General features: G+C 47.8%; 5 protein-coding genes and 1 long non-coding RNA gene across 7 annotated transcripts; 4 read left to right on the plus strand and 2 right to left on the minus strand.

Moving 5' to 3' along the window:
• The first annotated feature begins 11781 nt into the window (after positions 1 to 11781).
• On the plus strand, positions 11782 to 25323 carry gnl2 (guanine nucleotide binding protein-like 2 (nucleolar)). Its single transcript, XM_049025474.1, has 16 exons — positions 11782 to 12023; positions 12605 to 12689; positions 12962 to 13056; positions 13919 to 14058; positions 16731 to 16915; positions 17091 to 17157; positions 17501 to 17659; positions 18277 to 18390; positions 20214 to 20342; positions 22211 to 22315; positions 22516 to 22674; positions 22873 to 22980; positions 23177 to 23634; positions 23786 to 23865; positions 24945 to 25033; positions 25143 to 25323. The coding sequence occupies exons 1-16, from the start codon at positions 11960 to 11962 to the stop codon at positions 25275 to 25277; spliced, it is 2172 nt and encodes a 723-aa protein (XP_048881431.1). The 5' UTR covers positions 11782 to 11959; the 3' UTR covers positions 25278 to 25323.
• Positions 25324 to 25674: 351 nt separating this feature from the next.
• dnali1 (dynein, axonemal, light intermediate chain 1) lies at positions 25675 to 29503 on the minus strand. The gene is made up of 6 exons (XM_049025484.1): positions 29217 to 29503; positions 28091 to 28221; positions 27842 to 28011; positions 27113 to 27291; positions 26665 to 26829; positions 25675 to 25837 (listed from the first exon to the last, which is right to left on the minus strand). Exons 1-6 carry the CDS (start codon positions 29295 to 29297, stop codon positions 25802 to 25804), a joined length of 762 nt encoding a protein of 253 aa, XP_048881441.1. The 5' UTR covers positions 29298 to 29503; the 3' UTR covers positions 25675 to 25801.
• A 140-nt stretch (positions 29504 to 29643) lies between these two features.
• snip1 (Smad nuclear interacting protein) lies at positions 29644 to 33360 on the plus strand. Its single transcript, XM_049025475.1, has 4 exons — positions 29644 to 29980; positions 30475 to 30583; positions 31545 to 32110; positions 32292 to 33360. Exons 1-4 carry the CDS (start codon positions 29814 to 29816, stop codon positions 32554 to 32556), a joined length of 1107 nt encoding a protein of 368 aa, XP_048881432.1. The 5' UTR covers positions 29644 to 29813; the 3' UTR covers positions 32557 to 33360.
• Positions 33361 to 37557: 4197 nt separating this feature from the next.
• On the plus strand, positions 37558 to 60681 carry si:ch211-1i11.3 (mitogen-activated protein kinase kinase kinase 5). 2 transcript variants are annotated; one of them, XM_049025468.1, is made up of 28 exons: positions 37558 to 37959; positions 38140 to 38284; positions 38867 to 39054; positions 39528 to 39696; positions 39966 to 40072; positions 40418 to 40588; positions 41059 to 41171; positions 43858 to 44017; positions 44857 to 45007; positions 45768 to 45872; positions 46151 to 46200; positions 46689 to 46784; positions 48048 to 48135; positions 48765 to 48898; positions 49263 to 49390; positions 49785 to 49921; positions 51305 to 51410; positions 51505 to 51662; positions 52059 to 52281; positions 52589 to 52736; positions 53426 to 53585; positions 54064 to 54249; positions 55794 to 55899; positions 56003 to 56222; positions 56870 to 56988; positions 58392 to 58495; positions 58715 to 58791; positions 59151 to 60681. In XM_049025468.1, exons 1-28 carry the CDS (start codon positions 37664 to 37666, stop codon positions 59242 to 59244), a joined length of 3939 nt encoding a protein of 1312 aa, XP_048881425.1. In that variant the 5' UTR covers positions 37558 to 37663; the 3' UTR covers positions 59245 to 60681. The 2 variants fall into 2 exon arrangements, 1 of the variants encoding a protein (XP_048881425.1); XR_007399694.1 differs by lacking the exons at positions 56003 to 56222; positions 56870 to 56988; positions 58392 to 58495; positions 58715 to 58791; positions 59151 to 60681 and having other exon boundaries at positions 54064 to 54373.
• A 10748-nt stretch (positions 60682 to 71429) lies between these two features.
• map7d1a (MAP7 domain containing 1a) lies at positions 71430 to 112714 on the plus strand. The gene is made up of 20 exons (XM_049025473.1): positions 71430 to 71455; positions 72692 to 72786; positions 86623 to 86826; positions 90387 to 90455; positions 90892 to 90912; positions 94228 to 94391; positions 96177 to 96288; positions 97613 to 97717; positions 99886 to 100008; positions 100716 to 100867; positions 101058 to 101188; positions 105084 to 105310; positions 105911 to 106295; positions 107246 to 107384; positions 107940 to 108044; positions 108968 to 109018; positions 109116 to 109188; positions 110148 to 110232; positions 110812 to 111041; positions 112057 to 112714. The coding sequence occupies exons 1-20, from the start codon at positions 71451 to 71453 to the stop codon at positions 112065 to 112067; spliced, it is 2487 nt and encodes an 828-aa protein (XP_048881430.1). The 5' UTR covers positions 71430 to 71450; the 3' UTR covers positions 112068 to 112714.
• LOC125748834 (uncharacterized) lies at positions 101385 to 104317 on the minus strand. Its single transcript, XR_007399695.1, has 3 exons — positions 104265 to 104317; positions 102432 to 102525; positions 101385 to 101491 (listed from the first exon to the last, which is right to left on the minus strand). It is a non-coding gene; the product is annotated as an uncharacterized LOC125748834 (long non-coding RNA).
• Positions 112715 to 125752: the final 13038 nt, after the last annotated feature.

Here is a 125752-nt window from a genome sequence, read left to right on the forward strand (position 1 = left end):
AGATTAGCCAGTCACCTCATTGAGCCCTTATTGGTAGTCAGATTTGAAGCACTGGTTCTCCCACAATGAGGCCCCTCTGCATAGTCTGGGTCTTACAGAGCCCCCTGCATGCGTTTGGGTTTAAAACCTCAGACCCTACTGAGCACCCTGCAAGACGGATGCTTTCAAAGCCTGGATCTTACAGCAGCTTTGAGAGCACATTCCTTTCCTACCCCGGCCCCCCTGTGGTGGAACGAGCGACTTACAGCTGTCAAGGCTGCAGAGTCATCGTCTGTTTTCCACCATGAAGCATTAACCTCTGAAGACCATATCTGAACACCTAGAATCACTTAAAGCTCCACGTATATCTGACAAGTGCTGTGTGTTTGTGCCAAAGGTTTCCTTGTTACCACTAAGCATTAGCGTCCAGTCGCTGATTCATGCTGCGATACTTCAAATGTTGCTGCTCTGATGAGGACTGTTACAGTTCTATGTTAACCAGAACAAACAGGACACCTGCTGCCTTTGGATAGTCTCCAGACTGCAGGTGCTCTTGTTCAAGAAATCAGAGAAGCGGCCTCAAGATTATGGGAGTGCACTGGGGGAAGCGTACGACAGCAGCCCTACTAAGCTCACAGTCCTGCTAATACCTACTTCAAGTCCGGTTTTCTTGTACTCCTTCACAATGGCATAGGAGAGAGATGGAGATTGTGGGGAGCACAGCTTAATAATTGAAATACAATGGTGGGTTTAGTGGGGTGATTAGTTAAGTCCAATGAAATATTGGAGCATTAATATTCCCCTGCTGCTACAACTCCAAGTTCTCCAATTGACAATCTGAATGGTCTGCTAGGATCCTCACTGCCTGCTGGCCCCACTATAACAGGCCTGCAATCACGGCACATCCAGGTCCATGTGAATACATTCATCTGATTTACCCCAAACAACAGTACAGGGAAGGGTTACAATTTATGTGTCTTGGGATTCAAACAATGGGGCAGAGGGTCTTTCTGCTGTAAGAGTACCTGCGTCATCCCCCCAAGGACATCCCGACTCAAACCTTTCCAGATGACTCAGATCAAGCAGTAATGTGAACCTGCCCTCCAAACAGTGACCCTCTCATGATAGTAGTAACAGTGTCCGACAAGGCTTAGCCAAGAGTGAAACACGTTGGAATTTACGCTACGTGTTAAATACGCAAATGACACAAGTTGCAGGCTGACTGGCCCATCCCGGTATTCTTGCTTCAGGACACGCAGCCGTGCCTTCAGCCTGACTCCTCCGTGTGACTCACACGGAAAACCGATGGCATTCTGAAGGTTACAGCACATTGGACGATGAATCTCTTTTTATATCAGACATCTGGACAGCCCTGGCGTGGATGGGCTCTGTTCCTTCGCACTTTGTATTTATTTTTCAGTCTCTGACACATACATAAGTGTCATCACAATCCTGCCCCCTTTCTGGCAGGGGGGCGGCGAAGCCCAGAAAAACACAGGGATTAATACAAGGAACGCTACTAACCAACCAATAGCACGTCGGCTCCATGTCAGCCCTCGCTCTCACTTAATCAATTAAAGGAAAAGGTTTATCTTTCCGTTAAGCCTTGTGTAGGAGTATCCTGGAGATGTTCCATCCTTTAGAGGTGGGGGGGGGGCTCTCTCTACCCTTTTTCTTCAGCTAAGTGCTGGACAGTGGCCCAGTGCTCAATGTGTGGTAAAGGGCCAAAGAAAGAGGAAGAACGTGTTAGAAAATTGCGATGGGAACTGCGGCGAGCATTTGTGGAGAGCTGGACGCGGCTCTGAGGCTCGCAGGCAAAGGTGCCCCTTTGATGCCCCTCTGCACACGATGAAGGTAGGAAAGTTGCACTTGGGAGATGCCGTTCCAAACACTTAAATACAGCGATACTTCTTGAGATCCACCAGTCTACCAGAAGCTGGCCCTCTTTCCAGGCTTTTCAGCCATGTTGGTTAAGGACAAAGGTCAGATCGTAAAGGACCACTGGTGGTACCACAGCTTCATATAACTGAGGGGGAGGGGGGGGGGCGAGGGGGCTTTAGCACATCCACTCCGCTGCAGCGCCGCCACCCACCGCAAGTACCTGTGTGCAGGCTAAGGCCGAGGGGAGGAATCGACGGGATCGTGTCGCAAGAGACAATTAACGACACTGAACAACACAGCCATGGTTTTATGTTGCTGATGGAATTTAGCCCTCTGGGGGAAACTGGTGGGGATCCCTGAGCTATAACATGTGCATAAAAAGCAGCGGCCCCGATTACCTAAGCGGAGTTCGTTAAATATAATAATTAAGGCATAGGTTATCACTTTAATTTGATGGATAATATTTATTTTGAAAATCTGCCAAAATATACGTAAGTCATGTTAGGTTAGAGTAAGCACCTATAGTCAAACAAGGACAAGGGTCAAAGGTGAAGAACTCAAGGGTTAATATCCAGGGAGAAACTGCTAAGGTAGCAACTGAACATGGTGTCTACAATGAATGTTTCAAAAACTTCTCCCAAGAGCAGGTATCAGGCTGGGCTGGGGCAATGTCAAATATTAAGCCCATTCATTCTCATATACCTAACTACTGATAACATAAAATTGACGTGTGTTTTGTCTCTTAGCCCAGACCTTGACAATTGAGCCCACGTCTCACTGTAGTCCTTTCCAAGTGCTGACAGGTTTTTCTCTCCCTCGTCGTCCCCAATATGTACAAACACTGTCTTTTGTTTCCTTTCTTCACCATTGTTTGGTTAAGCACGTCTCCACTCCTGCCTCTGATAATGTCCTTCATCTCCCCTCCTCACGTCAGACATCCTGAGCCGTCCTACCCAAAGCAGGTCTTTCCGACAAGCAGCAGGTTAAACTGCAACTTGCTCAAGACAAAAGCTGTAACGCAAGTGGAACAGCCAAACTACAGCACACTGAGTGCTTCTTCCGACCTGAGGAAGAAGCTCTACAGTAGTGGTTCCCATGGTCCGTGGCCAATATTCCAGCGGGTCACAGAATGCTGGGGACTTGTGGAAGGGTTGGTTAATTTACAAAAATAAACTATATTTCAGAGAATTTTTTACAACCCATCATGTGTGCATTCTGTTTGAAAAAAATGAAAACACTTAAACATATGAAATTGCTGATCAATCCTCCTGCACTGGACAGACAATCAGGAAATGGGTTTGAAACCCCCTACAATTTTTTTGTTACTGTTCAGGCACACAGCCAGGTAGTAAAATTGAGTTTGAACCTCATTCAAAATGTGTTCCAGTCCCCAGACGATCGACTAAGGGAGATCTATCAGTAGGGGTGTCAGAACCACCACTAAATTTATTTCTGGCTACAAACCTGGCCGTTTTACCATGAAATTTTTGTACAATGTAAAACAGTTCCGAGACATCAAAAGGTTGGGACCCCTACTCTACATCAGTAGGTAAGGCAGCAGGAAGTGAGGACGAAATCACTTTGTTCCCTTCCTTTCTGGGGGGGGGGGGGGGGGGCGATGGGCTCAACCAGTGCATGTCATTCATTATGCAGAATGCAGAGAATCCACTGTCTGGTTTGATACTGCGCTGATGTTCCCTTTCATGCTATTGTTGCAGTGTCCTGGGGGCCTGTTTTGTTCCCACCGCAGCCCACACACTACATCCCCTGGCCCCACCGGACAGCCCCAGCACTGCCCTCCCCGCCAAAGCACGCGGCTGTTTATTGTAAGTAGCGCAAAGCTAACAAATTAGGGATGATTACCATCATCGCAAAGGCATTTTTACAAAAGGTCACATGTGTTGCGCATCCTGGCCTGGGCCCTCACAGATGCGGTGAAAGGCTGGCTCACCCTCAGCTCATCCGGCCCGCCCCTGAGACTTTGGCTGTTTGTTCACGAGAAGGGTTATGGGCCTCGTCTTAAGCCTCTTGTTTGGAGACGAAATCCGCAACTGAAGAGGTCTGCGCTCATCTGCTAGCTTTGTTGTTTTGAGCGTGGCCATTTTGGACTAGGCAACAGGTTAAAACTTAATCCCCAGTGAACTTGCTGCTGTCTTCACAAAGTCTTTAGTGATGCGGGGGGGTGGGGGGGGGCAGGAACTGGCTCTGTGTGGGGCTGGGGGATCTGCTTCAGACAAAGTAACAGATATTCTACATTTGATGAGGAGAAAATGGTGCATTTAGGACAGGCTGCTTCTCAACAAATGGCAATATCCATCATACCAGGTATGTATTGGCACCATGTCCTGCCCAAGACTCTGACACGATGCCAGATGATGGTACTGGCAAGCAGTTTCCTCTAATGTGCTGGGAGATGGATTTGGGATGCAGGACAGTTCAGCACTGCACTTCGGGGGATAGAAAGTGTATTTCTGTCCCAAGGCTCACAGAAGCAGGAGCGAACGGCTGCTGCTTCCCTTCAGATTAGCTTCACTTTCTGAGAAATGCAAACCGAATATATTTTCTATTTTGTCATATTCTCTGGTGTCTGTAATAATAATTTAACAAAAAATAAATACTCCAGTTGTCAAGGAAAAACCACAACACACAAGTTCAGCAAGGTCCGTATGTATACTATGTGTAGCAGATGATGTTTCACAAGCAAATGTGATAGTATTCCATCAAAAAAAAATGTTTAATTACAAAAGTTGATCAGGGTATAAAATGCTCCAGATGAAGAGCCCCACCCAAAATATTAGGTTTACTCTTCCTTTATGACCTTACATACACATTCATACTTCTATTAATATTTTTCCTTAAACATACTATTGTATTCAGAATCATCCAGCCATCCAACCTCCAACCTGGTTGGAGTCACAGTGGGGTTTGCACCCGTAATCGCGGAGGTGCTGCCCACTGTGACACTATACACACTACATGCAGTTTGATATCCGGGATGGATGGATAGACGGGATATTAAAAATGTATAGGATCGGAATTCCTCCGTCAGCATGGTGTGGCACCAGGCAGCCTAATAATCAACATTAATTAAAGGAGCATGTTCTCCAAACCCCCCAGTGATGAGCTCGCCAGCAGATAACAGAGATTTATGAGGTGTGAAAAATGAAGAACAAAACAAACAGATGACAAAACACGCTAATAACTATATCCCGTCAAACACAGGCAATAACTCCATCTGGCTGGTTAGCAGCAGCTTTCATGTGTTCTAGCGTTTTTTCTTTCTTAGTTTTTCTTCAGGACGAGTGTAACAGAAGGAAGGGAGAAGAAATCCTCACATTCTCCCCCCCCCCCCCCCCCTCCATTTCTGCCATCAGTGCCAAGTTTACTTAGTCTAAGACTGACAATAATCTTTCTGCACAAATGAGGCGCAAAGAACTCCGGGGCTACACAGCTGTGGGTGAACTGGGGGGGGGGGGTGCTGAACTAGACAGAGCCCCCAAGCTGGGGGAGAAGAGCAGAAGGTGGAATACCAGGTCAGGGGACCCCCTGAGTAGCAGGGAACAAGAGAAGATGGGCAGGGAAGGAGGCTCCCCCTTAAAAGTCGCCTCAAACGTCCTTGCACTGTGCCCTTCACAGTGCCAACTCAAAAAGCGTACTGTGGCATCCAGGCAAGTGTGGCTCACGGGGGGGGTGGGGGGCAGGGGGTCACCTTACTAACCTGACAGTGAGAGATGAGAGCCTGCAGTAGAGGCTGAAGAGACATTAGCTTGACAATCAGCTTGAAACTTTGAAGAAAGGCGTGGATCAATGCTACCTTAAAAACTATGCTAATGGAAAACTTGATTGAAACTGTGTTGCTTTAAAGTAAGAGAGAATTAAACACGATGCTTGAAATCCATTGGAGACTGATATAGCTACTGTATAAGTCAAATGTAGGAATTAATTCCTTGATACACAGTTAGCCTTCCTCATCATGTCTTTCATGTCCACTTGATCAAACTGTCGTTAGTCTATTTTCATCCTTGTGCAGTCTGTCAACTTCGGTAAACCATCACTGGTCTGCTTCCGATCTGGTTCAACCTATTCAGTGTCTACTACAAACTACCAGAAGTCTGTTCTTTCTTGGTTCACACTGTCACGCCTACTTGATCAAACTGACGTTGATCTGTTGCCATTCTTGTTAGGGTCGTCACGTGCTTCCACCCACGTTCAATTTGTCATGTCCATCCGGGCAAACCATCCTCACGGCTACCTTTTAGCCCGTAGCAATCTCTGCATCTGGTATTTGTCTTGAGATGAAGTGCAGCTTAAATGTTTTCAATGGAAAGAAAATGTTTATAATTCCTGCCACAACATATTAAACTGTAGCCGAATAACAGCAAGGGGGTAATCGGCTAATTGCATTGTTTATTACGAATCGTTTTGCTTTTTGGGCACTGTGGGTTTACTGCTAACTTTAATTTTCTGCCACTGTGGACACTGTGGGCATTTTTTAGCAAAGGCAGGGGTGGGGGGGTTATTTAACACTTCTGTTATTTTGAATTTCAGTTTACTTTAGGATACATCTTGAGACACAATGAAGAGTTTTTTGGTAATGCTTTATATGAACTGCATCATAATGCATTCATACAACATTTATAAGCAGCATGCAAATATATCTTGACATCCTAGCATACTTTAGCAACTTTAAGATACATAAAGAACAACCATTATATGGCAATAACAAACATTACAATCATTTAATGTTTGTTATTAATGTAAAGCTGTTAAGGAATTTTATGATGTGCATCCTTACTGCTTATGAATGTTTTATGAATGCATTATGAAGGTGTACTGTGTGTTCTATGAATGCATTATGAAGGTGCAGTTAATATAAAGCATTACTTATTTTTTAAATATTAAGCTGAGTGCTACAAAGCTCTCCCCGTGTGGCTTGTGATATTTACTGTCTGCACAGTCTGGGTGGGGGCGGGGGGGGGGGGGGTCATGAGTCACCAATAGGCTGCTTTGAAACCTGGGGCTCAGCTGTACATTCAAAAGAATGCATCCATCCTGGGCCATCTGTGAGTATCAGACCCTGACTGATCAGATTTTTATATACATATCCACCCAAAGACTGCACACCCTTGGTCAGAACAAAAGAGATTCAAGAACTTACTTTGCAGAAACCTCTCGTCAACAGCTCACCATATAGTGAGACAATCCAGAAGAAGTGGAAAAAATTAGAAAGGCAGGGGAAAGATTGAAGACCCTGAGCCAAAGAAGTGTTAAAAGCTGCGTGAGAGGCGGCCTCCAGGGAATTCAAAGGGAATGAAAGAGGAATATTTCTAATAAGGTACCGACTCACGACTGCCGCCAGCCACTTGACACTCCAATCAGGTTGCTCTTGGGGAGATGAATGGCAGGCCTTGCAGGCCTATCACCTTCAATGTATCACTTCGACTACTGGTTTTGCCCCTGGCGGGAGGTTCAGCCTTCTGTCTCAGAGGCGTGGGAGCAAGTACCTGCCCACAAGAGGCCTGAGATGACTCTTCAGCAGAGCCTGCCGTGAGGTAGCGATGAAAACAAAGAGCGTTACAGAGCTTTGCAAAACAAACCCTCTTCAGTTAGTCATCATTCAAGTGTTCTTCACGCTAGCCTTTGCGCACTAGAGGCAATATGGACAGAAAACTCATTTCAATACAAGACTGCTTTATAAATCTGCAGTTCATAACTATCTTCAGCCTGTTTCTGACTCCATGAGGGAGCAGAGCCCTGTTAACTTGCTGCAGAGGAATAGTCACGTGAAAACCTTACGAGAAGCCATTCCCATTGCAAATTAATGTGAGCAACTCAGTCAAGCCGTCGATCCCTGTGACTCATAACCCCCACAGCTTTTACCTGCTGTAGAATAATCAAAGTCTCCAAACCAAGCCCAGAAACAACAATTGCCCAGGACCCAAGTGGAACGTCCTGTAACAGACCTACCGGCCCGCCACATTGCCTTCAAGAACTTCTGTGAAATTCTCCTTCTGCAGCATAATGGCTGTTGGCCAAGTCCGACTTCATAGGACTGACAGAACCAGGGTCTATAATTTATCCAGAGTAAGAACTGCACCAATTTATTTGTTTTGTACCAGGCTCAAAAGAGGACTTTGAAACTCTGATTGTGACCCAAAAATCTTTTCAGCGCAGCAATTGCACCCGGCTCGCAAATGGGACTTTTGGCACTGATTAAGACATGCGAGTAAAATTGTATTAAATAACAGTTCAACCGTAATTTTATCGTTTCCCCTGTTTTGTATAAGTGGAACAGTCTGACAATGCTTACTCGTCCTTTTCCCTGTCAAATGCTCTCTATGTTCTTTATGTTTGTTACAATTCCCCAAAAGAGAATGAAAGAATAGCTGAAAATAATTTAAGACATTATTTTAATCATTCTTTCTCTCTTCTGAGGTCCTAAACAAGACTCTGGCTTTTGCTAGGAATTTAAATCAATTTCGAAAAAAATGTGTAACTGCAGACAGTTTGACCTGACAACTTTTTTATTTATTTATTTATTTATTTTGTGGCGTGATGCCTATGCTGTCGGTTCCAGTTTTGATCAAGTGAGAACCGACTCAACATTCCTGGGCCTGGCCAGTGCTATTGTTGCCGGGCTGGCCTGGGCATTGGCAGACACTCCGCCGGCGACTGCGGCGACAAGCGACTGGATCCATGGCTTAAAACCAACACGCTACAATCAACAGGCAAGGAGTTACTCTGGTCCACTTCTTTTTCGAGTATAGTGCAACACTGAGTGGACATTCAAAATTTCTTCATTTTTTATTTAAGTGACCATTCCGTTGCTGAGAAAACTAAAAGTCTGGCTGTCCCATAACCAGCCCGGAAATATGTTCCGCAAGAGAAGACACCAAGAAGCTGCCTTTCTGTGACAGACTGAGAGCACCTCTCTGTCTCCCTAATAGACACGCTGCCAAGAGACAGGAAGTCAAGCAGAACACACGGCAGGCTACCAAAAAGCCCTAATCCTGCAAGCATTTTCATCTCTTTGTGCTTTTATCATTCTGCTTTAATAACTCGTGCGACCTAAATGCGACCAGACAGAAAAGCACAAATACGCATCGATATTCAACAGGAGAAAATTTTCAATCATTTAAATCAATATTGGACTTTTCCTGAAATGCAACTGTTGCTTGCATTTCATCGAGCACATGGACATGCTTAAGGACTATTAATTAGAATTCCTTGTTTGAACTCTAAATAGAGGAGGCATTTCAAAAATTCTTAACCAAAGGCTTTCTTTATTTTTTACTGGCTGAGCTCCACAAAATATGTATGGCCCTCCGTGGTCTGTCATATTTGCTGGACATAACTTTAATCTGTCGCTGCCTGTTTCCCATTGGCTGCGTCAGCTTCCTTGATGCCATTAGCCACGCATTCCGCATGTCTCCACACGGCTCGCCGGCATGCACGTTACACAAACACGGCCGCCTTGCACCCGCAGCTCATGAAAAGAGGCCTCTCCAGTTTAATTAAAGCGGGGGAGCTCTCACTCTCCCCAAAACCTCTGGGGTGATAATGCTGCCCACAAAAGCATTAAGCCACATCGGCTTCAAGCAGAACTTGCTACACGTTACACAACTGAATCATCTCTGTGTCTCCATTTGGCTATTTCTAATGCAGTAAATCAGAATTGCATCTTAAGCAGGAGATAAATGGCATTATTCTGAACACAGTTGAAATGTAAGCCATAATATCAGGTATTATGTCTGATTAGACTGTAGAGTAGACTTCTGCACGAGACCCCTTAACTTGATTTGGTCCTGCGCTCTCATGCCCCCTTGTGGCAAAACCAGCAAAGTTGTCATGCAATAGTCTACAGCCAAACACAGAAGAATGAGACAACAACCGTACTCTGATAGATCTGTCATTTACTCCTAAATTCATCCCTAATACCTGCTTTACATTTTAGGGGGAAAAGCGGTGTATTTTGCTCACATGCAAATTAACCTTACCCAGAATGCCTTCTCCTTTAAGGCAAGTGAGCAGACAAATGGGTACTGTGTGCTGTGTCACATATTATGCTTTTTAATGTGTTCTGGTTAAGGGAAATCTTCTAACAAGACAACATTTTTCATGGCCAAAGAAACAGCAACCATCATAGTCTTAAAAACCACTCATACTTTAACTTGCGATATAATTATCTGCAAATTTCTATTTGCACTTCCTTTTTAAATCTACCTTTTATCCATACGTCTAGCTACTAATTTAGTCTACAGTCTTGGAGTGATTCATCTCAATGCAGCAGAGTCAGCAGTAAGTTTGTTGACTGTCTAACCAACCACAAAGCAAGACAAGAGCAGGGTCAAGTGTACACTATCGAGTAAAGAAAAGAAAGAGCTCAAAAGTTTTACCAGTTCCATATGGCCATCTTCTGTGTTTAAATGGATCTGTGTACACTGCTTTCCAAAATGCCTTGTCTTACTCTGTTAACAAAATGCTTTACTACCAGCGTCGACCTTAGCACCGCGCCAAACAGAACTGAAAACAGATACACGACAAAGCCAGCGATGTCAGTGAGCGGGATGGGACAAAGGCACGGAGCAACATCGACAGAGCAGCTGGTAGGCCTGCTAACGGCAGACAGGAGAACACACACCTCACAGATATACCCCCTCAGCCCCCCCACTTCCAATTTCTGATTAATTACATTTTGTGCATTTTATAACTTCCTTCTTGATATATTGTTTTTAGATTTGGTTGGTATTACGGGAAAACGGTGTAGCACAGTATGGGGGATGGGGGGTCCACCATGATAAAAATTGCTTGGCTAATACTATTGCAGGTTTTATAGTATTAAAACTTAGATAGCGGCCAAGTCTAATTTTCCACAAATATAAATGCCAATGGCATTAGTAATGCTAAAAATGAAATTGAGTGTTTCAGATAACTGTGAGGTTAAATAAATGACCTCATTTGCAGTGCAGCTGGTGTCTCCAAAGTCCACGCAGTGTGGGGCTGAGTGGATGTCTGTGCATGCCATCTGGGGGTGGCCCCTGACGTGTGCTCTGTGCTACCTGGGACAGGCTCCAGGCTACCGCCTCCCCGTGCTGGATATGTAGCTATAGAAAATGAATAGTTGGGTGGATGGAAAATCTAATGCAGGGCTCAGTCCTGTCCAGCAATGATAGCATACTGTAAACCTGGGGTGTCAGGCTGCTAATTAATGAACAATTTCAGCGAAAGGTCTAAAATATGGCCACACAGAATGTAAATTAATTAACCTGCTTATGCTCTCGACATTAATGAAAAGACTAGAACTGGTTACCTTTGGGTTTAACAATTACCAAAAAAATCAATAAAATTAAAGTAGTACATTTCATATAAAAGTATTAATTAATAAGCAACCACTTCTAAAATAATTCACAATACATGTTGGTTGCGTCAGAGACCCTCTGCCTTCGTTTTCAGTCCAGCAGATGGTTAAGGAACAGTGGTTAAGGAACTGGACACTAAAAGACTTCAATGCACAAACGAGAATTGCTGAGAAGTGCCTGCGAATAACGACTACAGCAGTAACACAAACACTGGATTAAATTGGTGGGCCAAAATTTAATATGATTTTACAGATTTCACACACGCCTTTTTCCCTCGCTACTCAGAAGTGCCGCTGTCAACAGAAATATTTACTTTAGAAATTTGATTTGCCTGACCTTGTTAATAAATCAGCCTATCATTCTTTTCAGCACCTCAGAGATTTGCCGAATCCGGTATGTAAGTTAACAAATTACCTCAAAAAGTAAACTACCCATATGTCATACGGAGAGTTTGACTATCCGTGGTTAAGCCACTGTAACAGGTTTTACTTTCTAAAAAAAGACTCTAGATCCACTATAGAACAACAATCCTGCTACACCATATTACTCACATATTCAACAAACCGCTACCGACTTTGGATGAACTGTCGACTTTTGATGACGTACTTCCTTTCGGCAGCGCTCTGCTTCCGGCAATTGCACGTGGCTGGTGACAGAGCTGAAGAGTAGAAGATCGGGAGGAGTAAATAACTTTAGTTTTTGAAATACTCATCGCGAGTTGCAGATCTAGACTTGACAAAATGGTGAAGCCGCAGTTTAAGGGGAAAAGCACAATAAACCCCTCGTCCTCCAGCTCGAACCCAGGTAAGTAAGATAGATGTGCTAGTAGTCTGTTTACGATACCGCTATTATCTGAGTACTAGTCAGAAACACATTTCTGCAATTGCCAGAACTGCCATATGCAAAGCTACATTTACTCAAAATATTGTTCGCTCTTTGAAAAGGCTGGATTGTAAACCTTATATGACTCGGGTACATATTGCGTGTTATCTAGGGTTCGAGTGAAAGGGAATCTGATCTCTAAGTTTTCGGCTCCTTACCTGTTCTGTACATCCTTCTGCCCGATGTTTGACAGTTTGGTTGGGGAAAAGCAGTAAATTAAGTGTAGTTATTGCTTCGTTCCCTAAACAGTTTGACGCGAGTACGTGCAAAACATTTTCCACCCCGCAGTTGACTTGTGTTGATCTGATTTGAGTGCGATTGTAACCAAGCACACTTCGACATTAAGTCAGCCAGCCGGTGGAAAAAATGAAGTCTGCTGTGCTCTCAGTAAACAAAAGTATCCCGATACACACTACGAATGTCAACTTAACGTCCATATCGACCTTAGCGAGTAGAAACACCGGCTGAAAGGTTAATTTGTTTCTTTGATGCATATATTTAAGATCGACTGAAGGGTTCTGGAGGAAGCAACATGAGGGACCGGGCAACAATAAAACGTTTGAACATGTACAGACAGAAACAGCGCTGGTAAGTGTCGACTGTCACATGGTCTACAAGCCGCACAAAAATATCCTCTCCATCCAGGCTGTTGTTTGACAAGGCTTCCACTGCACAGTGTCTTATAATGCCGCATTTGCTCTGTGGAAAGCAATTTAACATTAAAGAGATTTCAAACCTGCTGTCACGTCTGGACAGATGTATAGATGCTGGCCAGAAGTCATTAGCTCAGTGAGGTGGTGTGAAGATGTCAGAAGCTTTCTGTGTGAGGATTTCACCTATTGTGCTCTCGCCACTAACAGCAACAACAGGGGGAAGGTGATCAGACCACTGCAGTACCAGTCCACAGTTTCACCTGGCACTGTGGCACGAGTGGAGCCCAACATAAAATGGTTTGGTGAGTGTCTGTATTTGAGACCTGCTTCTTGCAAGAGGCTGTTAATGCTAATAACTATAAGAACTATAATCTTACTGGAAATTAAAACGTAGAGGATGCTGGTCAGAAGAGTAATGATAGCATTTATCACCTTTTTTCGAATTTATTTAGCAGACGCTTTTACCCAAAGCGACGTACGGTTTTCAGAAAACAGGGTCATACAGTCCCTGAAGCAAGGACCTTGATCAAGATCCCAACGGTGAAACCACTCTGCTGCCTGGGATTTGAACGAGCAACCTTCTCATGGCAGTCGCAGTGTCTTGACCTGCTGAGGCACATGGTGGGCCTAAAATTCCATCGTCATAACTTGACGTAGTGGAGATAAATGGCTCTCGGGTTTTTCTTGGGTCGTGTAGAAAGAAAATGTCCGCAGTGCCCACAAATGGAAGGTTGCTCGTCTCTGCCTTCATCCTTATTGGCCCGTAGAGTATTTTGAGGTTCCTCAAGTATAACTGCTGTCAGTAATCATGGATTGTCCTGCCAGGCAAAGAGGCTTCCCTCCAGTCGGCTGATAAATAAAACCAATTGAACTAAATGTCTTGCATCGAATTCTTTGGAAAGTTAAGGGGTTCATAGTGTTGTCCCACTAGGCCATGTTTGTCTGTCTTGTTGTCAGAAATGTCACTCTGTGTTCCCGGTGGATATGATACTACTGGCCCCTGAAGCTGAGGGAAATTGTTTTTGCTTCTGTAATAAAGATACAAGCTGAAGTGATCAGTGGGTTTTCCATTACTGACTTCCTCCCCCAAGCCTTTTTATGTCTAAGTTCTCGCTCTGTCATCTAATGATCTCGGCCCACCAATGCGTCTCCTTTTCTCCGTAGCCAACACCCGTGTCATCAAGCAGTCATCGCTGCAGGTGTTCCAGGAGGAGATGGGAGCAGTGCAGAAGGATCCCTATCGGGTGGTGATGAGGCAGAGCAAGCTACCCATGTCTCTCCTGTATGACCGGGTGAAAGCCCATGTGAGTTGGAGAGATGGAGGTTCATTTGACTTCTGCTGTTAGCATCTCGTTTACATTTGACTGCAAGCTCTACTCAGCTTGCCCAGCAAACACACAGTGTGTCTGAGCCCCTTCCCAGATCTAATGCTCATCAGATTGCTTTCTGCATCCTGACTGAAGAGGCATGAACTCTCTTATGCTCCCTTGTTAGCCACGCGCAAATGCCAACCCTCCGATCCAGTCCACATCTCACAGTCGCTATTGACAGCTAAGGGACTGGACTCCCCACCAGTTTGGAAATGCTCTTCAAGCTTTCAGACTCACTGCAGCCAGTGGCTCCCAGATACACCAACACTGGTGACCAGTGATTTACCAACAGCAGTTCTGCTTCACGGTTGGAAACTGCACAGGGGCAAAGTCCAGAGCTGCCGTGGGTCCTACAGATCCGTTGGGTCTCTGGGGAGTTTGAAGGTCTGTGAGGTCATGATTTGTTGTCATTATAGGGAGGGAGGGCAGGTAGCGTGAGAAATCCACTTGTTCTTGGTTATATTTTTATTTTACTGCTTTAGGATGGTGGGGGGGGAAAAGAGAACCATATGTTTTGGGAGAACTTGGCTGTGGTTGGTGTGTGTGAGCGCGTTGGCATGCGTCCGTTGTAGAAAATAAGAGAGGAGGAGGGAGGCCGAGGAAAACAAAGGCAGCAGCACTCGGGCGTTCTACTCTCCTTGTTCTCCTCAGGCCACATTGTTGACTTGCTCGTGCTCGTCTTGTTATTTATCCCCTGTAAACTGTTCCACATGTGCGAGAGAACCTCGCAGGGCTTCCCGAGAAATGGATGGATGACCCTTCTTTTGCTTTTTTTACTTTCCTTTTTAGTCCTTTGTTCTCTCTCTCTCTCTCTCTCTCTCTCTCTCTCTCCCTTTTTGTTTATAGACGTTAAGGCTCATCGGGGCCTGCGCCCTCTGCCAATAGGGTCTCAGCTCATCCAGATTAGTGTTATTAATTCACTTTTAATTGGTTATAAATCGTGGTGGGGCAGTAATCTATCCGGGGAAACGACGTGAAAATTACAGCTTTGTAGGTCTCCCTCAGCGTTGGCGGCGGTTCAGTCCTGTTTCCAAAGGTGTGTCTCTGTTTACGTTTTTCTGACATTCCCTTCTTAAACCGAGTCGTCCGGCCCCCTGCCCTCCTCTGTTACGAAATGCATGGAGGCCGGAATGCAGAGTGCATAAATGAGAAGAGCATCTGTAGGTCATCTGTGGTAAACTTGGGTCATTCCAGATCTTGACCTAGGTGCCACCTTTTGGTGTGTGGATCAGAGAGGGACTAAGAAAAGATTGGTCTGCTTAATTGGGCCATGAGAGACTGGAAAGGATCCTCCGTACCACGCTGGGACCTCACATCAGGGGCGGCTGCCTGCCTGTTGGTCATCGGGGTCCTTGTCTGTAGAGGGATGGGCAGGCTCTCAAACAGTGGCATTCAAAGAATGACCAAAGCAAACTGTGGGGATGGTTAGTGTTAGTGCCTCTGTTGTGTCTACCACTTGGAGGGAGGGCTGAGGACGACTTGGTGCAGATGAAGAAAGGGCTTCATGCAGTTTGCTTGGATTATTATTCCCCCCCCCCCCCCCAGCTCTGGGATGCTGTTCGGAGGATTCTCGTGTTGTGCAGATATGTCGATTCCTGTCCTCCCTTTCTCTTAAATGCACAGTACTTGGGGAGAAGTAGAATTTGGGAATAAGCACTAGTTCACTAGTTTACTTAATTCTAAAATAAAATGTAAAAGCAGAACTGGAGGTGAGTTGTAGAAACAGGTGGAGAAGTCTCTCTCTCTCTCTCTCTTTTTTTTTTTCTTCTTTTTGTTCTAAATACGAAACTGTTCCCAGAACCTTCTGGCAGACTGACTCACGACCTGAAAACATAAGTGTTATTGCTTTTGACAAGATCTGTAAACAGTTTACTTATTAAGCATGTTGCAATGCACGCGTGGCAGCCTTGTCAGTGCAGGGCAGTTTACCCATCTCCATCAGGCCCGGCCTGGGCGAGGTCGTGTATCAGCCGTCGCTGGGCTTCGCGTGGGCAGCCACGGTGTGCCTCTGCTTCTTGGTATTCTTTCACTTGGGAGGGCATCCCCTTTTCGTGCCTAGTGCTGCAGACAGTTTGTCATAATGCCGGCTATATACTTTAATGGGTTTAGACCTGGACACTCCAAATCATTAAAACCGCATTAGCCCCCGCCCCCCCAGTCTAACTTCCCCTCTTGCTGCTGCCCGCCTTGAGGGGATTCGCTCCAGCTGCGACCGCTCCAAACCGGTGATTTTTGAGTTATTGCTGGTTCTTGAGAGACATTATTTTTATGGCGTCCAAAGCCGTGCTTGTTAATCCAGCAGCAGGGCGCCGTAAATCCGTGCAAATGCGCCCATGCCCCGAACGCCCACACCCAAGCCCACCCCACTTTGGCCCCGTGGCTTATCCCCGGCTCGATTTGCTGGGGTTTCATGCCCCTTTTTAATCGAGAGTGACTAATGGATGTCAGACACGCAGCCTCTACAGCGCCACCTCATGGCATGCCAGGATGATGCGATCGGTCTCTACTGGTCGATTTTGCTCTCCATTCTCTGGACTCTGTGGGCTTTCTGGACCAGACCGGTGCTGACACTTGGGTTTCCTCCTCATTTTCTTTCTCGGCGCCAGAATGCCAAGGTGCATATCCTGGACACGGAGACATTCGAGACAACGTTCGGGCCTAAATCACAGCGGAAGAGGCCCAGCCTGAGCGTGAGTGATGTGAAGGACCTGGCCGAGAAGGCAGAGGCAGAGGCTCTCGGCTACTGTGCCGAAAAGGACCGGGACCTCGTCACTGAGGACACCGGAGTCAGGTGAGCTGGCAGTGTCAGGTGGATGTGAACACCGCCAGAGGCTTGTTGGTTAACATGTGCTGCTCTCTGACTGTGTGTGATCTTTATTTATCATCATGATAAAAGTTTAGCCCTCAGACCTCCGGCAAAAGCTTTGACAAGCTGATGATGTAGTGAAATGTCATCTTCTAACCAGGAATGAGGCACGCGAGGAGATTTTCAAGAAGGGCCAGTCCAAGAGGATATGGGGTGAACTCTACAAGGTACATTTCCCTTAGTCTCTTACGCTCTGTGCCATGCTGAAGAGGAAGGGGGCTCGTTTTGAAGTAAGTCAGTGCTTCCCTGCCTAGTCCTCAGGGACCCCCAGACAGTCCACTTTTTTTCCTCTACTGGGAGGGAGCAGAAATGTGGACTGTCTGGGGGGGCCCCCCGAGGACAGGGTTGTTGCATTGGCCTGGTGGATGGTGTGACTTCAAGATTTCCAGACCTAATCTTCAACCTAATTATGACTGATCTTTGTTGGCCTTCTTTTCAAGATGGCAGATGGGAACAAATGTTACTTGTTACTCAAGGTCCCCAACATTGCTTCCTCTGGGCTGTCTACAGGTGATAGATTCTTCAGACGTGATTATCCAGGTGCTGGACGCTCGGGACCCAATGGGCACCAGGTCCCAGAGCATCGAGACCTACTTGAAGAAGGAGAAGCCCTGGAAGCACCTTATCTTCGTGCTCAACAAATGTGACCTCATCCCCACTTGGGTAACGGTATGTCCCCCTTTACAGTTACTTCAGTGCTGACTGCCTGGTCTCCTCATATCTCATCACGTCTCATAGTTTTTCCCCAGTAGCTGGAGACCTAGAGGTGAGATAGAAGCCTGGGAAGGGCGGTTATCCACTGAAGGGTTTCTCAGAACCTTGCTGATTCTAAACCATTTCTTGACATGGGTGTGCTGGGGTCGTCTTTGAGTGTCACTGGGCTGTTGCAAATATATAACCAGAAATGGTGTCTTTTGTTGGTTCTTTATAAGCTGTGGGCCTTGGGTTCTCGCGCTAAAGAAACTGTCTGGTGCTTTCATATGAATGAGCTTTTCTAGGCGGGACGCCACGCTATGGGAGAAACCCCTGCTGTTTTATAATAACTGGAAGATGTATGTAGTCCGTCCAGATTTTATCATCAGGATATTTTATTTCAAATTTCTTCAAGGCATTACGGGTCCACCTGGCAGGTCTTCTTGAAAGGTTTTCACAGTGCTAGAGCAGAATATAGATGGACAACAGCGATGAGAAACATTCATACCATATACCTTATGGTTCCATAAGGGTTCCAGCAATGGTCCAAAACATGGCTCTTGATTTGTCCCCATTTGTGTGGCTTCCTGCAGAAACGGTGGGTGGCCATACTGTCCCAGGAGTTCCCCACCCTGGCCTTCCATGCCAGTCTCACCAACTCCTTCGGGAAGGGGTCCCTCATCCAGCTCTTGCGACAGTTTGGAAAGGTAAGGAACGATTCTCCATCCGCAAACGTGGAGCGGAATGCAGCCCGTTTGGGTCATCTGACCTAATGATTGCTGTTAGCTAGCGCATATTCATATATTTGGATACGGAAGACCCTGTTGTTTGGTCCGCACATGCAGACATCGTTGAGAATTTGGTGAGAAGTCTTTTGGCTCAAGGAGAAGGCTGAGATTTCAAAACGTCTTCTTAAACCACTTGACTATGAGGATGGGCGATACGATGACGCTCGGAAACACGACAGAATGTTCTGGCTCAGCCCGAGAGGCATTTTTTGCTTTATGATCTTGGCGCATCTGTTATTGAAAGGAGGCATGCGTCTAATTGGGACCGGATGCTTGCAGGCCAGGTGGGAGCCACGGGACCCAAGGGCCAACGGGTAGACGTGGGCAGGTCCTGGCTGAAGATGTGACATAGCTATGGAGTTGCAGATGAGAACTGAGGCCTGTTTGTGGCAACATTTGTAAATCTTGTGGCGATGCCTGGGTGGCAGATAGCTCCCATGATGCCTTGGACTTGCTCCTGTTCTTCACAGCTGCATTGTGGTTCTTCTGGGTACTCCTCCTCCTTGAGGCCGGGGCCCCTCTTGTATTTTAAGTGAACCATGCAACTCGATCGAGGAGGTGCCAGGACAGTGGCAGCCGATGCAGCCAACGTGTGCCCTCTCCGCTTGTTTAGGCGGCACCGCGGCAGAGGTTGAGGATTGGAGCGGCCCTGCCCAAGTTCTAGCCGCGATGCCTGGCCTTGGCACGTGACTCGTTTGTGCATCGCTGAAGTGTTCTCGGCACCTCCTGGACCAAGCTTTGAAAAGAAAAATGGGGGGTTTAGTCAGTATAAAAGCATAAATTTCTTTGATAGCTATACAGCTGACATGTAGTCTCAAGAAATGAGCGCGCAAGAAATACCGAAAGCAGTATGAAAGCGCTGTAAATCTGGGAGCAGCCGGCCTTTAAAGAGGCAGAGCGGCCTTTGGATGTGTTGTCTTGGAAACGTCGGTCATAAAAATGAGACGACCCTCCTCAGACGTAGCATTTACGATTGACCTTTTAGATGTTTTCTACCTGCGTGCAGTTAAAGTGTCTCTCTCCCTCTCCTGCTTCCATGCCGTCTCTTTCTCAGGAGATACAGATGCGTCCCCTGGATGTAACAGACTTGACCCGTCAGCTTCACAAGCACATAGCTGCATAGTTCAGCAGGTCAAGAGTTACCAAATTGTGGGATGCGTGAAGATCAACAGAAGATCGGCGCAAATTGCTTAACGTATTAGTATTGGCAAAAAACAGGTCGACTACATACCCGGTTTTCCATGCCCATGGGGTGAAAGTTACTCTGTGGCAGAGCTACGTTTGGTTAATATATGGACAAATGTTTGTTGTTCTTACAATCGGGGGAACTGTCAGCCCTGTTTTAATTGGCTCGATAGTCAGGTGTTTACAGATTAAGGGCATTTCAATTTTCAGAATGGGTGTGATGATATAATAAATGGGATAGTTACTAGTCTTGAAAAAATTGAATATCGATTTGTGATGCTTCAGAAAAGAGAGACTAAAACTCATGATGTTGGGGGATTTTTGAAAAAGCAGGTTTTCTTTATGTGGTTTTGTGGATTATCACGGTATTAAACTTAATCTGCAGATCTGTTGGAGACCTGAGTATTTAATGTGTGCAGTTCTTAGCCTTCTGTACGCTGAGCATTTATCTTTTTGGAAGATAAGATAAACTGGACTCATTCGGGGCTTCGGGGGTGAGGTGGATGGAGGCAAGCTGAGTTTTAGTCATGAGTATTCTCGGGCTTTCATCTCTGCAGCTCCACTCAGATAAGAAGCAGATCAGCGTGGGATTCATTGGGTACCCCAATGTGGGCAAGAGCTCCATCATCAACACACTGCGCTCCAAGAAGGTCTGCAATGTGGCGCCCCTCGCCGGGGAGACCAAGGTGAGGCCGGGCCACGGATCTCGAAACCTCGCCCGTTCCTGTCACATGACTGCAAATTAGTGCTTCCCATCGGAAGTTGTAGGAATTTGGTAAAACGTTTTTAAGCTGTTTATATTGGGTAGAAGGTACATTTGTTGCCCCACATGGACACCGTACATCTGTGCAGCGAAATGCTTTTCCCACCTGCTTCCGGCATTGTGCTTGAAAGGAAGAATGTAATAAATAAAATTAAGATGATAAAAATAACAGAAGATTGTAAAATAAGATAAAAATAGAGGGTAGGGTGTCTGTAGTCATAAATGAAGTTGTACAATGAAGATGTGGCATGGTATGACGTCTGTAATGTGTGCATTGACCATAAGGGCCCTCGTTCCTTTTGTGGACAGCCTGAGGGCATGTCGTCGAGAAGGTGCTCTCCCTCCTCTCTCCTTTCATCCGCAATGAAGCTTCATAAAATCATTTTGGGCCGAGATCCACGTGCATTGATGACCTGGCCATTAAGTCTTCACCTGGAACCACTAAGTTCGGATCCATGGATATGCCCACTACTGTAAATATTACCACTTATCAAAAGGCTCTTTCTCTTCGTTTGCCTAAAAGCTCATGTTTGCCATGGGATACTGCTGTAGGAGAAGCGGGCTCTTAGGGTTGTCTCATCAAGCATGTCATCCTTTGTAGCATGAAACCCTGCGCTTGGTTTTGATCACAGGTTGTAGGTTGTGTAGCGGAGGCTGCTGTCCGCCTCCACATGTGCAGGAACGCTGTCCCTTTGTAAATCATTGTGCTGGATGATGACGGGCGAAGGCTGGTCTCAGATGCTCTCCATATGATCTACCTGGCTTTCCGCGAGAATCATTCTGTAGCACTTAGGATCTTAAATATGCCCATTTATCTCGGTGTGACAAGCCAGATGGTTTTGCCTGTCATCAGCGAAACATTTCTATTTGCAATGGGAGGAAAGATCCATCGGGCCTTTGTTCTGGAACCTCCCTCTGAAGATCGAGACAACAAAGGAAAATAATTCTCCTCCAGCTAGTTTTTTTAAGTCCTTGTATACTTAAGCTCAGAAGTTATGCAGTTGTGTATATTTTTTGGGAAAAGGGGCAAAAGTGTGTGTTTGAAAGCTCAGGAGTAATGATGAAGATGAGGAAGGTGGTCTTCGTTGGACTCATGATCACTTTGGGGTGTTGTGAGAGTGAGAGGTTGGTTTACTTTTCCCGTGACTGAATGCTTAGCTGGACCATTAACCCAAAGCTCCCCCAAGGTCATTTGACAGACCATCTGTCTGCCTGACGCCATTTTACCTCCCGTGCTAATGCTCTTAATTATTTTTTTGTGATTGATCTTTTTTAAACGGACGTCCTTCTATGTGTATTTTTGCAAATCGAGGTCTCTCCCCCCCCCCCCCCCCCCCCCACATTTCAAGTCATTTCCTGCCTTGCAAATAAAAGAGACGTTATATAAACAGCCATGTGACTAATGATTTTTTTTAAAGGTTGGAGAGGGTGTGATTGCCCAAAACCTGATTTAGAACAGTTGCTGTTTTTGGGACGATGTCGTTTTTTTGCTGTGCATACTGACATCTTGTGGCTTCTTGCCTTCTCTTTTTAAAATGATTTATTTTTAATATTCCGTGCCCCTTTTTTAACATGCTTGCAGTAGATATGGGCCACTCCCTGCCATGGAAAATACACGGCTTTCTCTGCCTTTCTTTACTCATGGGCTCGGGACACAAGCAGCGTCGCTGTTGTGCTGTCCTCTTAAACGAGGGACGTGTGTGAGGTGTTTGACAGCGGCTTCCGCTGCCTGGCGCTGTGGCTTCTTGCCGCCTCCCTCATCGCGCCCGTCATCGCGCTCTCTTCTCCCAGGTGTGGCAGTACATCACGCTGATGCGACGTATATTTCTGATCGACTGTCCCGGAGTCGTGTATCCGTCAGAGGACAGCGAGACGGACATCGTGCTCAAAGGAGTGGTGGGTTCCCTTATGCAGACAGAGTGTGTTTGACCCTCTAAAAACTCCATATATAAAAATGTCCATATACAATATAATATTTATGAGCATAAAAACAGAATTTCCAGTGTATGCACATGTCCCTGTGGGTAGTGTCTATGATGGCATTAAACGATTTTATTTATTTCTGATTGGTTCCGATGCAAACATTTGTCCTGCAGGTCCAAGTGGAGAAGATTAAGAACCCAGAGGAGCACATTGGGGCTGTATTGGAGCGGGCGAAACCAGAGTACATCCAGAAAACATATCGAGTCCCGTGCTGGACGTCGCCTGAGGACTTCCTGGAAAAGCTGGCATTTCGCTCCGGAAAACTCCTAAAGGTCTGTGCTGCCTGATTGCCCCCAGCAGAGTCCAGGGCCAAACTCTGGATCTTTATTGTTTTTCTCCATTTGAGGGGGGGCAATGTGAATCGTGCCACCCCATCCTGGGAAGGAAATGGGTTCGGTAGTGGAAAGCCCAGTCTGTGGCCTGAAACGGACCCTGTGTGAAGTTTGACAGTCTCTCTCCATGTGTGCCAGGGGGGCGAGCCAGATCTGCCCACGGTGTCCAAAATGGTGTTGAACGACTGGCAGCGAGGTCGCATCCCGTTCTTTGTGAAGCCCCCCCTCACAGAGACGGAGGAGGAGGTGGGGGCCGCCCTCATTTGCCGTCACTCTGCAGTCTGCATTGCATACCACTCCTCCTTTGAAATCTGCTCTTTGGCTCCAGTTGTAGTTATCCTGCCCCCTACTGTCCATAAAGTGATACTAAAAGTTGGTAAATAAATGATTCTTAAGGATAATATTTGAACGGGTCTTTCCTAAACATTTTTTTCATCTTTAGCGTCAGGAAAGGCTAGGGAACGTAGGAGCGATGACCAGTGACGGGGACTTGCAAGAGGTGACCCCCGAAGAGGGGATGGAGGGTCTGGACCAGATTGACTCATGTCCAAAGAGTGAGCAGGTGCCGAAACCCCTGACCAACGTCAAGCAGAACTTCGGGAAGATCAACGTAGGCCCAGAGTTCACGGAGGAGGACCTGGTGCCCGTGGAGGTGTCGGACATCTCGGATGAGGAGGAAGAGCAGTCGGAAGAGGAAGATGTGGGGAGTGACGGACCAGATGAGGGAGAAGAGAGTGAGAATGGGGAGGGCGAGAGTGAGGAGGCAGAGGAGCCGAAAGCTGCCCCAGCCAAGGCTGAGGTCAAGGACTCGCGGCAAGTGGTCAAAGAGCTGGACCAGAAGATCGCCAAGTACAAACAGTTCCTGAGCAGAGCCAAGTGCAAGAGGTTCTCAGCTATCCGGTGTGTCCCCCTGTCCCAAATGGTTTCGTAATGGGCATGATCCAAATTGCTTGTTTTGTGATTTAAATTTTTTTCATTTCGTTTTGAATAGACGTCAGAGCAATTTTTAAAAGTTCTTAATCGAAGTTGGAGTAACTTTCTGTTGTTACAGGATTCCAAAGTCACTGACGGAGAGGCTTCACACGCAGACGGAAAGCCAGCCGTCGGCTCCCAGTAGACCACAGGCGAAAGGCGAGTCTCGCGTCGAAGCGTAATGCAGTTTCCATGAGAATCAGCGGAACCGTGAGTTCTGATGGGCCAAAGTTCTGGTCCTTGTTGTGTAAACAGGGATGTTTCTGAAAGGCAGGTCACACGCTCAGGATTCCTGCAGATCCTTGAAAGCCTCAAAGTAGATTTTCATAAAACATCTGGAAAAGTTTCAAAATTAAGACTTTGCAAAAAAAAAAAAAAAAAAAAACATCTTACCTTTATAAGCATAATAACCATGCGTGATTTATTCTTTAAATTTAAAGTTAAATGCACCTTGAGCGAAAGATGGCAGGCCATTGATCAGAGGAGAGAGTAAATCTCCAGGGTCCTGCATTGAATTTTTTTATTTTATTTATTTTTTCTTTTTTAAAAAAGCTAAAAACCAAAAAAAGTCCCTAAAAACTGAGTCCTACTCAAATCTAATTCCAGATATGAAAAGTGGGCCCAGAATACACTGCACAGTGAATTTCTTTGCCTGGATCCAGCTATTTTATTTTTTTCGTACAGTTTTTTTTTTTTTTTTTTATTTCTGGGCGTTGAACTAAGAAAAATAACGAGAGCCGAGTTTAAAGGCTGGCGCTGCCGTCAGCAGTGTGGTGTGGTGGATTTGTGTGAAATTTGCCCCAGATAGATCTGTCTATCCTGCACATCTTCCCCAATACATCAGTCAAAAAATCCTTCCTTCTATTTTTAATTTTAAATCAAAGTCAGATTCAGTCCACATTCCAGAACTTTCCATCTGGTCACAGTGCCACCCAGAAGTAGAAATAATCAGCTTCTCTGTGATATTTGTCACAGTCTGTAGGTTGGACCCACGGCACTGATGTCCCTCTTAATTCCCTATAAGCTGTCCCATTGTGTTTTTCTTAACATTTTGACCCCCCCACCTTTTATGAATAGTTGATCCTGGCATCTGTGGACAAATGTGAGCCGGTTTCCAGGTTCCAATCTGAAACGTGAAATTTTGCGTGAAATTTACACCTCTGGAATGATTTGGTGACTTGCCACAACTTTCGCGTTTGGAACATCCTCTCTCTCTCTCTCTCTCTCTGGGCCCACAGCTGAGACACAGACCAGCAGAAAGAGGAAAGCTGAGGAGGACGATGGCCAGAGTGAGACGGGACGCGGCGGCAGGCTGACGTGCAAAGAGGTACCGTCCCCCGTCCCCCCGCCTCCCATGTGACACACTTTACGGTATCGCTGACATCATCCCTGGTGCAGGGAGCCCACACTCACTCTCCTGTGTTGCCCCCATAAAGCGGAGGAGACAGGAACGAGCACAGAAGGTGAAGAAGGTGGGGGCGCGTTATTACGAAACGCACAACGTCAAGAACAAGAACAAAAAGCGGGGCCCCCCTGGCAGGCCCGAGCAGACCAAGCGGGGCCGGCACTGACCCCGTGGCTGCATGCCCTGTAAAATAAACCACTTTTAATGCCTTATCGCGTGTATCCTTTAGTGATGATGAGACCATTTTGGAAGGAATGGGTTTGGGGCGTGAAGGGGCGTGGAAAACGATGCCACTTGGCAGCTGAAAGTCTGGCCCTCGTAGCTCCGTTTCACAATTGCACTTTAAAACACCTTATAAACTTTTATAAACTTGCGTGGCAAAACGAGTGACGATTATGACCACATTATTGACACTGGGATGCGCATTTAATATATTTTTCATTCAGAAAAATAAACAGTCATCTAATAAAAAATCACGAACATAGATTCTGCATGACCAAAACACATCCCTTTTTCCCTGAAAGTCATGTGTTTGTTTTGCTGAGGGATAAATAAACAGTGAGTGGAGAAAAAAACATGCCTCATTTATTAACAGGAAGTGGAAACTGAACGTTGTATGATGTTCTGATTTATTTGAAATGTAAACAGTGGCTGGTGGAATTAAAGACAGACCTTTTGCTTCAGATCAGTTTAATTTTTTGGAGCTACCAGTCCATCAAGCAGGGCCTGGGGAAAAAAAAACAGGTGAGAGTGGGCAGATGACACAAATGGGACAAACTGTCCCTCAGAGAACTACACCTTAGAACCATGTAGAACCCAGATGGAGAACACAGAACACCGGGGACAGGTGTCGGCATTCACGGAATTTGGTGTAGAGAATCAATGACATGAACTCCTGATCACCATGGAGCTAAACCTGTGTTCTGCTCTCATTCTGTGTGTCACTTTTTTGTTTGTACTTTAAAGTTTCCTAAGAACCAAGTAGTACCTCGTAAAATCCAGTCGTGGACCGTTAACTTTATCTGATTAATTCATTTCGTTGTTAATAGACAGTTAGTGCCCCGGCAGAGTTATCAAACTGACTGAACCTCAGCCAGATGAAGAACACAGATGTTGTATTTGAACCAGGTGCATGCAGCCGTCTGCGAAAGACATGTGGAGTGTGGAATTCAGTCTAATCCCGAAAATCGCCTGCTATCTAAATACATTTAAGCTACTACAGAGAGACAAAATCTTCCCCAGGTGCTGTGTGACCCTGTACTCATCAAAGTGTGGAGACACTGTGTGACTGACGGTGCTAAAGTGTAGCGGTCTGTCCATATTGCATTGTGAGAGATGGAAAGCAGAGACATATCTAGCATTCCCAGTGCATGCCAGCTAGGCTTAGTCTAGGCATGCGAATGATGCATCGTTTAATGCGAGGTTATGGATTCTGCTATTTGGGCATTCAAGAGCTGTGACAACCTGAGCAGCTGTCTGGGGCGAGCCAGCAGAATTGGGTGGTTTGCAGGCTTTGGAAGGTGGTCTGGCTCTTAGCCCGGGTACTGGTGTACCTTAAGCTGCTGGTTGGCCCGTTTGAGGAACTGGATCTCCTCTGAGTGCTTTTTCTCGTCGGCCTGCCGCCGCTCGGCCTCCCGCTTCTCCACGGCCTCGCATCTGGCCCGCTGCTCGTTCACCTGCCTCTCCAGTTCTTTCTTCTCTTTCTCCAGCTGCTCAATCTGCACGTTTCCAACAAAGGAGCTGACCATCAGCTCCAAAAGCTCTTGTAGTTATTCCATGCCTTCATTAGACAGGACTTGACATGCAGACTGGGTTTATAAATTCCTCTCCCCCAAAATGAGACTTAAATAGTTACTTTAATCCCCTGTCCATCAGTGTCTTTATTGTACTTCTGTAATCTAGGATGGTTTTCTTCCCTGATCCTTATTTCCTACAGTGTTTTGTCCTCCAGGCTCCGGATCTGAAATCACTGAGAATACCAACAATCATCTCTCACCGCACCTTCTTCTCCATATCAGATTTGCCCTGCTCTCCCTGCAAGGCCTTCCTCATGCCAAACGCCACACTGCTCTCGTACAGCGTTTGGTAGGCGGCCAGGGTCATGCGGATCTCGTCCCGGACACGAAGCAGGAGAAGACCCCTCTCGGCGCAGTTGATGGTCACCTGTCGGATCAGCTCATCTACAGCGAAATGGCGGGGCCTCGTGAGAAGATAGGTTAAGACAAGGATGGCAGAGCAATGCAGGGCTCTTAAGATTCATCAGAAGTTTGGAATGAGATTACATTAGGGGCGGAGCCTGTGTCTCACGGTCAATACGTGAGACTTGAAAGCGCCGCTTACTGCATTCATCAGATCTTGCTCTTCCGCCTTCTCTGCATGTGTGTAATAATGTGCTTGCATTGAGATCACATGTAACGTATCTTGGAATTTGCCCGGGAAGCAGCAAATGCTATTTTCTGATTATAATTCGGGAGAGCTAAGAACTCGGCAGAAAACTCCCCTCCATTTGCCCACGCCGAGTCCATTAATTCTATATAATGGGACACCTTGGTGGACGTTATCCCTTATTTCTCAGCATGAGTAACTAGGTGAGGCGTGTAAGCGTGTGAACTGGTTGAAATGCATGTGTCTTACGATCAATGACACTCGAGAGCCCTGACAGTAGTATGAGATGAGCTTAGCTACTAAGTGGTTATTTGAGGTAGCTACGGCAATTAGCCCAGAATGTACCAAAGCACTGGGAGTACAGCTGTCTGCGGACGGGACAAATGCCCGTCTCCCGAGCCTGCCTCTGCTGTAGCTTCAGGTCCAGCTGTTCCTGGAGGTGTATCACATCCACGCGTGTGCAGGGTGCACTGGAAACCCGCTGGATCCACAGTTGGTCATTCTCCGTCCATTCCCTGCAAAGACAACAAGGCCGCGTTGACCGGGCTGTATGCTGGTAGCCGGGGGCTGCATCTGAAGATGACTCGGAGGTACCTGGGCGGCAGGATGATGTCCAGTACCTCCTCGGTTTGCTGCCTGTTAGAATCAACGGTGGGGCTCCTAGGTTTTGGGGGGACTGGCCCAGTTACAGCGGGCAACTGGAGGCTTGCTTTCAAGTTCCTGGCCTGAGTCACAGTGTAAAGGCCTTTATTACCATTGGCAGATTGAAGGGAGACATGACATCATTAACCAAAGGCAAATTTAAAAGCTGCAGCAGTTTGGAAGAATTAAGTGTACTTGACGTTTTGGTCGTAAAGTTTGTCAAAACGATAACCAGAAACAAGTTTTGCTTGTTGTAAAGTCATACAAGCACATTTCACGCATTCCTAGGCCAGTACCAGAGATGGGTATTTCTCTAACGAACTGGTTCTTCGTCTCAGCTCTTTTAAATGAACGTGAAAGTCGGCCACTTTTAATGAACGCACGTTTGACTTAGGTTTGATACAATTATATGATGCATGACTTCTTTGGTAATAACTATTTAGGGCCAAATGTCACATGAAAACGGAGACGCTTAATAGGCTACTCCCTCCTGTGTGTGCTGACAGAATACAACGATGCTTATAACAATGATATAGTCGTGGTCTTTAATAGACAGAGTAATCTTGTATGTTATTAGCTTTCATCTGATAATCGTATGACGCAAAAGCGCTACGATGCGCTCCGTAAAGTGTGCGTTTTTTAGTTGGATGCCTTTTGCGTTGTTGCTCATCTTAAATGAATAAACCTCTGTTTAGATTCATTAAAATAATGTTTAGAAAAATAGGTTGATATGATAAACATTAAATAGAGTAACACTTTCTACGATTATTCGTTACTTCTGTGCTCTGCTATATGCGCGATCACCATCAACCATCTTCTACTTTATCCCTTCTTACAATACCAGTCATGACTTGGTTGGGTTATTTAAAAAGAGAACGTCAACATCGATCTTTTAAATTGTTTCATTTATATTCATATTTATATTTATGACATGTTGTGATTTTTCATTTTACCTTTACCTGTACTTATTTTAAAAGATACATTTTCAACATTGTATAGGCACAAATAGCATGTTTTTACATAAAACACTACACTAATTATATATATTTTATATACTTGTTTCAGTCTGGAGTTTTACCTTGAATGATTTCTTTTCTGTGTTCCTGCTCACCAGAACAGGATTGTCGTACTTCAGTAGCGAGTCGACTGGGGGAATCATTTCAATTATTAAAACAATAATTAAAATGAAACACTCGGTGCTTCCAAAAAACACACGCAGGAGAGTTTTGTTGGAGTGCGTGGTGCCGTTTCCATGACTACAGAGACGCCTGCGCTTAGAGCTGTACTACAGGATGTACGGCCAACAGCTACCCCAACGTTTGAGCCCAGGACATTATCCATTAGTATGAAACAAAAGTATTTAGTCTACTAATTAAATATTTTAAGTTATTGAAATGAAATCCACAAAAAATCTAATCAGAATCGCAAGAACTGTTTTGGATACATGATTAGTAGTGCGGTGTATAAGCAGAACTAAAGGGGCTTGTTTTAAGAACATGATCGGAAGAATTTTGTAACGGAACCGGAAACGGAACCCGCGGGCTGAAGTCTTTCAGCTCGCGTAAAGCGCGAGCCTTGTTGAAAAACTTCGTTGTCGTTAATATTTGCATATATAATGTTCATGTTATGAACCTTATATTGAAAACTTTACCAAGCATTTAGACACGTGAAGGAGATGGACAGGGAGAGACGACACAGACGCCATGATTCGCCTCGGGAAACGAAGATTAGAATCAAACAGGAGAAGCTGAGTCCGGCTAGGCCGCAGAGATCCCGCCGCTCGAGTTCGGGATCTAACAGAGGCAGCGCAAGTCCGGTGCCGCAGAGGAGACGAGCCAGCAAGTGGGTGTTAAATAACTTCAAGTCAATAGTAGTTTTATAAAATGTGATATAGACTAGTAGTGTCCTCCTTTTTTCCCTGTACTTATAAGTAGCTAGTTGGCGGTCTTCACACAACAAGGCTTCGTTACAGGTGATTTTTATAACCTATGTTTAGTAGGAATACGTATTCTTAATGTCAATTGGAGAAAGTGAACTTATTTATATTCCTGGAACTGTCATGGACAATAATTTTTTTTCAGTCATTCAGGTATGTTGTTGCTTTGCTGACGCTTTAAACCATTGTCCTGTTTGTGCTTTAAAATAAACGCACCAGTACCCTTCAGACTATTATGCCATTAGCCACTTCACCACCTGTTGCTGTCTTATTTAAATAAGACTGAGATTTTTTTTTTAAAAAAAAAACGTCTACTTTTAATAGTACTTTTTAGTAGTAATTTTAATTGTCAGGGATTCACTTGCATGTTTTTTTTTTTTTTTGCTGTTTGTTGGAATAGATCACCAGCCAGGAGGGGGGACAGGTCGTCAGGCCGAAGGGAGAGCCGTTCCCCGCGGCGTAAACGGAGCCGAAGCCCCCCACGCGGCAGTGATGTTAAAATAAAACGGGTAATTCGAGGAACTGAAAGATTGTATCACAAGCTGCAGTTTGTTGTCCGATGGCTAATAACCTGTTATCAGAGGAGCTGCTGCGGCTACAGATGCGTATAACGTTTCTTATAGTTGTGTCCATTCAAGCTCTGTAGAGCTTCTCCCCGCGGTCATCCAGACATTGAACTCTTTGCTGCCCCCTCCCCGCAGATTTGAAATCTACACTAATGCTGCGTTCTACTTACCTCAGCGATTGGAAGTTGGGACTGGGAACGACATCACAAGTCAGAAAGCCATTTAGCAATACCAATTACATGGCATTTTACACATACAAACACTACAGCACCATGTTCACAGATACGCTGTGTGCACGACTGATTTAATGAGTTATAAATAAGACATTGGTGCTAATAAACAGTAAATAACCACAGTTTTCACTTATGATGAAGGGAGCAACCATGTTGAATTCTTAGGTTGGGGTTGCAGAGGATCTTCTGACTTTCTGAGTCAGAGTATCGACTTCAGGGGGGTGTTCCAGTTGAAATTTCTGACTCTCAAAAGGAACACACTATAACACTACCCCCATTTGCATCCTTTCTGCCACTGTTACCAGTATTATTTATCTGTGATATTTATTTACTTATACATGCCACTCTTGTTCTCTGCCACTTCAGTCATTGCTTGTTGCAAATATTCCATCATTGCTTATATTTACTTTTTGTTGTTTTTTTTTTTTCTTTTTTCCTTCCTCTCTGCTCTTATCCTGTCTGGGCACATATGTAGGTCATGGGGAACACTTATTTTTTGTCACCGTATGCATTGTGCTGAATATGGTTGGTGTGACAAGATGTTCCCACTTGACTCATTTTTCCAACATTGTATTTGTTTTGTATGAATTAAGGTAGGTAGCACTGTTAAGAAGGAGCAGTTTTCTTTGCGCCTTTTGATGTAATAGTCCGTTTTCCCACGTTCCCTGTAGGAACGGGACAATCACTGCGGCGAAAAGGACCGGAGGCGGCACAACCGCAGGGATGGGGAGGACGAGCGACGGGGGGGACGGGAGGCTGAGCGGTCACGACACAGGGAGCGAGGAGGGAGAGAGGGAACAGAACGGCAGAGGAACAGAGACGCGAAGGTTTTCCAGGAGCAGCAGGCTGAGCGGGAGCGGCACGATGAGCGGAGGAGGGAGCACCGACAGTGCATGGAGGCTGGAGGCCAGTCCGCTCCTGAAAGTCCCACCTTTGGCTCACAGGCGGACAGCGGGACCCCGGTGCCAGACAAAGAGAAACCCAACTTTGAGCTCTCTGGTGCCCTCGTGGAAGATACCAACACCTTTAGGGGGGTGGTGATTAAATACAATGAACCCCCCGAGGCGCGCATACCCAAGCGGAGGTGGCGGCTGTACCCCTTCAAGAACGACGAGCCGCTGCCCGTCATGTACATCCACCGACAGAGCGCGTACCTGCTGGGGCGGCAGAGGAAGATCGCAGACATCCCCATTGACCATCCCTCTTGCTCCAAACAGCATGCCGTGTTTCAGTACAGGTGAGCGATGGGGAAAGTTGCTGAAGTGTGACTGGATGCTCGCTTGTATAATTCAGTGAAGGATAAAGGTAGATGGGGGGGGAAAAAACTAATCAAAACCAGTCAGGTTATTTATTCACGTATGAACAGGATGTGGGGATTCAGTCAGCCCTGACCAGTCGAGTGAATGTTTTGTGGCTAGGTTGGTGGAGTTCACGCGAGCAGATGGGACCACAGGAAGGAAGGTGAAGCCGTACATTATCGACCTGGGATCTGGCAACGGCACGTACCTGAATAACCAGCGTATCGAGGCGCAACGGTACTACGAGCTGAAGGAGAAGGACGTGCTGAAGTTCGGCTTCAGCAGCCGCGAGTACGTCCTGCTGCACGAGTTCTCTGACACGACCGAGGTGGACGAGAAGCGAGACGAGGAGGACGAGGGTCTGGACGAGGGTCTGGACGAGTGAGATGGCGGCGATTGCGGGGAGACATGGGACTGCCTGAAGTTGGGTCTTCTCAAGGCCATTGCGGAAAATTGATCCAGAATCTGGTTAGGCATGGGGCATCGCGAGGACTCTGTTAGGGGGAAGAACTGATGTCCCTTACAGTACAGTTTTTTTTGTCCTTTTTAACTACTCAGGTCGTTGTATGTAAGTACGGTAGTTTGCTTATTGATGGCTGACTGGTGTACAGTGACAGTTATTGTCCCGTTCGCTTGAACGTTAAACCCTTTAAACCAGTAGATGAGCATCCGCACAGATGGTAATAAAATATTTTTCCGAACCAAACTCTTGATTACGGGCTCTTTGAAGAGCCACCCGCATAAGTTACCGTGAATGCAGAAATGGCCGCTAACCCAGGAGTTCTCTCATCACCCACCCCCACCGAGATCACGGGGTCCTCACCATCGTTTATCGGTTTCATATGCGGCTGTGATATAAGAAGAAAGGTTTTTTTTTTTGTTTTTTTTTTTTTAAGAATAAAATAAAAATTTACTTCTCTTTTTGTAAACCTGTATGCAGAAATAACTGTTGGTTTATATAGTGCAATATGTTTGCAGCAGTTCATATATTTTTCCCATTGTATAGGATATTCTGAGTTGGAAAAAAAATGGGTTCCTTTGAATCTTCAGGAATCACTGAATGGCTCCACAAGTTACTGGGTAATTTCATTTTCAAGTAATTTTTATGGTTTTGAACACCTGAAGTTTAAGTATATATTTGGTTTTTTTAAAATATTTCTTTTGTAAATAAAGATTGTTGTTAATCTGGGTTATTTAAGTTATTTAATCCTCAGTGGAATCAAAATGGTGTTTGTTTTCAGTCTAACAGTGTACGGTAATGTCCTGTTCTCATTGGTTAGAAACCACAGTGAATCTTAAGTAGTTGTGGAAGATAAGTTTGGGTATTTAAAGTCCTATTGGGTTGCACTAGTTTAACGATAACCTGCAAAAAGTACTGGCGCTTGTAAATAAGGTAATACGGTATAAGTAAAGAGGTAAGTAAATTCAAGTAGTATTTTCCTATACAACTACATTTTCAAAAATGTTGGTACGCTGTACAATATGTAAAGGCAGAATGCAATGATTTGCTAATCATATACCCGTATTTAGTTCAAAACAGAACAGAGACATTAAATGTTGAAACTGAACAATTTCATTGTTTTATGACAAATATATGTTCTGTTTGAATTTCATGCCAGCAACATATTTCAAAGAAGCTGAGATGGGCAACAAAAGACTTAGAAAAATTGTGTAATGCTAAAGCAAAACATTTCACTCCTGATTAGGTTAATAGGCAACGGGTCAGTAAGACGGTTGTAGGGCAGCATGTGTCTCAGTGGGTTGAGCCTCTGTGCCTGTGATTAGAATATCTCTGAGCACGGCCCTTAACCCCCCCAGCTCCCTGGGTGCCGCTATAGGTGGTGGCCCTTCACAGCCAGTTTGCTCTCACATATACAGTGATTAAGCCGGGGGAGTAACAACGATCCCCATCGGAATCAGTTGTTTTTATTATTAAACAAGCCTCCCAGAGAGGCATTGTCTCTGCAAGATGGGGAGGTTCACTCTGTGAAAGACTGCATGGGCAAATAGTGCAACAATTTAGGAATAATGTTCCTCGATAATCAGAACCGTCGGAGAGCTGGGGCGTCCCTTGGGTCCCAGTTCGAGGCGGCCCATCCGGGTAGGCGTGTGGAACCTCTTGTCTCTCTGGCAAGATGCCCATCTTTCTCTGCTCTCAGGGGAGCTTCCTAAGCGTGCCGGTGCTGGCACTGGGAGGTGCGCAGACTAGGGAGTGGCCAGATCTCTGTAGGTGGGTATACCTACTTTTCATCTGGTCGCTCTGATGGCTGCCATACTAAGGGAGTAGCTGCTGCTGTAGTGGATTGGCTCCTCCCAATGCTGTCTGATGTCACTCCTTTCAATGAGTGTATTATGAGACTGAGGCTAAGGCACTCGGGCATCCTGTGTGTTGTCCCAGTGTATGCTCTGACCACAGTGAGTGATGTCTTGTTGAGGGAGACATTTTACTTACACGAGGTGACACTCCTTTGGTCATGGGTGACTTCAATGCGACCACAGGTACTGACAGGGCAGACTATGAGGACTGTTTCCATGGGTCTGGAGGCCCGGGTGAGTGTAGCTCCATGTTGCTTGACTTTGCGAAAGGTCCGGGGCTGTGGGTCGCTGGATCTGAGTTCCAATGTTCTGAGTCATGTCGTTGAACTTGGTACTCCAATACTGGTGATGCGGTGAAGAAGATCGATCACATGAGGGCAGATGAGGAGGCATTTGCTAGATGATTCCGTGAGCAGGTGACACATCATCTGGCGTCTAGTGACCCACATCCTGCTTACATAGGAATCGAAGCATTATGTACAACAACAAATTTATATTTATATAGCGCATTATCACAACATTACATTGTCTCAAAGCGCTTTACAGCATCCGCACCCAAAGCCCCCAGTGAGCAAGCCAAAGGCGACAGTGGCAAGGAAAAACTCCCAAGAAGGAAGAAACCTTGGGAGGGACCAGACTCAAAGGGGGAGCCCATCCTCCAGGGGCCGGCAGGGAGAGTCAAATAAGAGTCTGGTCCCTCCCAAGGTTTCTTCCTTCTTGGGAGTTTTTCCTTGCCACTGTCGCCTTTGCCGACAGATACATCTGAATCTGTTCGTCGGAGACTTGTAGTCAGGGTGATGAAACATCCTTACCGATGACACCGCAGTTGTGACTCACTACTTTGAGCAGCTGTTTAAAGCTGACCCTCCATCTAGGATGCTGGACATCTCTGGCTCCACGGTTCTCGAGGCTGATCCTCCAATCAACTGTGAACCACCCAGTCTCACTGAGATTGCACAGGTGGTGAATCAGCTGGGGGCAGAGGAGGCCACAGGGATCTGTGGTATCCGGGGTGATCTTCTCCAGGCTGGTGGTAAGGCTGTCCTCCTGGCATTGAAGGCAATCTGGAGAAATCTTTGAATGCAAAAGACAAGGCCAAAAAACAATTCTGGATTGCCATGATGTTTGGGTCCTCGGGTGGCACTGCATTGAAAACGAACACGATTCCATAGTGATAATCACCACACGTGCTCAGAAATACTTCAGAAAACCATTGTCTGTGAGCACAGTTCATCACTGCATCCACAAATGCAGGAGGAAACACGTAAACATGACACAGAAATGCCGCTGACTGCTCCGGACCCAAGCATATTTAAGATGGACTGAGGAAAAATGGAAAACTGCCCTGTGGTTTGACAAATCAAAAATTTCAAAATTCTTTTTTTGAAAATTATGGAAGCTCCATTCTCCAGACTAAAGAGAAGAGGGACCACCCAGCTATTCTATTAGCAGACAGTTCAAAAGCCCTGGCACTAGTTTTTCAAAGAAGGCCTTGTATATTTCAGCAAGATGCATTCTGCATTCTGCTCATTTTACAACAGTATGGCTCCGTAGCAGAAGAGTCCTGGTACTAGATTGGCCTGCCTGCAGTCCAGACCTGTCACCCACTGAAAACATTTTGCACATCATGAAACAAAAAATATGACAAAAGAGACCCCAAAATGTTGGGTAGTTGAAATTCTGTATCAAGCACGAAAGGCACAACATTTCACTTTCAAAACTTGTGTTATTAAAAGAAGAGGTATTGCAACACAGTGGCATTCCCCTCTCTCAATTTTTTTGAAATGTGCTGCTGTTGTCACATTCAAATTGAGCTTGTATTTATCATAAAACAACAAAATTTCTGTTTCAGCATTTTACGTTGCCTTTGTTCTATTTTCAGTTAAATATAGGTTTATATGATTTGTTAATCATTGCATTCTGTGTCTATTTATGTTTTACACATCTTCACAACAATATGACACATTCTAAAAATGTTCAACCTCACCCTTAACATTCAGTTCAAGTGTTTCCACACTAGTTAAAGTAAATCACCTGGCAATCTTAACCAGTTATACAAAATGGTTATTGCCCAAAATAGCTTAGCTGCCTTAGTGCTGTAACACTCGGAAGCTGTAGTCATCTGAGTCTCTATAGAGCTGGAATAAACCGGTCATGGAAAGAGCTTTTGAAGGAACCATGAAGGATTGGAGTATCACCGATCTTAGTTGTTTATCCCAGTGACTCAGACCTTTTAATAGCAGCATGAGTAGTTGAGTAATTTCAGGGGGTTTATAGCTGTCTCCGACCTGTATGTTGAGTTTGTGTCTTCTTTCCAAATTAAGGTCCTTCAACTTCAAAAAACATGAATTTGAACTGACGTCGCTGAATTCCCTACAGTGCGCGTCCCTCTGCGATCCCGTATTGGATAACCATCTGAAAGGCGGATGCGTGTCTTCGCTGGAATCCTACTTATCTTGTAGGATATGGCGTCAAGCAGCCACTGGGGGACACTAGTGTCAAAATTTACATATTCTTGCGTAAAACTGATAAGAAAAGTTTGGAAAGTTAAACGCCGCAGTATAAATGAGAAAAAAAGGCATGATTCCTCTCTCTATGCAAATTTGGGCGTGGACCTGTAAGTTGGTCCCACATGTAAATCATGTTCTTCCCTCCGAAGTTTGCTGTTACATTTTTGCGACCGTTTATTCCCAAAGCGCACGATTTTATAAATGGTACAAATGGAAAGCCTACTTAATATCATAAAACCAGATCGATAACTTTGTAAATACTTTTTTTTTATCACTGGCCGATGGTGATTAGGCAAGCAGAATTGGTTTAAGGGTTTCATATATATTTCCGTCGTACGTGTTCTTGAAATAAAATAACTAAAAAATAAATATCGCTTTGTGTCTTGGTGATATTACATTTCTAAAACATTACTTGGTGTTGCCGAGTTGAACAACAGAGCTGTCCCAGGCGCATTTTGCGGAGGTGGGAAAGGTGTGTTTTGAGGCGGCATGCAGATGTCGCACGGAGCTCAGAGGCGGTCCGCGGGGGCGCGCCTCCCTTGACGTACTCGGAACGCTAGCTTAGGAATCTGGGATAACATGGTCAAGCACGGAAGGTGATCAGTTTGTACACGACTCTTTAGGTTTCATTTGTGTGGGCAGGTAGCTGTACGACACGATGTGAGAATGGCCACGACGGACCGCGGAAAAAGGGAGCCCGCGTTGCCGGCTGGAAGCATGTGGCAGGACCCAAAGGCGGTGGACATATCCAACAAGGACATGATCGTCGCCTCCACACACAGCCGGACCAGAAATGTGACCGTCGTCTACGTTATCCCCCGTGCGTCTTTGCCCGAGAGCGATGAGGACGTAGCGCTGGCATGCTTGCAGAAAGCCTGCGAAGAAGTGCACGCTTCCTTGAAAAGTGTCCCTTTGGATAAAGTTGTGCTGAGCATTCCGGATGTCCTGGACACCTTCTACAACTCAGGCAAGTCCGGGCAGGGAGCCCATATCTAGGCAGAAGGTCTTGTAATCTAAGAAGACTGTAAGCACACACGCGTCACATTGCAGCTAATTTAAGTATGCAAATATCTCTAATTCTAATTCTCGCCTTGACGTGATCCAGGGTAACGATCGGGTTGGTAATGGTTTGGTTTTCGCACTTCAGACGTGGCCGTGGTGGAGATGAGCGACTCGTCCTGTCAGCAGTCTCTCTTCTACCACCTGGGCGTGAGGGAGAGCTTCCAAATGAGCAACAACGTCATCCTGTACTGCAGCGAACAGGGCGGCGATCTGCTCACTCTAAGGGTACAGATCTGATGTATTCAGACACCTGAAAACTTTCCATGCATTTCTTAACCTCTCTCATCATTGATTCCTTCTGCTATCTTCGGTGTTTGCGATAAGCTGTTTCATCTTTGCACTTTCGGTTGACTGAATAGCAGATTCTTGCTTCGTGGAAGATGATGTGTAGACGATGTTCGGATCTATAAGCAGGATGTGACTTTTAAAGTCGCGTGCGGAGTTAAAACAATGCCGAATGAAGTCATCGCCTATTCTTTAACACTTATATGTTTACTGTGTTGACTGTGTAGAATTCTGGGTGACTGTCTTGGGTGGAGTAGCAAACAGAAACGAAGAGAACAATAAACTCTACTGTGTAGAAATCTTAGGTTGCCAGAGATGTGGTGTTTAATTGATCTTCATTTTGCTGTGGGTGTAAAACATTATCCACCCCCCTTGTCCTATGGTCATGCATGGAGCAAAACATTATCTGCTTGTAAAACATAATCAGCTGATTATCCCTGTTTTGGTTTTAACTAGTTTTCCCTCTGATTTGTTGTTACTGGAGCCATGTTTTGACAGCTATGTGTGGGCGTCGTCTTGCAGGAAGGATGCGGGACCTACACCTTCATCCAGTACCTGGTGTCACCCCAAGGCAAGGCGTTCACCTGTGAGGCTGGCACAGCAGCGGGCATCAAGGAGCTGCTGATCCCGAGGATCAAGCTGGAGCCCTTGCTCACCCCACTGGTGGAGAAGTTCATTCACCTCTTGGAGAACGTGCAGATCCACCACAGGTGGGTCCAGTCCTGAAACCCCCTTCGACGCTGCTTCAGCGGGGCTGACCTCCCCCTGCACCCCTACCACCAGTGGGTGGCAGGGACGGATTACAGACCGGGCCAGCGGGGCTGCTGCCCAGGGGCCCTTGGGGTGCAGGGGGCCCGTGGGGCCCCTATCCTAAAACAATTTGCAACGCTTATCAACAATGTATTTTCGTTTGTCTATTTTAGAGGGCCTACATTCTTTGATCCTCTGCCTACAAGGGCCCCTGACCCTATAGGGAGGGCGTTTGGCTGCCAAGGGCCCTTGAATTGTGGTGGTGGTGGTTGTGGTGGTGGTGGTGGTTGTGGTGGGGGGGGGCCCTCGTGAACGTTTTGCCCAGGGGCCCACACAACCCATAATCCGTCCCTGGTGGGTGGAGGGGGGAAGTGGTTAGGTGGTTAGGTTAAGTGATTAGCTTGACGCTAGAACATCTCATCCTATCCCGCAGCGAGTACTCTCAGGAGAAGATCCGGCAGGAGATCCGGACGGTCCGTGAGCGGTTCAGTGGCCCCGAACTGAGCCACGAACTGGGCCAGATCCAGAAGCGATTGGACACGATGGAGCAGCTTAGCCCAGACATCATCATGAACCTGCTGCTGTGTTACCGTGACATCCAGGTGAGGGGGTGCTCCACGCTGCTGAGCCACCAGTAACAACAAAAGTGAGGAAACTAGGGGGGATATCCCCTCAAAGAAACGGTTGGCGGGTGGAGGTATCCCAACATGAGTTTTGCTTTCGTTTTCTGTATCGCCTGAGAGAATATTGACGTATCACATCCATCCAGGCAGTAACCTGAACCTCCCTTGTTCGTATGGCACGCCGTGCCTCTCTGTTGTATACCTGACTCATCAGTCATGCAGCCTGACATGCACAACATCTATTCCAGGACTACGGAGGCGTCATCAACCTGGTGGAGACCCTGATGCAGCTCCCCACCTGTGTAGTGGCCACGCAGCAGAACATCAAGTTCCATTATATTTTTGCACTGAACAGGTACCTGCTCCCGAATTTTGCCGGCATCCTATAATACGGCCCACGGAATCCAGTCAACAGACTCGGCCCCGTCCAATGAGAGCCATCAGAGTGTTGACGATTCACCAACAATTCAGACTGGTGCCTCGTCAAGTTAATTCAGTGTTTCTCAATTGCTGTGTAATTATGTTATTATGAATTGGTTTCTGTTTATACATTCTTACTAGTATTACAGTGGATGGAATGTCACTCAGCATACCCAAAGTGTTAATCTGCAGGCAGTCTGCGGTGATTAATGAATCTGGGTCACCAAATTGGTTTGGTGTTTTTTTGCTATTTTGTTTTTTTTTTTTTTGCTGCGAGCAGGAGGAACGCCTCAGGTGACCGCGACAAGGCCTTGTCCATCATCATCCCCATAGTGGAGTCCGGGGATCGGGTGCCGTCGGACGTCTACTGCCTCTGCGGCCGCATCTACAAGGACATCTTCTTGAGCTCTAACCTCAGCGACTCGCAGGCGCGAGACCAGGCCTGCTACTGGTGAGAAGGGCGAGCAGAGCCCAAGCTAAGACCCCACTGAAATAAATTCCTTAAGGGTTACGGTAACACTGAGCGTAATGGATATGGATGAGAGCACAGCACCTGCCGGTGATTGCAGTGGGTACCTTACCTATACTCAGGCAATCCAGCTAGGCAGGCTTCTCTTACTTCCCCTGATGCATGCTGACTCAGTTTTTCACAATGTGTTATTGTTTAATCTTTATTATCCAACTGGTTACCCTGGTCAAGGTTACAGCGGTTTTCACGTTTACCTTCATTATTTTATGTACTTTATATTGTATTCTACATGCATTTTTAAGATTCTTATATCTAGTCTGTTCCAATCTGACTTGATTGCCTAGACTCTGTTTTCTGGAGAGGCGTCAGCTTCAGATTGACACTTAGTGACGCCCTTTACGTAAGATCCTGACACCATCCTCACGCCGGTTTCCCTGCTCCTTATGCTCTAGGTACGGCAAGGCCTTCGAAACAGAGCCAACGTTGCACTCGGGCATCAACTGCGTGGTTCTGCTGATAGCGGCGGGCCACAAGTATGAGATTTCTATGGAGATGCGGAAAATCGGTGAGTCTTCTGATAGCAGCGCGCTAGTGATGTAGTCAAGAGCACCTAAACCGAGACCAAATTATTACGAAGACCGGAGTGTATCGAGACAGAGACAAGACCAAGACTAAAGTAGGGCGAGACTGAGACAAGACCAAGACCAAGGCAGGGCTAGACCATAGTCACTGTAAAATGTGGAGCATAGGGACCATCTTGGGGCTAGGTAGTATGGCCTAAAATTTGTGTCACAGCATAATTTGAACAGTTTTTTCTTAAAATTTCAATATAAATGCTTATGTACAAATGTAAAATTTTTTCAGGTAAGACGCACCTTATTGGTTGCATTTGAACTTTGACGTTTTTCACCCAATCACAGTACTGTAACCCTTTGAACCCCATCCATGTTTGAGCGTTTTTATATCCCTTTGATTTTAGGCTTATTACATTGTATGTACATGAATCAGCCACATATGCTGTATGGTTTTGATTTCAGGACATTCTGGGCTACTCAGATATGCCATAATTTGATGTGTAAATGCTGACAAAGTCTCGATTTCATCCTTCTTATGAGGAAAAATAACTTGCGCGTATTTAAATTTCTCAATTTTTAGTTTAATAAAAACATTTGCAGGCACTATGGATTTAGTCTCATAAATGCATGAATTAGAATATCCATGATGCAGGAATGCAGGCGTTTCACTATGGGCCTTTGTATGTGTGATAGAAAGCAATGCATGGTTTTATATTCCTATGTTTATTACTTTTAACATCTGAAAGAAATTGAAATAGAAAAGCATCGTTTAGTTTATGATCCACTGGATAAACACGGACGTAACAGACAGTGTTAGAGTCTCATGCTGAACGTTTATCGGTACGTTTTTTTTTGCCTATATACGCTATGATCGGTAAAGTGAAATTTAAGAAGGAACCTTTTAGTCGGCACGTTAGCCTCAAACAACAAACCAACGCTGTAGCACGTCATTGTGTTTACATGTGGCAGGTATTCCAGTTACACGATGGGCGTGTTCTCTTTCAACTGTTTTGACAGAGCTCGACATCAAACATACATATACAAAAGTTTTTGAACAAATATTTAGAAAATTTCAAGTAGTTATCTTCCTAATAAATAGATTGCTGCGTTTGTTGTTATTTCTAGTAAAACTCGAAACCATTTTTTCTATTCCTTTATTTATAGAGTTATAATAAACAAATCATAAAATAAATATTGTTTTCCAGAAGGGTAGTGTGTGGCTCATTGTGGAAGCTAATATGCACTTTGTTTTCTCAAATGTGAATAATATCAATGTTTTATGGATTATTAGGGGGGCTTTTCATGGAAAATGTTCTGCCTCCTTCTGCGCACCTGGAATATTTTAGTATACAATGTTGCAGCGTGGATGACTGGATCGAGTAAATTGTCTTGATTGCAAAAATATGCAATTCATGTGGATTATACGTATCCAACGTTACGAGCCTGAGATTAATGGGTGTGAAAATCAACACGTTTATCGGTTGTCAGGTTATAAGGGTAAACAAACAGATGACTGTTAAGCCGTTGTAATAAATATAGGGTGTGTTCAATATTTTGAGGCTTGTTCTTGACTGGTCTTGAATTAAAACCACAACTCCTCTATCTCCAAGACCAAGACATGAGTTAAAATAAAGTCGATTCCGAGACAAGACTAAGACTGTTATATAGTGGCCGGGTGGCCAGACGCCAGTAGGTGGGCCAATCTGAATTCAAAGGTTATGTAACAAGACAATAGGGCTCCGTTAAATCAATCAGTGAACTAGTGATCATTAATCATTCTTATTTAATTTGGCCCTCCAGTCTTAGCAGCTTACGGTAACATTTCAAATACAGGTAAGTAAACAATATGGCAGAACCTCATTTGTTATTAGTTAAATAATCCTGGGTTTTAAGTAGTTCCAATAGGACATATCACCCCCATTTTAACCTCTACACTGACTTCCCATTGCTTGTAGAGTTCATTTTAAAATCCTGGTTTTAATATAGAGTCCTGGGCTACCAGGTTCCAGAATGTGTCACGGACCTTCTGGCTCTGCCAGCCGTTCCCTTAGGACTTCCGGTCAGGGATTTTTAACGGTCCCTGGTACACGTTTAGAGACCCGGGTCTCCGAGTCTTTGTGGCTGCTGCACCAAGACTTTGAAAGGCTCTTCCAGTATCTCTGCAGTTTACAGGCTCTGTTGACGAGTTTAAATGTGTGCTGAAAACCCGTTTAACTCAGACTTTAGCCAGCATCTTGTATTTGTGTACTTTTATCATTTCTGTTTTACCCCTGCCCTTCAGTACTGGTACGTATCTGAAAATATTTATTTGCAACGCGACTCTGACACTCTGCCTTGTTTTTAATTAGTTTTAGCCTCATTTTTATAAATGTATGTACTGGTCAGAGACCTGGGGCCCTTTTAATATGTAAAGCACTTTGTGACTGAGTGTCTGTGAAAGGTGCTATATAAATATACTTTACTTACTTGCTTAAATGGTGATTAGTTAGCGTATTATGCTATCTGTTGTGTTATATCTGTCTTAACTAGCCCAAGAACAAGTATATAAAATCCGGAGATGAATTTGCAGTGGGGTTACTTGGTGTGTATAGCACTGGATTAAGCCTGGCTATGAATGAGGGAGCCTTTCCGTTTCTGTGGAGGATAACTGAGGCGTGTTTTTAATGGTGTGTGCAGGGGTCACCTTGAGCAGCCTCCTGGGGAGAAAGGGGAGCCTGGAGAAGATGCAGGACTACTGGGATGTGGGCTTCTACCTGGGGGCCAACCTGCTCGTCAACGAGCACAAGAAGGTTTTGGAGGCATCGGAGAAGCTGTATAAGCTAAATGCTCCCATTTGGTAAGATTTATGGCCATCAGTCATCCATCCACCCATCTGTCTATGCATCCGTTAATCAACCACTGAGATACATTTTAGAACAGTTTTTCTCAACTCGGTCCTCGGTGACCAACAGCCAGCCCATTTTTTTACTTTTTGCCAGACGATCAATGTTTTTGCAAAAATGAGCGTCCCGAGTGGGTTTGCTGTACACTGATAAGCACCAGCTGAGCTATCCCACTTCCCGTTGGTTGGATCTTAAGTGGTTGGTTGAAACAAAATCTTGGTCTGGATTTTTAGCTTTTGGACCTGAACTATCCACCTCTGGTCAGTTTAGAGGGTTTTGTCCTAACGCTTAACAGTCACTTGATTACTTTGCCGGTTATGTGATCTGAACTTATGACCATCTGAACATGGACAAAGATTTAGATCCTGCTGAATTTACCACCACTGCTTTAAAAGAGCTTTGAGCAGAAAATTAACTGCTGTCGGCGTTAACTGGTCAGGGTTATAATTACCTGCACCCACCCGTTCCTGTCCACATTATGTTAATGTGACTGCTAGGGCCTTAACCTAAGGAAACCGTAAAGACTACATCAAGTTCTGACACATTGTTTCTCTTAAAAAGCATTACTGTCATCACATTCCACAGCCATGCTTAGAGCGATGAGCGTAAGAAAGTTTGGTATTGTGAAATTCAGTCATTTTTAAAGATGTGAATAAGATTCTGGGAAGCTGCTGTGATATCAAGCCTGAAGGACAGTTGGAGTAATGGCGTTTTCCCAGGCTGAGCTGAAGATCAGTCGCTGGAAAGTTCTACTACAGCCCTGCTGAGCCTGCGGGTGTTTCTCTTCCCTCAGGTTTGTGGCGTCGGTGATGGAGACCTACATCATCTATCGAAACTTTGTGAAATGTCACACCACAAAGCACCCCCACCAGGAGCTGGTCAATTTTTGGATGGAGCTGCTCCTTCAGGCCTGCAAGCCGACTGTGTGCCCCCCCTGCTACCAGGTGAGGCCTCTGAGTGTCCTTACACAGCGTGTGCGGCTTTGCGGCAACTTGCAGGAACGCGCGTGTGTGTGTGTGTTAAGAGGAAGCTCAGGCTTTCACAGAAGCAAACCTCAGGCAGCGGTCCGTAGCAAAACACCTTGGAGAGAAGTTTCCACGAAGCGTGTAGCATCCCGCAGGCATCGGTGTGTTTAAAAGACAAGATTATTCTTGTGCATACGGTGGCAAGGCAAGTAAAGTGCACGCAACACTAAAAGTGCATAGCAAGACAATGCAAAGGCAGTATATGGTGACATATAACAAACGTAGTGGAAACAAATTTAACTTAACAGTACAGGCAGAATATCCAGAAAAAAATATTGTGGAAATAGAAAAATAAATTAATTAACAGATGGTGTACGTGCAATTAAAATAATAATAATAATAATAATAATAAAAACGGATGGCAGCACAATTTTAATCCTTTACTCCTTCAGAGATGGAATGCATGGAGGTGGTTCATATGCTTTTCAGGGCTGGAGATTAAGGCTACTAGACTGTCTCTTCTCCTGGAGTTGAAAGCACTGTGAGGTCTTTGGCTTTGCAACAAATATGGAGAATAAAAATACATGGGAAAAAAATGAGGCCTTCTGGGACAGCTGGCACTAGTACAAGGAGTCCAGCAGGACTGAGTGTAGCTTCTCAGTAGCTCTTTGGTGGTTTGAGAGTGGAAGTTTCCGTGGGAGCGAGTTCCGGACCTACCACCTATATTCACGTCCAACAGGTTCTCATCCTGGAACCCACAAAAGTGTTCCAGCCCAGCATAATGAGTGTCAGCGAGGACAATGACAGCAGAACTGTTCAACTGAGGCATGTTACCACAGAGAAGGTACATTGGCACTAACACCCAACTGTAATAGGAAGAGCAATTCACATCCCTGCACTGGGACTGTTCCTGTGAGCAATGCTATAACTCGTTTGTTGTGATTATGGGCAGATGTATCTGCACGTGATTGCTTAAAAGCCACTGGAAAAAAAAGTCATCACATCACAAGACACAGAAACTATTAGTCGCTCCTCAGGAATTTTTTGCTTGCAGTAGCTGCTTGCTCTCCTGCCCCAGCTGCATCCAGTCTGTTGACATTTCTTATGTCATGCTTTTCTCAGAAAGGTCTTCACCAGTGGACCTTCCCGGCATCTGAAATCCGGGGTGTGAGGTAGGTCAGGAACATCTGTGTCATGCGAGGGAGTGTGTCTGCGTCCCTGTGTGTGCACCTGCCAGCTGAAATCAACACCTGGCCCCCAAACATGTGGGGACTGCTTACCAGGGTGGGGGTGGGTTTGAACGTTTTTGTCCCTCTTAGGACTCTGTGGGAGTGCAAGTAAATCGGAGTCTCTTTCCAAAATTCAGATTTCTCAAGTATTAAAACTGCATCAAGTATGACAGGTGATTATTTTCTGTGTACATAAACTCCTGTTTTATTCTGTAAGTTAGCCAGTCGTGGTTACGTTTGTCACTATGGCAACTGAACGATCATATAATTGATAACTGATTGTGGTTCATGACAAGTAGTACCTATACTGGATGAAATGATTAACCATTAAACAGTTTGGGAAATTTTTTTAAATAGTGAATAATATTAAAGTTAAAGATGAATGATCGTTTTCCTTGTTCTTTTCTCGCCGGGACCCATCTTTTTTCTAGTGTTTCCAAATTCGACGGTCGGTGCTGCTTCCTCTACGTCCTCTACAACTCGGATGACTTCCAGCTGTACTTCCCAAGCGAGCTGCACTGCAAAAGGTATGTGCCCAACCACGGCAGCTGTCTCTGCAGGACTGCCGAGAAAAAACAACTGAAACAGGAACATGAGTGTGTGAATCTGTCAGTCATTTACTCGTTCAACAGCCCTTTTTCTCGGACATTTTTTCTCTCTGTTTCCTCTTCTGGCGGTGTTGCAAGAGTTGGATTAAATCATGCTGAACTGACTCGTATCCTTCCTGAGAGTGATATTATCAGAAAGTCTGAGCTATTTTGAAAGAAAACCCGTTTTAAAAGTGTCTCAATCACTCTCTACATTTGCCTGCTGTGATTGCTGATATTTCCTGTCCTGCCTGTGCCTTGTAGGCAGAAGACATTTTGAAGGCTCCCTTGTTTTGTGAGGCTGAATTCTGGTGTATGTTTCCCACGTGAACGTGATGGTTGTTATTCAGTGGGATGGTTCACAGCTGCATTTACCCCTCTGGATTCCACTGCACAGCAAGGAGACTAAACCCTGGGAGTAAAAATGTGCACTGTCTGGCAGGGAGCTGGGAAGGAGCGAAAATGTGGACTGTCTGGCAGGGAGCTGGGAAGGAGCGAAAATGTGGACTGTATGGCAGGGAGCTCGGAGGAAGCGAAAATGTGCACTGTCTGGCAGGGAACTGGGAGGGAGTGAAAATGTGCACTGTCTGGCAGAGAGCTGGGAGGGAGCGAAAATATGGGCTGTCTGGCAGGGAGCTGGGAGGGAGCGAAAATGTGTACTGTCTGGCAGGGAGATGGGAGGGAGCGAAAATGTGGACTATCTGGCAGGGAGCTTGGAGGGAGCGAAAATGTGGACTGTCTGGTAGGGAGCTGGGAGGGAGCGAAAATGTGCCCTGTCTGGCAGAGAGCTGGGAGGAAGTGAAAATGTGCACTGTCTGGTAGGGAGTGAAAATGTGGGCTGTCTGGCAGGGAGCTGGGAGGGAGCGAATGTGGACTGTCTGGCAGGGAGCTGGGAGGCAGCAAAAACATGGACCATTTGGGGGTCGGCGAGGATTGGGTTAAGAAGCACTGTCCTAAGAAACTGTGTTCTGTGTGGCCTTAGTCAGTGAAATTTCAAAGTCACACAGAGTCAGTAACAGGCTAAGGTCCCACACATTGGGCAGATGGACCCAGACGTCCTGGGTTTACCAGTTAAATATAAGTGCGGTTGGTGAGATAACATGCTCAAATTGTGTGAGACTAACTGGACTATGGCCAGAGCAACAGGAGGGCAAGCTGGACAGCTAACAGATCGCTGGGCTTATTTTTTCTGTGCTCCTCCAGGTTCTGTGAGCTGGTGAACTCTTTAATCCAGCAAACTGAAGTTCCAGTGGAAGAATCGGGCCTGGATTCCTGTGAGGCAGTTCTAGATGTGAGTCACTCAGAGTCTGGATGCCCTGAGGGGCACAGATCCTACAGTGGGTCAGGGGTCACTTCTCATCTCCATGGCGATCGATCAACAGCCTTGTGCCCCACTATTGGTGCAATCCAGTTGGCTTTTTTTTTCCCAATAGTTCTACATGGGTTTGAGTTTATCCTGTAAAATGAGTGTAAAAGACACATGGTTCTGGTTTCTTTTAATCCAGTATTCTATAAATTACAAATCCCCATAAATGACATAATGATAAGGGTGCGGCATGGTGGTGCAGTGGTTAGCACTGTTGCCTCACACCTCTGGGACCCGGGTTGTGTGTGGTGACGTGTGTGGAGTTTGCATGTTCTCCCCATGTCGTCGTGGGGTTTCCTCCGGGTACTCCGGTTTCCCCCCACGGTCCAAAAACATGCTGAGGCTAATTGGACTTGCTTAATGATAAAAATGACATATATATCGTGGGGACAAGATATTGCAACATGGCTACGTTTTACTAATTAGTTCTCTCAATTGAATTGTGGCCACATTTTAAGATTTAAAATGTGGCCATGTAACTAAATCGTTTTATTATTGTGTGCTGAGCGGGGCTCTGCAATAAATGGCGTCAAATGTCTTTGTCAATCCCTCAGTTTGAGTACGAAAAAACTGAGGCCGGCGACAGGGTCATCCTGGGGAAGGGCACCTATGGAGTCGTCTATGCTGGAAAAGTCACCAGCAACCAAGTCCGCATGGCCATCAAGGAGATTCCAGAGAAGCATTCCATGTGCGTAAATATGCGCACTGCCGACCTGGACTCCCTGTCCTTCCATCCACGTCACTGAGATTTTGTTAGACTCTTCTGTCTTGCAGTTGCATGAGATTCTGGGGAAAGAGAAGCCGTGGTATCCATAGTGTGGTGCTTGCGGTTCCCACTGGAGGATCGATGACTGTTTAGAGTCTCAGATGCCATGTTTACAGATTTAATAGATTATTTGCACAGCTGGTTTATATACGGCCGCAGAGATAAGTCAGGACATACTGGGCGATTCCAGTCCCATTGCTGTTTCTGCCACTCTCTCCGTGTCCCGCCGTCGACGCCCTTCTGCGATCGCGCCCTAATGCTCCACTCACCCTCTGTCGCATCTCAGGTACTCTCAGCCGCTCCATGAAGAGATCGCCCTGCACAAGCGGCTCAAACACCGCAACATCGTCCAGTACCTGGGCTCCATCAGCCAGGGTGGCTACATCAAGATCTTTATGGAGGAAGTTCCCGGAGGTAGCCTGCCCCGCTCACCGCCCCCAGTCTGACCTTCACGGTCCGCTTGGGAAGCACAACTGGATCCACCAGTCTGTCTCTTTCATGCTTCCACATTTCACATTTGAAGTCAAAGGACATTTTTTCCCTTTTTTTTTTTAACTGCCTCATCCTGTTTGTCGTACAACGAGCACCTTCATCCATTCCCCGAGGGGGGAATACTGGAAAGATTGCAAAATGACTTGGACGTGGGTTCCAGGAAGCTGTGGGCCGCTGCGTGCCCTGTTTACAGGAAGAAAGGCCAAGTAGGGCAAGAGTCTGCATGCAGGACAGGAGAAGTGATGTTTAGGAGCGCAGCGAAGACAGCCAACCCCTTTGAACCCTCACATCTCTACACGCCACTCTCTCCATGCAGGAAGCCTGTCTTCTCTCCTGCGGTCCAAGTGGGGACCACTGAAAGACAATGAAGCTACCATAGTATTCTACACCAAACAGATCCTGGATGGGCTCAAGTATCTCCATGACAACCAGATCGTTCACAGAGACATAAAGGTACAAAATCTGGGAAGTGGCAACTTGGAAACAGACTGGCTTTTGTAAACAACTGGCTAAACGGCCTAATTATTTGCGCATTAAATTGTATTATCCAGAGCAATGTGCAGCTTTGCTATTGCTGTTAGAGACTTTTTCAGTGGGTTGGGGTTACATCATCATATGTGAGAAATTTCATCATTGTTACATTTCATGACCGGTCAGCAGGGGCGTCAGAAGCATTTTGAATGTGGGGGGGGTTCCCCCTCAGATTTAATGGCAGATTTAATCCTTCAGCATGATCTAGCTCTGTGCCATATGTCCAAAATGGTGAGGAATTTCATCAACAAAAAGAAAATCAAGGCATGTGACTGGACCTGGAATCTCTCTGGATTTAAAGCCTATAGAGAGTCTGTGGTCAGTCAGCAAACGACGCCTTTGTGGAATGGACTATGCCACAAAAGATAAGATTAATCAGGCGTTAATTCAAATATGGTACTGGGACCCCAAGATCATCAGAGACTGCTCAGAATCTCATCCAAATGGTACTAAAAAGCCAAGCAGGTCATATTATATATTGAAAAGTTGATCTATCTAACTTATTTCACTTAATTTGCACAAGGGTGTAGCTGGCGCATTCTAAGTGTTACGACAGGGCATGATGCCGGTGGAAAAAAGGTGGGGATCCACTCATGGCCCGAGCCAAAAACATTTCGTTAAAGAAAAACAGGACAGAAAGGAGTAGACCACAAATAAAGACCACAAGGGGTCAATAGCAAACGGAACCGTAAGAATTATCTAAAAACACACACACACACACACACAAAGTAACACAACTAGGGATGTGAGCTAAATAAGGAACAGGACTAGCAGAGTAACGAATGAGCAGGAGCACAGACAGTATGACTGATCCACAGAGACTGGGCAGCAAGCAGCAGGTGGAGTTAATTAACTATAAGCTAATAAATACAAATAAACGGATGACTGACCCTGACAATCAGATGCCATTCAGTATGTAGATTCACTGATGTACATATGATTGAGTCACATTTATAGTCATCAGGCTAGCTGTCATGTTGTAAACAGTTCATGACCTAAATATCTGTAGTAAGATTAACACCCTGTCATTGTTAATTTGTGATAATTTAAACAATATATTTGCAGAACACATTTTTCACTGAGTCAGTGTGAGTCACAATTTCCTTCTCTAAAAGATGTGGAAGACCGCGTCATATTTAATTAAGAGCAAATACGCAGGATCCAAACATCAGTGTTTGTGTCACAGGTAATTGTGGAGAAAATAAACTTAATAAACAATCTGTTTAGAACTAAGTTCACTGTCTGTAACGTAGTGACGGGTGTAAATGATGTGTGCCAGGGTCCTAATGTCTGTCCTACCATCAGGGGGACAACGTGCTCATCAACACTTACAGTGGGGTGCTGAAGATCTCGGACTTTGGCACGTCTAAGAGGCTGGCCGGCATCAACCCCTGCACGGAGACTTTCACTGGTAAATGACGACCGGACCAACCCATGGCCTATTGGGATGGGGGGTGTTTATCGCCACTGCCGCTCTGACACCCGTCTGGCCCGACTCCTCCCAGGCACCCTGCAGTACATGGCCCCGGAAATCATTGACCTGGGCCCCCGAGGTTATGGGAAGCCCGCCGACATCTGGTCCCTGGGCTGTACCATTATCGAGATGGCCACGGGGAAAACTCCCTTCCATGAGCTGGGCAACCCCCAGGCAGCCATGTTTAAGGTTAGGATCAGAGGTCAAATCTTCCGCTCTTCCTCATATATAAATAGCGCCTTGTTGTAGTTAACATATACAAGAATCCTTCTTTTGCAAGTTGAGCATGATGATCTATCCAACCTTCTAACTTCCAAATGCTTTTCTGGTATATGTGGATAAATAAACTTTATGGAAGTGTAAAAAGAAGTAATAATCATTATAATCATGTAATTTTATAATGTTTGGTATTAATGTGTATTAAAGCTGTTATGGTATGTTAGTATGTTAAGGTTTACTTACATGCTGCTTATGAATGTTCTATGAATGCGTAATGAATGTATTATGAAGGTGCAGTTAATGTATATGTTATTTATATTTGGTATGATCTCTCTCCGCCCCCCCCCCCCCCGGCCTGCGGTCTAGGTGGGCATGTTTAAGGTCCACCCCACTGTTCCAGAGAGCATGTCCGAGGCAGCAAAGACCTTCATAATGTGCTGCTTCGAACCCAACCCTGATAAGAGGGCCACTGCTTCCAAGCTCCTGCAGGACAGCTTCCTCAAGCTGAATGGGCGTAAGAAGGCCAAGCCCTTGTGCAGCATGCCCGAGACTGAGAACGCCGCCAGAGTCGCGCGGGGGTTTTCCCCAGGTGCGTTTGCTGCGGGTGGCAGGGTGGCCATGTGACTGACTTTACAGTAAAGCGACATACTGAGTAGGAAAGCTGCTGTAACATCAGGGACATTGTACCTTGACAGACCAAACTAATTTCCCCCTAAATGAACAGTTAATTCCCCTTCCTGCTGATGCCCCCATTTCATGCCAGCCTTCTTCTCCTCCTTCCATCCCCTTATTTTAACTACTTATCTAACTCTCAACAAAGTGATTCTCTTTGGGGCTGCAGTCCTCTCTTCAACCTGTTTGTGGCAGGGATTCTTTGACACAACTGCCCCCTACAGGTGAACTCCATCGCAGCCATTCCATGCCCACCTCTGAGCAAGTCGAGGACTGCAGTGTGGCACCCAAGTTGGACTTGTGCAGCTCTTTGGACCTGAGGAGGGTCATGCCCACCTGCCCGAAGAAGCAGGGCTTGGACAGCTTCTTCTCGTAAGCAGACGACAGATTGCGCCTTATCTGAGTTAATCATGGGACACGGTGATAGTGGATAGGTGCCTTTTGTAATGTAAGCTTTACCATGCTGGTTACAGTCCCAGAGTTTCAAGATAACCGATAATTCAGTCCGAGGTCCGGCCCGTAGAATAGCATTTATCTGGTTTTGGTTTGTTGGTTTGTTTAAGCAGAGATTTCCATTGGGTTTTCGTTTTTTTATAAACTGCAGGCTCTCTTTTTGTTCCGAGCTTCCTTTTGGGAAAAGGATGTGTGCCGAGGAACGCCGGCTGCACCCTTTCTGTGCGTAACTGGCTGGCCGTGTCCTGATTTTATCAGCTTTTATTGCCGGTGATTGGATTCCTCTCTGCAGCAAGACCGATGACTTTGTAGTCTTATGGTGTGTGATTGAAACTGATAAGGAAACGTAGCTTTACCACCATGGGAGTGTAATATCAGTCACAGAAGCCGCGTTGATTTCCAAAAGGTGCCTGCAGATTGTGTAGTAATGGACACGGTTGAACCCACATTATGGAGCCAGACTATGTCTGATTGCAAGGACACCGTTTGTCTAAATACGCTATTAGCACCTTTGTTATGAACTGGAGAGCAGCTACTCGGCACACATTAATTGCTCGGAGTTAGGCCTGTGCTTTTTGTCAGACCAGCAAAATCCGTCCCGTTTGCAGAATCCCAGACGACACTTCAGACATCAGCCCAATCACAACAGGGGAAAACCTGGGCCTCTTTCTCCTGAGGAAAGTGAGCGAGCGGAGAACCACGCTGAACTCCATCTTGTGCGAGAACATCAGCACTGTGGTGAGCAACATCCAGGAGACGCTTCCCCAGGTACGCAGAGGCCAGCAGCCGTAATCATAACAGCTCTCAGTGGCAGGGCTGTCAGTCAGTCACTGGGTACACACTCACCTGGAGTGCTTCAGGGACACTCACACAGGTGCTTATGCATGGGGAGGGCCTTGGGGGTACTGGCCCCAGCTGAAAGCTGATTGGCCCCCTTGCATGTCACTCAGCAGTTCAACGATACATCATTGGCTAAGGATAAGGTTGACCCCTCACCTTAAAAATTAAACTAAAATCACGCCCTCACACATACCCCACAATGAAAAATAAAAATCTACACAAACTACCTGCAAAAAGTGTCTAGTCACATGGCATCTTGTCTACGTGATTTAAGATGGCATTGACACGAGTCAATCCACTCGTCTTTCACTTAAATGAACCCTAAAATAAACCCATCACCACGCCCTGGTAGGGTATGTTTCGGTAGATATTTAACGACTGGCCCCATTCCACGGCTCTGTCTCAGCATCCGGAAGATCACGTTCCGTCCAAGCAGCACATCACGGACCTGATCTGCTGCCTCCGGGAACACGTACGCCAACCGGACAGGACCAGGCTGAACAGCTGCCTCAGGACGCTCCGCTCCAGCTTGCTGGCAGCAGCAGTGTCCCAGAACAGCGTGCAGACGATGCTCTTTGGTTTCCAGGACGCGGTGGGTTACGGCAGAGTGTAGCTACTACTACACTACTAGCTAAGTACTGAGCGCAGTGAGCTGCTCATTTGTGTATTTTTTGCAGAGAAACACAAGGTTAACAGGATGTAGGACAACCAGTGAGGTAAAATATATATATATAACTGGATATGTAAAAGTAAATATGGATGAAATATGGTTTGTAGAACATAGTGCAAAGCCAAAAGTTCTAGGGATTCGAGGTTGTAATAGAATCGGTGCAGGAACAGTGACGTGTGACGTGTCACGGACAGTTCAAGTCGTATGGCAGTGGGGATGTCAGAAAGAATCTTACTGTTTTGGGGAATAAAAGCATTTCTACTGCAGTAGTTGCACTCTGGAGTCCGCAAAAACCTGCTCGCTCGCAAATGACTTTAACTGACAGCCTATTGACAGATTAAACGTCACCTTGTACGTCAAAGATGCGTCATGTAATTAGGGGTGTATGCCCGACAGTGTATGACAGGAAGAATATTGATTTCATAACTCATTTTAGGGTCATAATTGTTAGGATGACTGGAATATTGGTCACGCGCACTGTCAGAAGGGGGAAATGTCCAGTCGAGTGAACACGAGGACCTGGTTAGTCTGCAGTAGCTGACTGGCCCTCAGGTGATGAGTGAGAAGCAGGTTTCCTCGCCATTAAGTGTGTAACGAGCCATGAAAGCATCTGCATCACTGCTTTTATCATCCCGGCTGCTAAGTGCGGCGATCTGGGCTGACCTGCATCCAGCCGTTGGTGTTTACAGCCTGTGATTATACCCTTTGCTGCCTATGTCCATGTTTTACCAGCTGCCCTTGATTGGGCTTGGCTGAGTTTTTTGATGGAGTGAAAAGCAGTATTTAAATGACAATATTTAAATGATACTGCAGAGTAGCTGGGGTGGCATGGTGGTGCAGTGGTTAGCATGGTGGTGCAGTGGTTAGCATGGCGGTACAGTGGTTAGCACTCACACCTCTGGGGCCCAGGTTCGAGTCTCCGCCTGGGTTACGTGTGTGGTTTCCTCCAGGTACTCCGGTTTGCCCCCACAGCTCAAAAACATGCTAAGGCTAATTGGAGTTGCTAAATTGCCCGTAGGTGTGCATGTGTGAGTGAATGGTGTGTGAGTGTGCCCTGCGATGGGCTGGCCCCCCATCCTGGGTTGTTCCCTGCCTCGTGCCCATTGCTTCCGGAATAGGCTCCGGACCCCCCGCGACCCAATAGGATAAGCGGTTTGGAAAATGGATGGATGGATGCAGAGTAGCTGAGGACCTACGTCAAAGGAGCAGTTCACACCGAAAGATGCATTAGAGGGACTTCAGTGATGTCTATCTGTCTACATTGTTCTGCTGGGGGATGCTTAGTTTTGGGGATATCGGCCATAGAAATATCAGGCTACTCTTGAATGTAAGGGGACTGAATGGCTTTATTTCTGTGGCGATTAACACGCCTGAAAAATACACTAGAAATGTCTCCTGCTGAGCACATAATCATGGCACCGTAACCAGACCCTTTGGTCAGATTGTCTCTGCTTCACTGTTTTTAGGTGAGGAAGGTTCTGAAACAGCAGCAGGTTAAACCTCATTGGATGTTTGCCCTGGACAACCTGCTGAGACAAGCCGTGCAGGACGCAATCGTGATCCTCCTGCCAGGTAAAGGCCGCCCTCGACACCCCCAGGCTCCACCCACACTGCCCCGACCAGCCAATGCTGGGAAGTTAATGCTGATTGACAGGTGATGTTTTGCCTGCTCCAGAACTGCAGCTGCAGCTGGAGTCGGAGGATCCGGAGGAGGCCGACGATGGGGAGCTGGAGAGCACCCCCAGCAAGAAGAAGCGGGAAGTTGCACCAGTGACCCCCTGGGAACTGGAGAACTCAGAGCAGCACATGCCCAGCTCGCCTGACATTAGCAGCTACCATATCAGCAAATGCTCCCTCACTGAAAAGCTGCGACAGATTCACCAAGACACGGAAAGGTACCTGCCCGGTTTCCCCAGGGTCATAAAGACTGACCTTTTTTGTGCCATAACACTGAGCCCACTGCATCACATCTGATCTACATGTAGCACGCAGTTTACTCTTTTGAGTAATGGTGTGGATACTGGATTGATGTTAAAAGCACTTTGCAATCTACACTGTCAGAAAAAGGGTACAGCCCTAGTACTGTTTTGTACCTCAAGGTACAAGCAACATCAATGAACCCCCAACGGCACAAAAATATTCCTCAGAGTCAATTTCTGTACCTTAAAAGGTACCTTTACCTACAGCTAAGGTACAGTTGGCAGAGCCTTAAGAGGTACAGCAAGTAATCATACCCTGAAAGGTACAAATTGGTCCTCTTTCTACTCATAAAAGAAGAAGTGCTGGGACAATTGGGGCGCAATATGTATGAAATAGCTTCAGTGCCTCATGCAAAGCAGAAAGACCTTGATTTTCATCATGCTTAAAATTCAGATGTTTACAATATGTAAGACAGCATTTTGTTGACAGCAGTTGAGACAGAAATGGTATGGCCAGTAGAGGGCAGTGTTGGGGTATGGCTGTATGAATTTTGAAATACGGGAAGGTTTGATGATTTGCTGGTCAGTCCTCCCTTTACTCATATCATAAGCGCTGATTTCAGGCTGCTGACCGAGCTGAGAGAAAAGGAGGAGGAATATCAGAAGCTACTGATAGACATGTTACAGGAGAAACAGGAAAGGATTCAGGACCTCAAAACCAGGGGACATTGCACCCCTACAGGTGAGGCTGACTCTCTGCAGCTTTTGTTTCAAGAACTCACGATGAATATCCTGCAGTTTTCCTCATAAAACTGAAGACTATTATTCTTATAATTATTCAGGCTGACCTTTAGAAACGAAGTTACTTTAGGCCACTTGAACTGCACAACAAAGAAAAAAACACACACTGTTCCCAAGCCAGCGGGCCAGTAACCGAGCGTACACTCATGCCCAGAACTTTCTTCTGCTAGCTGTGAAAGTTTCTCAAAGCCGCAGCTGTCTTCCTTGCATAAGGCTGGTGATTCTGCTCCCTGCGTAGTACAGAGTGTAACCACAGCGAACAATGAGAACGGAGGCCGAGGCAGTAATAGCAGTTTGTCGTTCCCAGTGAAACGTAGCCATTGAATTACACGCTGGAGCCAATGACGCTTAATCGCCGATCCCTAAGCAACAGACTTAAACCGGTTTTTCTTTAGGTATCTGACTCTCCCTGACTCAGCAGTGAGAAAAGCGTGATTTATTGGGGTTGCTGCCTATTTGCAGCCCCCATGTGGGTGAAGATGATTCAGACACCCTGGGAAGGTCCCCCCCCCCCCGCGTGCTCCCCATGCACCCTGCCCAGACAGCAGCCCCGCTTTCTGAAATCCAGTTCCTGCTGCGTCTTGATGTTTGTGTCGTGGCCGTATTCACACAGGCTGCTTGACTTTCACATCCTGGTTTTCGATTCCGCGTCCCTGTAAGCCCCCCCCCCCCCCCCCCCCCCACCCCCACCCTCTCTTGTTCGGTGAGTTTTTAGTCTGACTTGTTTCTCCCAATTTTTGCCTTTTACCGCTGGGCAACTGCATATCAAAACCTTGGATGTTTATTTTTTTGCTTCAGTCAGTGCTTAACCCCCCCCCCCCCCCCCCCCAGCTGTCCTCAGTCCACACCACCCTGCCTGTCGGGAAACCGACCCTGCCCTGCCATGTGCTGTTTCCAGGGGGATCGTTAATTGGGTTGTGGCAGCGGCTGCGCTTGATGAGCCCAGTTTAAACTTCACCCAGTTAAAAGCAGCCTCAGGCAGCTTCACACACACACACACACACACAGACACACACACAGGTCAGTAATTATGTCTTTGTGGGGACTCTCTATATTCATTTCTATAGGGAAAACTCTAATCCCAACATGACGACCTCAACCCCTACCCAGCCATATCCTTAACCATAAGTAACCAAGACCTTTGGCATTTTTAGTTTTTTGATTCCATTCACAGATCTGAAAAATGGTCCCCACAATGTCAAAACCATGGGTATTTATCACGTTGTTGGGGACGTTTGGTCCCCACAATGCAATATAAACCTAATAGACACACACACAAAGCTCTACATGCCGGCACTATGGTGTCAGTTCCTCAGTAATCCCTCCTCTTCCCTCCCTTCTCAGAAACCGTGTGTCCCTCGCTCCATGTCGAAATGCCGGACCCTGAGGCTTCGTCGCTTGTACGCTGGTTGAGAGACGTACCGGTGGATGAAAACACTATAGAAATTGTAAGTGTATGTGCATGTATATGCATGTGTGCATGCGTGTCTGTATGCATTATGTGTGTGTGTGTATGTGTGCATGCAAGTGTGTAGGTGTGCGTGCATGTGTTTGCGTCCGTGTCAATGTGCACACAGTGGGTAGTGGAGTAAAGGATTATCGAGGACTAACGCAAAGGCAGGACAACTGAGTCATCGTCTAAATGTTGGGTGATCTCTGGATTTCAGCTGCTGGTGCACAAGTTCACTCTGGAACTGCTGCTGCAGGCTGCCTCCAGGGACGATCTCAAGTACTGCAAGATTAGGTGAGCCGTCGTAAAGGGGCTCGGAGTAAATCTGCACTGTCACGGCCCCCACTGAGGCGGTGACCTGCTGCTGGAGCCATTTTTCAAGCCACCCATGGTTGTAATACGGATAAACTAAAGGGTCCCTGTTATTCCCACCTGGGATGCTGAACGTTACCGGAGGTTTTACACATAAAAGCTGCCCAGCGTTTGTCGAGAACCGAGAGAAATTTCCTGTGTCCTACAGATTTAGGAATGGCGTGTCCTCGGCCTGGATGCGTGTTCCCTGCATGGTTCCCCAGGCAGCCACTGTCACAATGTGATGTAGGGACATGAAGCAGCCTGAGATCCATTAGTTTATGGTGCCATTTTCTCCACAGGGGGGGCATGGTTTGCCGGATTTGGAATGCCATCGTGGCCCACAGGAACTTAACCAACGATCACGGACAAGTGTGCGAGGAGACCTTCTGGTGACGTCTGCACTGCGGCCACTTCCTGCGCGGTTGTCCTCCCGGCTGCAGAGATCTGGCTTCCTGCTGTCCAAATCATCTTGGATGCAGATCGAAGTTCTTATAGTAGCAGATAATTATGTTTTTCTCCCAAATATAACTGTAGGACACAAACATGGTATCTCACCTACCCTGGAGATGGATATTAGTGGCGTCCGAGTCGTAGATCAGTTCTGGATCACAGACCTATGCGAGGTTTATTTAAAGCTTATTTAAGGTGTTATGTCTTAACTGTAAATATGGGGCCATGATATAAACCGTGAAATATTTCTTATTGTGTATATATAGATATGTGTGTATTGCATGTCATCTGGGACAGTGCAGAAAGTGTGTGCAGACCAGGACTGAGTGTGTACAGACTAGGACTGAGTGTGTACAGACTTGGACTGAGTGTACGTGACATCATCACTGTGCGCCACGCCACTCTGTTCGATATGTCGTTTTGCTGTTTTAGGCAAAAGATACTTTTAACCAGAGGCAACACTGGAGACTTGCAGAGCTTTTTGTCGCCGCTGTTTTCCCCTGTGCGACATTTAGACTAAAATACGCGGACAGACCGTTTCATCCAGATGATGGGAAATGCTATGGGAGGAAGCACTGGGAGATATGGAACGTGTCACTGTAGCACGGAGCTGCGGAATTCTTGCACTGCACCAGAGATTAACGCTAAGTCCAGGGAGAGGCCTGGCTCTTATGGTATGCTGTATCAGTGCCTGTATCTGCTGAGCGGGGGGGGTCAAAACTGTACCCATCCTACTGGGGGCTAAGGAGGTCTCACATGATCGGGTGGTTCATTAACAAAATGAACAGAAATGTATTGCTTATGGTAAATATATGCAAGAGTAAACTGAATATTTAATTCATATAATTAGGGGCACGGTGTCAGTTTAGTTTTCATGTTAAAGACCTTGACTATGGTGTGACTGAAAGTATCCAGAAATCGTACAGTCGGCTTCTCACTATTTATTGTGTTTATCTATTAAGTCTCAATATCAAGGCTGAATTACTGGGTGCCTTGTGTATCTTATTTAAGTGTGTCAGTGTTCACACAGCAAACTGTTCAGGGAAAAACCAATTTAACTTATATTTTAATTACTCTTTTCAAATATGAATTTTAATAAGTCTTAGGTATTTCATTGAAATTGAATTTGAAATTGGTAATTGACTGTTAACGTTTGTCTGGTGAGGGAATAATGCTCTCAAAATGTACAACTTATATTGCATCTCTGATATCATTCATCTGTCTCTTAAAATTTTAAGTATTGTCATGAATTAAGTTTGTAGCCATTGCTAAATAAGTTTCAAACTAAAGCAATATCTTGCCAGATACACAAAACAATCGGAGTCCATTAAAAGTGCAGCAAATGGATTCAATAAATAAAGTTAGTGCAGGCGCTACAAAGTTGCTTGTTGTCTTTATTGCTTCCGTGACACAGTGGGGAAACTGTGGGGGGGGGCTGGGGGTCCATCTCCTGTGGGACTGATCATTACACTGTTGGTTTCCAGTCGTTCTGACTGTTGTCCTTATTTTCTGAATATTTTTCTGAACATAAAGAAGCTGGTATCTGTTGTTCTCTTCCTCTCCTTTTCTCCGTTTGTCTGGTGCTCCCTCTCTCTTTCTTTGCTTTCTGTTTCTCTCTGTCTCTCTCTTCCTCTCGTTCTGCCTCTCTGATGGAAGAAATGACCCGTGTGAGTTCTGGTACAGAACATTCCACACGTGCTGCCCCCCCCCCCCCTTCTGTTGTCACACTGTTGACTTCACCTTGGAAACGGGTGTTGACCTTCCTGTTCGTTGTCTGCCCGAGATGTCGACCGCTGAGATGGGGCAGGGTTGGTTTGTGGACTGGAGGATGTAATGTCTCTCACTGTTCAGTTTTCCTCCAGGTTGCATCATCGTACTTATCACTCCATGCATATTAAACAGTGTCCAGAGGCAATGTCACTTTGTTTATAAAGCCAACAGAAACTGTGAATCGCATGTTCCTAGTTGATGCTGGTGATCGTTTAAGGGCTGGTGGGTCTGTGCTGTGCTGTAACAGGAATGTATAACAAGCTATCCTTTGATTCTCAGCAAAACTTTTTTTTTTTGCTTTTATGCTGGTTGGGTGTAAGTCACCTTCACTGTTTTTGATCTGCCTGCTTTTGAAATGAGGTCAGTGTTTGTGCAGGTCCTCAGATTCACCAGTAGAGGGAGAAAGAGAATTACAGTTCACATTCCGTCTCCTCATTCTGTTTTTTGGAAGTATTATTACGATTTTAATTACATTTAGAAATAGTCAGTGAATTTAAACTGCATATTTATCTGGCAGTTTACGACTAAGCACCGTCTTTAACAAATTATCTATTTACTTGTCGTCTTACAATAAGATTTTCAATCAAAACACAATCGTGGATACACAAATACTGCAGGTCATAATCTTAAGCAAACAAGCGGCGTTCAGTTCCGCCATGAGGGATTTGTGTATTTGCCTGTCACTTGCGTGACTGTCAGAAAGCCCAACCTGTGTCCAAGTACAGCAATGAATTCAGGTTACACCAGGCTGCCTGGCTCTCCCATCCTATATATTATGGGATGGCCCTGAATTGCGATTTGTCCTCTATTTTTGCATCTGGACCAATCGCCACCACCGACACAAATCACTGGCCCTCTGATCATTTTAATGTGTGTCTGGGTTCTACCGGCATGTTCACCTCCTATGTTCAGAGATTCGGAGAGAGCCACTGCTCTGTCCCCCCCACGCCCCGTACCACAGTTGACAGTTGAGGTGTGTGGTCAGGAAAGCGAAGGTCAATCTCCCCAACAGCTGATTGTCATCCGCTGAGCGGCTGGTGATTCGTTAAAGAGCAGGCCACTCCCACTTTGGATGATTGGCAGGCAGACGGGGGCAGCGTGCATGTCGCCATTATACGTGGATGGGAAGCTCAGGTCTTCTTGTCACACGTGTGATTGGTTAGGGTTGGGTTCCCCAATGCCGGCCCTGGAGGACCAGAATGCAACACGGTTTGCAGATTTCCCCATTCAAACACATCTACTAAACCTGGTAATTTGCTGATTAAGGAGTGTTTATTTTGGGAGATCTGCAAATTGTGTTGGATTCTGGCCCTCAAGGATTGGAATTGGGGGATGCTCACTGGGGGGGGGGTTGCTGTGATCCCCTACAGCGTTTGCCTGAATCATTCACCCATCCCTTCAGCTAACACGATTGGGTCGATTCACAAACCACCAGTTCCACGCTCATAAAAAAAAAAAAAAAAAAAAAAAACACAATTTAACTAGAAGTTGTATTACAAGCATGTGATTTGACCCCGCATGATCCTGCCAGATGTACACGGCATTATTGTGCTGGGTATTTATTAAACTGCATCATGCCGCGTATGTTTCTTAAAGCTCCTCTTCTGCAATTTAACCTGCAGAATTGCCTGTTTCCTCCCCACAGCTGTAGCGTAGAGGTCATGCCCCAGGATCACCGTGTTGGCACCGTTAGCCTGATACTATTGGAGCCAAACTGGGTTGTAAATGGGAGCCATTTATAGAGTCCAGTATGAGGCTTCTGATTTAGAGCGTGTACGTTTACAAATGAGACAATTCAAAATTTCATTTAAATAGTCAAGTAATTAAGAGGCACATTCATTGGCACGTGATAATTACAAATGTGCAGGAAAATGAACTGGCATCTTCCCAGCAGAGTTCGTGTCCTTTTCTGGAACTGGGTCAGGTTTCTGATTTCATTTGGCAAAAGTCCTGGTCCCACCCAGTTCTTAACTTCGGGCGAAACGTTTCTGAACAATGGGCACAGTGCGGCGATAGCCGAGGGTGTTTTTCTGAGAGTGTGATGTTTCTCTTTTTCACGTCCTCTTGTGAAACCTGGCCCGCGTATGATTTTTAATGCACCCAAAACGCCTCAGTGCGGCAGGATTCTGCTTTTCTGCTATGCAAGCTGTAATTACCCAGAATTCCGAGCGCGGCGGAGCTCATGTGGCTGCAGTAATTCGGACCCGCTTTCCGCGAGGCATCCTTGGGCGGCTTATTTGGAAGCATTAGGAATGCGCAGATTATATCTCTGTGGCAGCTCGGCTGACTTGTAGCCTTGCACTTACTTAGACGGCCTGCAGCTGCAGAGGAATTCCGGTGAAATTGTGTCCGACCTGTGGGTTCACTGCTGTGTACCAGCGGGGCTCTCGCTGTGCCCATTCACCTCGCTGCCCACCCCCATGAAAATAAGCATGTGAGAAATTCTGGTCCCTTGACAAGACCTTGACAAGGAACTTTGTGTCACATGGGGGAATAGATTTTGCTGAGTGGGAGACCCCCAACAGTACCTTTATTTAAGGACTATACTGTGCTGGGCCCCCTGCATCTACCCGGGGGTGTCCCTGCCCATCCGATGCCTCTCCGATGCCTCTCCGATGCCCATCCGATGCCTCTCCGATGCCTCTCCGATGCCTCTCCGATGCCCATCCGATGCCTCTCCGATGCCCATCCGATGCCTCTCCGATGCCTCTCCGATGCCTCTCCGATGCCCCTGTAGGCTTTGCTCTGTGCCCTGGGGTTCCATGCTGACCCTGATGTCACCCGTGGCTTCCAGTTCTTCTGCCAAAGGAGCAATTGCTGATGATGTGGGAAAATGCCCTGAGGATCAGGCCATGCCGTCCCCAGTGCAGCCCAGCCGCCGCCCTTTGGGCTTCATTGCCAGTCAGAAAGAAGCACTCGACTGTCTCATACCACGACTACGCGATAGTGTCACTGTTGTGTGAAAAAGGGGCTTTCGGCTTATGCCGGCACTCACTTCGTGACTCGGCAGGTGTGGCCGGCATTATCGAGGAGCCCGGTCCGATTTCCGCGAACGAGGTTCCCCTCCGGGTCGCTGTGACACAGAGCCCATCCCCGGAAGCACAGGTGTGAATTCATGCTGCTGTGTTGTGAACGGCTGTGAATATCGTCTGCTGGGGTTTTCATTCCGCTTCCGGAGCCTTCCACGCAACGCCCTAAACAAGAGTATCTGTTTGACTTAGTGTCACGTGGCGCCTGGAACACAAAATGTCAGCGGCGTTGTGCAGTTTGCACCTGCCATTATTCTCTTAATTATTCGAATGTCCTGTTAATTATTCTAAGCACCACGATCTTAACTCCATTGTGGTGTGAGTACCTGGCCACAGGGATGTTTGTCTGTTATTCCCAAATGAGACAGACTAAATAGCACGATAACAGGATCGGACATTCCAGCGTGGCTTTCTCATGGGTATCATGCTGTCTGTTTTGTTATCTAACTGGAGAAAAAAGCTTGTTTGTGGGAGGGGGGCTTCAATCTTGCAGGGCAGGTTTGTCAGGATTTTTGCCATTTTTTTTGTAATTTCCTGGAGACGTCATTGGAGGTACATGGTCACCTGTTGGTGTCAGAGTGGCTGTCCAGCGAGTCTGTTTATTTATCCCATAGCGCATTTGTACAAAGCAGCCGCCAGTTTATGCAACCTCTTCAAAGGTACAACAGGAAGTTCCCCAGGATTTGAAACTAGCAAATTTCAGATAACAAGTTTGTACCCATGTCACAATTGCTTTCAAGTGGCTTTCTGGGTGAAGGGACCGATCTACATCATGTAGAGCAGCGACTCATCTGGAGAACAATGCAGGTCGGAAACCTATTTGCAGCCAATTTGAAAACTTCTCCCCTTGCAGTTTACGTCGTGTGACTTTGAAAGCCCCAACTCTGGCTGTGATTCTGACCAGGATTATAAAACGTCCTGTTTGCTGAAGGTTTATGGAGCCAGGTTGTTAAAATTGATTGACATGTCCTGAAGCTCTCTCTCTCTCTCTCTCTCTCTCTCTTTCTCTTTCTGTCTCCCCCTGAAACCTCCTTTGTTGAGGGGATTTCTCTCTTCTAAAATGTTAGTCACTTATAGAAAATTACAGTCTGTGTTTGTCAGTGGGTGGATTATAAAGAATAACACTTGGGCCGAAGTTTGTCATACGCTGGCAGAGAGGGTCAGATCGCATGGAGGTGGGGGTGCAGTACATTTCCTTTTAGGAAAGATCAAAGTTCATTTCAGGCCTTATTCTGAGTCTTATTCTCTCTGTCCCTCTCTCTTCCCCCACACACAGTTTGTCATGGTAATGAGTGTGTGTGTGTGGGGGGGGAGTTGTCGCGGGGGGGCGGGGCTGCCAGTGGTGGTTACTGAATGGGTGAAGAGGAGAGGGGCCGCTAACGGGGTAGGCCTACCAACATGAGAGGAGCCTCGGGGGGGCTGGATGACGGAGGGGCCCCATACTTCTCCCCCAGTGCCCCCACTGCCCCAAAAATGTCCCGAGTTATATTTATTGTCCCTATAGGGAGGGGTCCCCAAACCGCAGCAGTATTTCTGACACTCATGGTAGCACCACCAACTCACAGCTAACATCTACTCAGTTGTCCCTAGTGTGAAACACTGAGGTCTTACCGACAAACTTGTTCCAAGCCCCTCCCCAGTTAATTAAATTATTTGTAGCTCTACAGTAAAATAGTCTGGATGTGTGTGAGATGTTAATTAACCACGCGGAGAATGGGGTGGGGCTTTGTTCTACAGCTTCACCAAGGGCACCGATGTATGTCAGGCACTTAGAACATACAAGCTATACAGCAAAGGGGAGATAGACCCAGGTGGTGCATTTTGTTAAAACTATGAAAATAATAAACCTTCCAATAGTGAAAAGGGTGATGTAACAGTAGCCGCTTCGAGTTTTAAGCATTATACTTGCATTCATGCATCTGCATTTCAACTACAGTAAGCTCTCCTTCAGATATTTATCACTGGGTCTATTCCTCCAGTCCACTAGGGGGTGCATAGACTTATTATCAAAAGTCTCAGCTCTCCTTTGCACTGCCTTATAACGCTAATGTCAGATGCACATGGACAAGGTGCATTGGAGCATTAGACACGATCCACAGCACTCTGTAAGTCTGGCAGGCTTAGCTGGACATAGCAGTGACCGCGCAGCAGCTTGTTATGCCCCATGCACCTGGACGGCTTCCTGCATGAATAGGTTGATCCTTTCTCTTCCACCATTTCCTCACACCACACAGTCACAGGCCTATGTCCAAAGCGAGTTACACGACTTGTAATTTAGGTTCCCCCAAGTTTACACACCCAGAAATTTGGGCTAAACCTGCAGATCGGGATTCTGGGAAGGCCACCTGCGGGGCTGCAAGCGGCTGTCAGCCGAAATCGCCGAAAGCAGAACCGCTGAGCAGACCTGGATCCTTCCACTCTGTTACGGCAGCCGACAGCGAGCGTCCATATTTCCAGGTCCTCGGCCTCGGCCCAGCGGGACACGGAGCGGTGCCAGAGCCACGTCGGTTGGCCGTGGCGATGGAGATTCTGCCGGTTCCCTGCCTGGAGCCAGTGGAGGGAACAGGTTTAATCAGCATCTGGAGGAGAGGAATGTGAGGAGCGGTTGAGTATGTGTGACAGCGACTCACGGGCTTCCGAGGAGGTGCCGTGTGGTTGGAGCAGGAGGAATCTGGATCTACAAACCTTCTAGATCGCTCCAAAAAGCTTTCTGCGTCCACAGCGGACTGCCGCCAACACAGTTGCCTCGTGGGCGTCAGCCAGAGGCCTGCCATTCAGGGCTTACGCAGAGCCAAAAAGAGCAGACGGAACACTCGCCAGGTTCCCCGCCGGGGTCTTATCTGTCGCCTGTAAAGTGAACAGGAGAAAGGAGTGTAAATATACTAATATTACCCAAAGCTCCCGACCACTAACATATCACAGGTTCCACAAGCAACCTTTGAAGGAGGTACTTAATATAAAGTGGCGTAAGTCAGATATCAGCTTAAGAAGTGTGGAGCTGAAGGGATGCAAGCCTCATTAAAAAAGAAATGAAACTGATAAACCACTTAGTATTAATAAACCCCAAACACTGTGAGAGCAGGAAGGACCCGATAGAAGGTGCAATTAATCTGCTTAGCTGACTCTTCTATCCAAAGCGTCTTACAGTTTTTATCCATTTATATGGCTAAATGTTCTAGACTGTTCGGGGGTAGGAGAGCAGGCCGGGATTAGCCCGTGTGTGTGTATGGAGGTTAGCGTGTCACATTCATGTACCTGTCCATTCTCCACATCAAACCTGAACACAGATGACCGGTGGTCCACATGTGTCCCCTGCCTCCCTAACTCAGATAAGCTGCATGTGTCTTTTTTGCCCCCCCCTTCCAGTCCCATGTTCTTTTGCTAATTGTTTGGCTCTGGGCCCACCCCTCTCAAAGCCACGGGCTGGCTTTTAATGAGGGACTGGAGTTTGTGTGCTTATGTGTGTGTGTATCAGTGTGCAGCAGCAGCACAGTGATGCCCCCCCCCCCAACAACCTTTAACTGAAAGAAGAAGTGGAGGGACTTCCTCTTCCATCCATCCACTTGTTTTCAAGCAGCCATCACTGTTATGTGTATTTCTGTACAATGTACCCATCTCTGGCACTGCCAGTCTGCCCTGAGCTTAATGTTGCAGACTTTGGCCTGCAAATTCTCTGGGTGCCTGGTGGGATAATGATCAAACACGATCAAGGACAAATAATTCAATCACACAAGTTTAATGAGAAGTAAGGCACCGTTTGATCAGGGAATGATTATTTTGATTGTCTCAGACTGGTGACTCCGATCTACATCGTGGAACTCATCCCATCAAAGAGACCAGGTGTTTGGCTTAACAGCACACGTCCGGACCGTACAGCAGCACCACAAAGTTGGATTTAATAGTCCTTTGATCAAGTTTTATTGCTTAGGTGAGTCACTGCAACAGTGTCTTACATGTTACCCCCCTTCCCCTCCCCATCACCCTCAAAGCCCCCCCCCCCCACTCCATGCTCTTGGCAATGTGACGAAGGGTGTAATTGATTTGAGACCGTATCTAATAAACGTTTGTTGATTATTCACCGGGGAGGGCTAATCCTCTTAATTCACCCCCAAATCAGCTGCTGTTACGTATCTATCATCACACAATTTAGGGCAAGCATAGCAATGCGCTTCAATTAATTAATCTATCTATTAAGGAACTAATTAATGAATCAGCCCTGATATGTTTAGTTTGAATATAGGATTCAGGAGGAACATTATTTAATTTTACTGTATACTGTACATGGCTAAGAGACTATATATATATATATATATATATATATATATGTTGGATTAGACTCGTAAGTCTCCATCATGTGATTTTAAATGTGTTTTATCTGTATTTTACACGTGTGTTTGTCCATCTCACACTGACAGCCACAAAGCGGCTATCGTCATTGGTGACAGGCCACAGCCACAACCACCTCCCTCGACAAACGCAACACGTGTGTCATTCTCCAGCTGAAGTTCAAGCTAGTAGGGGGGGGGGGGTGTATGGCAGAGGACGGGGCCTCAATGGCACCCGGGGTGCCTTTTTAAGGAATGGGGGGGTGACCGGGGAGAGAAAGCTTTGGTGAAAGACCGGGGAGAGAAAGGGAGACAATGGCAGAGCAGAGGCAGTGCGGGCGAAGAGGGAGGTGCGGGGCGGAGAAGGAGGTGGGTGAAAAGAAGTGTGCTCGAAAACAAAGGTGCGGGGGAGGGGGGCGAAGGTGGCCTGTAATGGGACTGGGGAAATGAGAGCCATCTTTTCAACAATGGCTGCAAGTAACCCCCCCTCCCAATAAGACGAGCCCTGAACACACACAAAATGATCCGCCGTCCTTCCGTGCTGCTGTCCGACATGATAAGCAACAGGTTAATTAAATTAAGTGCATTTGAGTTTGTTCTATAACACGGGACATGAGAGAATTACGTTTCGGATTTAATATCCATGAGATTCTCCTTTATCCATCTCCTTTTTTTGCAAAGAGAAACATCTTTGTTTGGCAGAAAACTCCGTATGCTGGAGAATATATATATATACATATTTTACATATCTAATCGGTTTTAAATTGCTAAATCTTCCAGAAGTCCCTGTGCTGAGGGAAGGCGGAGCAGTTGTGTTCAAAGAATTTCCGCATGCTATTTGAGTTCAGGCTGGATCTGATTTTGAGATATAAGCTCCCGATTCTCTGGACACACATTATGTTATTTAGCCAGGACAGGCAGTGTGGGGGAGGGGTGGGGTTATGGTGGATTAGGCAGGGTCGTTAAAAAATTAATGTCACCTTTTCAAGGAAGGTCACACACACACACAAACCCACACAAACTTCAGGGTGTCACCCCGGGTGGGGCTTTAGGTGTTAACCTTTCAGGAAGGATAACCCCCTCCTTTAACTTCCAGACTCGTTTTGAAACAAAATGTCAAAACTAGTTACATCTAAAAATAGATTTAGTTCATTTTTATGACACTTAAAATATTTATACTTTCAGGATGAAGTAAAGTTCACTGAAAAAAGGGGGGTATTAATTCTTAATTTCTTTTTTCCCTCAGAAAATTAAAGGGGTGTGGTCGTGGTAAGCAGTCAGCCAGTCTGATGGTCCACTGTCCTTCTTACCGCACAAAGCTTTGTGCCTGAACTCCATCTTAAAATGTTTGTTTCTCCTACACCCCCCCCCCCCCCCCCCCCCCATCATATCGGAGTCTTCGCAACACAGAAGACCCACTCTCCCTTTTGATATGAAGTCTGCTCATCAAAATGCTGAGTGTCAGCTGTGTGATGATCAGCACCCCACCCTCCAAACCCCCCCCCCCCCCCACTGTCCAGTTGCGGTGACAGGTGGCTCGTGAGAATTTGCTTTAGAGAGACATAACAGCTGCAGAAAAGGAGTCATTCTGCATGCATTGGGGGGGGCGGGTGCCACATCTTGGGGATGGCTGTCGGCCAGTTCGTTCCCCCCTCCCCCTATCGGCAGATGCACTGGGGAGCGAGACGCACAGGTGGAGATGCAGCCAGGCCCCCCCCCATTGCTGAAGTGTGGCACATACTCAAGCGACTGCTGTGAAAGGGACCCCCGAAGACACTATTCATCTCAATCCCAGATGGACAAAAAGTGGAGTGGATGCATACAGACACACACCCTCCTTCATGACTCTGGAGACTGGAGGTCAGACAGGGGCCCTCAAGAAAGACCTGAAAGAAATTAATCTGCACATTGTCTCCTGAAACAGACCAGGAGCCCACAAAGCCCATCAAATTCATGTGTCGAAAAATGCTGACGACAGACTTACGTTTGGAACAAATCTCTCTCTGCGCATATAACCAAAGCATTATTTTTCTACATAATAGCCATGTGACCATCGAGGAATTCATCCAAATGGTTTGCTGGACTTCATAAAGGGATGCGAAGCAACTCTCGGGGAATTTCCAGCCGCTTAAGGCTGCAGGTAAATGTCTCCCAAGTCCACAGTCTGAAAACGGGACTGAGATCCTGCTTTGGACCAGAAGCTGGATACCTGGAATGAAATCTCTGTGAATCTATTCTGCCAACCTTCACTCTTGCCCTTGAACTATGCAAATATACAACCTTGGCACCAGCACCAACAGCTACATATTGAGTGATTATATACTGGATGGACATTAAGTAAGGGATTCATTAGGTTTATAGTGACTGTATCATAAGAGGCTGCTTCTCCCTTTCATGCAGCAGAAAATGAAGGACCTCAGCATTTAACACAGTAACTCGTCACTAAGATATTCTGTGGGAACAGTAGAAGGACCTCATCTATATTTGCATTCATTTCTCATCGAGATCTTGTACCGATAACGGGAGTTAAACCACTCCGTAAAGTCTCCATCAGCAAATCCCAGAGACTTTCAATGGTGTTAAGGTCAAGACCCTGTGCCGGCCAATTCACGTGTGAAAATGATTACTCATGCTTGCCGAACTACAATTCGAGCTCGATGAATCTTGGCATTCTCTTCCTGGAGGAAAGAAAAAAAGTCCACTGATGGGATAACCTGGCCATTCAGTAGATTCAGGTACTCAGCTGACTTCACTTTATTGCTGCATAACCTTGCTGAGCTGTAATAATGAGCCAGTCATTGACTCTTAAGTGCTTGCTGGCCAAGCAGTGTACAATGAAACAGAATGTGAAGACTAAAAAAGATTCATAGCTCTGGGTCCCCCAGCAGTCACCCACCTCCCAACGCAAGCCCCCCAGAATCCGCTTACCACGTCACCTTTCTCGCTCTGGCGCGTCAGACCCCGATGCCTGTATCTCTGCATAAACAGTAATGAGAGAGCAGACCAGGCAGCAGAGCTACTTAAAATGAGGTAAGAGACTCAAGTTAGAACTTCTGCTGCTTCCAGGACTCCAGCGTGTAGCATATAAAAAGGAGAAGGAAAACAAGCCTACGGAGTATTTGTGAGCGCTAAGAACACAGATACACGATTAGTAAGTCCACATTTTACTGCGCCTGTGAGAATATGCGTGACTGAGGCACAAATCTTCGCAATGCATAGACAATACACACATGCATGCTATATGTATGAATAACTATGCATATTTGTGTGTGTATGTGTGTATAAACGATATTCGACTTAAGAAAGCAACACATGTGCCATGACAACAAAACGATTGTTAGAGTTAAAATGTCTGAGTAGTCACCGGAAATCAATAGATTATTAGTATATGAAGTTACAGACTATACATTCGCAAGAATTTAAATGCGCGATTCACAATTGAATGAAACGAGGGACAACTGTGTCACGGATTGTGACATTTTATCATAAAATGGCATTATAAGCACCACTACCACACGACAACAAGTTGCCGGACTGTGACTTTAACGGGGCTGGGCGTCGATGTCCATCGTGATCTTCTAAAGTGACTCACCATCTGCGATCTCAGCCAAAATAATTCAACTTTCCCCAGATAGTCTGAACATGTTGGGATCCTCGGTGATGATACCACTATGGAAAACGGAGGGGGGTTATTGTGTTAGACCGTTTAGATATACCGCATAAATCAAATTCAGAAGCTAGGAAAGGGGCAGAAAAATCAGAAATTACAATAAATATGTCCAGGTAGACACATACTAATTTGTCCAAAATAGATCTCCTTTTTTATGCTGAAATGTACGAGGTACCCCGGTATATGTGGTACAGTCTTCTCTGGAGGCTAGGCAGGGACCGACAGCACAATAGCTATTCCATCAGCTGTTGTTGCGGTGTGGTGGACTTTTCTACCTTTCTTTTTTCTTTCTAAAGTTTTTTTTCCCCTTTTCTTGACACCACGTCCTTGCAAAATAAAAATATCAACAGTTGTTTCGGTTGTACAAGTACCATCGGGAAAGCCAATTTTACCATTTTCGTTTTTGTATTTATTTGTTTTTCTGCCCTTTTTCTTCCGTTTCACGGCATCTGTCTTGCTCCCCCCTTTTTTTTTATTGTTCCCACCTTTACCGTTTGGGGAAATTGCTAGACGGTGTCTGCGCTGGCGAATGACTGAAGTGAATAACTAAGCCGAGATTTTTTTTTTATCCCACCCCCCCTATCTGCTGTTCGGAGGAATGGTTATACGGAGCCGAGAAGCGCACGACTGAATGAGAAGACGGATTGCAAAGATATGGACCTAGAAGAGAAACCTCAGCCTGCGGAAAAACGTAAGTTATGATCTGCGGCACGTGAAGCTCCAGTAAAGGGCTCCACGTCCTTCCTACTGGCCGCACTGGTATGCTCTCCCTTTTTCGCCGCCTCCCCATGCCACATTATTACACTGTAGGTACATATCCTCGCCACATTAAATGCTCTTAACCGGGTTGAACAGCTGTATAGATCTAAGGAAATAACACGCCCGCGTTAATATGTTTTTTTAATCACGTGTCTTGGATAAAGAGGCGCAAATATTTCCGATGATATTTGTAATCATTCAATCAGATCGATCATTTTTTTAGACTAAAGAATATTTTGTAAACAGCGCCGAAGAGATACCCGAACCTTACAATTGAGCTGCTTTTAATTACCGCCTTTGAGTGCAAATGTATATTTTTCCAGATCGTATAACAAAGTCAGCACTTCTCGCCCCTTTGGTGTGGTGGTGGTATCTCGCCTTCTTCTACCCCCACACCAGAGCCTTGTCCTGCTCTGTTGCTCAAACCACAGAATGAGCGGATGCATTGACCCCCCCGCTTCATTCTGATTTCTCTCCTTATCCTCCCCGTGGGATCCCTTAAAACGTGGCAGGGGTTTCCCTTTACGGTTTTCTGTTCGGGATTTTCTTCAAACGTCTTAAGCTAACTCCAGCCGCAGGCTTCAGGCGCCTTGGGTCCATCTTCCGGCAATCGCGGCGTTTTGTGGGGGAGGGGGACCGACACTAACCGGTATGAAGTCAGAATTATTGGGAAGCGGAATTCATGTGCCGGATTAGCGCCCGTTAGTTCTCTGTCGTGTTGCACTTGACGTGATATCCCTCCTTATTTTAATGTTGCAGTTGCCGTGTTATGAAATATCTTTGCATCGGATGCTCCTTTTCCGCAGTCGGAAAAATAACGATAATAAAAAGAAAAACCCAATGGATGAGCCCCGGCAATGCCTAATTCCTCCTACAACACTGCAAATACATTCTTAAACTCACAGGTTACTCGACTTGTTCCACTCGTGCTTGAAAAATGGCATCTCAGCTGCACCCATGAGGTAATCCGGTACCCCTCCCCCTACCCTATCCTACCCTACCCTCTTCAAGCAGATGTGGTCACAAATCTCGTTTCCATGCTGCTGAAACTCTTGTGTGCAAGGAGGACCACTGAAACTTGCCCCCCCCCCCCCCCCCCCCCCCCCCACTTAGGTTTACTGTTTCGGACAACAATTCTGGCTTGTGCTTAAGTCTCTCTTTATTGCTGGCCAGGTAATATGGGCTATATATTTTTCCAGGAGATATTCTACAGTCAGGTGTGTTGTCAGTGTGTGTGTGTGTGTGTGTGTGTGGGGGGGGGGGGTCTAGGTGACAGCTGGGCAATTCCTTGATGGCGGACCTAATGAGGGGCCCAGTATTTGTTTTTTCTTCTTTTGCTCCAAGATGCTGCTTGACCGTGAGTCAGCTTGGGGGGGTGTGTGGATATTCAGATTGGTGTACGACCAGTCTGCAGCGCATCCAGCGTTAGTCTGTATAGCGGTTGCGAGAACTTGCGGCAGATGTACATACAGTAGGTTGTTAATAGCCCTGGAATTAACTTTGGAGCTGGATCTCGGTACACGTTGGGCACTTTGAAGTGTCGGCCAATCGCAACCAACAACCTCTATCAGAGAGCAGCACTGTCCCAAGAAGCCAACTTGTAGGACTTTTTCCTGTGGATTTCTTGGCCTGGTCGGGAAGCTGAGACTTACTCACCAAGTAGCATCACAGTTTGGAAAAAGACTCAGAGGCAGCCATTTGGGAGTCAAATTAACACTGGCGGCCGTTACAGATGTGTGATTTGAGTGCCTGTTGATACCGTTCTTTGAAATGATACCCTTGCATTTTCCCAGCCAGAGATCTGGATCAGAGATTCGATCCTTCACCTCTGAGAGGCTGTTTCCATATCAAACAGCATGTAGTGAGAGTCCCACGCGGTATATATGCGTAATCACTTCATACAGGGTGTGTGTATAAGGACCAGCAGACTGTACACCCTGACCTCTCACCCTCGTCTTTGTGCCGTGAGCTTCCCGACATTCATATACACGCTGTGTGGCTTCTCTCCAGACAACAGATGCCTGGGCCTCCTTCCTGCTTTTCGGTGCAGGAACGGTTTGGGGTGGGGTGTGTTTTGGCCAAGTTTCAGATCCTAGTGGAGCGGAGCCCCACCTAGCCTGTGGGAACCTTCCTCAAAGGACGTGGGGCTGCCCAGCTCCCTGCCCCTTGGAGATGTTTTCTCTCGACCGTGAGAATAGCCCTGAAATGTCCACGGCTCGCATGAAAATGCAGCATTGTCCCGTCCTAACCTTTCAAGACAATCTGGCCCTGTTAGGTGTGGGGGTTTCTCTTTTTTCCTTAAGAACCATCACCATAGCGGATGGACCTGCGGTCTGATGTTGAGATAAAGCAGTTGCAAGATATTCCAACACTGTGGCAATTTCTAGTTAGCTTGAGAAGAAGCCAGACCGCACCCGGCTCCACTATGTCTCCGGGGCACCAGGTTCTTCAAAAAGTGAGGTTGTCTTTCTGCACTGCAGGTGACTTTGAAATCTCCCACGGAGACCTGCTGCCTTCTCAGGGTTTTCTTTTTTATTTTTTGTACATTAGCTTGCGCTGGCTGTTGCGCGGTGTCTATGTAATGTAAAGGCATGCACATTTTTCTGACTATATGACTTTTGGAGTCAAGGAAGGTTAACAACTTGTCAATGGTTCTGTGATGTTTAATGGAAGTAACATTGGTTAAGAGTATTGAATAGAAAGGTTCTATCGTTATAGCATTAGTTTAATAGACAAACCAAGAAATAAGTTGTGTGTAGTGACTAAGTCTACTTAGTAGGGGTGTTTCGATGCCATTTCTAACATTGTCACTTAATCCTAAATCCACAAAAGTTCATCAAGGGCTGAACAGAGAATACTTACTTACAACTGTTATCCGGATGGACTGTTATAGATTTATGCTCTGCCCAGACTTCCCAAAGTGGGTGGTGGGAACAGGGGGGGGGACACTAGCATGTGGTGTCTTGCTCGTCATGATCTGAGCTCCTAGAACTTGTTTTATGTCTGAATCTGTTTTTGGTTCTCAATCCCCCTGGGCCAGAAGGTCTCCGAGTACTGTTTCCAGGTATGGATCCAACGTTCTTCCATGGTGTGGCTGGAGGGGAAGGCTGAGCCGAGATCCATTTGCTTGTGTGTGTGAAAGATAGAGAGGGATCATTCCACCACCGGGACAGAAAAGGAGGTCATCCCTGTATTTTTATCAAAAAATACTTGCTTTTTTTAAATGCTAAGATGTCACTCTGACTAGTTGCTGCGCATTGATGCTCTTTTTGTCATCTTGGTTATTTAGCTGCTGGCTGCAAGCACAACCTCTTGGAAAACTGCTCTTTGGTGTTTGATCAGTAGCTTCTAGACAAATGATCCCCTTTCCACTTGTTCGAGCTTCGTGAAGCTGGGCACACATGGCAATGTGAAGATTTGTCCTCCCGTGGGGTAAACTCCACTTGGCCCAGTTGGTAGAGGAAGTGTATGAGGTGAAAGGGATTAACGGCTCATACCTGTGTGCCTTTTAGACCTTTGATCAGGGAGTACTCAAGTCCCAAATCCTAGCATGCTATAGAGGGTGCCTACAGAGTAAGCAAGTAGCCACTGGGTGCTTCTTGGGATTGGGTTGAGGTTGGGTTGGGTTGGGGTTTGGTTGGGTTGGCATTAGTTGCTTTGAAACAATTTTTTTTGGGGGGGGGGGGATAAGTCTTCAGAAATGGGCTTATTTCACAAGTCCATTGAAAGACTACTTTGATCATGTCTTGAATTTTTTACAGGAATAGCCTAATGAGCACCTACAGCTGATGGTAAAACTGGGTGAACATTAGTCACTTTCTTCATGTGATGTTATTTCTCCTTTGAAGGATGTTTGTGCGTCTCACAGTGCTGAGCACCTCCACTGTGAGAGGTCAGGAGTTGACCTTTTTTGTGGCAGACGATGGTTGCCTTGATTGTAATATCAGTGTAGATTCATTTTCTTTTTCAGGACAGGCTTCACTTGTTAATACTTCTGTTAAGTCCGTTTGCTGGAAGAGGCAAGAAATTTGTATCATATAATCCATATGTTCAGAGGAACAGATGGTATTGAAGTGTCAATGTTTTTAATCATGCTCCTAGTTTTGTAGTGATTGAGTACGATATATTCGCTGCAAGTTTCTAGTTACAAGCAGATAAATAGTCTGCTGAGTGAGTGTGTGTGTGTGTGTGGGGGGGGGGGGCTAATTTAACACATGCTGTCTTCACAACACGCTGGAAACCGAAGAAGTATTTTCTGATATGTTAATAAATTTGTCTTTTATGGGACGTAGGAGGGGGTGCTCCGTGAAACAGGATTAACAAACCTGAACTTTGTGCAGCTCACGAATGAGGCACGTGGCTCTGAGTCTGCTGGAATAGTCATTTTATTTATAGTGAAGCTGCCCGTTCACGTGCGGTTTGTGGAAATGCAGATGTTTTGTGCACCGTCTTGCTGGTGATATATGCAGTGGGCCTAGACAGAGGTTGGCCCGGGCTCCTCGAGATGCCAAGCCCACCCCCCCTCCATGAGATTTCAAGATTTCTGCACAGGCTGGCCGACTTAGAAGTCGCGGTCATTAGCAGGAAATTACATGACTGCGGAGGGTGGTTTTTGTTTGGGGTGGGGGGGGGGGGTAGTGAGCTGAAATCTCACACTTCAAATCCTTTAGAACTGTAGGGGAGGAGGGATTTTTAAGGAAGACATTTAGTCTGTGTGTGACAGGGAGAGGTAAATGGAAGAAATTCCTACTTGGGGGAATCATGAAGCAACAAGAGGGAACATGTGGTATTTTGGAGTCTTGCGAGTGTGTTCAGGGACTTTGTAGGGAAGTTAGGCGGCCCCCCCCCCCCCAGCCAAGCTGTGTGTGTGTGGGTGGTGAGTCTTCTGCTTGGAGGAATTGGGGAGGGTGTGGTGTGGGGCGGAGTGTCGACCGGCTGTTGGCTTGGGTTCGGGGGGGGGGTGATTTCATTTCTAGGTTTTAGTGGGGGCACTGGCATCACGTCACTTTGGGTGTGGAGGGGGGCATAATGGGGAAATGAAAGAAGTCCTCCTTCGACATGCGAGTGTGACTCATTCTGGGCCGGAGACTTGGGAAGAGCTTGGGTTGTTGTTGTTGTTGTTTTTCTGTTGACCTGGATCAGCATAGACCTCCACCTTCTCCCTGAGATTTGTTTTTCATTCCGCAAACATGGATATCATGACTCTTACCAATAGTCCAGCGAGTTTCAAGATGCTGGCAGACTCTGATTCTCCCCGGGTGTCGGACATTCCTCAGCCCCGCGTGCTGGTGACCCCTGCAGGCCACTGTGGGGTCAGGGGGTCGTCCGCCGGCATGCCAGCTCAGCCGGGAAGCCTGTGGTGCAGACCCGATCCTACCTCCTTCTCAGTTCATTGTTTTCATTCCCGTTACCAGAACAAAGGTTTGTCTCTTTCCGCCGAGCTTGATAACCTCTCTGATAAGGAGCTGTCGGGTCAGCCTTTTGTATCTCATGTACTTGTTCTGGTCACAGCTTTCTGTCAGAAATCGGTCATGAACACAAGTGGCCCAAGAAGTGGCTCTGGTAGAATCATAATCGTAGCGTTTCGAGGAAGGGGAGTGGATGAGATAATGAATTAATTTGCTTCATGGATGGCTCTGCATATTTGCTTGATGTGTAATTAGCTGTTGCTTCAAAGACCAGGCAGCAGAAGCAGGATTTCTTATGCTGCAGAGTTTTGCACCATGTATAGTGTAGTGAGAAGGGTAACTGATCTCCATTCATATCGACGCTCAGCCGTTTTAAGAGCTTCCTTTCCGGGTCTCAGTGTTCCAGAACCATGTGGTTTATGGTACTCAACTGGTTGGGCGCAACAAAACTTTGGTCTGGACCTTAACTATCCACCTCTGGGTATGATCTTTCATTGTTTCTTTATAAATTAAGCCAGTGTTTCCCAATCTGGTCCCACTGTCTGTGAGTTCCTGAGGACCAGATTGTATTTTCCTTCCACAGGTGTGAGGAGGCCATCCAATCAGTCCTCTAATTTGTAATCTAATTAGGGAAAACCCACATATGTCATGGTTCTTTCTGGATAAGATTGGTACCCCCCCGCACCACGTCAATCCCACATCCTTCCTTTCTGAGCTGAGTCTTTGCTGGCCTTGATTGATGTCCACAGATGACCCCGTGCGATTTGGCGGGTCGCAGGTGACCACGACGCTCGTCGTACACGGCTGGATACGCGGAGTCGGCTTGCCGGGGGCAGCTGGTCGCCGGCTCCATGCGTCTTTCCTCTCAGAGCCGGAGAAATTTTGCTCCGAGTCGCAGTTCAAGTTCATCGTGAGGAAGTTGAGCGCGGCTGGCGGAGCTTCCTGTCCGGGCCCCTTGGTTCGAGGCCCCGGGAACTAGAAATGTGGATCCTTGCTATTTTTGAAGTCCCACCCCACCCCCCATGAGTGTGCACTGCCTCTGCTCTCAGCAGTGTTGCCATGGCCTAATTTGAGTCCCAAGCAGCTGTGGGTGAGAGAAGGATGCCCAGTGCAGCACCTCCGTCCAACCGGCGCTGAAAATAAACCAGCGTGGGACTCGCGTGTCGCCGGACTGCAAGGCTAATATTAGGCTGCTGCAATCGGGCACCTAAGGGCATGTGCCACTTTTTTCAGGGGTTATCTGCTTGCTCCCCCCCCCCCGTCCAAGGAGCTGTGACTCTAAGCACTCAGATGGCAGCCATCTTGGACGCGATTTTGTCAACAGCGCGGAGGATCTTGGAAACGACGCACACGTGGGGAGGTTCCAGCGCTCACCATGGCAACTAGTCAGTCACATGACGCGGTGTGGGCTTAATTCACAAGGGCTGTGTGGGTGTGTAAGAATGTCTTGCGTAGCTAAAGCGAAACATGGGTGATGACTCGCTGTCGCCATCGTCCATCTGTTGCACGTTTGACCCCTTGACTTTGTCTGCTCTTATTTCCCTTCAACGATGTTTAAATCGTAGCTTGTTTTTTTTTTTCTTACACCACCATTTTGGTGTTCCAGCCGCAGTGATTGTGCAGGTTCTTGCATGTTTCAGTTGAGCTCCTGTGATTCTCTGAAGAGCTTGTCCACGCTTGGACGGGCATGTGGTTTGGGAACCTGTAATTACTCCTCCTGTTTGCTGGCGGTCCCTGCCCATGTGGGCGGGGCATCCGTATCAAATGTCGCCGTTAAGAGGGACCATGGAACTTCTGGAAATTACACTGCGCCATTAATTATACACGACTCCCGGCAATGACATGTTTGGTTTACTTTTAATCAGTGCTAACGGAGATTCCTTGAGTTGAGCTGATCTGAGTGGATGCTCTTGTCTGTGATGGACAGTTTATGTCTCTGTTTATCGATCGGGTGTCTGCGGTTCTCCTGGAAAAACCCGCTCACTGTTATTCCACCTTGTTCTTGTGGTCGTGCTGTCATGACTGCGGTATTATTTTTGTATGCTCTTCGATTTTCCGAATGTTTGTACAGTGACCCCCCTCTGGATTCACGGGCCAGATTTGGGTTTAGTCCTTCCCTTTGCCCAGAGCAGGGTGGGGGCATATCTGAAGAGTGTCAAGAGAAGCGGGGGGCAGCAGAGCCAGCGTGTGATGATCCACTTGTGATTCCCTTCTCGGAAAAGCTGCAATACGACTTTCCTTTTTTTTTTAATATATGTGACCCATCACCACGGAATGAGTCTTAAGTCGCACTAGTAGAATTACACCCATAAGACTCATTTTGTGGTGATGGGTTCGCGGTATATAAACCCAGTTTATCCACCGAGTGTGGCACCAGTTAGTAGGCTGCCCTCATGATGGATGGCGTGACCCTCGGACACGGGCCGGCTAAGTCAGGCTTGGGAGATTGTCACCTCGTGCGAGTCTAGTCAGCCAGACATGTCCATCTCAGTCCTGGGCAATGTGCTGTGTGTTGCTATGGTGATGGGCTGGCCTGGGGGCATGAGCCAGGATGCCCCCCCCCCCCCCCAATGCACGCAGCTGTTGTACTGGGTCAGTAGGGCTGGTTGCCGTTGAAGAGATTCAGGTCAGCTTGGTCACACGGCTGGTTTGTGTTTATTTGTTGTCAGTTTAGTATGGAAGCCTTTAACTGTAAAGCTGGAGTAGATGTACGTCTCAGAGCCAGTGAGAACCCTTGTGGAGCCCTAGCTGCGCTTCACTGTCACTGTCGGTGTCGTACTTCATGGCCCCAGTCAGACTTCGCTTTGAACTGGCAGTTTGCTAAATCATGGGGTGAGCGACACTGCTTAGACCTCCCCTGAATGGACACACACACGCACACACACACGTGCCATGTGGCTCCAGGGAGGGTCAGGGTCCCAGGGCTCACCGTCCCGAAATCCACCGCGCAAACCTCAGTCAGCTGCCTCTGCATTCCTCACGTACCTTTCGCCCCCCCCCCCCCACCATCCCTGCTTCCAGCTGTCACCCAATTCCCTAAACCTCACCCCGCCATCCCCGCCCTGCTGCACCCTTCCTCCGCACGACCGCTCCTGCCATGCCATCTTCATGGATTTGCTGGGCTGGTCTGCGATCATGCCGCTCAGTGGCGCCCCCCCCCCCCTTGCCTGGGGCTGTTGCAACACCTCATCACTGGTGGATGCGGTTCGACATTCTTAAAAAGAGGCTTAAAAACAGCTTTTTCCTCAGGCTATTTGACTGCCGAATAGCTTAGCCCCCCCCCCCCCCCCCTGCAGTCTGGGTCTCTGAGAAAGACTGATCGCTCTTCACTCACACCATATATAAATCTGTCTTTATTTATTGCACGTTCTGCTTCAACACCAAAGTTCTGTAACAAATTGCACATCAGGTGGTCAAATGTGTCTCTCTGTCTTAGTCATGTCTGTATTACGTTTATATTTATATTCTATTTATGTATTATTTCTGAATTGTACTACAACCAATGAGTGATATTTCAGCTCAGTGTGTGACTCCATGCATCATATATCCGAAGCTGACGATAAAGGAAACTTTGACTTTGGGGTTTGGTTCGCGGTCTCGGTGTGGTTGGAATCACATTTTCCCCCCCTGTTTGCTGACGCTTTTCCTACCTGAAATGGCACGGGCTCCATGCCCTGGTGACTGCTGTGCCTCTCTGCCTCCCTCCCCTCGTCTCTTGCGCCTGTCAGCCTGTCTGCTGCTGCGAAGCTTGTCTTTGAAGCCATTTTTATTATTTTTTTTTACGTAACAGGCCGGGGCGAAGTAAATAGGGCGCGGAGAGCGGGGCTGCTTCAGATAGGGGGCTTCCTGTTTTGCCAGCTGTCGTGCATAAATGGGGGGGGCTGATAGAATAAACAGCCGCCTGTTTTGTCCTCATGCATAAAGAGTCTCTGCAGCGATGTGGGGGGGGTGTGTTTTGTTGCATCGTGCACAGCGTGCAGACGAGGACCCATGCCATTTTGGGGAGTTTAAACCACTTGGCTGTGCAGTATTCCAGGTCTGATGCCAGCGTAAGCCGTAACGGAAGTGAGTCGACTCCAGGGACTTGTGGCAACTGTTTCTTAAATGAGAGAGGGGTTTCTGGGGGTAATAATCTGACTCTGCCGGGAAACGCTTAAATGGTTCCTCTAGGATGCGTCGTGTACCTTAGTGTGGTACAGGCACGGACACCAACTCTGGGATCTTCTTGCCAAAGTAAACATCGCACCCACCCCCTCAGAATCGCTTCACTCCTGGCCTACCTCCAGATTACCCAGAATTCTCGTGTCCCGCAGCGGACGAGACGAGAGGTATGCTGTGATATCGCCTTCATTGCTCCTGGGGAGGGATGCGCTGAAGATGTTCTAACCTCCTCTGTAAATATTTATTTCCTTGGAACTCTTGTCGTCCTCCCCTTGCCCGTCCCCTTCAGAGGTACTGGGGGAGGGTGGGGGGGGTTTCTCATACATGCCAGTGCATGGGGACCCTGCGCCACTGGTTGTTGCCATTTCTGAGGTGCTGCCTGGCCGGCCGTGGTTTGTTTATCGGTCATGGAGTTTGCCATCATCGATGACGTCACACAGTCACACGGTCGGCATGCAGTGGGACCCCGGACAGGTCGCTTCCTGTGTCCCCATCTCTGAGAGCTGTCAGTGGGGTAGGGTCGTCCACGTGAGTGACGGACACATGCCACGGATTCCCGCAGCACCACTGACCCCCTTTCTGTTCCCCTCCGCCAGTGTCTGCTCCTATAATAGGACAGACAGTATGAGTCTGTCACCCCTCCCCCCCACACCATGTGACACAATCATACACGACTTAGGGACTGCAGTCAGAACAGCATGCTCACGCGTCCCCCCCCCCCGCTTTATTGTGCGTGCAGGTGTGTCCCCGTCTGAGCTGTGAAATGTTCTTTAGATTGTCTGAAGTCTTCAGTCTTTCACGAGTGAAGCTGAAATATTCAGCATGTGAGGGATTTGGCAGTGTGGATCCCAGCATGAATGTAAACATTTTACGGCCTCCTGATGAGACGGAAAGTCTCTTATCGTCACTGACAGCCCAGCACGCTGGCCCCACCCTCAGAGCCAGGGTGCCCCCACCCTCAGAGCCAGGGTGCCCCCACCCTCAGAGCCAGGGTGCCCCCCGGAATGAAGCTGGGTAAGAGGGGTCAGCATTCAGGAAGGAATCTCAGTCTCGTGCTTAGGGGGGTGTGACTGATGGTTTTTAGGCATGTCGTTGTGCTCCTCCACTTCACTGCTTTGCCGGGACCTGCAGCCCCCCTCCCTTCCCCCCCCCTCCCGCAGCTGGCAGTCTGATTTCTGAGGTGGACTTCAGCCTCTCTGGGTCCCCCTCGGGTGGGACGGTGAGCAGAGCCAGGTGACGGGGGAACAGGGATGTGGACCTCATTTAGCTTAGCAGAAGGAAGGTGGGAGGAAAACAAAGGGCATGTTGGTAACGGTCTCATCTCACCCCCCCCCCCCCCCCCAAGTCCAACAGCACAAATATGCAGTAAACAGAGAGGGATCAGTCTGGCTGAGTGGGTGGCAGGCTTTGCAGCACGGAGGGTGGCCCTAAAATTCTCCACGGTATCTGCGACGTTGTTGGTCTCAGCAGCTCGCCGCCTTCGCTGTTGGTCAGAGAACTTCGAGAGCTCGGCCCTGTGCAGATTATCATCCCTGTGGATTAGCTGCTCTTCCCCTTCCAGTTTCCATCTCCAGATCTTCATGGATCATCTCCTTTCCTTCAGTGAGCTTCTTTCAAGTGTGGCAGTGATTTCCTAGACATAATGTGTTCACCACAAAGTTGCCAAGCATCTTTATCTGGTCCTGACCCAGTCTGTGCTGACTGCTCCTCCATCCCCCTCACACCCAGCTGTGTCCTGCAGACCTCAAATCGCTCTGGCTTCCAGGCACACTTCCTGACTGGTTTTCACTGTTGAGCTTCCCCGTCTTCCAGGTCCCTGAAGCCTCATGTCATCGTGTGTGGGGCTTCGATGGGGGGTCCGGGGGTGTCCTCTCTGCCGCTCCCTTCATCTGAATTAAACCATTTACTTCATTTTTTGTAACTATTATTGTAACCTGCTGAGAAATACAATTTTTCTGTTTTTCCAAACAGATTTGACACGGCGTACATACCTGTGTTATGGTGTGATACTGGATGAGAATTGGATGGTTTTGGTGGCCTGATCAGGGGTTTGGATCTGAATGAGGTCACGATTTTGCATTTTTGTCTTGTGCATGTGGGGGGGGCAGTCAGGAATTTAAAGAAACCTGTACATTATTTGGTGAAACAAAATGTTTAGTTTGCACATCTGTTTGTAGAAGCAAGTTGTTCCAAGTAAACTTCCAGTTAATTTTACTGGCCTTGTTAGAAGGGTTGAAGTTAACTGGAGTTGTCTAGAGCGTGAAGCCTGTAGATGCCACAGTCAGATTGAGAAATAACCCCCCCCCCCCCCCCCCCGTTTAAGTCTGCACAAAAACAGACCCCCCCCCCACACACAAAGGCCCTGCTCTGTTTTTGTTTTTGGTTAACACCCATTTCCAGATGATTAGAACAACAGATATTTCCAACATAACAGCATTGTGCTTGACTCTGAGCATAATGCTGAACAGCAGCGACGTGTATTGGAGATCAGAGCTGAATTCTTCATCTGTTGTGACAATGGGGCAGGGGGGCCGGGAGGGGGGGGGTGCCTTTATTTTCAGGCAAACCAGCAGTGTCTATGCAGTGTGTTCAGGTTCTGCATTAAGGCTGCATTTTGCATTTGAACTGCCGGGGTTTGTGTCGCTTGACCCGGATCCAGTGTTTCCTCTGGGTTTTGTTGTGTACGGAAAGCCGGGGTGATGTTTATTTTGGAGCTGAGCAAGGAGATGGGGCTGCCAACCATGAGTCACACTGCATTGACTGAGTTCCCCCCCACTTTATTTGGCAAGAGCTTTTTTCCCCCCTGCTTCATCTGTGGAGCTTTGGGGAGGTCGCCGACTCTGAACCTAGACGCTAGAGATGGCTGGCTTTGAGTGCAGGGTGTGTCGAGCTTTCATTTTCACTGTGGCGGCGGCCCTGCCTCTCCAGGCCCAAAGCCTCACCCTGGGATACTCTGTCAGATCTGAAATGGGCTCATCCCTCTCCCCCATAGTGCCCCAGACAGCTGAGGCAGCACTTTGGGCTCCCGCTGACTGTCCCTGTTGCAGCCGTGCCTAACCCAGCACCGACTGCATCGGGTGGAGCAGGCCCGCGGTCCGGGATGCTCTGTTCCCGCTCTCTAGGTTTTTTCACCTGCTTTAGCAACTTGTCTGGTCTGCAGTCATGACCTTCATCTCTGCGGTTGTGGAAATCGAAACCTGAAAACCTGCTGTCCTCCATCTATCTCTGCACTGCGCGTTTCTGGTCAGTGTGCTTGCTGGGTTGACTGGTTCGCCTGCAGATGCTGCATGTCGAGAATATAGCACAGATTTTCCAGGGCAGGCTTGTGTCTGGGGAGGGGACTTGTGACTTCCTGCTCCTCTCCTTCCCTCTGTGTGTTTTCCAGCCAAATATAAACCTTACAGGATTCAGTGAGAACGTGCGTTGGGAGGATAAGTCTACCCAACCATTTAACTTTGCTGCAGGAGTGTTTTTCGTTTCGCTCCCCCTATCTATCTGTTTCCTGTCATGGCGCACTCTAGTGTCAGCTGTAGATAACGTAACTTTGGGATTCACAGTGTCGGTTTGGCCTGGAAGATTCGCCCGAAACACTCGTACAAGAAAAAGTACCCCTGTTTCGAAGGTATCTCTAGGGGCGTGTAAGATAACCGGAAGCACAAAGGAACAATCTGTATCTTGTAAGTTGTAGCCAGAGCGCAGAAATGCATTGAGTCAGCCCAGATCAATAGGCAGGGCAGTGAGCTGTCAGCTCTGTCCTGGAAGCCATTCACTTAGCCCATTCTCATGGGTTAAAGAGCCGACTGAAGTCGTCATGTCTGAAACTGCATCTTGATTTGTGATTCACGTAGCCGACGAAGGCGTCTTTTCTGCGCAAGGCTGAGTCGTCCGGACTTGTCGCTACTTGGGAGTGTCAGGCGGGTCAGAATGCTGCTTATTACGCTGAAGCAAGATTGAACCTGGGGAGGTGCAGCTGAGTCAAGCTTCAGGCAGTCGGCACCCACCCTGCCACCGTGGGGGAATTATCTTCTGCCGCTACAGGAAGCTGCCTCATGATTTGGCCACCCTACCTGAGGAGTGTCTCTGGCCTTCGGGTGTCGGGATGCATGACGGGTGACTGAAAGCACGTCGTTTGCAGGGCTTCGTCACACATTCCAAAAAACAGTCTTGCTTAATTTCGCTCCCCTTTCCGCTCCCCACAGCCACCCGCTCAGCTCCTGAAACCAGTCCCAAAGACGAGGACGGAATGGGAGCAGGAGGGAAGCCCCAAGATACAGAGCCCCCAGTGAGGACAGAGACCCCCACTAAAGGAGATTCGCAGAAGAAAAAGGACAGTGGCCGGAGATCCAGCACCCCCAGTAAATCCCTTGCCACTGGGACCAGTGCAAGCCCCCAGCCCAAAAAAGGTACACCACCTTTGTCATATTATAGACTTATAATACCAGTGCCCATTTTTCCCCAAAAGATTTGCGCTGCATGTATTTCATGTATTCTAGATGTACTAGCAGGAGAAATCTCGATGAGGAGAGTGTATAAAAATAGGTGTGACTGTCATACAAACCATCAACCTTCAGGCACATGTGGAATGAGATTATCATGCCTTATTCATGCTTTAGCTCTCCTCACGTCTTAAGAGTCGATGAGGTCAGTTTCTGAGTCCTTATAGGCTTCAGTGGGTCCAGTTTCTTCTACAGCCCAGAGATGTTTTCTGCAGGGATCGCATTGTTTTTTTTTTTTTTTTTTTTTTTGTTTAAGGAAATTGTAGTTTAACAGTAAAGTTTAAAGTGTAGTTTTACGTTAAGGCTTAACGTAATTTGAACACGTCATTAATGTAGCAGGCTGAGCGGCTTGGTGCCCTAGCATGCCCTCGGAAGGCTCATTTCATGCGAGAACACTCCGGAACGTGCTGTGAGGATGCGGGCAGTGAATGGATGGTGACCGAGTCAGATTCCTAGGTGAGCGGTAGGGGAACGGTGCGCTGTGTGACTCCTGCCCTCGTCTCGGTATCCATTAGAGCAGTGCTGCTCAGCCTGGTCCCACTTTCTGCTGCCCCCAGCCTCCAGCACACTTGAAGCAAACGATGAAGAACCCAGGTGTGTTGGGAGCTGGGAGGGAATAAAAATTACGGACCGTACACGAGTCCCTGGGGGCTGGTTTGAAAAACGTTGATGTAGGTCTTGGTGGTAAAGTCCTGGATGCGCAGTCTCTCTTTTCTAAACGGGGCTGCTTTCCTGGGTATGTTTGTATGTTGCTGATTCTATGGCCCCAAGGAATGAGGAAGTGATGCAGTAAAAAACATGAAAACATTAAAGACCCAGGTTTCTGTTCCTGAAGGATTAGCTGTTGAACAAGCAGAGAGCAGGACTCATTTGATGTATTTCAGCTGTGTTTTTACCCAGGGTGGAAACATTGAAGGTTTTAGGTAGATGGAGGGAGTATGTAAATTTCTAAGCCTCACGACTCTCTCCTTGGCCTCTTTTGAGTCCGTGTCTCGGCCCATAGGCCTGAGATGTTCATAGTCTGAACGTTTGCAGGGCAGGGTGACTGGAGCCCGTTGCCAAGGAGACAGTCTCCTGGCACGTCCTCCTGGTGTCACTGCAGAATGCTTTTGTGTGTGTGTGTGTAACAGAGACGGTCTGTCTAATGGCTGTGTGCCCCTGTGATGCACCAAACCCATTTCAATCACAAACAGGTAAGGAAATCCTCTTAAGCTAACCCTCAAAACACACAAAAAGCTATAAAATGATGTAAAAATATTGTGGAGTTTGCAAATCGAGGTTCTGAGAATAGCTCTGTCTTGACTGATTATTCTGATGATTACAGTAGACGGCTGCTTTCTTAATCTTTTAATTACTAGAAATGTTTTAAGGGAACTACAGTCCATCATCCGTAACCTACTGGTGCCCCACTTGGCTGTCATGGCTCAGTTACCCTGTAGGGGTTTGAAATGCTGGGAATGGAATATTCCAGATGTGGGTTGGGGGGTGTCAATGCAGCAGATTTAATGTCGGTCTCTGTGGTTGCATGTGGATGTAGGTCACAGGTCAAGATGAGTCTGCATCACTCTTCTGGGGATGATCCTGGAGGAAATGAAACTGGTGATTAGCTATGAAATTTATGTGTAACGTGAGATGACAATGACTGCATACGTTGGAAATATTTAATTCAATTAAATTCATTTTTTATATAGCGCCTTTCCCACCAGAGTCTCCCCAAGGCACCTTACATGGGTGTGTTGCGATACATTACAGCGTCATTAAGACAGAATGATGCAAAAACAGGAAAAAGGGAGGACAAAGAGATGGGAAAAAGCCAGATGACATCGGAAGAGAGGAACCAAACACTCCCACGAATGGGGGAAAAAAAAACCTCTGGGGGTCCAAGGTCAACTGGCTGCTCAGACCCCCCAGGCATGCTAACATTATTGAAAAAGAAAATGGGCTTGCTTGCTAAAAGCAAGGAGTAAGCTGTGATTAAGGGTAAAGCCAAAGTCCATCAATGAGTCTGTACTGCACACCGGCCCGTGTAGGGTGGCAGATTGAAATCAGATCCACAATGTCACCCTTCCATGGGACCAACCCAGCACTTCGGCTCTCCCTCCCCGGGCACCATCTGGACATGTGGGAAGGAAGGCGGAGAGCACGGATGGTCAGAACATGTGTTGACACACATAAATGGACAGTCATAGTAGTTAAAAATGGCACGAACAGCAGCACCAGCAGCCATAGTTAAGATGTATCATGTGTTTTTAGGTTGTGGCTAAGCTACGCTGAACTAAAAGGTCTTCGTTTGAGATTTAAAGACTGATGTGGCATCCCGAACATAGACTGCCAGACTATTCCCCATATAGGTACCTTGTAGCAGAAGGCTTTACCTTCAACTGTTACTTTATGTATATGTGGGTTCTCCAGGAAGTCTGCATGCTTTGATCTGAGTGGGTGATGTGGCTTGAAGTAATTCTGTCAGGTTGGCAGCTACTAGACCTTTAAATGCCTTGTATGTAAGTAGGACAATTTTGAAGTCGGTTCTGAATCTAACAGGAAGCCAGTTCATGGGACTAAGGGCAGGGGTTATGTGTTAAAACTCCTGGTCACAGTTTGAATATGCTGTCAGGTCAGTGTGCAGTGTGTGCTCCCAGATGACAGAGCATTGCAGTAGTCTAACCTACCGTATGTAGAGACACGTATCGGTTTCTCAGTGTATTCAACAGTATGCAGTCATCATATTTTGCCAAAGTTACATAGCTGTAAGTCAGTCAGTCTACTCTGTGGTTGGTTGATGACGGACAGACAATGTCACAGAGCCCTGTACAGCACTAAAATTCTACAGCAACTACAAATTCTATACTGAACTGGAAGCCAACGCAGTGCGTACAAAATGGGGGTAGGAAGCACACCTTCGATACTGCATCCACATGTTTGTACTTCAGATGATGCCTAGGTTAGGGGCTTTCTCATATTCTAATGTGTTCTCCATAGCTGTCTTTCATTCAGAAAAAAGCTGCAGGAAGTGATGTAATCTGTGTTGAACCCGCACCATGGGGGTGGGGCAGCGCCATGCCATTCAGACCCCACAGCAGTCGTGTGAAGGGGGTTTGCTTCTGACATCTCGGTGCCGTCAGTCTGATTAGGAACTGGGCTGGCACTGAAATGCCTGTCAGATTAGGACAATATGGAGGCTGTATCTCTGTTTTGGGTTCCCACTAACCTTTTGACTGCCCCCCCCCCCCTTCCTCCACCGCACTCCCAAGGTTTCCTCTCTTTTCAAAGGAAATGACAGTCCTGCTCCGGGTCCACCTGGTTCCCCTCCTTGTGACAGTGTGGAGAAGCGGGATAATTACCACCACAATCATTGAAGCCATTAACTGTATGCCTTGTGTTGTTCACCCCCCTGCCATTTGATTAGATGTGCTGGATCTCATCCTCACGATGTAATCTCTCTCTCCCCCCCCCCTCCCCAAACACAGATGGAATGAAATCAGAAGAAAGACAGAAGTTGGCGAAAGAACGGAGGGAGGAGCGGGCCAAGTACCTGGGTAAGCAGACATGGTATCAGGCTAAAGAGCGCCCCCCTGCTGTGGGGAATAGAACTTGCCATCGCATTTTCTTTTCAGCTTGACTAGTTCAAGATTTACACAAAAAATTCTGTTATGCAATAGCAAAGAAAAATCACTGCGGTGATGAATGCTTCAGGTTAACAAACGTCCGTTTCTAAATTTTAAAAAAAGCGTGCACACATTACCTACAGATTAATCGAAGTCCCATCTCACTTAAGAAGGAGAGTCGCCCATGTCGGCCGACGTCACCTGGCGTTTGTTCGGAAAGCGTCATTGCTTCCGTACGCCAGACATGCCGTTCCATGCCGTATTTCCCGTGCCGTAGCGCCGCGCCCAGTTCTGTAGGCAAACCGAGGGAGGTGGGCCACTTTTTCATAATTGACAGCAGCTCTCATCTTTTCTTTCACCCCCCCAGAGCAGCGTAGCCAGATGCAAGGTAAGAGAAGCCTTTGCCGTGGGTAGTGTCACTGTGGTGCCTGTGATGTCGTCTTGTGACTCCTCTCCGCATGACTGGGGATGCGGCCTCCTTCCTCCTCCTCCATTCATCACCCCATACTCCTCCTTTTTTCACTCCCTCTTCCTAGCTGAGGTCTAATTGACAGTAATGAAGCTTACATTCTGCTGCAGTCGAAATCTCAAATCTAGATGAAGGGCTCGATTTTGGGGGCAGAGAGAATCCGGTTCAGATGTCTGTGGTGCTTTCAATCAAACGGGCCTTCAGCTTTGACATTCTTGTGGAAGAGGTCAGTCTCCTGTGTGGTCGTGACGACGGCCAGTAATCACTAGCTCAGTACGTGGGAATGCTGCGTCTGACCTCAAACACAGATTAAGGCTTCGATTTTGGTCTCCACTCATCCCCTCCAGCTCTCCGTCTCATTAGATCAAAACATCTCTCTCATGTCTCTCCTGCTTCTCTGGTGACTTCCATCAGTGTTATTGAACTCGCCACTTAGAAGAATGCCAGATGCGAGTGGTCGATTGTGTGGAATGGTTGTTTGGTTGGTTCGGTGTTGCTCAGACCAGTCCTCGGGGGCCTCCAGACGGTCCATGTTTTTGCTTCCCTGAGAGCTGGGAGGGAGCAAAAAGGTGAGCTGTCTTAGGGGCCCCCCAGCACTGGTTTGAGAAACACTGGTTTAGTTGTTGCTTTAGAATGGGAGGAGGAGGGTGTCGAGCTGGGAATGGCTCCCTGTGTGTGGGGGGGGTGGTGTCTGGCTCAGCAGGGTTAGGATGCGGTGTCAGTGATAGGAAGGTCATTGGTTCGAACCCCATGGTTGGCAGAGTGATTTTGCCGTTGGATCCCTGAGCGAGGCCCTTCATGTCCAATTGACCCCGCACACTTAGGAATATACGTCGCTTTGGATAAAAGCGTCGGCTAAATAAGTAAAATGTAGCATCATTTATGACAGATGGAATGATTTCATATTTTTATGTGCACTTTGGGGATTTTCCTGGCCTGTTCACCACTCCTGCCCCTAGATGATCAGGGTTACCCCCTCACCAGGCCATGGGAGTAGAAAGTGAAAGCCAAGGAATTCACCCCCCCCAATCCCCATATGATTGTTGTGACTCTCCCTGGGGGTGTTTTTTGAATCAGCATAATTCTTGCTAGCAGAGCTCCGACCCTCACCCCCCTGACAAGTTGGCAGTCCCCACCAAACAGATTGCCCACCCCTCCCCAAGCTTTTCCCAGTCTGGGGGGGGCTCACTTTGAGTCAATATGAAGCTTTATCCTCCAGGCCTGATGATATCTGATGCCTGTACCAGTAGGGCTCTTTGCAATGATGTCATCACTATGCCCCCCCTCACATATTTTGCTTGCCCCAGTGTTATCAGTCCATTGTCATAGTCCTCTTAGCCCAGCAGCTGCAATCAAAACCGCTCCGAACTTTGACCCACTGGCTGTTTGCTTCACGGTTGAGAAGGTGACGTCCCAGAGTTCCGCGTGGCGTGATGCACAAACTCTGTTGCCGTTTCGCCACACTGCTGGTTCCCTGCCTGTCATTTATGGCCACTGGAAATTGCATTTGACATTTAACAGAGGATGGCGCCTGGACCCCGTCCCCTGAATCGATCATGGCTCCCGATGTCACAGACTCCGTGAGCAATGGCTAGAATCGGATGTTTAATGTGGTCGGGAGATAAAGCGGCGCATTAAGGTTCCTCTAGTAAGAGCTACCATTCTGAACCATAGTTTACCCGCAGGTGCTTCCAGTACGGATGCAGAAGGGGAGTCGCCAATTACACATTTGTCTCTCAGTTAAGGTGCTGTGGCATACATTAGTGCCGGTGGTATTAGCAGAAGTGATATAATGATGCTTAGTGTGAGGCAATTTTAATTTCACTCATCACTGGTAGGAATGTGCTAGATTTGCTAGGAATGTGCTTGGAATGTGCCGCCCTTGTCTGAGGCAGACAGTGATTTTTGGACTGGAAAAGCTCAGCAGTCTGGTTTTCAGGGGGATTTATCTAAAGATCAATCGCATCATGTGAAGCAGTAAACTAACTGAGCAGCAGGTGGCATTGTGGTTAAGGTACTGCTGCCACACCCGTGTCCGGTCACCTAGCTTTCGTACCTTTTACTGAAGCAGTTAACAAGCAAGGTATCCAGCTGCCTTGAAAATGGTGAAGCAGTGCAGTTTGCTTGCTTAGTGGGGTGAGGGGGGGGGGGCACAGCAGGGTCCTAATGGGCTCCACTTAAGGGAAAGGATTTTATTGGGGTTTAATTGTTTTTGTCACCAGGAGTTTGCATAGGCAGCAGTTCAGGCTGCTGGATCTTTAACTCTTATTTAATTTACTTTTCACTTATTTGTTTTTGTTTTGTAGAATCCCAACTCAATCACGGTGACTCACACAGGTCACTAGGCGGACAAAATGTTTTCCTGGCTGTATGATTTAAAATAGACACCTGGCTGTCTGAGGTCGTTTGCCGTTGTGCGAGAGGAGGAAGCTCGGACTCCCGTGCCGCATTTCCACCAGCACGGAGCTGGTGCCACTGCTGGCACTGAGCTGGTTCTCGTTTGGGGCCTTTTGGGAACCTGCCCACGTTTCCACCGGTTTCGGTAAAGAGCAGAACGGAAATTTTACGTATTTGAGAGTAAAGTAAGTTCTGTTTCGGATTTTAAGTCTCTATAAGTTGCCAAACCGAAACAAGTTTTCAGCGTATGACATGAGCCGTGTCTCTATTGCCTGTATGCGCCTTTGTGTTTGTAAAGGTTCCCCAGTCTGTGTGTGTGAGTTTATTCTCACTTGTTGTGAAGAGTCTGCTTAAAAACTGAACTTTGCTGTCCGCTTCATGATCTCTTCACCATCCAAGCACCACAATATTTTATTTATTCCATCTGTGACATGTTTGTAATTTATTAAATCTGGCCAGCAAATCAATCTTTTATATTTTTACAGATCAAAAAGTGATACAACATTATTCCACTAATAAGATGGCAATTTGTTTCACTGCCAAAACCAGTAATATTAGACAAAACTATATCAGCTGCAGACTGAATTTTCTGGGTATGCCAAAGGTTTGGACCCATCCTACTTTTACTCATGTTTTGGTTCCAGATTTTGAGACCAGCTCTTTTGCAGTGCTGTTGGAGCCATTTTTTGCAGTCCGGGCCCTTTTTTTTGGTGGAAACACATGGAACCAGTTCCGAATTAGGATAAAAACTGGTCCGGCACCATGTTGGTAGAAATGAGGCACTGGTGGTCAGGAAAGGGAGGCGCACCGTAAACCTGCTGTCCCTGCACTCCACAGCTGCCAAGAAGACGCAGTGGCTGGAGAAGGAGGAGAAGGCACGGCAGCTGCGGGAGCGGCAGCTGGACGAGCGCCGCAGGAAGCTGGAGGAGCAGCGCATGAAGGCGGAGAGACGCAGGGCTGCCCTGGAGGAGAGGCAGCGGCAGAAGCTGGAGAGGAACAAGGTAGGCTGGCTGGAGGTGTGCCGTCCTGCAGTGCCTGGCTGTCCCTGGCTTGAGGTTGGGGCTGGCTGTCCAGGCCCTGCAGTGCCTGGTTCTGCCTGGGTTCGGGTGGAGACTGGCTGTCCAGGCCCTGCGGTACCCTTGTGGGGTGACCTTACTTTATAGGCATTTCTGGTGTGGAGATATGATTATAGGGAATGAACTGAGGAGTTGGATTTATTGTTTGTGTTTGTGTGTGTGTTTCCATGGCAGCATAGATGAAGCCTGTAGGAAAACCCCCCCACTTCCACCTCGTTTCCCCTGGATGTGGCTACTTCCCCTTTTTTTCCCGGTTTGAACTGCTTCCAAACACTCCTCATTATTTTCCATAGCATAGTGTGGGGGCCAAAGACTCGCATTGCATGCGTTCATGCTTCTGCAAGGGATGTTACATCCAATATATTACCCGGATTCAAATAACATTCTGAGGGATAGCCAACATGGATTTAGGAGAGGTAGGTCCTGTTGAACTAATCCACTTGAGGAAGCTACAAGAGAAATTGATCACAAAAAGGCCTACGATGTGATCTACTTAGATGTCCAGAAGGCCTTTGATGTTGTCCCCCATAAACGGCTCTTGTTTAAGCTCAAAGCTGCAGGTATTTTAGGAACTGTAGCAGCTTGGATTGAAAACTGGTTAACAGACAGGAAGCAGCGAGTAGTTATTAGATGCACAATTTCTCAGTGGGCCTGCGTTCATAGTGGGGTACCGCAGGGTTCAATTTTAGGACTACTATTGTTCCTAATTTACATTAATGATTTTGACACCAATAGATACAGTAAACTGATTAAATTTGCAGACGACACCAGTTTGGGTGGTGTAGCAAATACTGATCTAGCAGCAGAGAGATCTGGATTTAATTAGTGACTGGACTGATATCTGGCAGATGAAATTTAATGAAGATAAGCAAGGAGCAGAAATATAAAGTACAGATATTTTATGGGTTCTACGGAAATAAAGGTAGCTGATTATGAGAAAGACCTCGGTGTGTATGTTGATGCTTCCATGTCCCACTCTCGCAAGTGTGAGGAAGCAATAAAAATGGCTAATAGGATGTTTGGGTTACATCCATAGGTGTGTGGAGTTTAAGTCAAAGGAGGTGATGCTACAATTATATACTTCCTTGGTAAGACCCCACCTAGAATATTGTGTGCAGGTTTGGTCACCATACCTTAAGAAGGACATTGCTGCCTTGGAAAGGGTACAACGTAGGGCTACGAGAATGATTCCTGGTCTTAGAGGAATGTCTTATGAGGAGAGGTTAGCTGAGCTGAATCTGTTCAGCCTCGAGCAAAGGAGACTAAGGGGGGACATGATCCAGGTATATAAGATTCTAACAGGTCTGGATGCTGTTCAGACAAATGGCTGTTTTAATATTAGTTTAAATACTGGCAGTCGTGGCTATATGTTGAAATATATGGGAGAACATTTTAAAATGAATTAGAGGAAGCACTTATTTACACAGCGTGTAGTTAGAGTATGGAATAGTCTTCCTGCTAGTGTAGCGCAAGCTAAAACCCTGGAGTCCTTTAAATTAGAGCTAGATACGATTTTAACAACTCTGAACTATTAGTTAAGTTCTCCCCAAACGAGCTTGATGGGCCAGATGGCCTCCTCTTGTCTGTAAATTTTGTATGTTCTTATGTACTGAGTTTGTGTCGATGGTCAGGGTTTATGTCTGCAGTGCCCGTCCCCGAATTTGAACTGGTGTCCATTCAGGTGCTAAAATTCTGTACCTTGGCCTCCAGGAGCGGTACGAAGCTGCCGTCCAGCGGTCCTCCAAGAAGACATGGACCGAGATCCGGCAGCAGCGCTGGTCCTGGGCGGGCGGCCTCACCCGGAATGGCAGTCAGCGGGAGGGTGAGTGCGCCGCGTTGCCCTGCTAGCGCCGTGCCGCCGGCGCGGGGGCAGGTGCTGTGTGCAGGGGGAGGGGGCTCCGGCTTCAGTGGGCTGCTCTCTAGCTGCTCTCCTGCCTCTCCAGGGCCTCTAATTAAATTTATAGCACTGGTGTCTGGTCCTGTGCCTGGGGGTTTGTCAACATGGGCGATGTGCTTGTGGTGAGCAGCTCTGGGGAAGGTGTGTGTGTGTGTGTGTGTGTGTGTGTGTGTGTGTGTGTGTGTGTGTGTGTGTGTGTGTGTGTGTGTGTGTGTGTGTGTGTGTGTGTGTGTGTTTCTGAGTGTTGGCACCTTCGTCTTCAGATCTTTGACATCATGGCTCAGTGTATCTGCCGTTTGTGACCATTTCACCCAAATGTGGTCTTTACTGGAATCTGATCCCCCCCCCAGTTTATTGATATATTGTGGTCCATCTATAACTTATGGAAAGAGGTATTGCAGTGACACTTAATGCACCCGCAAGATCCCCTGATTGGTGGGGAGCATTTGATTGACAGTAGAGTTGCATAACCGACCCACCTCCTTAGCACGCGCGCCTTGCCTCTCCCCGTCGTTGCTGCCGCCTCTCATGTCACATGATTTCGCTGTATTGGAGGAGGGCAGTGCTCCAGTTACAGGAGCAGCCTATTAAATCTGAGTGCTTCATTGGTCCCGGTGTCAGAAGCCCGGTGTGCATCTTCCTCTGATGGCATGTCCAACAATGGTTCCAGCATCTATCATCCATTTTCCCTTATGTTACAGTGTGGAAGAACAGTCTGCTATACAGTTTGCCACCACAAGGTGGCAGCACAGGTTCAACGTTTACCACCTGACATGTCACTGGTGTCTGGGGTCTGTGAGCGGGGCATTGCACACCAGAGTCATGTGATACCAGTGTTTTGTGACTTAAAAAGCACTAAAGATTCACCTGTTCCATGCCAAGGGGATTTCCTGTAAATAAAATGAGTCATTCAGTGGCTACACTGACATGCATGCGGGTGGATTGTGGGAAAATCTACGATACGTGTGTGTCTGTGTGTGTCTGCATACTCATTGCACGGTGGCAGGAGTGTCTTTGGTGTCTTTGGTTTCTTTCCTTTGTGCAGTGGTGGTTGGGTTGCGGTGTCTCACGGAGGCTGTGGTCATGTGGTGGTCACATGTCACGCTTTGGCCCCCCCTTTCAGTTTTCGCGGGGCCGATCTCCCCTCGCTGGCGCCCCCTGCCTCGCCCCTCGTGGCAGAGCTCGCTCAGCTCGTCCCTGGGAGCCGCGACCGTCTTGTGACCAGTGTCGCCCTCTCTCCGGTCCGCAGGCAGGTGCTCCTTGTCTGCGGTCAACCTACCGAAACACGTCGACTCGGTAATTAGCAAGAGGCTGTCCAAGTCCTCTGCCACCCTGTGGAACTCCCCGAGCAAAAGTAAGGACCTCCCCGTCCACCCTGTCCAGGACCAGCCCACCCTCGTCACATCACTGTCCCATCAGGCATAATTTTGGTCCTGAATCCTCAACCTCACCTCCCTTATGATTTTCGTCCATTTTTTTAAAAACTTTATTTTTTCCCCCTTGAATTGCCCCTCCCTGCTTGATGATTACCAATCATTTTCACGCCTTCGGTGCTCTTGTCCCCTAAGCAACGTGTCCTCTCCGTCATGTCCCCCCCCCCCCCCCCCACGTCCAGCTTCCATTGGTTCAGGCCTGACGTTTATATCTTCGCGTGAATATATAAGAGGAGTCAGTGCCTTTTATTTGTTGTCTCCCTCTACCTTTTCAGTTCTTGTTCATCCTCACATATCGCCAGTGGCCTCTGCCTTAAGGTCGCCCTCGTGTTGCTGCTGGTTATTTTTCCATGTGCTTAAGTCTGTGAACGGCAGCATGGTCGCATGTGAAACTCGGGGTGTAGCGTGGGTAGCGGGAATCCCTCCGTTCCCACTTTTGACTCAGGTAGGTAACCGCCATTCCCACATTTTGCATACGATTCTTTTTGTGCTGACGTCGAACTGCGGGAGTGACGCAGTAAAAACCAGAATTTATGGCGCTAATCAGTGGTCGCAGAAGCAGCCAGAAAAAGGTGTAGGGTCACGTGATGTGCACCGCCCAGGGGGGTCCTGACAGCAGGGCACGGAGCACTGAGCACCCAGCCATGAAATCCAGGCTCCGGCCTTCTTGCCTGGTTGCTAGGCAACTGGTGTTTATCAACCAGTAAAGCAGAACTCAATATTTCCAAGCTAAAAATACAGCGACCTGTCACCAGAAATGGTTGTTTTATGACCGTGTGGTGTCTGGGGGGTGATTGGTCGCTGATGCGATTAAGCAGGTGTGGGGGTCAAACAGGTGTCACTTTTCCAAACTGCGGAGCTCAAGCACCTGCCTGAACCCTAAGAATCTGGCCCTTTTATAGTGAGTGTAAGCTACTGTCCCCCCCACGTCTTATGTTTTTTAGCATGGAGGGGGTGAATTTCTTTGTCCCTGTGTGTGTTTTAGAGTGCGGATTTTCAGGAAAGGAGGCAAAGGAAGGCCTGTTTCTTACAGCCCACTAAAGAGAGCAGTCGATGAGTTTTATTAAACAGGGGCTTATGGCCCTTGTCTTCATTGTATCCTTGGAAACCACTGAAGCGAATGGGAAGGAAGCGAGCTGTGCAAGCAGGGAGGTCACTGGCACTTCCTGCAATGTTCATCTTTCGGATCCTTCCGCACTCGAGTCTAAATCGGCACTTGTCTGCTCCTCATTAATTTTTTCTGCTGGGGAAAATCTGCCGCTGAAGATGGATGCATCTGACTGCGACGCTGCTGCACTGAAACATGCGTTACATTAAGGAAACTGCATTTGTCTTCGAAGAAACGACACCATTTCATATGAGTATTCTGCTTGTACGTGAAGTCTCTCTCACACGGAATTAGATGTTGGTTGGAGTTCTTTTGTGCTTTTCCCCTTCGACCTTTTGGGGGAGTCTTAACTGTTTGTTTTTTTTACCCTGGGAGCATGTGAGCATATTTTGGGACATACCTGCAAGTCACTCAAAGTGCTTTTTGACTCGACCCCCAGATTTTTTTATTTTGTGCTAGCCCCGACCCCCCCTATGTTTTTTGAGTACTGACCTGTTTAGTTTCTAAATTCTTAGTGTTATTAAACACGGCCTCTTGAATGCATGGCATCCTCCTTGCCATAGGGAGGCAGCACTGCTCTCCTCTCCATGATTCCTTGCATTTGATCAGTCTTGAGCCAACGGTGACCAGCGTGTGTGGTGAGATGTGGTGTTTTCAAATCCAATTGGTGGGATTTTCCCTGCCCGTTGGCTTATATGCTGGTAACCTGTTGACTGTTATTCAATTGGTGCGGACAAGAGAAAACATGTTTTTTGCAAAAAGCCTGCAAATGCCTTCTGGAACCTCCCATTCCTTATGTTGCTTGGATTCGGATCACACAGAAAGGTATTATGGGTAATTCCCCAAAGCTTCACTTTAAACCGTGTTTATGCAGTTCAGGGGTGCGCTTCTTAAGAACGGACTTTCCTGAGATTGCACTCGCAGGCCTGGTTGTGTCCAGTTGCTGACTGTTGCTCTCCCGCTCCCTCCTCGTCCCTCAAGCCCGCAGCCTCCAGCTCAGCCCATGGGAGAGCAGCATTGTGGATCGCCTGATGACCCCCACCCTGTCTTTCCTGGCCCGCAGTCGCAGTGCCGCCAGTGTTCTGAGCAACAGTAAAGATGCCCGTGAGTATCATGCCCAGCCTCACAGTTCCCCTGCCCTCTGGTGCCGGGTGTGTGGGGATAGTGTATTATAATCCTGTTTAGTGAGTATGGTTATTTGATATGGGTGCCACGGATACTCCTGGTGATTAAGTAAGCCGTTTTACTCGTGCTACCACTGTGCGACATTCAATTCACTATGTTTTATATAGCACCCTGCAACATAACTGCCCTCAAGAACTTCATTCTTGTTAGCACATGAGCCAATAATTTATTAGCATTAGCCATTAAATTTTGCCACCAGCTAAATCAGTCAATCAATTAATTAAATAACCGAATAAGTTATTCATTGGTTCGACATATCGTAGTTCTACACCGTTCATTTAAACCTTTTTTTTTTTTTTAAACAGTACTGTGTAGTTTAAATTGCTGTGAATTTTAACATTAGAATCGATTCGCAAAATGAAACATTCATATCGAAAGAATCGATGTTCGGTACTGATCTGCACATCCTTAGTGGTGGAACAAAGAATCCTATCTGAGGACTCAGACTGGCAGGCACTCTAATGATGTACAACTTGCGTAATTCGTAAGTGAATGTTTATTTCAGGTATACTGATGGAACTTTATTGACATTTATCAAGTGGTTTAAGCCAATCAGAAATAATTTAGACGCTGGTTTTACCCTATCAGTGACTGAGTATTTGTGTTTTGTGACCCCTGATGCCCAGGGTCGCCTTTGTGCCCTCGTTCCTCGTCCGCCAGCCCCCTGACCGCCTGCAGTCACCACCACAGGGTGCATCATCGCTCGTCCGAGCGCTGGAAGGTGTCCACCAGCACGCCCGATATCACCCAGCGCCAGCGGAGGCGGGACTCCACGCCGGTCAGTCGTCAGTCAAACCTCCCGGAGAGCAGCTTCATAAAAAAAATCAAACCGGCATGTGCTGTGCAATAGACAGGATTGCGTGAAACGTGGTCTCTCTTGAGGAATATTCTGCTGATCTTAACCCTGCCGCCAAATTTGTATATTACTTATATTTCATCCCACATATAATCTGGGTGTCTGTTAACAGATGGAGAAGAAAAAGAAGGAGAAGAAAGACAAAGAGCGGGAGAATGAGAAGGAGCGCAGCGCCCTATCGAAAGAGAAGGTTTTCCGGAAGAGGCAGTCCCTGCCCAGCCTCAAACACAGGCCCGAGTCCAGGTACCGCACACCCCGCATTACCTCCCCACACACAGGCCCGAGCCCAGGTACCGCACACCCCGCATTACCTCCCCAAACACAGGCCCGCGCCCAGGTACCGCACACCCCGCATTACCTCCCCACACACAGGCCCGAGCCCAGGTACCGCACACCCCGCATTACCTCCCCACACACAGGCCCGAGCCCAGGTACCGCACACCCCGCATTACCTCCCCACACACAGGCCCGAGCCCAGGTACCGCACACCCCGCATTACCTCCCCAAACACAGGCCCGCGCCCAGGTACCGCACACCCCGCATTACCTCCCCACACACAGGCCCGAGCCCAGGTACCGCACACCCCGCATTACCTCTCCACACACAGGCCCGAGCCCAGGTACCACACACCCCGCATTACCTCCCCAAACACAGGCCCGCGCCCAGGTACCGCACACCCCGCATTACCTCCCCAAACACAGGCCCGCGCCCAGGTACCGCACACCCCGCATTACCTCCCCACACACAGGCCCGAGCCCAGGTACCGCACACCCCGCATTACCTCCCCACACACAGGCCCGAGCCCAGGTACCGCACACCCCGCATTACCTCCCCACACACAGGCCCGAGCCCAGGTACCGCACACCCCGCATTACCTCCCCACACACAGGCCCGAGCCCAGGTACCGCACACCCCGCATTACCTCCCCACACACAGGCCCGAGCCCAGGTACCGCACACCCCGCATTACCTCCCCACACACAGGCCCGCGCCCAGGTACCGCACACCCCGCATTACCTCCCCACACACAGGCCCGAGCCCAGGTACCGCACACCCCGCATTACCTCCCCACACACAGGCCCGAGCCCAGGTACCGCACACCCCGCATTACCTCCCCACACACAGGCCCGAGCCCAGGTACCGCACACCCCGCATTACCTCCCCACACACAGGCCCGAGCCCAGGTACCGCACACCCCGCATTACCTCCCCACACACAGGCCCGAGCTCAGGTACCGCACACCCCGCATTACCTCCCCACACACAGGCCCGCGCCCAGGTACCGCACACCCCGCATTACCTCCCCACACACAGGCCCGAGCCCAGGTACCGCACACCCCGCATTACCTCCCCACACACAGGCCCGAGCTCAGGTACCGCACACCCCGCATTACCTCTCCACACACAGGCCCGAGCCCAGGTACCGCACACCCCGCATTACCTCCCCACACACAGGCCCGAGCCCAGGTACCACACACCCCGCATTACCTCCCCAAACACAGGCCCGCGCCCAGGTACCGCACACCCCGCATTACCTCCCCACACACAGGCCCGAGCCCAGGTACCACACACCCCGCATTACCTCCCCACACACAGGCCCGAGTCCAGGTACCGCACACCCCGCATTACCTCCCCACACACAGGCCCGAGCCCAGGTACCGCACACCCCGCATTACCTCCCCACACACAGGCCCGAGCCCAGGTACCGCACACCCCGCATTACCTCCCCACACACAGGCCCGAGCCCAGGTACCGCACACCCCGCATTACCTCCCCACACACAGGCCCGAGCCCAGGTACCGCACACCCCGCATTACCTCCCCACACACAGGCCCGAGCCCAGGTACCGCACACCCCGCATTACCTCCCCACACACAGGCCCGAGCCCAGGTACCGCACACCCCGCATTACCTCCCCACACACAGGCCCGAGCCCAGGTACCGCACACCCCGCATTACCTCCCCACACACAGGCCCGAGTCCAGGTACCGCACACCCCGCATTACCTCCCCACACACAGGCCCGAGCCCAGGTACCGCACACCCCGCATTACCTCCCCACACACAGGCCCGAGCCCAGGTACCGCACACCCCGCATTACCTCCCCACACACAGGCCCGAGTCCAGGTACCGCACACCCCGCATTACCTCCCCACACACAGGCCCGAGCCCAGGTACCGCACACCCCGCATTACCTCCCCACACACAGGCCCGAGCCCAGGTACCGCACACCCCGCATTACCTCCCCACACACAGGCCCGAGCCCAGGTACCGCACACCCCGCATTACCTCCCCACACACAGGCCCGAGCCCAGGTACCGCACACCCCGCATTACCTCTCCACACACAGGCCCGAGCCCAGGTACCACACACCCCGCATTACCTCCCCACACTCAGGCCCGAGCTCAGGTACCGCACACCCCGCATTACCTCCCCACACACAGGCCCGAGTCCAGGTACCGCACACCCCGCATTACCTCCCCACACACAGGCCCGAGTCCAGGTACCGCACACCCCGCATTACCTCCCCGCACACAGGCCCGAGTCCAGGTACCGCACACCCCGCATTACCTCCCCGCACACAGGCCCGAGTCCAGGTACCGCACACCCCGCATTACCTCCCCGCACACAGGCCCGAGTCCAGGTACCGCACACCCCGCATTACCTCCCCACACACAGGCCCGAGTCCAGGTACCGCACACCCCGCATTACCTCCCCACACACAGGCCCGAGCCCAGGTACCACACACCCCGCATTACCTCCCCACACACAGGCCCGAGCCCAGGTACCGCACACCCCGCATTACCTCCCCACACACAGGCCCGAGCCCAGGTACCGCACACCCCGCATTACCTCCCCACACACAGGCCCGCGCCCAGGTACCGCACACCCCGCATTACCTCCCCACACACAGGCCCGAGCCCAGGTACCGCACACCCCGCATTACCTCCCCACACACAGGCCCGAGTCCAGGTACCACACACCCCGCATTACCTCCCCAAACACAGGCCCGAGCCCAGGTACCACACACCCCGCATTACCTCTCCACACACAGGCCCGAGCCCAGGTACCGCACACCCCGCATTACCTCCCCACACACAGGCCCGAGTCCAGGTACCGCACACCCCGCATTACCTCCCCACACACAGGCCCGAGCCCAGGTACCGCACACCCCGCATTACCTCCCCACACACAGGCCCGAGCCCAGGTACCGCACACCCCGCATTACCTCCCCACACACAGGCCCGAGCCCAGGTACCACACACCCCGCATTACCTCCCCACACACAGGCCCGAGCTCAGGTTCCGCACACCCCGCATTACCTCCCCAAACACAGGCCCGCGCCCAGGTACCGCACACCCCGCATTACCTCCCCACACACAGGCCCGAGCCCAGGTACCACACACCCCGCATTACCTCTCCACCCACAGGCCCGAGCCCAGGTACCACACACCCCGCATTACCTCTCCACACACAGGCCCGCGCCCAGGTACCGCACACCCCGCATTACCTCCCCACACACAGGCCCGAGCCCAGGTACCACACACCCCGCATTACCTCTCCACCCACAGGCCCGAGCCCAGGTACCACACACCCCGCATTACCTCTCCACACACAGGCCCGAGCCCAGGTACCGCACACCCCGCATTACCTCCCGAAACCCTGTCCCTTTCTACTGGTGATTGACAGACCCGCACCCTTGTCTCAATGATTAGAGGCTGGAAACAGCCAATCTGGGCTCAGTGGGGCAGCGCCTGTCAGCCTGGGCCAACAGCCGTTTGTCTTAAGTGTTTATAGACCAGCCATCGCGTCCAAGAGAGCTGCCGAGGGCTGCATGCCGTTTGTCCACAGTTCTGATGGCGTGTGTGTGGGAACATTATTCCTGGAATGTTTCCGGAACCAAGATCCAGTGGAACAAACATGTCCCCTTGACAAAACTTTCCAGCCAAGAAACACTGTATTCTGTACACACTGGGCTCTAAACTCGTTCACGCCTGTCCTGCGTTTGGTATCGATTCCGCAGTTTGGTCCCAGATGAGTCAATGATGTCTGCTCTCCATCCCGTAGCTGCTTGTTTGCCTCGGTGTCACGTCGGATTCGTGATACTCCGGCATCTTTAAGTCCCGTCCCGTCCTTTCCAGCACCAGTCCCCTTGCCAAACACCGGACTGCCTCCCCCGCCGCCACCAAGGGCCGACCCGCCTCCCCAAGCCCTGCGGTGTCTCCAAAACCTACCACAGTCCGAGCAACCCCACCTGCCAGCAAGCCCCGCCCAAAGAGATCCCAGACCCCTGCCCGCGTGGACCCTCGGATGGCCTCCCCCGTCACCGTGGAGAAGGCCCGGTCCGGCACCCCCGAGGAGGCCAAGAGTAAGTCAGTTGCCATGGATACTGGCGCTTAGCATCTTTGCTGTTAGCATGATGTAGCAATGTAACGTTAGGCTAATGTCAGTTCAGGTTTTGGTGTTTATTCGTATCCCGAGTGACTGGCAGGTTTGGAGTTTCCTATATCTGCCGTAAGACGCAACTTGGGCAGGACAGGGGACTGAATAAATGGTGGATCGGAACAAAACTAATGCAAACCAGTAGCTAAAGTTGCCCGCCACTTATAAATCCCCCCAACCCCCCCTCACCGCCATGGCTGGAAGACGGGTGCTGGAAAGCGTGACTGTTGACGGAGCGTGACGGCGTGACCAGACAGGCCTAATTAAAGAGCCATTATTGAGTAATTACCGTGCGCGTTCTTCCAGTTCAGGGACTGAAGGGCGCCCGAGTGCCCTTGAGGGCTGCCTGCAGCGCCTCCGATGCTGGATCCCATAAACAGGCGTGGTGTGGAATGTCAATGAGCCCATCTGCATGCCGATCATGAACTGCTGTGGATGTTGGTGAAGAGACCTGCTTCTGGGAGGGGCTTATGGTCTCTCCAGCAGAAAGCTCCACCCCTGATTGTTTGTGCCCCACCCCCTTCAGGCGCTGCCTCCATCCCGTCTGTCGTCACGTCTTCAGCCTCAGACACACCCCCATCCGTGAGTGCACCGGTCACGGTGCCCGCGTCTAAGCCAGTGCCCGCATCTAAGCCAGTGCCCGCGTCTAAGCCAGTGCCCGCGTCTAAGCCGGTGCCCGCATCTAAGCCAGTGCCCGAGCAGACCTCGTCGGACACCAGTTCTCTGCCTTCTGTGCCCGCCCCGACTCCACCCTCCGCCCTGGCTGCGGCTGTGTCCCCGTCCGGCAAGCCCACAGCAGGCACCACGGACCCGGGGGAGGCTGCCCGCATACTGGCAGAGAAGCGGCGGCAGGCGCGCGAGCAGCGTGAGCGGGAGGAACAAGAACGGCGAGAGGAGGCGGAGCGGGAGCGGTAAGGCCACGCCCACCCCTCCCACCAAGCCACGCCCACCCCTCCCACCAAGCCACTCCCACCCCTCCCACCAAGCCACACGCACACACAGACTTGTAAGCTGAGTGATTCTTAGTCTACATCTTGTCAGAAAAAGTACTAATTGGTCTGAAGGACTGAAACTGGGGTATGTAAGAAGTAGCATAATGGCATAACCTGAAAGCTGCTGGTTTGAGTCGCACAAGGGGCTTGATGTTGCACCCTAGAGCAGAGTTTTCTGGCATGGCCCACTTTTCACAAGGTATTAATCCCAGTGCACACCATTGATTTAACACTACTACTACTAATCAGCTCTTAATCTATTGGTTCAGGTTTGAGTATATGGTTTTTTTTTGTTTGTTTTTTTAATTTGTCCACGATCTTGTGTTTTCACTGAAGGGTAGTATGGGAATTCCCCAACATGAATATGTCCGGCTGTCAGTTGTAGAGTGATCTTATTCTGAGCTACGTTTCGTTATGTGACAAGTGCGCTTTAAGCATATTGGACTAATAAATGAATAAAAAGCCGCGTAAACGCAAAGCCTTTTCTTCGTCTAAGCCACTTATAGTATATTCATAATTTTTATTATTAATACATGTTTTACTTGGTTTATATATATATTTGAAAGCATGGCCTGCCTGGCTAGTTAGAGCAGCATAAGTAACTGTTTTGGTTTCTCCAGATGAATTTACATTTTTATTTTATTTAGCAGATGCTTTTATCCAGAGTGGGGTACGATTTTTTGCGACAATCCCTGGAACATTTGGGGTTAAAGGCTTAGCTCAGGGGGACAAAAGGTCCCTCTGTTGGTGGTGTGAAGGTGGGGTGTTTTCCTCGGCCTGGGGGTGTGACTTGCGCTGTAATACACCCCAGCGTACAGTAGGGGGCGCACCGCTCATTTTGTGCAGATGCTAAGACGTCTCTCCTTCAGGGTGCTGTGCGAGGAGCGGGCGGCTCAGGCGGCCCAGGAGCAGCAGCGTCTCCTGGAGGAGCAGCGAAAGCAGGAGGAGCAGGAGGCTCAGGAGAAGGTCCGGGCCGAGCAGGAGGAGAACGAGAGGCTCCAGAAGCAGGTGGGGGGAGGCGTTGCTTTATGGATGTGATGCGATTCGCCGTGGTGACATCAGCCAACACACCCACTAGTGGCTGATCTCCTCCTTCCCTCTAGCAAACGACCTTCTGCTGGTTTTTGGTCTTGCGGGCCGTGCTGGGTGGGATTAAGTCTACTGTGATCTGCAGGCCTTCCGTTCTGCTTTAGCAGCTCGCCCCGTTTCTGTGCTATCTTGCAGAACGTTCCGGGTCGTGTGCCTGAAGCTCCTCGAGTCAGAGGAGCGTTTGTTTGCCACCTACGTGGGCAGCATTTATAAGCCAGAGGCACTTTCCAGTGACTCATCTGTAATCCGCCATCCCACCGCTTCCCCCTGGTGGCCAGATTATTACCCACGGCCACGTCAAAATGTTTTGGCTGATTTTGAAACATAAAAATGCGCTTTTAATGTTGCCATCAGCATCAGTTGGAGGAGCTCTAACAGATCTTCAACATCAAAGCCCAAGATGTGTCTTCTGGGAATAGGGTATCTCACATTTTTGTCTTAGTTATGCAGTTAAATATTTAAACTCTATACCAGAGGGAAGAGGCAGAGATCAAGGCCAGGGAGGAGGCGGAGAAGCAGAGGCTGGAGAGAGAGAAGCACTTCCAGAAGGAGGAACAGGAGCGTCTGGAGAGGAAGAAGGTAGGGAGGCACCCACCGGCAACAGCGCTTCACGCCCCAGAGGAGGACACCCCTTCCTGCTTTCCGTCGCCTGGTGCCCTTTGGCCTTTGTTTTTACTATCAAACGTCCCCGAATTTCAGCCTCGTTCTCACATAGGTCAGTGTTTCCCAACCCAGACCTCAGGGACCCCAGACAGTCCACAGTTTTGCTCTGTCACAGCTTCCAGCACATCTGAACCAAGTAAATATGACCACCGAGAACTTGGTGCAAGTGTGCTGGGAGCTGAGAGGTGGTGATGAGCAAATGATGCTTCATGAACCATTTGCTGTATTTTCTGATCCCACTAGGTGGCGCTCTCTGTTCAAAAAAGGGCTCTAAGCACGCCCCAAAGCAAACCAAGAGCGCCATCTAGTGGGGTCAGAAAATACAGCAAATGGTTCATGAAATTTCACTTGCCTATCACTACTGAGAGGGGGGCAATTATGTGCACTGTCTGGGGGTCTCCAAGGATTGGGATGGGAAACACTGGTGTAGATGAGTGAAACAGATGAGTTATTGTTGGCCATTAAATGTGGTCTGTATTGCCCTACCAGCATGTCTCATTACTTTCCCTGAATGTTCTTATGTTCCACTTGAATATCTTATTAAGTTCTTGCTCCAGGACTGTTACTCTTGTGCCTGGGCATTTACTGGAAGCTCTGCTTATCTACATTTATGCCTAGTTGAGTACTTGACAATTTGTATGCTCGTAATGAGCTGTTTGCTTCGCTTGTATGTCGCTTTGGACAAAAGCATCTGCTAAACATGTGAACTGTTAAAATGTAAATATATTGAGCTATTGGGTAGTGGAGCGAGAGTGTCCATGGTTGCCATGGAATTCTGCAGAGGCGTGGTTGTGGTTTGGATTGTGGTTCTAGCGGCGCTTCCTGTTTCTCTGTCCCAGCGCCTCGAGGAGATCATGAAGAGAACCCGCAAGACCGATCCTGGGGAAAAGGTGCCTGTATCTTCTAACTCGCCTCTCCTCCACTTCTCATATGTAGATCCATCATTCTTCCATTTTCAATCTGAACTGTCGGATTCTCTACTCACAGAAAGACGCCAAGACTTCGTCTCCGGCCCACGTCAATGGAAAAGACGCCAAACCAGACTCTGAGAGCAGTAAAGGTATCCTGAGTGACCGTCGAAGGCTCGTAATCACAGACGGCAGGCCTGTAATTCGGCTGCTTCCACACCCATTCATCTGGTTATGTTTTGTCCAGACGGAGGTCTGTGTGTGGCCTCCAGGCCCAGAACAAAGCCTTTCGTTTGCAGAAACTCATTAGCTGATTTTGGGCGCATCTCGTTTTTATTAAAATTCTGTTGAGGGTTTTTTTTAATGGATACTAAAGGGGTTAATCTGACTTGGAGCTCAGCAGAAATGAAAGCCGGATGCTCATGTCTGCGAGCCGTTCTGGCCATCAAAGGAGACCGTTGTATCCGGGCCGGTACCGGCTATGGGGCAGAAGACCAGTCCACCTCGGGTGGTGCTTTTTGAGCTTGCTGATGGTTTCCGTGTGTGTGTGTGAGGAGGTGCTGTCCTGCTCTCTGTTTCCCCACAACAGGCTCTCCTCATGGTCCCTGGAGCTAAGTCTGCTTTCCGGCCGAAGCCAGGCTTGCTTTGGCCCTGTCCATCCCCTGCTTTTACATACAGCTTGTTTCATGTGGGATTGTTGTGGGGTGTGGACTGGTCCAGCAGGCACGACATGGTGGGGGGTGCTGGTCATATCAGCCTTCTGGTTTGCAGCTGAGGAGGATCCCGGTTCCATGGGAGATGAATAAAACATAGGAGGCCTCCTGAGATGTGCTTGTGGGTGTAGGGATTAAGGCCTTGGATCTTGAATTAAAGTCACATGGTCCCCAGACAGGGTGGTCCCATCCGTCCTCCCCCTCTGTCGAAATTTCTGTGAAAAATCCCCTTCCTCTCAGCCAGAATGAACATCATGGCAGCCCATTTTTTTTATATTACTAAACATGAACGGCTTATTAACTGTCCATCGTTAGGTGAAGTACGTCCAAGAAAAACCTAAATCTCCCTGAACATGCCTTAGAGATTCATGTTATGCCGTCTGTCCTCTTTTTGTCAGTGATGGACTACAAGCCGGGACCAGAGGCGGTGCTGTCCAATAGGGAAGCAGTGGGCGTCCAATCACAGGGCAGCATCAAAGAGAGGTACACAGGAAATACTTTAGCATCTCCTGTCTTTCTCCACTCTTATACTCTAGTGCTCTTCTATGTAAAGACAGCCGATTGGTCTGCAATGGGTGTTGTGGTAACCATGTTTGGTCATCGAGCACGCTAACCTTGATGCATTTGGTCCAGTCTGTTATGGGAACCGTGTGTGTGTGTGTGTGTGTGTGTGTGTGTGTGTGTGTGTGTGTGTGTGTGTGTGTGTGTGTGTGTGTGTGTGTGTGTGTGTGTGTGTGTGTGTGTGAGAGAGCGAGCGAGAGAGAGAGGAAGGTTTCTCCTGGTAGAACGCTGTGAAGCATCCTGTTAAATGAGCTAACTAATTAAAAGTCCGCCAAAGGTACAGGAACTCAGTTTCACAGTAGGCAGACAAAAGACACAAATTATACTCCAAAAATAAATGCATTAAAGTCTTAAGATAAATAGTCACAAAGTCTTTAAGGCTTGTCGGATCATGGAAACCCCCCACAAGGCATTGCAATGTGTATAGATATCGCTGGTGGTCTCATTAGCCAGGATGATCATCGCTGACCATCTGTGTGTGACATTACCCCCTACCCCCAGCCCCATGGTTCCGGTGATCAACGGCGTTCAACCGGCCAAGCATGAGAATGGACTGTCTTCCAAGGGGGAGTCAGCCGGCTTTGAGGAGATCATCCAGCTGTCCAATCACAGCAGTGGTGAGGGGCGGGACAAGTCTGAGAGTGACGTTTCTGCGGAGCCAATCCTGGCATTCGAGGCGGGAGAACCCTTCCTGAAGAAGGCGGGCTCTATTAAACCTCAGCACGTCACAGGTATCTGGGCAGAGGCGCAACGTTGGCCGTGTTTTCAAAGCCTTGCAAAGATCAAACGTAGAACTTGGCTGTATTATAGCTTTGACAACTGACTAGAGTAACGGTTCATGGTCCTTTTTAATCCTGAAGCAGAAATTCTGATCGTTTTCCCCCACCAAGACCATGCTTTCCACTCAATCTCTTGTTGAAGCTAAAGTTCAGATTGCTGCCCTTTCTGTGATGATCTCCTTACTCTGCATGTAGTGTTGGGCCTGACACAGGCTGTGTGGTTAACTTGCCCGTAGGACCATCTGTAGATGGGGAATCGCAGAGTCTTTGCAACACTCAGCTGGTATTTGCATAAAAATGAAGGCATTTGATGGGACGGATTAGGGGCTTCTGAAGTGCAGGTGTCAGGGGAGCTGGGATGGTATTTTCCTTAAATAGCGTGACGGTGATTGGTGGTGGTAAAACGAGGTTGGCATTTAAGTGAACCTTGCGGCTGACTGCCTGGCCGGTGAGGGCTCTGCCCTGTGGGACGTCCCACGAAGCCGGACACGTGATCAGACGTTGGCCTTCTAAACACGCTGCCCAGAGAGGGTGCCAGGGAGGGCAGCTGGGATGCCCAAAGCGGCCGGCACCCCAGGCCAAATATGTGCCAGTCCTCACATTTGTGTTATCGATGTCACCCCCCTCCCCACCGCAGCCCCTCACCTGTTGATCTTGAAGACAGGCCTCTGATCATAAATAAAACACAAAACAAACAGGAGGTTTATCTCCGGGAATGCTTATCACCAGCTTAGACTGCTGCGGATATGCAGGATCTCTGTGCTTAGCTGACAGTTTTATTTCAAAGTCAGACGGGCTCAAAGCCGCATACAAGATGGAGGAGGGCTTTGGATCTCAGTGTGACTGTTACCGTTCTTTCTTGTGAAGCTGCTTGTCTTGCTGCCAATAAAATAAAAACATCACCATCGATGGTAATATTAATGCCCCACCCTGACTGAGTGCCTGTATGTTGTTGGCTCCTTTGCAGAGGTCCTTTGAGGTGTTCGCCTGCGGCAATCCCACATCAGCATCCGAGAGGTGCGTCCTCCCCATCACCACCGCCCCCCCCCCCCCCCACTCAGCCTCCCCTTGGCCCTCTCCTGCCTGTCTGCATACAGCCCAGCCCGGCCCAGCCCCCCAACCCTCGCCCCCACCTAGCTGACTTGTGCCAAACTGAGAAGCGGACTGCTCGTGTCCGCGTGTCCAACTTGCCAATCCCATGGAAACCACCTCCTGGAGGAGGTGACAGGGGGGTGAGGATGAAAGAGCAAGGATGAGAAGACGACCCCCAACGACGCCATGGGGTGGGGGAGGCGCCCGGCCGCGCGTCACGGTGTTGCGTGTCATCAGTGTCACGCTGGTTTTACGACGCACCTTACAGGACTGACTGCGTGACCCATTGTAGAAAGGAAACAGAGCTTAAAATACACACTATTTGACTATTACGATTATAATTATTGTTGTTATGATGAGTTGGACAAAGAAGCGTGTTGGTTATTTTGTCTTTCATAATTTAGTTATTTAACTTGAAGAGAATTGAAACTACTGGGTACCATAAAGAGTTTGTGAATATTGTAAATGAATCTCAGTGTTGTCCCTGCCTGGGGGGAATCTGTGGAATAAAGGGTGACCGAAGGGCCTGGCAACCCAGTGCACTGTGTGTTTTTTGGGGGGGTAAGAACACGCTGGCCTGCATTCCTGGGGGCACATTCAGCGACCTTTACGGCTGTACGCAAATCGCTGTAGAACTTAGATTGTGCCGGTTAATTATTCCAGAAGCTCCAAGGGTGATTAATTAAGAGATGGAAGGGGGGGGGGCCTGTATCCCTTGGGACCACCCACCGAGGGAGAGGCACGACTTTGTCGGTGTTTGGAAGACGTCTGATTGGTCTGTCATGAGTCAGCATGATTCCAGCGGCACTGTGATTCTTTGCTGGGGAAGCAGTTCGAAGATGGATGGATGGATGGATGTTTAACTAAGGATGTCATATTTTTCTGATCTACAGCTTGTATTTGCTTTATAATGGTGGAGGTCTAGCACCAGGCGAGTCTGTGGCTTCACTGCTGCACAAACTGTGTTCACTGTCCGTCAGTGTGGCTGCGCCCTGTGGCCACTGGTCCAGTTATCTGGGCAAATCGTGTGGCAATCTAGGAAATGCATTGAATCCCTCACCATCCATGCAGCACTGATTAAATCCAAGTGTGGTTTAACTGGGCACGGGCCTGGTACCACGAGACGCTTTGGGCACAGATATTCTTGGCAAAAAACTACGAATGTGTATTTCCACATTTATTTGTTTAAGAGAGATTTCCCAATGTTGATGTATCGTATTGTGTTCAGCTCTTCATAGGAAAGCCAAGGACCCAAATGAAAACAGACCAAGGCTGGGGAACCCCCCCCCCCCCCCCCTCCTCCACACGCCTCTAATATGGGATCATGTGACTTCGTTACTAAGTAACATTTCTCTCTCCAAGGGGCTCCCCTTGAGTATTTTTTGCCTCGATTGGCCAATATTCAGTCAGTTTGCGGCACTTTTCTACGAACCCTGAAGAATATTTAACAGGCTTGAAGTTCTTCCTTCTCGTCCAAACGGCATGACAAATCTCCCGTAAATAACTACCACATTCCACCCACCCACCCTCCCCGTCCCCCCCCTCGCACCCTGCCCCACCCCAATCTGACCCAGTCTTTATTTACCCCCCTGCCCTTTTGGTCAGAGCAATGTGTAATCGCATCTCGCGCTGGGCCGCTAGCCCGCATTTCGGGGGCAGACTGGATCGGTGCCTCCTCCCCCACCTAACCGAACACCCCTTCTGGGCTCAGTTGGGTCAGACAGAGAGTTCTGCCAGATGTGCTGTGAGTATTTTTGTCCTGCAGGCTGGTACGGATGTGGCACCCGGGGTATAGAGTGTGTGTGAAAGTTCCTTCAAATTATTTGTCCAGAACCAGTGGTCAGAATACGTCACTATTTACACATTTTAATACTAAGCAAAGATGGCAAACAAAAAGATTTGAACGATTTTCCACCTGCCCCTTCCTCTTCAGTGGGGTGAACTGCCATATTCAGCTCTAGCTGAACCCAGAAGCGGTCCCGTAGACTGAGGTCCGATCCCTATTTCTGAAACTCTTGGGGGGAATAGGTGGGGTTGGGCGGAGACAGGGCACGGTGCCCTCCCCCAGTCCGTCTGCTGCTACGCCTGCTGGCATGCTTGAATAGAACATTGGCGCCTAGCTTTCTGAGGAGAAGCAATAAATTCTGCTTGGCTCTCAATGCCCTCCGTTCCCCCCCCCCGCCCCCCCCACTCCACACATGCAAACCGCTGAGCACACTGTCCGTCAAGACCATTTCCTGCAAGTCTGACATGATTTCATGGTGTTAATAAGCCCCGTGCATCCACCTCTGCGTCTGTCCCGAAGGTAACCACCCTCAACACCAGATTCCACCACCATAATTTCATAAATATGAGTCTCCTTAAACTAAAGCATTGTCTGAATTGTAGGAAAGGGTTAAGACGATTTGGTCTAACTTAAGTGTCCTCCTGTTTGGAGTCGTCTTCTCTTCACAGCAACAATGTAATTTAATTACTATAAATAGCATCTGTAGTGGCTGCCGTGCTCTTTGGATGAGAACGTAATGTTTTTTTAAGTTTATTTATTTATTTTTCTTTTTCTTTTTTTACTTTGGTTGTTGTTCTGCATAATGTCCAACAGGGGGCAGCACCAGTCTGAAGGTAGGTGAAGAGCACTAGGCATCTGATCAAGCTGCCTTCTCATGCAGATCAAAACAGCTGTCCCATTTATTTTCCCCAAAGGCTTTGGTCATGAGAGACTGGGAGGAAAAAGGTGTAAAGTTAACACCAACCAATAGAAGGTGAAAATAAATTGATATTGTGCTGGAGGTACTGGTTGACTCCATGCGCTGTTCACCCCGTGACCCTGTCCACTGGCCCAGCTGTCTGCTGCCGTGTGTGAAGTTCTGGGGGCTATTTTCAGCGGGGTGTCAGTGGTATGTGACAAATGGGAGCCGGTTTTATGGAGGTGCTGAATGAATTCCTGGAGAATCAGTGTGTGTGGGGTGGGGGGGGGATCTGTGACAAGATTTATGAGGCTCTGATGGTCTGGACTAGCCTGGGACAGTAGGGGGATCTCACCATCCCCCCCCCGGAATTTCCACTAACATTTTGGGGATTAAATCATGGAAGTACATGGAAGGCTTGACAGGAATTGCAGGTAATGCCTGTAATTAGAGATCGGCCTGGTATTAACTGCATGTTCTTTTAATAAATCTTTTGTGGTTCAGTGTGTATTTACTGTTCAGACAGTGTTTGGATTTTGGTGTAACATAAATAGACACACTGAATAATAACAAGAATGATAATAGACTGTATAATTTGGAATTGATTCACGTTTGTTTGTAATGCAAGGTCTGACCACCTGGACCGTCGTAAACATTTGGAGAACATTAACGTGTTGCTTGCGTTGCTTGTTTAAAATGAGAGCAGTGTTCGAGCCATGTGATGGAACGCGGTAGGTAGACACAGCAGGAGTACTGTCTGATAGGCCGGGCGTGTGGGCGGCTGCTGTTTGATGGTGGGGAGTCTGCTGGTGGACGCGGGTCCGACTATTGACAGGAAGTGAAAGCAGAGCCGGCTGTCGTCTGCACCGGCTGCCTAACAGCCCTGCTGAAGGACAGGGTAATCCTGGCAAGGGCGGGGGTGTCAGGACAGCATGGCTGTCATCTTCTGTCACCATCGGCGCTCGGTTTTCCTAATTGTCCCATGGATTCGGGACGGCGGGGTGTTTCAGACCGGAGTGTACCTGTTACAGAGCTACAGCGCACCTCAGCCGCTGTGGAGTAGGCAGTGCACATATCCGGGGCACTGAGCGCTGCTAAGAGACTAATTAGCCCGCAGTAAGGAGCAGCTCAGACGAAAGGCACGCACAAGCATGTGATTTAATACTTTCGCAATCTAATGCCGTGGACCGCTGCATACCTTTCTTACGTAAATGCAGATTCGGGGAACTAATTCATCCAGTAGAGATGCTGGTGTCCAAATGTCACCCTTTTGATTGGCAGGATGGTTTGCCTCTTAATCCTTCTACTGACAGTAGGGATGTTTCAAAACGCTGACCTCGTCAGCAGTTAGGGCAGGGTTCGATTCCACCATTCGGCGTCCCGGTCCACGGTGGAGTGCTTTTCTTTTCTAGAGTGTAAGTAAGAGTCGTGGACAAGTGATATTTGATAATTACAGATGAAGGACTTGTTGTTACTGGCTGTGAACCCCTGACCCGCTTCTGGTAGTGTAAATCAACCCAGGAGATCACATTGATGGCACCTGGAGAGACCCCCAAAGTTAAAGGGCACTTCCTGCCTCACCACAGCGTTCCGAGAATGCTCTGCAAATGTTTCAGCGGTGTACACTAATAAGGACGCACTTTTTAAGAGGACATGGCTCATTGCAGGAGACTTACATTTTCCAGTGTTACCTTAGCACATGGTCCAAATAAGAGGAAAATGACATTAATGCTCTTGCTTAAATTGGCTCAGTTATCTGGGTATTTCCTACACAGACTTCTGGTCCTAGCTAGTGGAAAAGGGCCTTGTAATTAATGTGCTCTTAGAGATTTGTCCAGATTACCTCTCATCCGACATTATAGTTTGCTAGTTTGCTAGTTTGCAGTGACACATTTGGAGAAAGCTCACCACTCCCCCCCCCCCCCCCCCCCCCCCATACCCATGTCCTCCCCCAGTTCCAAGATACAACCGCAGTAGTGCCGAGATGCGTTGGCGTAGATTTGAGTGCCCCATTTCCTGTTTACCAATCAGGCTCGTGTACCCAGGCTGGTTCCTATGGGGGCTGTCTAAATTTACAGCCAGGATTCAGTTTGGCTAATCAAGAGGAAAATGAAGCAGCAGTGGGAGGAGCCAGTGCCACTGTTTCCAGAAGGGAATACTTCCTGGTTATCCGCAGCTGCATCTCCACTGGCGGTGCAGTGAAGTGATAGGCCGGGTTATCAATGGGAGGAGCCCTGTTGCCCTGGGTGACAAACATACTTATGCGACTGGCAGTGTAGAGTCCAAAGGACAACTGAAACGAATAAATTCCAGGAATAGAAAATTTCCTGTGCTATGGCAGGCAGGCATTTTCATAGCACATTGCCATGCAGGGCAACCTTGGGTAGGAGATACAATGGATTTGGCTACGTACAGCAGCCCTGTATTACCCAGCTGTGTAACAAGTGCATGATATGGTTAGACTTCCACTTGTATTGTACAGACAATGACTGGGTCAATCTGAGCTTTAAATACCTGCCAGGCTTTAGACAAATATTTACCAATAGCAAGTGCCAGAAATGACTTTCCAAACTGGGTCAGAGTTCCTGGAAGGACATTTAAGCAGGACAGGTTGGCCTCAGAAGCAGTACGAGGAACCAGCCTTGTCCTACCGCAGAACAGCCTTGTGTCCGTAGCGGCCTGAGTCTACGCTGTTGCTGAGTTCTGACTTTAAACCCTATTCTGTTTCGCAAACAGGGGAGATTCCCCAGTCACTCTGGGGACTGGTTTGCAGCTGGAAGTTTGGTATTTTGCTGACCGATGAGCGGATTCATACTGTACTGCTAAGTGTCACTCACCCAGTCGGTCATTCAAACCAGACTGAGAAGAAGTATTGGAGATCAAAACTGCAACATTAGGAAAGCATAAAGGGTGATCGAGTGACACCCCTGGAAAAATTACGTCTCCAGTGGGAGGCAGCAGAAAAAGCTGGAGATTAAGGAATTGTGTGGTTAAACAGACCACACAGAGTTAACCAGGTACTGCACAGAATGGCCCTTAAACGCTTATGTGGCTGTGCGAGACAGGCAGGACCAGGACATGGCGTCGCACAAGTCAAATCGGGCTCCAGACAGACCTACAAATAGGTGATGCAGATCCAGATGAGGCTTCCGGAATGCAGCCTTGATTACAGCTGTATTAAGAATATAATGCCGCATTTATATCTAATAGGGATTTTCCATTTACAAGTTCCTTCATCAGATAAGTAGGAGTAGGATCGAGTAGCCAAGGGAGCAGTTTAGAACAGTTGTCCTCAATGCAGGTGTCAAAGTGATTTTACTTGTCAGCTAATTGGGAAAAGCCTTCAGTTACCTGGCAAAGACATGTAGGTGTGGACTGTAATGGCTGGGGACTGGGTGGAAAACCACTGCGTTTACAACCTTGGAACCAGAGTATCTGGTCAACCTGTTTCTGACAGTAACTGGAAGTGGAGTCTGCATTGAAGAAACAGTGTCGGCAGATGCATCAGACGTGCCGACCCACTAATATCTTGCCACATACCACGCAACTTTTGGCCGATGGCTAAGACTACGTTGTGAAAACCATTCATAAGGTCACCATTTTATGTAATATAACTATGATGCGTTTCTTGATTAGTCATGGTGGGAAAGATGCGGAGATAAAATGTTGCCCAGAAGGATTTATAGCCCGACACAAAGGCATGACCACCTCTTAATGAAGAGTGCAACCTATACGATTTACAAGTTTCAGGTTTTATTGGAACAATGTGAAATTCTTTTGCCACACTTCCAAGAGACGGGACTGGTGCATGCTGGGATACGACAGCCACCAATGCAATGATAGATGAGACGTTACTGGAGTACAACATAGGAGATCAAAAACAATAAATACTCAATAAATAGCTTGTGCACTGGTGATGGATGTGCAAATACCCGCCGAGGTAGACAGTACTGATAATGTGAAAAAGTGGAATTTTAACAACAAAATGTGGTGGGTAATCAGTGCTTATTTAGTAACCTTTTATTGTGGGGAAAGATGCTGCTAAGATAAGAGTGGTGCTGCCCTGATTAAGGTAAGATCCAGGTTATAATTTGTTTTGTTGTCATGAGCTCCACCAAGCCTCGTTTCTGATGCACAGTCACAGTCACGTCATTGCATTTGTCGCATTTATTACATTCATCGCATTTCACACATGTAAATATGTGATGCCACCAACCATTCTTCTGAGCAGAAGTTGAAAGTTCATGTCCAGAACATAAAAATCCAGACCAAGATTTTCTTTCAACCAACCAGTTGAGAATACAGAGTCACATGCACAGAGCACTCAACTGGTTGGCTGAAACAAAATCTTGGTCTGGATTTTTATGCTCTGCAGGACATGAACTTTTCAACCTCTGCTTCTGAGTTTGCTGGTTGCCCTTCACTCCAGCAGAGCCTTGGGATCCTGGATCCTGGGGGAAGTGATGAAGGGGTAGGAGTGGATCCTCCATGGAGCATGAGTGCGGATGTGTGCAGTGTCCTTTCAGCAAGTTTCTGAACATTGAGACCCCCTACTCCAACTACCCTACAGCTTAAATGGAAATCTCAAGCCTTAGCTCACCTAGACACCTCAGGTCCTGAGTCAACTGTCTCCCTCTCCTTCACAGAGGGCTCTCCTAGTTTTTTTTTATACCAGTTTACTCCAAGGTGCACCGGGGCCACTCCCAGCATGGATGTTTTCTCTCGCTCTTCCCTTCTTCCTCTTTGTGTACCTCTCTTCTCCACTTCCTCAGCTGTCCTCCACAGTTGCACACATCTCTCTTGGAGTGACTAAGTGAGCATTCAGCTCTGATGTTGACCCCCTGTTCACAATACTACATTGTCCTGGATGCTCCACCATCTGTTGAGCATGACAGTTCCTGAGCAAGCACTGAGTCTTCAGCAGACAGGGCGGTGTCACTGGTGCTTTGCATTGGTGCGGTTTGGCATCTGTTTCACATGCTTGTTAGTGCTCCCCTGTCACTGGAAGACCTAAAATGTGTGGACCTGTAGAGCTGTTCCCAAAACCCATGGGTGCCTATGAAAGAGGGAGAGGAGATGGGTCACTGCCTATCCTGGCAGCACTATCAGAATTTTGGAGATTGTTTAGCATCACCCTCGCCTTCCTCCAGGCTTGACAAGCCACATATATACAGCTCCAGGCTCCAGCTGAATCTTGACTGCAAAAGGCCAGCGGTCTTGGTGGCATGAGATCAAGCTGCTATGGAGAAGCCTGTACCGCCTGCACACAAAACTGTGCTAATGAGTGGCAATTGCGATAGGAGGGGGCTCGTGCACCGGAAATGCTAAACAATAGTCGGAGTGAAACGAAATTCAGAAAGGAGCAAGCAGAAAAACTGTGAGAAGGATCTCCCCTGCGGAAAGTGTGAGCGCTCGGGGACGATCTCGCACCGCATGGGAGCAGTACGTGCTCACTGCCCAGAACTGGCTCGCTTTGATGCTACATTGGTGTTGCGCAGAAAGCGATTGAGTTGCATCTAGTCTTCTGGCCAGGGAAATCCTAGCAGCCCCACCATGGTTTATTTCTGGCTGAAACAGGACCTCGGTCACAGCGTCATCAACACAAAGGGGAATTGTTCGGCTCTCACTCGCCGTTTGCGGAGAGAGCAGAGGAGTGGAAAAAACAGGGCTGCCAGAAATATGAAAGTCTGAAACATGTGTTGCTCATTCGGAGCTAAGAAGCCAAAAGGCGTATTCTGGGAGGAGACTCGTGTCCTGGTCGGATCTTTGGAGGGTCGTTTTCTGCCTTCTCTCATAAGATCCAGCTCCAGTGATAAGCGGGGCTCTGAAATCCAAGCCCAACGCGGTGATGTGAAACCTTGTAAACCTACATGTTTTGGTGAGTGTTCCGGGCACAAAACGGCAATAAAAACCGCCGCCTTGCTGCACAGCACATGGCATATGCAAGACAAGTCTTCAGGACTGAGGAGATGGTCTGCTCGTGTGGTAGCTCTTCAGTGGGACAGCGGGAAATGATGAGAACAGACATGTTCACCTGATGGAAATCCAGGGGGCCCAGCTGCGGTGCCACAATAACATTGGAAATAAAGAAACTGCAAATGCTGACAATGGTGGTCTTGGTGACGTGGCGGTAGTTGGGCAATGATGTCCCACAAGGCCGAGCATGGCCATTTGCAAAGGCAAATAGCATGCTGATTAGAGGTTACAGGGGCACAGCTGCATTACCGGAAAATTCCTGCGTACCACTGCATTTGCATATTTGTTATACGTTAGTGGTTGTGGCATTCACACTGCCATACAGGCCGAGAGTGATGGGACTATGGCAGGAAGGCCTTGGAAGGGCAAACCCTAGGTTGACATCAATGAGACACCAACGAGACATCAAGCACTGTTGCTGAGTGCTGGGAGTCCCTGCGGTTGGCCAGATCTGGATGGATGACCTCCTTCTCTGACCGAGTCCTGCAGGCCCAAAGAATGCATCTATTCAGACCTCGAATGAATGTGAAAGTCATATGCATGCATGCAGGGGGTGTTCTGTTTCTCTGGACAAATGCCCAAAAGCTATAAGACAAGTGTCTGGCATCCAAAAAGATGAGCACTTCAAGGGTAACAGAAGGAAGAGAGGGTCTGTTGAAATCGGCTTCCTCTAGGGACCTTTGAAATTGAGATCACTTTTTTTAATGAACATTGAGTCGAGTCAAAGGAACGGAAATGAATGAGGCAGCGGCAGCTGTGTTGGAGATGAGCTAGCCACCTGAAGCTGCCCATGGACCAAAGGTCAGCAGCTTCTCCTGGTCTGGGCCTGTCTGCTGCTTTGGCTTTGTGGGAATTTGCTCCTGGACTCCTCGCCGGAGAGGAAGTTCCATGATTAATGGATGCCTTTGTGAGAAATGGGATCGTCAGGGATCAGTTCATTGAGGGCAGCTCTGGCAATCCAGTGGAGGGTGGGGCAACCTGCAGCTGAAATGATCTCTATTGAGCAGAGTATCATGCCATTACCAAGGACAAGGAGGAATTGGGAGGCTGTCACGTTAGACAGATAAAATGAGGGACTAATTGGTCTGGTCATGATAATCAGACACTGCATGGATGTGGTATTTCTCCATCTGTCTGTTAATTCAGGATAGTATGGGACAGAGTTTATAATGGGATTATCCCATTCTGCTTGGAAAATTTGATCGTGGGCGAAGCCCTCCACAATCTATGGATATCAAAACATTGGGAACCCCTACTGTAGGCATAGGGGGGATGGGTATTTCTGGCAACCTAGGACTGGATTGGTATTAAAAATCCACCCTGGACTTTGGGTTTCTTCTTGAATTTTTGTGGTGGTGCTGGCTGGGTGCCCACTATAAAATTTGCCAACCAAAATGTCTCATGCCAAATGCCAGTTCAGGAATGGCAGTTTATTAAAGGGCACACACATGCAATTTATTTAGTGTTATGTGTTTTGTGAAAATATTATGAGATCCTGTCATTGGACATGTAGAAAACAAGCCCCCTTTCTGCTGCAATGGAAGCTGTGGCTGAATCGGTCTCAGGCACAGGGCTTCGGTGAGTAGCTGGTGTGTCATGAAAAGCCCGCAGGCCAAAGAACAACAGGCCATTGGGGAGGAGGCCGAGAGCTGGAGGCGGGAGGGGGGGCTGACTTATTCATGCCGCAGGAATGTTCTGGATGGTGGCTTGCTCTCTGACTGCTTGTTAAAGAAACCAGAAAGGGGAACTGATGTGATTTCCGGTGATTGTTTGCAGGAGCGTAGAAACTGAACAACTTTGTCACTCCATTTCATATGTTCAGTGAAAATGGACATTTTTTTTTTCAGAGTCTATGTTTGGTATATGCAGACATATCTTCAGCACATATCTGCAGCATGCATTGTCATATCTGTGACGTACTGAGTTAACACTAATAGTTTTGTTAATGTTGCAAGCTATGTCCCAACTGTGTCGCTGTAGCAGTTGCACGTGCTCATGTGATAACCAAGTAATGAGAGACAAATTCCCGGAGAGACTTTGGACAGGATGCAGGAGACACCATGAACATGGTGTAGGGGACAGTATGGGCAGGATGCAGGGGACACTTTGGGCAGAATGCAGGGGACATTGAGGCAGGATGTATGGGACATTATGAACATGGTGTAGGGGACACTGTGGACAGGATGTAAGAGACATGGTGGACAGGGTGCAGGGTCATTGCAGGGCAGATATTCATAAATTATGGAAATTTATAAACAACAATTCATTTAAACCAAGTTTTGGACTTTGTTGAGGGTGGGGGCTTGGATATTTCTTTTTTCATTCCTGCTGAATGAAAAGACTTTCCCTCTCGATGGTTTTCGTGCTTCTTCCATAGCAGACGGCGGCAGTGTTAGCATCAGACTCACAGGTAGCTCAGCTTAGCAGCTCCTGCTGCCTTTAACTTACAATATCCTCCCGTGTGCCACCAGATTTTGCACTTTTGATCAATGGTATTGCTGTTTTCCCTGCTTAATTACACAGTCATTCTGGCTATTCCAGGACCGTACCAGGCAGCCTATGAGAGGGAGCTTTATTCCAGTGAAATAAACAGTCCCAAATGCGGAGGCACTATCAGCTCTCAGGGGGCCAGAGATGACACTTTTTCTGTGACAACATACAGCATATTTTCGGCAAATGTATTGCACTTCGAAAAAAATTGCACTTAATATGACTAAAATGTGTTCTCGGGCAGACATCAAAATACAGAACATGGTGCATCTTATGACAAATAAGTTGGATTTGGATAATATGTGAACAGATATTTGAATATTTTTTTAATTTTTGGTGATATAGTCATTATCTACAATGACTAGTTATGTGAGATATCGAGTGCAGGGTTGCAGTGATCAGGCACAAAGGAACCGGGGGCAGGGATATGCTGGGGAACACATACCTCCTGATATTTAATTTTGGCTTTATTCACCCCCCACCAAAGAAAAAGCATTTGTTTTTAAATTATTAATTACCAAGCCCTGTCCCATTGCATTGGCAGTGAGCCAGGGAGCCTGTCCCAGGAGAGAAAGGGCAAAAGGCAGGAGATACCCTAGATATGATGACCTTTTAGAGCTTAGGTGTCTAAACTGACAAGTTAGTAAGTGTCCGCTTATCATTTTACAACTGTTGTGTGAAGAGACAGTTCAGCAGGCTGTGTAGATACACGCTCTGTGAGTGTGAGTTAAGCGCCCTGTTTTAAACTCCGTTTCAAGTTCACGTCCCAAGATCAAGTTTCCAGCTTTTATTGTCACATGTGTTCCGAAGAACGCCGTGAAATTCCTGTGCTGCAGTTGCCAGGTAGGAGACAGGTGTGTGGGGGGGCCAGTAAATGAAGGACAAATCAGCAGCGGAGGGAAAGGGAAGAGCTCGCGAAGGGGGCTGAAATCGGCCTGGCATCCAGGACATCTACAGAAACAGGTTCCGCATGAAAGCCAGGTCCATCCTCAAGGACCTTAGCCTTCCCAGTCGTAAGCTGTTCTTACTCGTCCTGTCGTGGAAACGGTACTGGAGCAGAGGGGCACAGACAGTTTCCACCCTCAGGCAGTGAGGCTACTCAATAGCTGATCGGGCCATTGGCATGGACAATTTTATTCATTTTACGTTTTATTTATGTATTATTATTATTATTATTACTATTATTATTATCTCCCCATGTCGGCGTGGGGTTTCCTCCGGGTACTCCGGTTTCCCCCCACAGTCCAAAAACATGCTGAGGCTGATTGGACTTGCTAAATTGCCCGTAGGAGTGCATGTGTGAGTGAATGGTGTGTGAGTGTGCCCTGTGATGGGCTGGCCCCCCATCCTGGGTTGTTCCCTGCCTCGTGTCCATTGCTTCCGGGACCCAGTATTCCAGTAATGGATTATTACTATTATTATTGTTGTTGTTTGCATTATATATTTTTACTGGTTTGCTCTTTCTATTTACTAGTTTACTTATTTATTTCGTTGATATATTTCTCTTATATTTCACTAACTATAGGGAGCACACTGGGAAATTCCGTTCATTGCCTCTGCTTGCTGTGCTGTTTCACATTTCACAAATAAATGTTGATTTGACTTGACAAAGACAACGCAAGACAAGTCAAACTCCTCGCCCCCCCCCCCCCCCCCCCCCCATGCCTGCTGTGAGACAGTGGTCTTCAGTAGCTGCCTGTCACCTCCTTGGGCACCCAAGAGACCGTGATCTGCAGGTGACACTCGTTATCCGGGTGCCCCTGAGTGCTGAGCGCACAGCGAGCCAACCTCACGGCTGAGGGGGGGGCCCAGCGTCAACGAGTCCGCAGTCCAGCTTCTGCCATCACAGAGGACTGTGGGACCATAACTGCAAAAATCCCCGTAATTTCCTGATTTTTATTTCATTTTTTCCCCAGATGGAGTCTGAATGGAATGAAGCAAAAATAGCAAACAGGTTTTTGGTGAGTTGGGTCAGAAAAACGCCAAACAGCAGCAAGCGGGGAGTCGTCCGGACACTCGTGGGCGGCTCTGCCTCCTAGGTTTCTAGTTCTGACAGCCATTTTCCTTCTCTTTTGGCTACCAAACAAGGATACATTCAATGTCAGAATCCCAACATGTGGCCAGTAGGTACTCTTAGTTCCACAGAAGCGGGGAATTCAGCAAGCTGTACATGAGAAATGCGCAAACAAAAATATAACTGAGCTTGGTTTGCTGGAATCCGCATGGCCGTCCTTATCCTTTGTTCTCATTCTATTTGAAATTCTGTGCATGCTACCCTATTTTTATAATTCCCCTTCAGATCACTCGCAGCCTTTTTGACAAAAAGCCCAGAATGTAAACTTCTCTGACTGGGATTTGAGGTCTGCAGATCTGACCACCTCCTCCTCCACCCAGACAGGCAGACGCTCAGCTTATTTTGCA

The sequence above is a fragment of the Brienomyrus brachyistius genome, chromosome 9 (assembly GCF_023856365.1).
Source record: "Brienomyrus brachyistius isolate T26 chromosome 9, BBRACH_0.4, whole genome shotgun sequence".
In the NCBI taxonomy this organism is placed as follows: domain Eukaryota; kingdom Metazoa; phylum Chordata; class Actinopteri; order Osteoglossiformes; family Mormyridae; genus Brienomyrus; species Brienomyrus brachyistius.

What these genes read in the sequence shown, in the direction of transcription:
- snip1 (XM_049025475.1), top strand. Translation starts at nt 29,814, where the DNA reads ATGGACAGGGAGAGACGACACAGACGCCATGATTCGCCTCGGGAAACG. An exon ending in CAGAGGAGACGAGCCAGCAA is followed by an intron (nt 29,981 to 30,474) that starts GTGGGTGTTAAA and finishes TTGTTGGAATAG; the next exon opens with ATCACCAGCCAGGAGGGGGG. An exon ending in GTGATGTTAAAATAAAACGG is followed by an intron (nt 30,584 to 31,544) that starts GTAATTCGAGGA and finishes CGTTCCCTGTAG; the next exon opens with GAACGGGACAATCACTGCGG.
- si:ch211-1i11.3 (XM_049025468.1), top strand. Translation starts at nt 37,664, where the DNA reads ATGGCCACGACGGACCGCGGAAAAAGGGAGCCCGCGTTGCCGGCTGGA. An exon ending in TATATTTTTGCACTGAACAG is followed by an intron (nt 40,073 to 40,417) that starts GTACCTGCTCCC and finishes TGCTGCGAGCAG; the next exon opens with GAGGAACGCCTCAGGTGACC. An exon ending in ATTCCAGAGAAGCATTCCAT is followed by an intron (nt 48,899 to 49,262) that starts GTGCGTAAATAT and finishes GTCGCATCTCAG; the next exon opens with GTACTCTCAGCCGCTCCATG.
- map7d1a (XM_049025473.1), top strand. An exon ending in GGAGCGGGCCAAGTACCTGG is followed by an intron (nt 90,456 to 90,891) that starts GTAAGCAGACAT and finishes TCACCCCCCCAG; the next exon opens with AGCAGCGTAGCCAGATGCAA. An exon ending in GAATGGCAGTCAGCGGGAGG is followed by an intron (nt 96,289 to 97,612) that starts GTGAGTGCGCCG and finishes TCCGGTCCGCAG; the next exon opens with GCAGGTGCTCCTTGTCTGCG.
- dnali1 (XM_049025484.1), bottom strand. Translation starts at nt 29,297, where the DNA reads ATGATTCCCCCAGTCGACTCGCTACTGAAGTACGACAATCCTGTTCTG. An exon ending in CAGAAAAGAAATCATTCAAG is followed by an intron (nt 28,222 to 29,216) that starts GTAAAACTCCAG and finishes ACTGTGACTCAG; the next exon opens with GCCAGGAACTTGAAAGCAAG. An exon ending in GCTGTACTCCCAGTGCTTTG is followed by an intron (nt 27,292 to 27,841) that starts GTACATTCTGGG and finishes ATTTCGCTGTAG; the next exon opens with ATGAGCTGATCCGACAGGTG.
- gnl2 (XM_049025474.1), top strand. Translation starts at nt 11,960, where the DNA reads ATGGTGAAGCCGCAGTTTAAGGGGAAAAGCACAATAAACCCCTCGTCC. An exon ending in GCTCCGGAAAACTCCTAAAG is followed by an intron (nt 22,675 to 22,872) that starts GTCTGTGCTGCC and finishes CATGTGTGCCAG; the next exon opens with GGGGGCGAGCCAGATCTGCC. An exon ending in AAGAGGTTCTCAGCTATCCG is followed by an intron (nt 23,635 to 23,785) that starts GTGTGTCCCCCT and finishes CTGTTGTTACAG; the next exon opens with GATTCCAAAGTCACTGACGG.